This window comes from Natator depressus, chromosome 7, assembly GCF_965152275.1.
Source record: "Natator depressus isolate rNatDep1 chromosome 7, rNatDep2.hap1, whole genome shotgun sequence".
NCBI lineage: Eukaryota > Metazoa > Chordata > Testudines > Cheloniidae > Natator > Natator depressus.
In genome coordinates this window covers 114355483-114499661 of record NC_134240.1, presented here as the reverse complement: position 1 = coordinate 114499661, position 144179 = coordinate 114355483, and the positions used below count along the sequence as shown (strand labels likewise).

Here is a 144179-nt window from a genome sequence, read left to right as displayed (position 1 = left end):
GTGTATTTGGCTTGTTTTGTCTTCTAGGAAATGGAATCAGACTTTAACAACCACAGCAACGCTGACAACACCAGCCCATCTCACCCAACTTCTTTTTTTCGCAAAAGAACAGCTATTCCCATCGTTAATAGCATCCAAGAGATGGTAAGGGGAGGGTTCCGTCTGAAAACCCTCTCCAGGGAAAGGGAACACGGGGTGATGTTAAAATGAAAGCCTTTCATAATACTTTACATTTCAAATGCTTTAACCCTTCCCCCCCTTTTTTCCTCTGCCTTTAATAAAACACTAAAGATGTTTAAGGCTGCATTTGCCCTGGTACTAAACAGTCTGAGGTCTTTGTATGCCAAACCCATAACCTTCTTTAAACCTGTTTATTCAACAATTTCAGGGTCATGTTAATGCCTTTGACTCTTGGGGCCCATGTAAGCCATCAAAATGGATATAAGAGCTCCCCTAGAAGCTGTAGCTCTCAAGTGCTGAGACTTCTTGGCTCCTTGTCAGCCTGGGCTTCCTGCCTGCGGAGCTGTAGGGCAGCCCTCCAAGTGGACTGCCTTGGAGATGAGACCCCATGGTTTTCTGAGTCTGTGGCTCTGGGGTAGCCTGCCAGGTGGGCTGAGGCTCTGTTCCCTTTCATGGAGAATTCTGAAATGCTGGGGTTTCATTCCAAATTGGAATGGAACCAAACATCAACATATCAAAATCTTCCACAAAATGGAATTACCTGCTCTGCACAGCTCTAGTCGAAAGCTCTTTCCATATGGCTTCTCGTCCTGTTCTTTGCCTCCATTTTCTCCTGCTTCAGATCACAATTCTTCAAGGCCTGTTTTCCCATCCCTTTCCTCTCCATGCAGTGATAATTAGATGGACTGGGAGAGAGAACCAAAAATATGGAACCAACAATCTGTGTCCTGACTATCCCCGTGTCCTATCCCTCTCCTACTTTTTGCCTCTTTAAATTCTAGACTCCTTGGATTTTCTCCAGTTATATCAGTGGAGGAGGGAAATGTGAGGTGAGGAACGAGATCTGTGTGTTGGAATGGATGGAGAGGTGACAGAGGTGGAGGTACAAGGACCCTGGAATCAATGGAGGGAATTATGGGACTGAGAGCTATAGAGTAATCATGGATATTGATGAGTTGGAAGTCAGTGCAAGGCTGAATGAAAGACATGGCAATGAGCAATATTAAAGACAGCAGAGGGAGGGAACTGGAAAGTTTTGAGCAGAGCGAGAACAAGGCTTGATGAGTGCAGGTCAAGGCCTTGAGTAAAAAGATGGTTCAGAACTGGAGATTGAATAAGGAAGTTAAGGAAACCCAGTGAAAATGGGATGAGCCATCAACATGGAAGCCAAAATTAGTGTGCCTGAGGGTAGGGGCTAAATGAGAGAGAAGGTGTGAGCAGAGCAGTCAAGAACCAGGAGGATGGGAGAGAGCAGATGCAATGGGAGGTAGTGGGGGTGGGGCAGGAGTTTGACGTGGACTTTGGAGAGGTGCGGAGGCAAGGAACGTGAAGGAGAAGGGGAAATGAGATGAGGGAGAAGGAAAGAGGGGATAAAGCGGGAAATTGGGGAGGACAGTGAGAGCATAGGGCAGCTGGAGTGCAAGCTACTGAAAATAAGGCCTGTTGAAGATGGAGAGGCATGAGGCAGACAGTACCTGGTCCCCACATGCCCTTTGTTTCCCAGGAGAGGGTGGAGCTCTGTCTTCGAGGCAGCTCTGCTGCCACTATGTCAATATAATAGACTTGGATTTCTCCAAGGCATTTGAGTTAGCCCCATACAACGTTCTGATTACAAACTTGCACTGTGGGGCACTGACAGGTCAGGATTAAAAAGTGGCTCACTGATCTCAAAATGTAGTATTAATGGGGAGATACCAATGAGTGGGGCTGTTTCTAGAGGGCTCTCCCAGGGGTCTGTTTTTGAATTCTATATAATATTTTTATCAGCGGTCTAGATGACACTATAAAATCTTTGCTGGTAATGCTTGCCGATGACACACAGATGGGTGGGCTAGTAAACAATGAGGAGGGCAGGGTTACTGCCACTGAGTGATCTGAACATCCTGGTTAACTGGAAGGACTTTGGGCTGATCATGGATAATTGCATCAACAGGAGCGCTCAGTAGGATGCTGTGGCAGAAAGGGCGAATGTGATTCTTGGCTGTATAAACAGAGGAATATACTATCAAGTAGAAGTAGGGAAGCAATCTTTCTGTTAACAACATTGGTAAGACTGCTACTAGAATACGGTGGCCAGTTCTGGTGTCCACACTTCAAGAAGGATTTGGAATGCTGGAGATAGTTGAAAGCAGGGCCACAAAATATTATCCCGGAGCTGGAAAACAAGGCTCATGATGTGCTCAATTTATCGAGAGGTGTTTTGATTGCCGTGTCTAGATTTTACACGCAGAAAAGAGCTCTGATCGTGGGGGGCTTTTCAGTATTTTTGACAAAGGCATCACAAGATCCAATGGCTGGAAGTTCAACTTCGAAATAAGACCGTTTCCTAGCTGTGAGGCTAATTGACCATTAAACAGTTCATTAGGGGAGGTGGAGGACTCATCCTTGTGTGGAGTCTTGAAAACAATGTTAGATATCTTTCTAAAGAATATGGCTTAATCCAGCTTCTGGGAGAAATTCTATGGCCTGTGTTTGAGGGTTTTGGCTGGATGATTGGTGTGGTTCCTTCTGGCCTTGGAATCTGTAAATCTATGAACCCCTCCTTTTCATTCCCTTTCTTCACGGGCCATGGGGAGAACAAGATTGCTTGCCTTACCCTCAATAGGCTCATAACTCTTGCAGTTCTGAGTTAAGACACTGACTATAAGCAAATCTCATGCTTCAGGCCTTCAGGCAGTCATCTGCAGGAGTCAGGAAGGAATTCCCCCCCCCCCCCCGATGCACAATTGGCAAGATATATTCTGATGTGGGTTTTGTTTTGTTTTTTCCTTTCTCTGAAGAATCAGAGATTGGCCATACGTGGAGACAGGACACTAGTCCGGTGCTTTGAGATGGTACAGAGAATTCTTTTTCTAGACATCTGGCTGGTGTACCTTGGCTCACATGCTCAGGGTCAAACTGGTCACTAGATTTGGTGTTAGGAATGAATTTTTCCCCTGGTGAGACTGCCAGGGACCTTGGGTTTGTTTGTTTTTTTGCCTTCCTATAGAATGTGGATCGCCTGCCGGGATCATCTGGACGTATCTGACCTACACAATTCCTTGACACTTCAGGGGCCTCAGACTGTGGTAGCACCTCAGTCTCTTTTGTTCTCTGCCTGTGGCAAATAACAATTTACTCTCCTGAGGACTCAGCGGCTTTAGTTTAATATGGAGTCAATACAGGGGTATCTGGATGAAATGTAATGGCCTGTGAAATATAGAAGATCAGACTAGATGATCTAATCATACCTTACAGCCATTATGAAAGCTATGAAATCCAGCTGGAGGTAAGTGGAGGCAGGCAGGATGCAGGGCCTGGTCCTCTTTGTTCTTTGAGCTGTTAATCAGTGTTTCCAGTAGTCAGGACATACCTAACAAAATGCGATATAGATGCAAGCATTTTATACCCATTTAACATCTATTCCGAAGCCACTATGCTTTTTAAATGCACTGTAGTAAATAACAGCTAAGAAGGGTCAGACATTTTATGAGTTTTCCCATGGCTTCCTGTTAATCACATGCCATAGTCTCGCCTATTCTCTAGAGCCAGCAGTCCTAACAATCAGCCTGGTGTCCACCCGCCTACTCTTGAGCAGAACAGTTGAGAAACTAGCTCTGAGTCTCCTGCACCACACCTATGGGATGGGTGGCAGTGATGGGTATCATGACAAAAACCTTGCTGGATAGATGCACAGAAGATTTGCTTCTTATTTCATACCTTTGCTGTTAATTCATTGGATACTTAATTATCATTAATTATCATACCTTTAAAATAGGTGTGCACCCATGCTGATCTGGACTTTCAGGGATGTCACAGACATTTAGCTAAACAGGAGGGGTTGGATTATCAGGGGGCTTTCTGAATAAGTGATTCAGTGTGAGGTAGACAACTAAGGGCATGTCTACACTACAATCTTAAGTCCACCTAGTAATTACTGAGGTGGCTGATGTCCACACTTCTATTGATGGTGCACATCCTCACCAGGAGTGCTTCCAGTGAATGAAGAGGGGCAGTGTGTGTGGGGGGGGGTTGGGGGGCTGAGAGCCCTCAGGGTCTCTCAGCTCCACACATTCCCCCCTGGGAACCCAGCTGACCCCTGGGCTTCTCCGACAAGGAGATCTGCACCTGGAGTTTAGTCGACTGCCAGTGGGGACCCTGGGGGGTAGCCCAAGCCAGGAGCCTGGATGGCAATCCAGTTTGGAGCAGAGACCCAGCAGCAGCCCAGCTGAAGAGCCAGGCTTTCTTGTCAGTTTCACTGCAACCACAGCTGGTGTAAGGAGGGCAGTGTCTGCATTGACACTGCGTCGCCTCAACTACGCCGACATAAGCCCCACGCCTCCTGTGGAGGTGGAGTTCTTATGTTGGTGTAGTGGGGCACTTACATCAGTGGAAGCAAGGCTGTAGTGTGTACATAGTTAGGTTGACATAAACTGCCTTATGTTGACCTAACTGTAGTGTAGACCAGGGCCAAGATTTGGGTAAGGAGGAGTTTTAGTTAAATAGCAATTATTTCTATGGTCAGTCTTTTCCCCCTACCACTTAGTAACCAGAACAAACATTAGTTTTAGTACCTTAAATACAGAGCATTTTCCATTCCTTACGGAGTTCTGAAATAGTTTGATAATTATAATTAATTTTATTGAAGCACATTCCCCATAATCCCACTAAAGCGTTGTAATTTATTAGAAAAATATTAACAAAGCTTATGACCTAGTCAATTCATGCATACATTTCACTCTCACCTCCCAATCCCTGAGGATCTTCATTGAAAGACGTAGCTTTTTCTCTCGTAGGATGTTGTTAAATTTTCCACAATTACTTGTTGCTGTCGTGTCACACCGACCTGACTGAAAACCCAGAACAGATTTTGGTGAGGGATTTACTACAATTTTCAGCAGTGAATTTAATTCAATCAGATTTTATTTGCCCAACAAGCTCTACTGGTGGTAGGAGCCCTAGCCTAGGATATCTGTCAGGATTGTTTAACATCTGCTTAGGAGAGGGTTACATACTTGGCTGGGTTGTTCCCTGTGTCTGTCTGTCATTACTGTCCACTCCTGGTCTGGTGGCAGGTTGCTTTGTAGTACAGTAAGTAATGCCTAATTAAAACAGACTTGTTTTGAATAAATTAAAACTCCGACCAGAACCGCCATTCTGGATGGTGGTGAGTTTTCGATCTGTTAGGCCACTGTGCCAGATTTAGGGTGTTCTCTTTTTCTCAATGCATTCAGCTGCATTTACTCCTTTCCCTTGGTTTTCAGTAACACTTGGACACCATATGGCAATTACCACTTCATTACTGTTGTAACCCAGCAAATCATTCAGGCTCAATAAATGGAAAGCCGAGTTCAGGAAAAGTTCAGCTGTAACCAGCTGTAGGAGGTTGTAAGCATTTCTCCGAAATTTATTTTCCCTTTTAATCCTACTGCCATTCGATTTAAGTCACACTGACATACAGTAAATAGCAGAATAACAAGTGAAGGAACAATATGTCTCTTCAGCCCTAAATGGCATTGCTCCCAGGATGACTTGGGGAGAAGAGGCAACGTGATTTGTGATGTTGACAGTGAAATAATTCATTGACGGGGATATGCACTCAAGGTGGTGTTCACCCAAGTTCAAAGGCTGAAGTGGAGCAGGAGGGTTTTGCATAGTTCTTCTATGCTGGGGTAGAAATGTACACCCCAGGAATAACGAAAAAGAGTTAATCCAGAGCAGCAAAGACCTGTGTGTGCTGGATGTACATACTGGGGCTGCGTGACATTTTTTGCACTCAAGGGTTTTTGTTTTTTTTTTAAAGGGGTGGGAAATGCAGATTTAGCAATATGAAAACAGTCGGTGAATCTCTGTTGATTTTGCCAAATTGTTTCAGTTTAAAAAAAAAAAAACACCCTACAAAAATTCTGAAAAATTGAAATGTTTAATTTTTCAACACTTTTGAAATGAAACATGTTGATTATTTGGTTCGAAATGAATTTTCATTTCAAAGTTTCCTTTTATTTATTTTTTTTAAATCAAAAGCATTTTAAAGAGAACGAAATCTAAACAAAACATTTAGTTTGACATGAAATTATTTTGTTTCTTGATTTATTTTTATTTTTTCAGAATGGCCAGCCAACCGAAACATCCATTTTTTCACCTAGCTCTAATACACACCGACTTGAGTTTTAATAATGGATCTGTGACATTTAAAGACCTGAGGTGAAATCCTGGCCCCCTTGAAGTCAATGGAAGTTTTACTATTGATTTCAATGGGGCCAGAATTTCATCCAGGGATTCTAGGATTTCTTGGGGGAGCGGAAATCAGAAACAACAAAAATGTGTGCAAATTACAAAGCAAGGCAGTGCTCTTTCTTTGTTGTAACCCTTCTCCCAGCCACCTCCCTATCTCTTTGTCTTCACTTGCTGTATTATGTCTACATTATTACACACAAAGCACCTGTCCCTGTAGAATCTCAGACTGTCACCTCTTTGGGGCAGGGAGCTGTTTTAGATAGTTGGAAAGCAACTAGTAATGCTGAATTAGTGATAGAGCTGAAAGTCAGCATTAAACTTCACTGGAGCACCTTATAAAAACGAATACCCCTCAGATCTGTGTAGTAAGAAATTAAACACTAGACAAATAAAATTGCAGATAATAAAAAGAATATTTTTTTCTCTGAAACACCATGTCTGTGGAGTCTACAAACCAACACCAGGACAGAAGATGCTGGCTTGAGAAAGGAGGTTTCCCCTTCCCCCCATTAGATCTGGTGTTTTTAGCTGTAGCTTGGACACTGGCAGGCAGGCACACGCAAGCCGTATGGCAACATCTGCCATTCAGAGTTCAAACATTGGCCCCTGGCCTGTTCCTGCAGAGATGTGGCCCAGGCATAGCTGCTTGGCTTCCTCTTTCTGAGTGTGTCACTGAGCAGCATTTATTATAGCTCCTCGGAGGATTTCCCTCCCAGGTGTGACAGCCAATCCTCTTCCATGGAGTGGGGGCAATTACTTTCCATAGGGCTTAAGTGATAAGGTAGAAACCTATGGATACTGCTTCCTTCCGGCATCCCCTGCTGCTGACAATGGGAATGACAAGAAGTGTTAGGGTAATATGCACGTCAGGGGTATGTTACATGCCCCTTCAGCGGTTAGCTCACGCAGAGGAGAATAGCCTACCGCTGGTGCAAAGTAATGGAGTTATTCCTTTAGTTCACACAGTAGAGGGCTGTCCTTTTTGAGGGATGCAGTTCCCAAATTAATGTGCGTGGGGGGATGGGGGGTCAGTGGGAAGAAGGAAGTGTATTACATACCATAGTAAAATTGTCTTTGTAAAATCCACAGAACAAGCCCAGAAAGCAGAATAATTCCTGCTGCTTTGTCAGGCCTTTGTGTGGCTCCAGCTTAGGGGGCACACATGTAACCCACATGCTTGTACTCCAGCAACTGATTTGTTGTTAAGTATAAAGAGGAGAGAGAAGCAGGGGGCAGGAGTTGTGGACTTGAGCTGAATTCTCTGTCTCTGCACACATGCGCAGGGCAATGGGCAGGGGCCCAGGTATCTAGATCAGTGGCTCTCAACCTTTCCAGACCACTGTACCCCTTTCAGGAGTCTGATTTGTCTGGCGTACTCCCAAGTTTCACCTCATTTAAAAACTACTTGCTTACAAAATCAGACGTAAAAATACACAAGTGTCACAGCCACGAGTACTGAAAAATTGCCGACTTTCTCATTTTTACCATATAGTTAGAAAATAAATCAATTGGAATATAAATATTGTACTTACAGTTCAGTGTGTGGTACATAGAGCAGGATAAACAAGTCATTGTATGAAATTTTAGTCTGTACAGACTTGGCCAGTGCTTTCTATGTAACCTGTTGTAAAACTAGGCAAATCCAGAGATGTACCCCCTGGACGACCTCTGCATACCCCCAGGAGTATGCGTACCCCTGGCTGAGAACCGCTGCTCTGCAGGAGAGGGTGTGGTTGTTACGGCGTATGCTTAGTAGCTGTCTGGGAAGCTGTGCAGAGGGTTTCCTGTACCGTGGTTAAGCAGATTAGCAGACTCCATGCGGCCACCGGCTGTGAGCTGAGCCGACCAGAGGTCAGTGTGGAAAGGTGATAAATAGAGGAGTTAGAGCCAGCCCTGTGAAGTCAGATGCTGAACAAGGTAAGGCCAAGATGTGTCTGCTGGGAGACCTGTGTCCCAGAACCTAAGCCACTTTGGATCCAGACTCCAGCCTTCCTCTTTTGCTGGAAGCTGAGGGCACCCTGTTGACTCCAGGCCTGGAATTGATGCTGGCCATGAGGCTCTTAAGGCTCCTTTTGCTGAGGCGATGCTGTGGCCTTCAGAGGGAGCCATGGGGCTGCCTTTCTCCTCTGGCTCTGAGGAGTCCACCCAGGTGATGCACTACAAACACTGAGAAGTCATCTCTATGTATGTCTCCGTGCATGCTGGGGGCGCCTTCTGTGATGATTTTGGGGACCTGGTTCTACAGCTTATGAATTGTGGCTAGTGTGATGGAGCTGCTGTTCTGAAAACTGCTGCATCACAAATACCCTTCTGTGCATGTGCCCACCATGCCCGACCAGCCCAAAAGAATGTCTTCCCCAGACTGAGGACAATGGAGAACAACTCTTAACAACTGCTCAGAGAGCTGTGAAGGGAATGTGTTGGAAGAAGATGCTTCCTCCTCTTATCTGGGTGGGGAGGGAAGAGCAGTGGAAAAGCCTGAAACAGAACAAAGGAAGCCCGGTGAGGGCAGGACCACTGTGTAAACAGACCCACAGAGTCACAAAGCGGGGGAGGAAATAAGTTGCAAGTTGGGGCAGGAGGAGGGAAGGGAATGGCTGGACCCAGGACACGAGAAGTGAGCTGGCTCCATGTTGCAGGAACCCAAGCCATGCTCTGCAGCAGAGGGAAGTGGATGGCTCTGACTCCAGCCCAAAGGATGCTGTGGAACGGCGAGGAAACTGAGGCAGGGTTTGTTGTTTTGTATGGATCTCTGTCTCTCTCATACTAGGAAGTGTAAGAGCGAATCATATGTTAAACTCTGGGCACAGTGTCTTGTGTGTGATGTGCTTCACAGTAGCATGTGCCTCCTGAGAGAGTTAAATGGCAGACCAGAAGTGGAGTTCTGGGAGAGGGTGTGTTTAAGCTACAGCTGGGTCAGCAGAGGCTAGGCAGTTGGACTACAGCTCTCAGGAAGGGGTGACAGGATCTGCACCCTAAGAGTTGTGCCTGGAGACCCCAAGACTGGGGCAGTATATGGTTGAGACTCTGGGAGGCATAAAACACCCAGGATCCTGAGGCTTGGATTCCCCTCACAGCAATCTGGAGGGTGGCCAAGAGGAGGAGCTCAGCTGGCTCTGTGGCACCCTGCACTGCAATTTACATAGCAGCAGCAGAGTGGGGCAGATGTCTGTGTAGAGGAACACCACAAAATAACTCTAGGAAGTGTTCACAGGTATACCACCTGCTGGGTGCAGGTGTTTACTTACACACTGTTATTCCTTAAGGAGCTTCAGTAGAGAGGTGGGCTGAGGGGAGTTTACCAGTTATACATAATATAGCGTCTTCATAACTCACCATATGTGCGCTTCACATGAGTGTCAGATCCATGCGGGCAAAATACCTAGAAGAGCCACAGTTACTGTAAGGTCTTTAAAGACATCACCTTTAAGGATGTCGATTTTGATTGTGAAAGGACATGAGCTCACTGGCCTGGTGCAGTTCCTGTTGGCAATCATGTCACCCTCTGAACTCCCAGTTGTAGCTTCTACTGGGCCGTTCACTCTTCACTTGCTGTTCTTCTGGGGAGCGTTGCTGTGAGGGGTTGACAGGCTCGTGCCATCTGCTGGAGAGATGGCTGAATTTCAGCTGTGGTTCAAGTGAGCCTCATCGTCATCAGTCTGTGGATTGCTGTGTCGATGTCAGCTGTTTTATGTCTGAGTTTTCCAAGCTACCTAAGAGGGGGACATTGTTATATCTATGGCATACATGCAGAGAAGACAGATAAAAACAAAAAATACTCTTTCGGGAAGGTGGCAGCATAACACTACTGAGAATCCAGAACTCTACCACACAAGAACCAAAACCAGAGAGAGACAAAGTAGGCTGCTCCCTCAGAGAGCGAGACACAGCTCACCCCACCTTGCTTTAGGCTGTCGCTGCATCCTGACTGCTCAAGGCTCAGAGTGAACGTTTCCCTCCAGAGCTCCCTTGCCTGCAAGCAGGACCAGGAAACCCCTTACCACTTAAAGTGGTTCCTTGTCATTTAACACGGTTTTCAGTACGTCACAGATGGGTTTCCATCCAGCCTAGCCTTTCTGAAGTATCACAGGCCACTGTAAAGGGGGAACATTATCATTATTATTCATATTACCATAGCTCCTAGGAGCCCTACTCATGGACCAGGACCCCTTTGTGCCAGGTGCTGTACAAACGCAACAAAAAACTGGTTCCTGCTGCAAAGAGCTTCTAGTCAGCCATAAAGTGAAGCTGAGACCAACTTGAAACTGGCCTATATCTGTAACAGATAGCTGTTTACACACACAAACAAAGCAATGGCATTTAAAAGTAGTTCCCTTAGTTGAAATATCTTTGGGCTGAATCCCCCCCCCCCCCCGCCCCTTTGCAGCCTACCTGGGGAGGTATGTAGGGTCTGAGCATAGGTCAGTACTGTCCCAAAATGTGTGTTCTTAACTCTGACTAGCGAACCTGGGTTAATGTAGCAGCAAAGAAACAGCAACTTGGCTTTTAAGCTGGGTTCTCAGCTGGAGTTAAAGCCTATAGGGAGCCTGGGATTGACCCTGGGATCTAAGCCGAGTTGTCGCGTCTTTACTGCTATTTTAACCCCGCTTAGCCAGCCTGAGTTGAGAACACCCCCGCTTTTGCAGTGTAGAGACACCCTGAGTGGCGGGGGTCAGGCGCCGTCCGCTTGCCCCACTCACAGGTTGGCACAAAGTACCCGGAGGGGAGGGCACGCAGCAGCCCTCTCACTACTCCTTTAAAACAGCACGTGGGTGTGCACCAGGGAGCCCTCTCCTTGCCCCCAGCCTGCCTGCGCCTCCTTTGCAGCTTTCAGCACTACTGGCTGTGACCTCCGGGGGCGCTAGCGTCAGAGTTCTGCCAGCCTCCCGGGCACATCCGCTAGCGAGGAGGCTCCCCACTCACCCTTTCAGCCAGGGCCACAATGAAGCATTTTACAGGGGGAACTTCTTGCAGCAAGAGCAGCGATCGCACCTGTAAACAGTCACCACGTCCCCTGTCCCTTTTGTGCAGTACTCGTAAACCCCAGCACTGGAGGAGAGTAAAGCAAGTGAGAACAGCAGGGGGAAACCTTGCTCATTTCAAGTCGGAGTGACTCTTAAACAGAGGAACACCCTACCCTCACTCACCGTTTATATACGCCGGGTGGAATCCTATTAGGGCCAAATGCGGCCAGACTCTGACTGCCCCCAACTGCCATTGGTATCCGTGGAAATTCAGGGTGCCAGGGCCGGATTAACCTCTTGTGGGCCCAGGGCCAAACTTATTTGTGGGCCCCCGCCAGCCCTCTGCACCAGTCTCAGGCGGGTCAGCTCCGAGGATGCAGGTGGGGCCCCACAGGTGGTGGGAAGCAGAGACTGCCCAGAGCCGGAGGTGCACTGGTGTCTGGCCAGGGGGCAGAGAGGAGCCGGGGGGAGGGGGGGCGAGGAGGCGGCAGGCAGGCAGGCCAAGAGGAGCAAGTGGTGGGTGCAGGAAGCCAGAGGGGTCTCGGGGCGCAGTGCAAGTGGAGGAGGTAGGGGCCCCTTCTGAGCATGGGCCCGGCTCCATGGAGCCACTGGAGCCATTGTAAACCCAGGACTGCAGGGTGCTCATCACCTCCCAGAATCAGGCCCATATGCATTAGCGTGTGTACAGAGTAATGATACCAGGCTGTGGTATGTGGCATCAGGGAAATGCAGGCATGGTATCATTGCATCGATCCTTTCTTCCTCACCAGCCTCCCTGCCCCTCATTCTCCTTCGTCCGTATTCCCTATCTTCTTTGACGGTGAGCATTGTGGAGGTGTTTGAGTGCCCACCTGGGAAGCTTGTATGCGCTGGGGATGTATTGCCAGTCTGTCTGCCCTGCTGATCAAGCTCAGATCACAACTGGCATCGTTTACTTCCCAGTGCAAACCACAATTTAGTTGCATTTAAAATACATCCTCACCTCAGAAAGGATAACAACGAAGGGCTGGGCATTAAGGGAAGTTTTACGAGCAGGGTTTGACGGCTGGCTGATCCCTTAGCATTATTTGCTTTTGCCACTAGATGGTGAAATAAGTAATCCACGCATGCACCCAAGCCTCATAACATCTGCTGCGGAGCCTCCTGGCTCGTGAAATGACTCCAATGTGCTCTGCTCTCTGGGAACCTGCAATTTCAGCCAATTATCCTTTGACGTTTCAGATGTCTCAGCAGCCGCTGCACCAGCACCCACCTGGCTCTTTGATCTTTGTAACCCTAAAGCTGCCAGGCTTGATCTAGTGAAATGGATACATCGGTGCTAAAGGTGGATAGAAAACCAGTGTGAAATGAATGCTTATTTCAGTGGTCCCCAATGCGGTGCCCGCGGGCGCCATGGCGCCCCCCGGGGTATTTATGTGCACCCGCCTAGTGACACGGTGTGAAAAGTAGTGCCCAGCAGGGGAGAGAAGCCACGCCCCCGTGCCTGCTGGGGACAGAGAATTCCGGGGCTGCAGGCTGCGGGCGCCCGGTGTTCTCCGTCCCTGGCAGGTGCGGGGCCCCGGCTTCTCTCCGCACTGCCCAGAACTGCCAAAAAACCCCCCCAAAAAACCAAAAAACTGCTTGGACTCTGCCGCCCCAAGAATGGACGGAATGGCGTCCCTTAGCATGTGACGCCCCGGGCACGTGCTTGCTCCGTGGGTGCCTGGGCCGGCCTTGTACGGGGGTATTCTTCCGCAGCACGGATACTGCTGTTTTCTCGTGCTTTGCGATTTTATTATTTTTTTTCACATTTTGCCCCAAAATGAGGGGTTCAAATAAAAGACACCATACGTATTATTTCAACGCAGAGTGGGAAGAATCCTATTGTTTTATTGAAAATAAAGGGAAATGTGTTTGCTTATTGTGCGGTGGTACTATTGCAGTGCCGAAAACACAGAATGTCGAACGCCATTTCCAAACTAATCACGCCTCTTTTGACATTAGCCATCCACTTAAATCTGAGTTGAGAAAGGTTTGATTTGAGTTGATTAATTTTCTCCTATCTGCCCAGCAATCTGTTTTCACTAGACAGGTGGTAAAGTCCAAAAGTGCTACTATGGCTTCCTTTAAAATTGCTCATCTGCTTGCAAAGAAGAAAAAACCCTTTCAAGATAGTGAATTGTTGAAGGAAGCATTTTCGACTGGTACTGATTGCCTGTTTCAAGGATTTCCTAACAAGCGTGAGATTTTGTCGGCAATACAAGACTTGCAGTTATCAGACAACACAGTTACGAGGAGCATACGTGCAATTTCAAGCGAGATGCAAACTCAGCTAAAGGATGACTTGGAAATATGTGGCTGGTTTTCACTGCAGTTCAATGAGTCGACAGATATATCGGATACCGCGCAGTTGGCAGTTATGGTGAGGATGGTATTTAATGACTTCACCATAAAAGAAGAATTACTAAAAGTATTGCCCGTGAAAGGGCGAACAAAGGGTGAGGACGTGTATAACTTATTCAAATCATACGCAGCATCAATTAGTATGCCACTACACAAGCTGTCTGCGATCACCACTGATGGGGCACCAGCAGTGATGGGCAGCGCCAGTGGATTCATTGCACTCTGCAAGAAGAATGAATCCTTTCTGAACTTTATGTCTTATCATTGCATTATCCACCAAGAAGCTTTGTGTGTGAAAGGTCTTTCTTTTCAACACGTCATGAATGTCGTTATTAAAATAATTAACTCTATTCGAGCAAAACCTTTGAAACACCGACTTTTTAAGATGTTGATGATGATCTGATTTTATCTTGCACACAGAAGTATGATGGCTGAGCAAAGGTAAAGTTCTGAAGTCCACAAATCAGAACATGGAGCAACTAGAAGATTCCAGCTGGTTAATGGACTTGGCTTTTCTTGCCGACATCACTAACAAATTGAACATTTTAAATCTTGAGCTCCAGGGAAAAGACAAACATGTGGCTCAAATGATAGGTTCTGTAAAATCATTCAAAGCAAAACTGATCTTGTGGATGTCACATATGAAGATGAAAAGTCTCTCGTACATTCCCCAAGTCTGAAGAAAATGGTATGTGACAGTGATTTTAACCCATCACCATTTGTTATCCACACTCAAACACTTCTGGAAAAATCTGAAAAGAGATTTCAACAGTTCACCATCATTGAGCCTGTAGTTGCCTTTCTTGTGAATCCTTTTACTTGCCAAATAGAGGTAACAGAAATGGCTACATCAATTGCGAGTCTCATTCAAGTAAGAACAGAAGACGTGGAACTGGAGATTTTGGACCTTCAAAATGATATTGTTCTAAAATCCTGCGCAACAGACGAAAACTTTTGGAATCTGGTTGACCGAAAAACGTTTCCTGCCTTAAATGTAGCATACAAAATAAAATCTTATTTTGGTTCTACTTATCTATGCGAAGTTCTGTTTTCAACAATGAGCATCATAAAATCAAAATACGCATCTCGGCTTACAGATGCCCATCTTGACGATTGTTTACGAACGGGAATATCATCCTCCTCTCCCAACTACGAAAAATTGGCTGAAGAAATGCAGTGCCAGAAATCACAGTGACTTCATTAGAAAAGCCACGTGAATTAATGACACCTATTTTCCATTAAGTGCTGATGAGCACGTATGATTAACTTGGGTTTAACTTTTTTTCATGTTTATTTGTTTGTTTGTTTGTTTATTGAAATCCAGATACAAGTAAAAATACAAAGAATATTTTTTAATTAACCATAACTGGCTATCTATGGTAAAGTAACAATAATAAATATATTTGGACCAGCAGTTCAACAATGTTTTATTTATAGGACTGGAATATTACTAGCCTCACTTTCTGCTACAGCTAGTCTAAATTTTTCCAAAAAACTGTCCATCAAAAAAGAATTTTACTTTTTAAAAATAAATAAGATGAAAACTGTTTGATATTTATTTTGTAAAAACTCCTTAATTTTTCTTACAGGTAGATAAAAAAGAGCAAATTCATATGGTAAGGTGAAAGAGTAATTGCCGAATAATTTAATTAATACCATTTACATGTAAAATTACCTTTTTTATCTTATGGATTCATATATTTTGCAATATTAAATATGATGATTTTCGTATTATTTAATGTACAAATACAAAATAAGCCTTGAAAAATTGTTGGTGCCCACCACACTCTTCTGAAAATATGAATGTGCGACTGGCCACAAAAGGGTTGGGGGCCACTGCCTTATTTCAATCGATCGCCTCACGCTTGTTTGAGATAGTTAATAGTAACGTGTTGTCTTTCTGCCTTTCAGTGAAGTGATTCTGAGGCCATTTATACAAGGTATATGTTATCTCCTGCCCCCTTTCATGCAAGATTGACAGCCTGGGAATCCATCCTGGCTCATGCAAGTGGTCATGCTGATGTCAATGTCATGAATATTCTATGTTCCATCTGCTAGTTTAATTTTTCTTGTGGTGTTGGCTATGCAGTTCCCGAGGGTTGTTTCCAGCAGGAGCTGTCTTGCAGGAAGGAAGAGTACAAGCTTCAGGTAGCACCATTCACTGCTACTTAACAGAGGTAATACAGGTGGTGCTAAGCCTGTTGAAGTTAACTTCTGGCCATGCTGAGTTCAGCGCCTCTGCCTTAGAACAGGGGGGAGGGAATCCAAGTGGGAAAACTGAAGTGGATTAAAAACCTGAGCTTAGGGGAGAGACAATCAGGGACTGCAAGGGGTGCAGCAGATTGTCTCCCCAAATCCCAGAAGTGGGGTGCCGGGGTTAAGCAAGGGCTATTTAAGCCTTAGGTACGACAGATGGGTGCAGATTGTTCATTGAGTTTGAAAAAAAAAAACCCACCCTTTCTTGTTATGCTTTGTCCGACTGGTGACTTTAAATAACACTTTGTTTTTGGAAAGGCTGTTTCGTTACACGACTCATGCACTGGTCACTACTCCCAAATGGGAGAACCACAGGGCAGCTGAATCCAGTCAGTCCTGCTGAGCAACCATGGTGCGTATTCAGGGTGCTGCACTACAGAGCCCCCGTAGGAAGAGTGGGAGAAGGGCGGGATTCCTCCCTAGAGAGGTGAAGGCTCAGGGCACATGTGTGCGCGTGCATTCAGAGAGACTGAGGCCTGGTCTACACTTAAAATTTAGATTGACACAGCTGTGTCCGTCAGGGGTAAATTCACGCCCCTGAGTGCTGTAGCTATGCTGACATAACTCCCCAGCGTAGACATGGTCGCTGGAAGAAAGGTTCTGTCAAGGGGGGAGGGATAGCTCAGTGGTTTGAGCATTGGCCTGCTAAACCCAGGGTTGTGAGTTCAATCCTTGAGGGGGCCATTTAGGGATGGGGGCAAAAATTGGGGATTGGTCTGGGGTTGGACTAGATGACTTCCTGAGGTCCCTTCCAACCCTGATATTCTATGATGTAGCTACTGCCGCATGGGGAGGTGGATTACCTACAAAGATGGGAAGACCCCTTCCATTGCTGTAGACAGCATCTATGCTACTGTGCTCCAGCGCCATAACGGTGTCACCGTAGCACCCGCAGTGTAGACAAGCCCCGATAGTGGTCCAAATGGAGCTAACCCTGACCTCTGAGGTTATTCATGTCAAAGTTCACCTTCTTGCCTAAAACAAAAAGGGGGGGCGGCGGAAAGAGAAGAGAAATGAACATGTTGGAGTCTTTGGATAGAAATAAATACAGCACTAGAAAATAAATATCAATAACTAATACGTAAAATAAATAAATGCTATACACTGCACCAATAGCACTTCTCCCCTCATTGAGCTATAATCGCTGCCCTGGAACTATTGCTATTGGCTAACACAACTGCTCCTTTCTTCTCCTGCCCTATATTGAGAAAATCCGTGATGCTCACTGCAAGCCCTGCACAATTAAGAATCCTGCCAGAAGAGGTGACCAAAGCCAGAAGAAACCCACAGGTATAGGACACTTGCCCAGAACAACAGAAAAACAATTTATGAAAAATGCAAAGGGAAAGTAAAGAGTGGCAAAATAATAACTGATGTCAATCTCTCAGCCTGCGTGTCCCAGGCAGGCTCCTGTGTTCAGCTTTTTTCAACGCAATGGTAAACAGACTCGCAGGAGCAGATAATGTTCAACATGGCATCCCTGCAACCTGCTCTAGTCTCCAGATGTACGCGGGTCAGAGACAGGTTCCCGGTTTGCATAACAAAACAAAGAGATTAGACATCAGCCCAGAACACTACACTAAAAACGATCTCTTTGTACTGATTTATTCAAGTAATGGATAAAGTCCAGCCAAGCCTGGTGGAAATACACGGCTACAAATAGGGCTCAGCGTCTGGACATGAATAAGCAAATAGTGTAAGACTGATATGAAAGAACTAAACCCAAAGCCACTGGTATAACAACAAACTGTGACCAGAAAGAACCATATAGTTTTCCGCTGCCAGGAGAGCACACCTGTAGCTTAATCCAGTGTCCCTAGCTTCTAAGAGTAGTGAGATCACGCAATGAAATGAGCAGGACGTGCAAAGATTGAGGGTTCGCAAGCATGTAGAGTTTTTTCAAATTAAAAATGATCATTAAAATAACTTCCCACCAAAGCATCACGCCCCTCATGGTCTCTGAAAAGAGGCCCTGAACTGAATGGAAAATCCTACACCACTGGTTGAGTTTTCCATTCGTTGTCTTCATGTGATCATGATCTCTGCTGTTCCTCTGCATTAACACCATCTCTGCCTCCTCCAGGGCATCTTGCTGACGTGTCATAAGCAAAGTTCCCATTGAAGTCAGTGGGAGGTTTGCCTGCGTATGGGTTGCAGGATCAGGCTCCAGGAGGGAAAGCTCACAAAAATCCTGTTTGCAAGAAGGAGCCTCCTGTTCCTTTTCCCATAGACTTCCACAGGAGAAAGAGCGGGGCCAAACCTGCAATTTCCTGTGTGTACCTTGCCCCATCTATCTTATGGCTGGAGGACTGAATGGAACATTCAGGCTAGTCGTGGAATTGAAGGGCAAAGGGACCATTGGGATCATCTAGCCTGACCTCCTAGTATAACACAGGCCAGAGAATTCCATCCATCCTTTATTGAGCCTAATAACTTGAATTTGACTATAGCACATCTCCCAGAAAAGTAGCCAGTCTTGAGATAATGAGTTCAAACCATGGAAAATCTACCACTTCCCTTGGTAGTTTGCTCCAATGGCTAATCATTCGTAAAACATTTCTTAGCAATCTTGAACGTTTTCTACATGCTTTTCTAACGTCTGCTCTCTTCAGATAAATTCTGGCTCCCCATCCAAAGTCCGAAGGCCATTCTCCCATCTGTAATAACACTGTTTCCCCCTGTGGCTAAGACCTGATTTGTACCTAATGTCTGGAAAACAATAGATTTGAACCCTTAACTATCAATTGTCATGTTCCCTTATTCCACAATCACGTTGTAATTCTGGAAACAAATATTTCCTGGAACTGATCATATAAACAGCATACATTTTTCGTACAAGTTGTCATTATTATTTCCGTGGAATATCTTACCATTCATGATTTGCTTTATGGCATTAGGTTAATAGATGGAAGACAGGTGGAGTGTTTTCATTTATTATAATCCTGGTTTAGAGCTCAAAAGCAGGCCAATGGCCCCAATTCACCTGTATTCTCTAGAAACAGCCTCCTGATATAGTTTGTGGAGGAGACATATGTACCCTGAAGCTGCTTGCCTAATGAAGCAACTGGAATCAGTAGGTTTCAGAGTAGCAGCCGTGTTAGTCTGTATTCACAAAAAGAAAAGGAGTCCTTGTGGCACCTTAGAGACTAACACATTTATTTGAGCATAAGCTAGTGAGCTGTAGCTCACGAAAGCTTATGCTCAAATAAATTTGTTAGTCTCTGAGGTGCCACAAGGACTCCTTTTCTTTTTGGAATCAGTAGTAAATTTTCACTTTGGTTGTGAGGCATGTAAAAGCATGTGTTCTGCAGCAGGATGGAGGCAGAGAAGTTGATCTTATGTTTGTAAAAAGGGTCTGAATGAACTCTGTCCTGACAGCTAGTTGGGGAGGAGGAGAAACTTCAGGAGCAAACTGTATTTACATGAACACACCAACTCTGCCCAGATATCCAGCAGATAGAGCGGTGTTGCTCCAAGTGATCAACTTTGGTGCTGGGTTACAAATGATTTTAGTACTGAATGCCAGGGTTGTGAAATGTTATCAGCGTTGTTGTCTTTACTGTATCAGTAAAGGGGAACAGAATTGTCCTTATCCTAGCCCAAATGAGGGGATCACCCTGTGCTGAAAGGATCTCGCTAAACCAGGGCCTTGAATGCCAGACCCCTGTGAAAGTAGGAGGGGTGGGGACACTCCCTAAGGGTCCCCAGTCTGGTTTAACCTGTTCCTCCCCACTGTTCAAAGATTGAGCTAAATAGGCTCCATTTGGAGCCTTTTGTTATTTTAAGTGCTCAAAAGAGCTGACAATCACTTGTGGTGAGACAGTGTCTCTTCCCAGCCTAAGAGCTGAAAATCACTAAGAGCTGGGTAGAACCTCAAGAGACTGACCTGCAGAAGGTGACCAGCGAGTGGAATGGCGACTGGCAAGGCGGCGAACGGAGTGGAATGAACAGCAGCCAGGTTGGCCAGCAGAGAGGAATGGCAGCTGCCAGGGTGGAGGAGGAATCATGGCTGGTGGAACGGCCAGTCAGAGCAAGCAAGGTGCCTTTTCCCCAGGTAGGAGGTGAACTCACACAGATGCACCTCTGAACTGTGTCCTTCATCTCACTGATGAAGGACAACCACAGTGAGTGGGGTATGGTGAGGGAGCAGAGAGGGGCACAGAAAAGGAACGGTTGGTTATAGAACTGAGGAACATGAGGCAGAAAGCACTGCCCCACTCACTCTGGGATGGGTGTCCTGTTCACAGGTTTATAATTATGAATCCTGCTTGTGGCATTTTCCCTAATTAATGTCAGGAGACTTCCCTCCTTTCATTAAAGTTTCTTTTCTACTGTCAGACTCTGTGCTTGCAAGTGGGGAAGTATCGCCTCTCAGAGGTGCCCAGGGATGGCGTGTAATTTTCCCAGATTACTGGGTGGGGGCTCGAGATGGTTCTGTGTTGTATTGTTGAAGAAGAACCCCTAGATCTTGAACCCGGCCCTGGTTGCTGCCGGCTCCACCTGGCAGAAGGACATGTTCAAAGGACTCCCCTTTCCCCAGCACCCTTGTAAGTGGTGTGTTATATACACAGAACAAATGCCATTGGAATGAGGTGGGAGAGGAGGAGTCAGCTGATGGCAAACCGCTTTCTGTCGCCACAAGGAATCAATAATCTTTGATTTCACTCATTAGCGTAAACAAGAACGTGTTCAGAAAAGTAATGGCCCCGCCTTCTGCCCCAGGTCTGCTCAGTGGGTGTCTTTGTGGGAGAGAGCTGCTTACTATACTGATAAAATCAAGCTCTTTTTGCCTGTTAGCTGGATGGCACCACTCCAGCTATGGGAGAGCGAGATGGATTCTGGCCTGCCTTGTGCATCAGCCCCAAGCTGCCAGCTAAGTTCCAAGTGCAACATCTCTACTATTAATATTAATATTGCCAGCCCCAAACCTTCAGGTATCGTGAGTCTGGTTCCAAAATATTATGCTATAAAAATCACAACATTTTTTTCTAAAACAATCACACATTTATGGTTCTTTTTTTCTTTCCCTTCAGATTTATGATCCTCAGAATGCACTTCACATCTTCTAGCTTTTCTCCAAAAGGGCTGGAAACTTTTTTTTTCTTAAAAAGTTGAGATTCTCCCCTAATCCCACCACTCCGTGGAGGTGAGGCTTTAAGAAAAACGCCAGCTATCGTGAGACTTGAGAGAGAATTGTGAGCGTTGATGACACTATCGTACTGATGGATGGGCCAGAAAGAACCCAGCTTGCCTTTCATAGCCCAAGGTTTCTTTACAGCACTGGCAGTTCGCAACTACCTTTTGTCTTGTAAATTGAACAAATCTGAGATATCTCACTGAGAGAGAATAAAAACTGGATTCAATATTACAAAGTCCTTTTACAGACTCGGAGCCAAATTCTGCTTTCGGTTATAATGGTGTCAATAAAACAACAGAGAAACCTCACAAAAGCAGGATGGAGTCTTGGGTGTGGCGGATCTTTTCTTGCTCACTTTTCCTCTCAAATATAGGAATGACATGACAGGTGACCCTAACTTGAAGAACAGTGCAAATTCCAGCTCTGCAACTGGAACAAACCATTTTCTGGCTGCTGGTCTGTCCACGCTTATCTCTGTCAAGTAGTTTTATCTGAATGAAACGTGAAAGTCCCTGGTTGCATGAAGTTGTGGGATGGCTGGGAGTGGAGCTGTGTTATTGGCTGGCATGAGTTCAGAGCATATTGGAGGCAATCGGGTACCTGCCAAAGGGAACCAACAAAAACAGGTAAGCAATGAACTCTTCTAAATGTATTCTTCCTGCTGGGAACTAGTTTCGTTTGACAGAGAGCAGTCACACCTGGGTGTGTTTGGGTGTTTCCATCAGCATATTAACATTTAAACCAATTCTGGAGCAAATAGACTTAAATACGTGATTAATGATTTCTAAATAGCTACATTACTTTGTCTTTGATCTTCCCTGGCTGTGGAAGGGTGAAACTTATTTCTAGCATCCACAAGGCTCTTTCTCCACTGAATCATGCTTTCCATGCACGGAGGGCTTCCATGATAGCAGTGAGTCTGGGGCTTTGCAAGCTGTGGATCCAGGCCCTGGCAGCTTAAATCCATCCAGGTCACTCTTGAGGCCTAGTCTACACTTAACATTTAGGTTGACAGTAACTGTGTTGCTCTGGGGCTGTTAAAAAAAGTGATTAACTTTCAGCTCTCCTGACTCCATCGCTGGCTTTGCGAGAGATTTGGGCAAGTCACTTCATCTTTCTGGGGCTCAGTTTCCACCTGTGGTAAACAGGGCTTAGGACACACCCCTGGAGAGAGCGGGGTTTTAATTCACTTGCATCTTCAGTAGGACGGCGCTGCTCAAGGGCGAAGCATCACGATTAATAACCATTGTGACACTTGGATACTGAATTTTGTCCCGTTTCCATAGGAACATGCTGCATACCCGGCCCTTTATGGCTGGCCACACCTTGTGCATTCCCATGAAGACTCCACCATGCGCTGTTTCCCCACCTCTGTATTGCCAGATAGTGAGTTCACCGATCAGATCTGAGCTCTTATTGCAAGTGGAGGGGGGATGACCAGGCTCATGGATTCTGTGTTTCCAAGCCTGCGCTTGAGCATCCACACTGCACTGTAAACCTGGTCTTACAGTTGCTGGGCCGGGGTCTCCCAGTCATGCTAACGCACCCACTGCACAGACCTGACTCGGATCTGTGGCCTGAGCTGTGCCCACACGGCCAGACGACAGGGCTTGGAATCGAACTGCGGCAGGACTCAGATCCTCCCTGGGACCCCAGGCTTGAGCGCCTGCATGTTGACCCAAGTCAGGCTGATTTGTGTGTGAACAGAAGGAGGGCTTGGGCTGAAACCTGAGTCTGAGCCTGGGCTTAGTGTGCAGTGGAGACATACCCAAAGAGACGTAGACCCCAGCTCCCAATTCCCTGCGAATGCCAATGGGAGTTGGGCACCTAACTGCCTCATCCCCTTTGAAAATCTCAGCCTTTACCTGAGCAATGTTCAGGCCTGAAAAGACACTGAAAATTAGGCTTTAAGGCTTCCTACCTGCTAGGCTAGCTAGTGCCTGGGCCACTGCGTGAGAATCGCTCTGACTGCTGTTTGATTAGTAGCAGTAATGTTCAAGTCCCATTGAATCACGGATGTTAGCAGGTGGCCTAGGCCATCTCCCTGCAAGTGCTGGGTGATTCCCAATTTCGCCCTTTGGCCCAGATTCACAAGGGTACTTTGGCTAGTCTGACCTCCTGTATATCACCCCACACCAACACACTAAGCCTATTTGGTGGTACCTTCTGGTCTTCAGCTTTATGCATAGGTGCCGACTTTCCAACATGCCGTGGGGTGCTTGACCCCCGGCTCTGCCCCAGGCCCCACCCCCACTCCCCCCTTCTTCCAAGGCCCTGCCCCGCCCTCGCCCCACTTCTTCCCACCCCGTTCCGCACCCTTTCCCCAGCGCGCTGTGCCCTCGCTCTTCCCCCTCCCTCCCAAAGCCTTCTGCATGCTGCAAACCAGCTGATCGTGGCGGGCGGGAGGCGCGGGGAGGGAGGGAGGCGTTGACCAGCAGGGCTGCTGGTGGGCAGCAAACATGGGGAGGCGCTCTGGGGGAGCTGATGGGGGGGCTGCCTGAGCACCCACCATTTTTTCCCCCATGGGTGCTCCAGCCCCGGAGCACCCACGGAGTCGGCGCCTCTGGCTTTATGTCTAGGAGACTGTGAACCAACTCCTTGATTTCAATGGGCATTAGGGTCCTAAGTTCAATTGTGAACACGGCCTTTGTTCCCTAGTGTTCACTTCCCGGTGTTTGCACCATCCCACACGATGGGATTTCGTTTGCCCTCTTTTGGACGCTCTTGCTGTGTCAATCTCGCCCCTTTCGGAATTTGCACCCATGCGGCAGTGAGAGGTGTGACTTACGACGCTTGTGCGCGGCCTAGGGAAAAGACTCTTGTGTTGGCTGGGCATCCCAAAGGAAATGGATTCACTGTCCCATGTGTTCAGCATGTCAATTAAATTAAAGCTGCATTACGCAGTAGCGCTAGCAGGGTGGCACTAAATCAATCTGAACAGGATGAAGTGAACCGCTAAAAAGGGCAGGGATGGAGGAACTGTGCCTGGCTCAGAGTCACTTGCGTGCGCTTGGACCAGGAGACCGACAGCTCTGTGCAACACAGCTGGGCCTGGACATGCTTCCTGGGAGGTCACTGTTGCTTTTTCCCGGAAAAACAACAACAAAAAAGATGCACTGAATTAATAGCACAGCTCTAAAACCAGATCTTGTCCTGCTAGATCCAAGATGAGCTGCATAAGGCCAGCAGAGAGCTCACCAGTGCAGTGTAGGGCGAACATAAGCATCCCCATGCTGCCGTCCCTCCCCACCCACTGGCAAGCCCCGCTGAGCCGGTTGTGCCAGGACAGGACAGCACATGTCAGGGAAGGAAGGCAAGTGGTCATAATGCTGGGCCCTTATGGAGATTCTGGGCTACAATGTTGCCCCGAGGCTACTGTGAGAGGCTGCCTCACTTCGAGCAGTTTCTGGAGTTGTGCTCTCTCAGATTTTCAGAGGTTGTGACCTCTGCAGCAGCCCAGAATCAGGGCCTTCGGTGTTGTGTCACTCAGGAAATGCTTTGTAGAATCTCAGACGGCCTTCCTGTGTGGCCTCGGGCAAGTCACTTGGCAAAAACCAAAACGCTATGCGCCTCGGTTTCCCCATCTGTAAAATAGCATAATCCTCCCTTTCTCTCAAACCTTGTCCATCCCATCTAAGGATATTATAAGATATTGGGGTACGGACTGTCTTTTACGATGTATTTATACACTACCTAGTAAAATGGAGCTGTCTGCTCATCTAGACTGCTAGGTGTTCCTGTCTTATAAATAAATAATAAAGGTGTGGAAAGATTTCAATACCAGCCTCCTCCTTTATCAAGCAAGGAGCAGGATGTGAATGCCTAGATCAATACATCCCACCTTTGAATATATTAGTTTTTAAAATAACACAGGGCTTAGCAAGGAGGGTATATAACAATAAACATATCTTATGATCTTCCCCTGATCTTTCTCTGCTGTCTTCCACGCACTCCCTCCTTCTCCCTGTATTTGTTGGCATCCTTTCCTGGGTTATGCCTTTGTTTAAATCGCAAGCTCCTTGTGGCAGGCATTTTATTTGTAATGCACCACAAACACTTGTGCAACCATGAACCATACCAGCAATAGCATCTCTGTTTGTAGGAAATGATGTGAACTGTATGTTGCTGTGGTTAAGGGACTAGAAACGTTAGTCTCTTAACTGCTAAGAATTTCAATGAAAGCTGGGAGACTCAATTCCTTTGAGGATCTGGGCTTAAAGTTTTCTCATTGCTCTGCACCTTCTCTTCAAAAATATAAAGCTGTCAGTTGTCATGTCTCCATGGTACAAAGAAATTAGAGTTTCCTCAGTTTGCAGGCTAGCTGGGATTTAGCCTTATTTAATAATAATAAAAAAAATGAAATTGTACTTACAATAACGTCATGTGGCCAGTAGGTGCCACTGCACCCTCACTCTGTCCTTGGTGCTGCCTAGCTCAAGTCAGCCCAGTGCTCCTTACACAATATCCATTATCTGTAATACACGTGCACTAATTCAGCACAAGCCATGCTAGCCTCCTTTAAAAACCAAACTAAACTGCCCTGTTCTGTTCACTCCCTCTGAAGCACCTGGCACTGGCCACTGCCGGAAGACAGGATACTGGGCTTGATGGACCATTGTTCTGACCCGGTGTGGCCGTTCTTCTGTTCTGTAAGTTCTCCCCCAGCCCTGTGTCCCCTGGGCAACCAGCACCGCCTGGATGAGTATTGCTCTAGCCCAGGATTTGCTGGGCATGCTGAACTCTTTAGTTTAAAAGCTGGTTTCCATCCCATCTCACCTCTGACATCCTCCCATCCTCCCCACACAGACAAACTCTGCTGGGTTAAACAGAAGGAAGGAGCCTAACATGAATCTCCATCCTTTGGTTCCATGTGCCTTGTTAATTTAACTTGTTCAGAAAAAGCCGGTCAAACAATCAGGGGTGCTGGAACCATTTGTATTGAGGGGGGGCCGAGAGCCATTGAACCAAACTGTAAACCCCGTCTGTGATGGAAACCACTTCCAGCCAGGGCGTGTGGCAGCATCTATGACTATTATTGGTAATTATTTGTATTACTGTAGCACCAAATGGCCCCAATCTGAGCCACGTTGTGCTAGGCACTGTAGAAATTCACAGTAAGGTTAGGTATGTCCACATTACAACAGCCTGGAGGTGTAAGTCCAAGGGCCAGGAGACAGATGCCCTTGCTTTGCTGGAGCAGTATGGCTATGGTGACCCAGGCAGTGGCTTGGTCGAGCCTCCCCAGTAGGTAGCTGGGGGTGGGGTGGGACTGTACTTGGTGGCTAAGCCAAGACCTCACCCATGCTGCTGCAACCATGCTGCTATTTTCATGCACTAGCTAAAGCAGAGCTGACATGGGTATGTCTTCCTGAGCTGGGAATTACACCTCCCAGCTGCTGTGTAGATGGACCCTAACCCCCCACCCCGTCATCCCCCCGAACAGTTTGCAATCTAAATGCAAGTATTACCCCAGCTCGCCCACCCAGCACTACACAGAGCAAATACTCCAGAGTAAAATTCTCTCCCCCCACAACCTCCCTAGGTTGTGGTTAGAGCAAAGCAGCGTCTCTGGGCGTCTCTCCCTGGGCGTCCGAGTGGAATCGTTTAGTTCCATCAGGCAGCACCCAAGAAATGGCGCCAGTTCTCTGCACCTCCCCACATTGCAAAAGCTGCGTTCACAGCATGACAGCCCTGTGGGGCACCCCGGACCGCCTGCCTGGCAAAGGGTGGTGGTGGCAGACACAGCGAGAGGGGGGCTCCGGCCGGGAACCCCGGTTTGTTCTCCAGCTCCTTGCTGTATACGGTTAAAAAACGAAAGTGGTGGCGGCCCCTGCGCTGGGCTGGGGGTGCCCTGGGGTGAAATACCTGCCCGAGCTGTGCTGGGCCCCTCGGGAAAGTGCTGCTCAGGGCAGGGGGTGTGACAGCCGCAGCCTCCTTCTGCTACCCCCCATGGAGAGATGGGCAACACCCTCGGGGATCAACAACCCTCAGCACAGACACAGGGGAGCACTCCCCCCCACCCCCAGGATCTCAACACCCCCACGCGACACACAGAGGGATCACGCTCCCCCCCCCCCAGGATCTCAACACCCCCACGTGACACACAGAAGGATCACGCTCCCCCCCCCAGGATCTCAACACCCCCACGCGACACACAGAAGGATCACACCGCCCCCCCCCAAGATCTCAACACCCCTGCATGACACACACACAGGGATCAACACCCCTCAGGACAGACAGAGGGGAGCACTCCCCCTCTCCCCCCAGGATCTCAACATCCCCACGCGACACACAGAGGGATCACCCCCCCCCCAGGATCTCAACACCCCTGCGTGACACACAGAGGGATCAACACCCCCCAGCACAGACACAGGGGAGCACCCCACCACCCCCGCACAGGATCTCACCCCCCCCACCCCACCAGTGGAGATCAACAATCTCCAGCACCGACACAGGAGAGCAGCACCCCCACCCCTCCCAACACAAATACACAAAGAGGATTAACAATTCCCCGTGGCCACAGGACACATACAGCGCGCACACTCACACAACTCTCCCCCCCCCGCTCAGCACACACGCATGCACACGGGATGAACAGCCCCCAACACACACACACACACTCACTCACTCACTCTCCGAAACAGGTGATGAATGACCCCCGCCCCGCTCCGGTATTTCCCGCCCAGCCTCCCCTCTGCTGGCGGGTCGTGCCGTTCCTCGCGGGGCGCAGCCTGGCTTTGGGGCAGTGCCCGGGCAAGGGGGTGAGCTGGGGGAGGGGGCATGAGGTGTCGGGTGGGGGGGCGGACGGGCGGGGTGCCGGGGGCGCAGCGCTGTGTGTGAAGGGGCTGAATGGAGCGGGATTAGGGCGGGGTGTGTGTGTGTTGTGTGAAGGGTGACCAGGGAGGATTGTTTGTGTGTGTGTGTATGGATGGTGACAAGGGAGGGGTGTGTGTTGTGTGTGTGTGTGTGTGTGTGTGTGTGTGAATGGTGACTAGGGAGGGGTGTGTGTGTGTGTGTGAGAGAGAGAGAGATAGAGCGTGTGTGAATAGTGATGAGTCAGGGTTTTGTGTGTGTGTGAGAGACAGAGAGAGAGAGAGAGAGAGAGAGAGTGTGAATGGTGACCAGGGAGGGGTATGTGGGTGTGAATGGTGACCAGGGATGTGTGTGTGCACATGTGTGAGTGGTGATCAGGGAGGTGTGTGTGTGTGTGAATGTGCATGGTGACCAGGCAGGGGTGTGTGCTTGTGTGTGTGAATGGTGACCATGGAGGAATTTGTGTGTGTGTGTGTAACAGAGAGAGAGAGGGTGAGTGTGAATAGTGATGAGGGAGGGTTTTGTGTGAATGTTGACTAGGGATGTGTGTGTGTGTGAGAGAGAGAGTGTGTGAATGGTGGCCAAGGTGAAAACCAGCAGGATCTTATTCTGGGGATAAGGCAATAGGCCGCGTTTATTGTGCATACAGAAAGACTCAGAGAATCAGAGTAAGCAATCAGTTCTAGCTATAACATTCCATTCACTCACACATTCATACACACACACACACACACACACACACACACAAGTTCTGCAAGGTTGTTCTTATCGTTACCAGCTGAGGAGTTGCTTGTGCCAAGTCACTGGCCAGGTGGCCTGGACACGAGGATGGAGCTGGGCCTTGTCAGATGCACATCTGATGCTCCTGGAAGTTGGTTGCAGAACCAGACCCAAAGTCCTCAGTCTTTTGGGTCTGTCTTTATAGGGATTCATCTTTTCTTTTATGGCTGAGAAAGTCATAATGTTGCTCTGGTCACCCACCAAAATGAGAGAGACAGATGCAGCCTAAGTTCACATCTCTATTGCTTTTTGAAGTTCTCATCCCTCTTGAATATTACACGTACACATGAACTAGAAACGTTAGTCTCTAACCGCTAAGAATTTCAATGAAAGTTGGGAGACTCAATTCCTTTGAGGATCTGGGCTTACGTGTATGTCATACAAGTCCATGGGGTTTGCCTCGTTATGCTGTTCTCATGTTTAAAGTTTCAGAGTAGCAGCCGTGTTAGTCTGTATCTGTAAAAAGAACAGGAGGACTTGTGGCACCTTAGAGACTAACAAATTTATTAGAGCATAAGCTTTCGTGAGCTACAGCCCACTTCATCAACATTAGTCTTTAAGGTGCCACAAGTCCTCCTTTTCTTTTTTCATGTTTAAAGTGATAGTCAATCATGCAGATGACACAGCGATGACTGTTGTTATCTTGTTCTTCGCCCCTCACCCCTGTCCCTGGGGCAGTTGGGAGTGGATTCGGGTGTCCCCTCAGGGTTATCGAGTTATCTTTCCCAGCGCATTCTTCGGTCAAACGGTCCTAGGTATCCTAAATCTGGTGCCTCGACCTTATATTACCCATTCAGTCACACAACCACAATCACACTCTATTTCACTTAACATATATTCTATTACATCTACATTTTATTATCTATTCATTCTTTAACATAACCACTCTAAAATCGTTGGGGCGTGACAGGCTTCAGTAAGCCTATTCATAGCACTTGTGACACATGAAAAGAAAACAAGCAAGATAAGAACACAAGAGTGGTGGGGTTAACAAATCTTTCTGAGCTCAGGGAAAAAGCGGTAATCTTATCGCTTTAGAAGAGACTTTTTGTCTTGGGGTGTGGTTTCTACAACTAACACAGACCTTGTCAGCTCCTCTCAAGCATGCTGAATCTGTGCTTTCTAATGGCCAGGCCAAATCCGGGGTCTGTTCCTCTCATAGCTTCCCATAACATAAATGTATCAATCATTACTTTAGTCCAAAAAAGGGGTCTATGGGTGTGAATGGTGACCAGGGACATGTCTCTGTGTGTGAATGGTGACCAGGGAGGGGTGTGTGTGTGTGAGTGGTGAGCAGGGAGGGGTGTGTGTGTGTGAGTGGTGACCAGGGAGGGGTGTGTGTGTGTGTGTGTGTGTGTGTGAGAGTGGTGACCAGGAAGGGAGGGGAGTGTGTGTGTGGGGTGGTGTGAGTGGTACCAGGGATGGGTATGTGGGTGTGTGTGTGAGTGGTGACCAGGGAGGGATGTGGGTGTGACTAGGGAGCGGGGTGTGTGTGAATGGTGACCAGGGAGGGGAGTGTGTGGGTGTGAGTGGTGACCAGGGAGGGGTGTGTAGGGGTGTGAGTAGTGGCCAGGGAGGGGTGTGGGTGTGAGTGCTGACCAGGGAGGAGTGTGTAGGGGTGTGGGTGTGAATGGTGACCGGGCAGGGGTATGGGGATGAGTGGTGACCAGGGAGGGGTATGTAGGGGTGTGAGTGGTGACTGGGAAGGGGTGTGGGTGTGAGAGGTGACCAGGGAGGGGTGTGTAGGGGTATGGGGATGAGTGGTGACCAGGGAGGGGTATGTAGGGGTGTGAGTGGTGACTGGGAAGGGGTGTGGGTGTGAGAGGTGACCACGGAGGGGTGTGTAGGGGTGTGGGTGTGAGTGCTGACTGGGGAGGGGTGTGTCGGGGTGTGGGGTGTGGGTGGTGACCGGGGAGGGGTGTGTCGGGGTGAGGGTGTGAGTGGTGACCGGGGAGGGGGTGTGTCGGGGTGGGGGTGTGAGTGCTGACCGGGGAGGGGTGTCTCGGGGTGTGAGTGGTGACCGGGGAGGGGTGTGTCGGGGAGGGGTGTGGGGTGACCGGGGAGGGGTGTGTCGGGGAGGGGTGTGGAGGGGTGTGAGTGGTGACCGGGGAGGGGTGTGGGGTGTGTCGAGGTGGGGGTGTGTCGGGGTGGGGGTGTGAGTGCTGACCGGGGAGGGGTGTGTCGGGGTGTGGGGTGACCGGGGAGGGGTGGGGGTGTGAGGGGTGACCGGGGAGGGGTGCGTCGGGGTGGGGGCGTGAGCGGTGACCGGGGAGGGACGAGTGGGGACGAGGGAGCGGGGTGTGTCGGGGTGTGAGTGGTGACCGTGGAGGGGTGTGGGGTGACGGGGAGGGCTGTGTCGGGGTGGGGGTGTGAGTGGTGACCGGGGAGGGGTGTGTCGGGGTGGGGGTGTGAGCGGTGACCGGGGAGGGGTGTGTCGGGGTGGGGGCGAGAGCGGTGACCGGGGAGGGGTGTGGGGTGACCGGGGAGGGGTGTGTCGGGGTGGGGGTGTGGGGGTGAGAGCGGTGACCGGGGAGGGGTGTGTCGGGGTGGGGGTGTGGCGGTGACCGGGGAGGGGTGTGTCGGGGTGGGGGTGTGGCGGTGTGAGCGGTGACCGGGGAGGGGCGAGTGGGGACGAGGGAGCGGGGTGTGGACGCGCGCAGGGAGGGCCGGTTCCCACGTGGGCTGACGCCGGCTGCTCGGCGGCTCCGGATTGACCCCGGGGCTATAAAGCGAGGCGGCTGCGAGGGAGGCAGCGCGGCGGCGGCGGCAGCAGCAGCGGCAGCGGCAGGAGGCGCCGCTCCGGACCCCGCGCTCTCGGGCTGCGGCTCAGCCCGGCTCCGAGCCGCCCGCAGCTGGAGGGACCAGCTCCCGGAGAGGGACGGGGACCCCCACACCTTGTGTCCCGCTCCTCGCTGCGCGGGCTGAGCCCCTTTCCTTGCCTCGGATTTGCTTTCCTGCCGGACACTGCGGGGGGGAGAGAAGATCCAGCCAATCGCTTCCCCCTGGACAATCCCCTCCCCCCCCCCATCGCCCTCCCCCTTAGCTGGACCCCTTGATTAACACGCCAGACCCTTCCCCGCCTGCCCTCTCCGCACAGGTAAGGTGAACTTCATTTCGGAGCCTTGAACAGGAACCGAGAACTCTTCCCAGCCGTGCGGAACCTGCTCTCGGCGTGGAGCCGGGGCGGGGGGGGGGGAAGGGATGGAAAGCCTCTGCCCCCCCAAAGCCGGCTGGAAATGAAGCAGATTTCACCACGGGGAGGGAGGAGCAGCCGCTTGCTGCTTATAAAAGACCCGAACAAACCAAAGGGCAGAGACGCTGCCCTCCCCCTCGCGCTGCCGCTCTCGCTCTAGGAAACTGAAGTCGTGGGAGCCAGAGGCTGCTGCGGATTGAATTAAGCTTCGCCCCTCGCTCCGCTGGCAGGAGGCGACAGACCTGCTAGGTGCAGCGGCCGGCCCTTGAGTTTCTGGGTGACTCCTAGCGGGGGGCACGGCAGGCTGGGTTTGATGTTTACCCTGGAGAACCCGTTCACGGAGAGGGGGCGCTTCCTCTCTGCCATGGAGTACCAGCACCAGCTGGAAGAGGAGGGTTACCCACCTCCTGGGGGCAACGGGAGCCTGAATGAGAGTGACGCCGGGCCGAGGGGAGGCACACCGTACCCTCTCCACACCACCCTCACCCTTATCAGCCTGGCGGGGCTGCTCATGCTCTTCACCATCTTCGGCAACGTGCTGGTCATCATCGCCGTCTTCACCAGCCGTGGGCTCAAGGCCCCCCAGAACCTCTTCCTGGTCTCCCTGGCCTCCGCTGACATCCTGGTGGCCACGCTGGTCATCCCTTTCTCGCTGGCCAACGAGGTGATGGGCTACTGGTACTTTGGCAAGGTCTGGTGTGAGATCTACCTGGCCTTGGACGTGCTGTTTTGCACCTCCTCCATTGTGCACCTGTGTGCCATCAGCCTGGACCGCTACTGGTCCATCACCCAGGCCATCGAGTATAACCTCAAGCGCACGCCGCGCCGCATCAAGTGCATCATCTTCATCGTCTGGGTCATCTCGGCCGTCATCTCATTCCCGCCCCTCATCTCCATCGAGAAGAAGAACGGGCAGCAGGCCGACCGGGCAGCGGGGTGCAAGATCAACGACGAGAAGTGGTACATCATCTCCTCCTGCATCGGCTCCTTCTTCGCCCCCTGCCTCATCATGATTCTGGTCTACGTACGTATCTATCAGATTGCCAAGAGGAGAACCCGGGTGCCCCTCAGCAGGAGAGGAGAACACCCCAATAAAAGGCAAAATGGCTTGGCAGATAAGGAGGATCTGCCAGCAGCAGCCAAGCTCAATGGGGAGAAGGTGACGGAGGGAGAAGGAGGGCAGGAGAGGGAACTCAATGGCATAGACATGGAGGAGACTTCCTCCTCGGAGCACAATGAGAACCACCAGTGCAGGAAGCAAGGGAGGCCCCAGAGATGCAAGGGCAAGACCAAGCTGAGCCAGATCAAGCCAGGGGACAGCTTGCCCAGGAGGATGGAGGAGGAGAGGAACGCCAAAGCGTCCCGGTGGAGGGGCAGGCAGAACCGGGAGAAGCGCTTTACCTTTGTGCTGGCAGTGGTGATCGGGGTCTTCGTCATATGCTGGTTTCCCTTTTTCTTCACCTACACGCTCACCGCTGTCTGCAAGAGCTGCTCCGTGCCCGACACCCTCTTCAAATTCTTCTTCTGGTTTGGTTACTGCAACAGCTCTCTGAACCCTGTCATCTACACCATCTTCAACCACGACTTCAGGAGGGCCTTCAAAAAGATCCTCTGCAGGATAGACAGGAAAAGGATTGTTTGATGAACAGACCGTTTTCTGTCAGCTTGACTGGTGACTAAAGGCTCTCCGTGTGAGGGTGATGCACAGCTGCCTTGGGCTGGACTTGCAAGTGGATAGTTTCCTCTGACATGCAGGTGAGACCCCTTTTAAAAACTGAGATGAAACTATTAAAACACCAAACAGCAGCAACAACAAAGCAAGCAAGGGAAACACACAGCCTCAGCATTTGGGTTTGCAAGTGGATCATTTCTGGCTTTGGATGGGGTCATGACTTATAAGCTTGACTCTTTAAAAATGTCAGTGAATTTCAGAAAACAACAACAAAGAGAAAATACACAGGCCCACATGAACTATTTTGTGGATGTATAATTAACTTTAAACTTCTTGTAAAAATACAGTATTCCATCCCTGAGATCCCTCTGCCTTAATTTTTGAAAGGCAGTCAGCTTTGAAACTATGCTTTTAAATAGTCTTGACAACTTGAAGCATAAAAACTATTGGAGCCATCTCCTCAACCCTGCAGTTCAATAGTATTACCAAGATTTCCAATGTGCTATTGGATTTTTGGCCATAAATCTTGTAAGCGCAGACCTGACCATATTAGAGGATATTTTTCTGTACCTGATTCTGTTTCCTTTTTGTGCTCTCTATTATTTAGTATTGCTGAAAAGGTAACATTCCTCTTTCTGCTAACTGAAAAAAAAAAAGAGTTTCACAATGCAATCAGAACTGACCTAAATGATTGAGAACAATGAACTCATTTTGCTTGCAAGGTGATGCTCGAGAACAATCAAGTTCTTAAAGAGTTAATAGAAAGTAACATCCCATTACCACGGAAATGTGTTCAATGCTAACTTGTTTTTCCCACCCCTGATTGTAAATAGATAACATTTTAAAGTAAATATCAGGTTACATATCATGTTATCTGATTTGTATTTATTTTTGACATTTTAATTCCTGCTGGGTTTCCTGCACACAAAACCGGGTTTCATGCACAAAAGCAGTTCTGCCTTTTTGAGTAACCTAAGATCTAAGTTTTTAATTTTCTAGTTTCATTTTCAGTGGAGACTGGTGAACTGTCCATTTTTTTGATCTGAATCTTATACAGGACAGCCCTTTAAAGCAGGAGAAACTTACATACAGTTTCTCCTATATTTTATAGTGTAATTATACTTTTTAAAAAATGTGTAAATATCATATTGGAATGGGAAAGAAAGAGTTACTTCTGAAAAAGTGGTATTTTATCTATTATAAAACAACAAATCTAACATCCTTGTGCCATGAGGAAAACTTCCTGAAGAATATTAAAAAGGAAATACTTCTTTGCCATTCACAATAAACTATGGGGAAACCTTTTAACGTTATAACAACAGCTTCCTTTAAATACTGACAGGTCACAGAAATGATATGAAAGATGAAACATTTGTTTCAATTACTCCATTGTAAACGGAATTTGGTTGGACAGCAGCTATCAAACGTACAGTAACAGACTTAAAGGAGAAAGAGAGCTTTTTACTTCCAAGAGTGTTTTATTCCTTTTACTCTTGTTTTTGATGTAATTAACTCCAAAGGTCCCACGGTGAATTATGGGAGTTGGACACCAAAGTTTACAGCCACATAAGTTTTCAAAGCTGAATCCTTGAGAGGTGAGGGGGGGAAAAAAGCAAGCTTTCCTTTACCTTTAAAAATAAAAAGTCAGCAGCAGTTGCTATAATGGATTTTTATTAAATAAAAAAGTTTCCAGATTAAATGTGAAATAAACTTGAATGAATATTCTGTTATTGGTACTTTCAACAGTTCACAAGTTTCAAAACTCTACATCAGCTGCGGGCTTAGGCTCCATAAATGGTGTCGTCAGAAGAGTCACTTGTGTTTTCCAAAAGGCATTGCTATACCTAACGCTGAACAATGGCTTAGTTCATTGCGCAGTGACATAATGAGTTCTTGAGCTGCTGCTTTCTTTTCTCATGCCACAGTAGGAGCATGCATGTGCTTCTTAAAGAACAGGATTTAGGGTTACCTTGTGAGATTTGCTTGGTTGGCTTATCAATACCTTTTTGACTCTCAGTAGAAATATCTGTGTGGTGCAGTATTTACAAACAGCCAGGATGCTAAATAATTAGGTCATAAATGCAACTAGAAATGATGATAAAACCAGGAGATTATAATTGTTGGGTTTAGCTGAACTGCATTTCACGTTATAAAAGACGACAGTCACCCATCCCAAAGAGATTTTGTTTGTTTGTTTCAAGTCTTTTGGGAGCAGGCTGATGTGTATATAAAAGTGAATCTGGTAAACCTTGACCTTTTCCCAGAGTCAAGAAAAAAAGAAAGAACATCTTTCCCTGGTTTAACATGATGTTGTTAAGTTATTATCTGCATTATTATTATTAAGTTATTATCTGCGGGGGAGGGATAGCTCAGTGGTTTGAGCATTGGCCTGCTAAACCCAGGGTTGTGAGTTCAATCCTTGAGGGGGCCATTTAGGGATCTGGGGCAAAAATTGGGGATTGGTCCTGCTTTGAGCAGGGGGTTGGACTAGACGACCTCCTGAGGTCCCTTCCAACCCTGATATTCTATGATCACAGTAACACTCAGAGAACCCAATCAGAATTGAGCATTGTCCTTTTATACAGAACCTTGCACAATCTCTGCCCCAAAGTGATTGCTGTCTTAAGGCAGGAATCTGGCAAACACTTTGCTTTGCTCACATGAAGTCAATGGGGTTATGCACATATTTAACTATAAGCAGGTGAGTAAGTGTTTGCAGCATCAGGGGTCCTCAACATTGACAGTCTGAAAAGAGGCTATTGATTTTAGCTGTCTGCTTTTGGGTGCTCAACCCGAGACTTCCAAAAAGAGGCTGGTTTTCAGAGGTGTTGAACAGCTACAGCTTCCATTGCTATCTGCTGGAGTTTGGGTGCGGTACACTTCTGAAAGCCAGGACATCGGTATAGGAACCCCCAAATCATTGCTAACTTGGCTTCATAGTTTGTTTTATAAAAATAAGATAAGTGAACAAAAGAACTCAATGAGTGGCTAACATGGCTTTGTGAATGAATCACTGATGAGCTTTGGGGGCCTGCTGCTATACGGAACGCAGCTCCTTCAGCCAGGAGAAGACTCAATATTCCTTGGTAAGCCCCCAAACTGGAATAAAGCTGGAGTGCAATTTTCAAATTCTTAATGCCCCACTGTCAGCGTTAGGTGAATATCTTGAGAGACAGAGGGAAGGGGGGCGGGGGCAATAGAGCAGGAATAAGGAGAGGTATGCCGATGATATGGGGGTGTGGCTCTAGGGAGAAAATAGGTAGCACTGATGTCTGCAAATGTCCTGTGTCAAATGAAAATCCCAGTGATCAAACCCCTGTCTTGATGTTACTGAACTGCTGTAGCATCTACTGTTCCTTTTATATGGGATATATCAGCTTCCCCACTACGAACCTTCTCATCCCAGGGGGAAAGGGCATTTCCAGGGCTGTCAGGCAAACAAAATCGCTGGCTGGGGACAGCTATTGAACCTGCCTGGAATGGCCTTGGTTGAGATGCTACAGCACTTCCTGGGAGCTAGAGAAGTTGTGGGGGCCTTGACATAGTTTGCCCCACTGCTCTGATAACCCTGATTGCCTTTTATCTTCCCTTCCCTAAATAGTACGACCCAGAGGCAAGCAAGGTGGTGACCAGCGGTAGCAATTGGTAGGGCTGTGAATGTGGGTTCTGGATAGGGTGACCAGATAGCAAGTGTAAAAAATCGGGACGGGGGTGGGGGGTAATAGGTGCCTATACAAGAAAAAGCCCCCAAAATTGGGACTGTCCCTATAAAACCGGGACAGCTGGTCACCCTAGTTCTGGATTAGGGCAACTGCAGCAGCATGGCCTTCAGGGCAGGCCAGCTCTCTGCGTAATTCCCTGGGGTCCCATGAGGTTTTGTACAGCCCACGCTGAAGCCTCTGCTGTCACAGCTTCACTAGTTGGTACCCGAGCCAGCTAAGATTAAAGCTAGCTCGGGTATGCCAGCTAGTGCTGCGATCATACCCTGTGTCTCTAATCAACAGCAGAGAAGGTTTAAATCATGGTGAGCCCTGGGTAAGAGGCTGCATGTCATTGCTTTGCCCAAGGAGGAGAGCGGGACATACCCTGTGATTCAGTGAAGACGTACCCACAGTCTCAAGCAGCAGGTGGGGTTGGTGCTGTCAGAGAAACAGGCCTTGCAATGTTGTCAGGTGCTAGTGGCCAAGGCTGTTGGGAGAGAGGCCATGTGATGAGTTCCTCCAGCAGAAATGTAGAAATTTCTACCCTGGAGCCGACCCATGATTCATCCAGCCCAACCTTTGTCCGGGTGGGTGTGGTGCTGGTCCTGCATTCCTTACGCTCAGATTTTCACCAATTTCTGCAGGAGTTTGGCCGTACAAGGGATGCTTTGGGATCTTTCAGGAGGCGATGAGCTGTGTAAATGTAGGAGAAGCACAGGGAAACAGCATGGCCAGCTCAGCCAAGATTTTAGCTAAAAGATAGACTAAGAGGCAGAGTTGGCCCAGTTTACTGCCCAGACGGAGCCTGTAGCTCCCAGGCCGAGAGAAGTCCACCACAAGCCCAGGGGTTCTGTAGTGGCACATGCCACCAATCAGCCATGCTTTCCGCAGGTGGGGAAAGATGCACGTTCCTCCTGGTTGCTGCAGTTGTTTCCCAGTGCCCCAAGCGGGTCCCTCTGAGTTTGGTGGCTGCTCGTGGGGAGGAGGAAGATTTTCGTGAGAATTAAAGCTTTTGCTTTTACTGTTCATTTGGCACTTGGAAAGTTCCAAGTCTGCCAAGATTACTTCTGCCACGGCATCTGTAGTGTAATAAAGAAGTGGTGCTGCTGGCCCTGTGCCATTCTTTCTACTGGAAATGACACTTCTTAGCTGGCTTCTCATAACTTCTTTGGGATGCCTGGCTTAAATATTTGTAGCTGAAATTGCTTCCGCTGTTTACAAGCTGTAAGAGTGGAGAAAATAGAGAAGTTAGTTGGCTGACGATTTGCCCCTACACCCCCCCCCCCGTCCTGTACTCACAAGGGCTGCAATGATGATGGAAACCTGGGCTGAGTACTGACCTCTGACCCCCCCCACTTGCGTCCTGTGGAAGTAAACAGGCCAAATCTATGGCACAATTCCCATTGATTTCAATGAGACCAAACGTCTGGGTGTTTTCTGGCAACACAACACCTAACAGCTGTTGAGACCTGGCCCCATTGCTCCGGCCGCCAGGACAGCTCTCACTTTTATTTTCTCTGTGCAGTGAACTACAGGGTCAACCAACTTGGGGGTAATGAGCAGCTTAAAACGGCAAAGGCTCAGCAGGACAAACCAGTAGGGAAATAAAATCAGAACCTCTGATCCAACAAAGTTACGGCTCAGGCCTGATCTTCAAGGTTCCACAAAGGGGTCCGTGAGCTTTTCCTCCATTCTATTTCATTTCCAAGCATCTCTACGTTTCCAACACCCAGTCTTGATGCCCTCTACAACCAAAGGCTCCTCCAGTGCTGAGGCTAAATCAGTTAGAAATCTCTGGAAGCCTTTGCTGTCAACTGCCCAGCAAAGTTTTGCATGCTGCCTTTGCTTTAGATGCTTCAGCCTGCCACACCAATGTCTGGCTTCTAAACTGAAACAGATCCTGAGGTTCACCCACCCCTGGGTCTGATTAGAGATGGCTCCCAGCTGCAAAAAGTGGATCTAGGTCAAAATGTTTCTAAAACTTGGGAGCACTTAGATTTGGGTTTTTGGTTCTGGCCCATCTCTAGGCCCAGATCCTCAAAGGTATTTAGGGATCTAACTCCCATTGATTTCAATGGGAGAGAATATTCCCTATGCAAGATTCTGTGCCCTCTCCCCACTTTTTGATGTGAAATAGCCAGAGTTTGCTGAACTTGAGGATATAGGACATCACTTTCAATGGGAGTTAAGCCCCTAAATACCTTTGAGGAATTGGGCCTTAGTCATTACTTAAGCAGAACTCCTACTGGAATCAATGGGAGTTTTGCCAGTATTAAGGGAGTGCAGCATCTGGCTTCCATTTCTAATTGGCTCTGGACTGGTTCTTTGCCCATTCTTTGTAATTAATCCTCAAATAATACAAGGCCAAATCACTAGCTCCTTTCTTAGGAAAATGCAACTTGACTCTTCCCCCCCCCCCCCCCCCGCTCCCCCCAACATTCCCATTGCTTATATAAGAACCTTCCTGGGAAGAAAATACCAGTTACTGAAGGGCCCTTTAACCTACCCTGGAATGGCATGACAAGAACCCATGGCTGACAAAGTAAAATTAGAAATAAGGCACTTTTTTTTTAACCAGTGAGGGTGATTAACCATTGGAACAAACTATCAGAGGAAGTGGTAGAGTCTTTATCTCTTGAGGTCTTCAAAGAAAGGCTGGATACCTTCCTGGAAAATATGCTTTAGCCAAACACAATTTACTGGGCTCAGTTCAAGAGCAACTGGTTGAAATTCTCTGGCCTGTGTTATATAGGAGGTCAGATTAGACGATCTAATGGTCCCTGCTGGCTTTGCAAGCCATGAAATCCTTCAGAATTTGGCTCATATGGTCAAAATACAGATCTGGGAACTAAATCTGCAAAAGCAGCTTTGTATTCCTTCGCAAAAAAGAGTTGGAGTTCACGCCCATCATTTTATAAACGTTTGTTTTAAATCGTCTTATTTCTTACATGAAAGATTCACGCCTTTGTCATTTTAAACTGTTATGGCTTGTCGGACCATGTGTTTTTTTTTTTTCTTTCCATAAAGACTTCCCACCATGGGGGTGAGCATCTGTGAGAAAACAGTTCATGCTCAAGGCTGTACTGCATTCATTTGCAAGCTGCGTGCTGTTGCAGAGCGTTTGCTTGACACTGAAAACCTCCATGCATTATTGAAAAAACCCTTGCTGGTTAAGAAATATACATATAGACAGTATCCAGTTGTTCTGATGAATTAATTGAACTTTAGGAACTGAAACACTACGTTCTGACTTCTGATGTCTCTGTAAGTGTTTTGCGCTAGGACAATTGATTTAAATTCCAGAGTAAACCTGGTTTCTCTCAGTTCATAGGCTCACCGGGTCTAAGAAAAATTGCAGGTAATAATAATTCCTAGCTATTCAGCTGTAGATCTCAAAGGGCATTATTAATGAGGTCAGTCTTATTATCCCCATCCTTGCAGGGTTTCAGAGCTCGGGCTCCAGCCTTGGCCCGAATGTCTACACTGCAATTTTGTCGCCCCACAGCCTGAGCCCCACGAGCTTGAGACAGCTGACCCAGACCCAGGGCCGGCTCTAAGATTTTTGCCACCCCAAGCAAAAAAAGTTTTGGCCGCCCCCCGCTTTTTTTTCTCGTGGCCCCCCCCCCCGGCTCCACCCCAACTCCGCACCTTCCCAACCCCTTCTCCAAATCCCCGGCCCCGCCTCCTCCCCTGGGCGTGCTGCATTCCCCCCCATATTGCTTCCTGCGGCTCCCACCTCCCGCAACACCCCGCCCTAGCTCACCTCCGCTCCGCCTGCTCCCCTGAACACGCCGCTGCTCTGCTTCTCCCCACTCCCTCTCCACCGAGGGAGAGGCAGAGCGATCGGGGGAGCAGGCAGAGCAGAGGTGAGCAAGGGTGTGGGGGAGCGCAGGAAGTAATGGGGCGGGTAGAGGAACCGCTCCCCGCCCCAGCTCGTCTCCGCTCCACCACCGCCGCCTCCCCTGAGCACGCTGCTGCTCGGCTTCTCCTCCCTCCCAGGCTTGCCGCGCGAAACGGCTGTTTGGCATGCAGCGAGGGAGGGAGGGGGGAGAAGCGGAGTAGCGGTGGTGCAGGTGAGCTGGGGCACGTTTCTAGGAGTGGCATGGCCAGCGCCTGAATGCCACCCCTAGAAATGTGCCACCCCAAGCACCTGCTTGTTTTCATAGAATCATAGACTATCAGGGTTGGAAGGGACCTCAGGAGGTCATCTAGTCCAACCCCCTGCTCAAAGCAGGACCAATCCCCAATTTTTGCCCCAGATCCCTCAATGGCCCCCTCAAGGGTTGAACTCACAACCCTGGGTTTAGCAGTCAATGCCCAAACCACTGAGCTATCCCTACCCCACAGAGCCGGCCCTGCCCAGACCAGCTTTTACTGTGGTAATAAGTGTACCCTATAGGGCTGGATCCTAATTTTTAATTAGTAAAGAAGATCTGACTCTGAATACACAGAGGAATACACAGGGCCCAGAACCTCAAAGGTGTTACCTGTCTATCGCCCATTGATTTCAAAGGGCTTTAAGCGCCCGAATACCTTTGAGGTTCTGGGCTCGGGTGCCATTTTCACATACAATAGAGACTCTTTTTCAGCATACCCACATTGAATGTCTACACGATGCTCCCTAGAGGTCACTGGTTTTGCTCTGAAATAGAATAGGAGCGGTTGTCTCCACAACAGTGAATTCCTCACAATTCCATGCACCAGGATACGCCTGCGGATGGGGCTGTCAGTGCCCCTGTTCTCAGAGGCACACACCTCCCAGGACTCACGTGTGCGACCCGAGAATGTGATCTGTGCAGGAAGGTTAAAATACTGTGGGATTGATTACTTTAGTGTAATAACTTGTTCTATGCCCTCAGTTTCATGGGGCTTTATTCCTGATGTAACTAGCTTTTCAGAAATGAAAATCCGTGTGGCATATAGGCACTGTGGTGCCTCAACAGTAGTTAGATACCTAACTCCCACTGACTTCAATGGGAATTAGGCACCAAAATACGTTTGAGTATCAGAGCCATTGGGCCTAGTACAGTGAGTGCAAAATGCAGGTGTGAAATATGCTGAGGCAGGTTAGACATGACACGTGCACACTGAACACAAGCCTATTTGGACAGGGTCAGTCCTAACAAAGCATCAAGAGGCAAAAGCAGTGCTGAAATTCCCAAACCAGGAACTACACATCAGATGAACAGTATAAATTCCCCTCTCCTCCTCAACTGAGGGTCTCCAGCGCCTCGTATTCTTGGAGGAACCGGGTGCATTTTATGGCAGTCCTGTGTTTATCTACACCAGTGGTTCTCAAACAGTGGGTTGGGACCCCAAAGTGGGTCGCGACCCCCTTTGAATGGGGTTGCCAGGGCTGGATTAGACTTGCTGGGGCCCAGGGCTGAAGCCCGTGCCCCACGGCCCAGGGCCGAAGCCGAAGCCTGAGGGCTTCAGCTTTGGCCCCCCTGCCCAGAGTCTCATGCAGCAGTCTGGGCAGAGAGCGGACAGCCTGGAAGCCCTGGCTGTCAAGCTTCCAGCTCCTTGGCAGCCTGGGTTCCCTAGGGTCCCAGGGTGGGGGCAGCCTGAAGTTTCTGAGAGCCCTGGTTCCCTGAGATCGGGGCTCTGGGTGTGTTAGGGGCGGGGGCTCAGAAACATTTCCTCACTGGTTGGGAAAATCACACTACCCCTTCATCGTGGGATTAAAGCAGAATGCCTTGATCAAACAATGCAGGCTTGGAAAGGAGTGCATTGGCAGGACAGAGATAAGCACTGGGGTAGTCAGCACAGCACTTAGAGAGGGCCTGGAAGCCTGATACATACTGAATTTACAACAACTCCACCCAGCTATGATGAATCATAATTACAGCCATTAGAGTGGGGCGCAAATTGCAGCCTTTGCAGGACAAGTCAAGGATCTTGAAGGAAATGGTTAATAGATAGCAGGCAGATATGGACTATAAATGGAATAGGATGGTAACAGAATGAGTCAAGCAATCTGGCCTGCATACAGGGCATGTAAGTGCAGTTATCGTAAGCAAACTGTCAATATAAAATGCCATCTTTGCACTCTGTGGCTCAAATACATGTGTCTTCTGAGTCAGCTCTCATTCGCTTCAGGGATGAAAACAAGTTCTCGTTCCTGTTAGCGGTGTCAGGCTAACACAGCTGCAGGAGAGGGAGCTGGAGTCTAAGCTGGTTTGTGTCTCATTAGCAGCCTTGTTACCGGTGCTGCGGTGGCGGACTCGAGTGCTGGAAATGTTGCGTGCGCCAGAAGGAACCTCGCGCGCCTTTCACAGCCCAGGTTGGGTTTGTGGGGCTGGCAGGTGGGAAACGTGTACGCTCTAATGGTGATGAACTTTCCCTCAGACACTGAGCCCACTTGCCCAGAATAAAATAGAGTCAATATGCAACGGCAATGACATGTTTTACAGTCGTTTTTCAGAGTCGCCCTCCCGTATGTCCTTTTCCTAGCACCTGAAATGGAACCACCTATTGAAAAAAAAAATTAACAGGGTTATGCTTTTCTCTCTTTCATTTTCACTTTACAGTGGCAATAATGGCTTCAATACAGGGCCATGAATGAGCAGCCAAGGTTAATCTCAGCTGTAACCTCAGGTCATCAGTGACTTCCTGCTAGTCATTAATCCCAGGAAATGCCCTCTGCATCAGTGGTTATTGCTTAATTAGGGAGGAAAACAACTAATAAAACCTCTCCAGCCAGATGGTTGATATTCCCTTTGTCCTTAGGTCTGGAAAAACAAAACTGTATCAGTCCTTAGCTGTTTGCTTGCAGGGGAACTTGAATGTGCCGAGATTAAACTGGCATGCTGGAAAAATTCATTATGTGCTAAGAATACAGTCATGTCATATTTCAGAGTAGCAGCCGTGTTAGTCTGTATCCGCAAAAAGAAAAGGAGGACTTGTGGCACCTTAGAGACTAACCAATTTATTTGAGCATAAGCTTTCGTGAGCTACAGCTCACTTCATCGGATTTGAGCTGTAGCTCACGAAAGCTTATGCTCAAATACATTTGCTAGTCCTGTCATACAGTCTGCTCTATCTATCCCAATTGCCTTCAGTACTTACTGTTGTGAAAAGAAAAGGAGGACTTGTGGCACCTTAGAGACTAACAAATTTTTGTCAGTCTGGTCACATCCATTAGAGCTCTGGTCAGATTATTCATTGTGAATTGATTATCCAACAAATTTAGCTTTTATTCTCCCCACCCGCAACCCCATTCACAAATGTCTTTTGAGCAGGCTTTGATTTTTATGGCTTTCTTCATATTTATCATTGTTTGAGGCGTTAATGGCCACACTCTTCACACCTAGGTGTCAAAAGTCAAGTGCTGGAACCCCGTTAGATGCCTCCTTAGAAGTGGCCTGATTTTCCAAAGTGCTGAGCACCCGCAACTCCAGGGGAAATCAATGGGAACCTGAAGTGTTCAGCACCCCTGAAAAAACAGCCCTATTGAGATGCCTAAATATGGATTTAGGTTCCCGACTTTAGACAACCAGGTTAGAAATGTCAGCCTCGGGGTTGTTGGGTTGCAAACTGTCCACTTGTCCTAGTCACTGATTGGGCCATTTAAGCAAGTGGTATTGTTTCATCTACCTGGTTGGATGATGGAAACTTTTTAAAAAGGCAAATAATGAAAAACTAAAGATTGAATTCTCTTGCCCTCATGCCAATACCTTTGTTTGAGGGTATTAGGGCAACTAACAAGAAAGAACCAAAAAATTGTTCATATTAACGGTTGGGAGTGAAGACTCAAAAGAGGCTTAAATTTGGTTGTGCCCCACCTCTTTGGCGTCTGAATGAATGTTGGAACACTGGTTTTGTCATATTCCCCCAGCTGGCTCAGCAATCCGTCAAGATTTCTGGTAGGGAGTTTAATGTGCTTTGAGATGGGAACTCACTTCTCCTTTTAAAAATTATTCAGATACCGTATAAATGTTGCAGCATATTCCTTTATTCATAAGAGCCCAACACTGATTTACTGACAAATAAATCCACTCAGCTCCCACAGGAGTAGATACGTGTCCAATTGTTAGCAAACGGGCATTTATTTAATTCAATTATTTATATTCATTTTCAAGTGAATGAAAGCACTGGAGAAGCTGGATTGACAGGCTTGGGAATGATGTCTAAGATGCTTTGCGGACTCTATGTATAACTTATGAATTCCAGCTAGATTTTATCCGCTGTGAATCCTTCTGTCTTTTATTGCATAGTGCCTCTTAGCTCCTTGGACTAAGGAGATGGGGGGGGGGGGAGTGGGGTGGCCTAGTGGCACCTACACGTCTGTCCATGAACAAGTGGCTCATTAAAGACCATCAGTTATCTGAATAGATCTTACCTGGCAGAACAAAAGAGTAACTGCAGTCTAGATGAAGCCAGTTTTCTCCAGCCTCTCTGCAGGGAGCTGGGGTTTGAAGGAATGGAATTTTCCTAGAAGCAGAACAAAGAGATCAGGTGGTGTTAGCACTGCATCTTAAAAACCACAGAGCCTGCCAATTGCCTGCACTGCAGGTGCACATGTGATTTTAGCCTGGGTAGGCTTACCCTCGCTACCTTTAATTTAACCAGCACAGGTAACAACACTAGCCTAGAGATGGTGCCACGGGTTGGCAACCTGAGTAAGTTCCCAGGGCCCTGGGTGGGCTTGCTCTCTGGTTGCTATCCTGGGATCCTAGGGAAGCTGGGTGTGAGGTTATGAGTGTAATTTAATATCTCATTGAAAGGTGACAGGGCCAGAAGGAGTTAATTAACTCACAGACTGACCTGACCCATGGCCGAACTTTAGAGACTGGTTAGGAAGATTTGTAAATGAATAGAGCTTTGAAATGCAAGCCTGTATTGTTAGAGATAGAAGGGTAGATGTTTGCTCAGGTCTTGTGATGTAAGCAAACAAGTCTTGTCTATTGCTATATCTTTGATTCAAAGATCGAAAAAGGAATATTAAGGAAGACACTTAAGTGAAATAGTATTATTATCTATATGTCTCTTTGAAGGTTGTGGTAACCTGCAGCTGAACTGTTTAATGGATAAATTACCCTGTACTAATTGCCATGATGTGTGGGAGAAGGAAAGTTAAGCCTATTGTTTTCTCAGGCCAAAAGGCTGCTGGAAATGTATAAAAACCTTGGGACTCGCTCCTTCTTCATCTCAGATCTGCTTTGGGTTTCAAGAAGGGGAAACCTTGAGCCATAGGATTGAGATTCCCCAGTCACTGACTGGAGTCACCCTGAACATGGACATTTGACCATAACCTATGGACTATTTCTAAAAGGACTTTTGGCAACTACAAGCTCATCTCTGCTATGTACCTGAGCCTCAAGAATTGAATGCAAGACTGTACGTGTATTGATCTCTTAACCAACACTCTTCCTCTTCTCTTTTTTAATAACTTTTAGTTTAGTTAATAAGAATTGACTCTAAGGATGTATTTGGTGTAAGATCTAAGTTATCATTTCACGTGGGTCTGGGGCTTGGTCCTTTGGGATTGGAAGAACCTTTTCTTTTATATGATGAAATCTGATTTTCAGAATTTATCATCATGTGTTTGACCTGTGTGTCTGGATGGAGGCCAGACGCTGGGTACTTTAAGGGAACTGCCTTATTTGGACTTCTGAGTAACCAGGGAGGTGCTATAGAAGCTGTTGTGGGCTGGCTGGGTAAATCTAAGTATTGGAATATCCACCAGCCTTTGGGGTTTGTCTGCCCCGTTCTGTTTGCAGTTCACCCTAATTGAGTGATCTCAGCTGGCTCCCACGGGCAGCACTGTTACACTGGGCCATGAGGTCCCATTTCTGTGAAGGAGTATCCGACAGAGAGCCTGAGCCCAAGAAGTGTGGCAGTGGCACCAAGGAAACAGATAATGCTGGAGCCTACTCAGACCAAAGGAAGCTTAAGACTACATCGGCCTAGACATAGCAACCTGGTGAGTGTCCAGCAGGGGGAGCTCTACACTGCAAGGGAGCCGGCCTGTTTGAGTTCTGGGAAGGGGTGAGCCTACAATCTAAAAGACAAGCCACTCAAAACTGAAAGTCCATCCTCTGGCTGGTCCAGAAAGCAACTGATTACTTGGGACAACAAACCTGAAAACAGGCATGGGAGTGAAAAGTCAGAGTCAGGGTGCGAAGCATGCTGGATTGAAGGGCTGGGGAATGAAGTTATTTCTTTACCCACCAGGCCAGGCCAGGCAGTTGAGTGCATCGCAAGTTATACCTCCATGTTACTCTGATGGGACCACTCCTAAGGTTGAGATGGAAGCTCATTTGCCATGGTCCACTCTCACGTTTATATTGTGGGACAGGTCAACCAGAGAGCCCAGTTATGCTAGGTGCTATAGAGACATGTAGTAAGTGACAGTCCTACCCCAAAGACCTTACACTCTAAAAGACAAGACCTAACAGGTGATGGAGACAAGCAGCCAGGTTGGTGGGGAGAAGACAGGGTAACAGGAATGATGGGATGTGCACAACTTTTAGCCAACCCTCTGTTACAAGGGTTCAGGATTTATGGGCCTGGATCCTCAGCTGATATAAAATGGTGAAGAACTGTTGAAGTCCATGGGACATTTATCTCTAACTCCAGGTGCCATGTGTATATAATAATAAAGGGGGATGGAATGTCTATGCCTGAGAGTCATGTGACAGGATTATGATTTATGATTTGTATTGCATGACACCGAGGAGCTTCAGTCCTGGACCAAGACCCCACTGTGGTAGGTGCTGTACAAACACAGACCAAAACTCCGGTCCCCGCCCCAAGCAGTGATGATGATGCATGCAATGGGATGTGAAGTCGGAATGCTTGGACAATGGCTACTGATTGATGTGCTGCTGTGACATGCATACTTGGGAAAGGAATAATGAAGTTAGCCAGGAGGCTGCATCAGGAGTTAGCCAGAAGTTAGCCAGGAGGTGTCCATCAGCCCTTCTACAGCAAAGAACTGTGTCTGAAAAAACTGTGACCTGGTTACCAAATACAGCTGCATGTATACTGCAGAAAGTGGTGTAGAGGACTTGATTCCTATTGCCACCCAGTGGAGCCTCACAATTGACTTCAATGGGAGCAGGATTGGAACCAGAAAGAGCAAGGGTTAGAGACCACCCAGTAAGTCAGCTGTGATCACCAATGGACACTCTGTTGGATGAAAAACGCCTCACCCAAGCAGAAGGAGGCCCCTGGAGGAGAGATTAATTCCTTCCCCATGTTAGAAAGAGGGAAAGAAGAGGTTAGGAGTAGCAGGATTAAGGAGGTTCCACTCTAGGTCCAAGGAAACACTCTGTTTATGGGAGACGAAACAGCCTTTCCACTGGGCTGAGCTATTGCCAACCCCTCCGTTCCCACTGATGGCCACACTCCCTCCTATTCTTCTGCAGGAGGGATGAAGTAAGGAGTTCTCTGCCTTTGTAATGCTATCAGCTGCTCTGATGTGGGACGCAGCGCTAGGTAATTATGCTGTAGTTCTCCGATGCCTCCCTGCATCCTGTTTGTGGTGGCCTGGCATGTGTGGGGCAGTCCTGTGGGAATTCCTACCTCTGAATTGTGACATCAGACATTGCCATTGATTCTTAGGGCAACACCTATTTACTTGTTTCATTTGCTTGATACCAGACTACTGAGCAGGAACAATAGCTGTCACTGCTCTTTGCCTTGACTTCTAGATGAGACCTCTAGATAAGGGGTTCCTGTCAAAGCCAAAGATATTCAGTGGGAGAGATGTTTTGTAAGTCTAGCATTACAGGATGCATTTGCTTTAGGCCAGGTCTACACTAAAAAGTTAAATGAACCCAGTCACATTGCTAATGGGTGTGAAAAAATCCACCCCACTGAGCAATGTAGTTAAGCCAATCTAACTTCCAGCGCAGACCGCACTAGATCGACAGAAGAATTCTTCCCTCGACCTAGCTACCTGGGGTGTGTGTTTGTGATTTAATTACAGCAACGGGAGAACCCTTCCCAGTGCTGTAGTGAGTCGTAGCAGTTTGAGAATCGAGGTAGCCTGAGCATTGGTGAAAGGGCAAGGCAGAGGAAATGAAATAACGAAAGGTGCAGAGGTAGTCAGTTAGGAGCATTTAGGGACCCTGTTTCCAAATAGAAAAACTCAAGGTGATACCCAGTTATGGAATCAGAGAACCATAGAAGTGTGTAGGGCTGGAAGGGAACTCGAGAAGTTCTCAAGTCCAGCCCCCTGCAGTGATGCAGAACCAAGTAAACCTAAACCATCTCTGTCAGGTGTTTGTCCAACCTCTTCTTAGAAACCTCCAGAGATGGGGATTCCACAACCTCCCTTGGAAGCTATTTCAGAGCTTAACTACCCTTATAGTTACACAGTTTTTTCAGCATTTTGACACTCTGTGCCTTGGGGAGAGCACCCTGCACCCCCATGTTCATCTTTGTGGGGTGATTGTGTGGTGTCCAGTGCAGGGTTTGTCGTGTTGGGTGTCTTCAGAAGGCTTATGATGCGCTGAGCATGGTTGGTATAGTGATCTTATAGTAATTGTTGCAGTAATGTTATAGTGATGTTATAGGTTGTAATTTCATGTATTTAGTTATGAGGCTGAAAATGTATCCTCGTGGCTTAAAGCAACCCCAGACAAAGACTCTCCAGAAGCAGAGGGGCAATTCACACCTCATCAGGGCGTGGATGGAACAAACCCAGCTCAGCGTCACAGGAACAAAGGGTGCTGGCCCAGGCAGCTGGCCTAGGAAGACTCTGGAGTGAGTCACCCTCCTTCCTTTGGTCAGTTTGGAACTGCAGTGAGGTAATGCTCACCTGACTCTGAAGGGGGGTGGGGCAAAGCCAAGACGGAAGAAAGGACATAATAAAAGGGAGAGACATTTGCCATGCTCGCTCTCTCTCTTCCACCTACATCTACAGACACCACCACCACCAAGTGACTGAAGCACTGATGAAAGGGAGAACGTGGCTGAGCCAGCCAGCCTGTGATGAGAAGCATCTAAGTTTTGTACGGACATTGAAAGTGTTAAGATCAGCTTTGAATGCGTTTTGCTTTTATTTCATTTGACCAAATCTGACTTATTATGCTTTGACTTATAATCACTTAAAATCTATCTTTGTAGTTAATAAATCTGTTTGTTTATTCTATCTGAAACAGTGCATTTGGTTTGAAGCGTGTCAGAGGCTCCCCTTGGGAGAACAAGCCTGGTACATATCAATTTCTTTGTTAAATTGATGAACTCATATAAGTTTGCAGCGTCCAGTGGGCATAACTGGACACTGCAGGACGGAGGTTCCTAGGGTTGTGTCTGGGACTGGAGATATTGGCTCGTGTCATTCAATTGCACAATCCAAGCAGCGGCTGGCCAAAAGTGCTCACTCACATAGCTGGGAGCAGCTTACATGCTAAAGGCTGTGTGTGAACAGCCCGGGAGTGGGGGTTCTCACTGCAGAGCAGGGTAAGACTGGCTCCCACAGTCAAGGATTGCAGTGACCTAGCAGATCACCGGTTCAGATAACACCAGAGCGGAACGTCACAAATATCTAACCTAAATCACCATTGCTGAAGATTAAGCCTATTACTTCTTGTCTTACAAGGAGAACAGCTGATCACAGTCCTCTGTATAACAGCACTGAACTGAAGACTATTATCGGATCCCTCCCCCCTTAATCTTTTTTTCTCGAGACTAAACATGCCTAGTTTTTTTAACATGTCCTCATAGGTCAGGTTTTCTAAACCTTTTATCATTTTTGTTGTTCTCCTTTGGACTCCCTCCAATTTGTCCATGTATTTCCTAAAGCATGGCACCCAGAATTGGACAGAGTAGTCTAGCTGATGCATCACTGGGGCTGAGTAGAGAGGGAGAATTATCTCCTGTGTCTTACATATGACACTATATTAAAAGGCAATACATTTAAAACTGACACAGGATTTTTTTAACCATGCAAAATTCACCTGTGGAACTCATTGCCACAAAATATCACTAAGGCAAAGAGCTTAGTAGGATTAGATATTTATATGGTTAGTGAGAACTGTGACAGGTTCCCCCCCAGGGTGCCACCTGGAACTGGGGTACCACTGAGCCCTCTGACCCACCAGCTTAGGCTCCCTCTCACATTGTGCTGCTGAGACAAGCTGCAAAGCCCTCCTGCCTGTAGTTTCACCAGCATTCACACATCACCAGCTGCAGTTACATGCAGGCTCTCTAACCACCAGCTTCCCAGCCTGGGACCCCAGAGCAGTACTGTCCTGCCCTGGTCAAATCTGGCCAGCATATGCGTTTAATAACTGGTCTGCCTCTCCCTCAATGTGAAGAGAACAATGCACACTTGTGGTGACCAAACAGAGATTTCCCCCAACCACTCCAGTCAAAGCTCACTGGTTTGGATCAAAACATAAAATAAGTTTATTAACTACAAAAGATAGATGTTAAGTGATTATAAGTGATAAACAGATCAAAGCAGATTACCTAGTAAATAAATCAAACACAAACTAAGTCTAAGATACTAGATTGATAGGATATGAACTAGCAAATTCTCACCATGGCTGAGGAGACAGGCGGGCTACAGATTCTTATGGGACAAGCTGCACTTGCTTTACAGCTTGGAATCCCCAGGTCTTTCATACACAGGCTAGAAATCCCTTTAGCCTGGGTCCAGCACTTCCCCCAGTTCAGGCTTTGCTCCGTAGATGTCTTCTTGTGTGGAGAATGAAGAACCACAGATGATGTCACTTATATAGCTTTAGCAAATGCGGGAACCCTTTGTTTCAAAACTTGGCTCCCAGACCGGTTTGTGGAAAAATACTGACATCCCAAGATGGAGGCCAGAATCATGTGGCCTGGTCACATGTTTTTGTAGAGTCATAGCTGCTATTACTTACCGGCTATCTGGAGTGTTCTCAGAAAGGCTCACCAGGTGGAAGATAAGCTTATCCTAAGGCTTATTGTTTTTCCTGATGGCTCATTGCCCTGTATAGGCCCTTCACAACCAGCTATCTAGACTGAAAGCATCTTCTTTAGTGGTCGTTATCCATGTGTAACTACATTTGAAGTACAGATACATAGTCAGTATTTATAACTTCAGATACAAAAATGATACATGCATACAAATAGGATAATCATATTCAGCAAATCATAACTTTTCCAATGATACCTCCCATGACTTATCTTGTACAAAATACATCATAATTATGTCATAACCATATTATAATAATATTACTATGATAAATGTGGGGTGCGGTGTCACAAGAACATCCACAGCTACATTAAAATATATATATAAGGCCTTCATCCGTCAGAGTATAAGCCAACTGCTTTAGTGGAGGAGGAAAAAATCCTCAGAAATATTTGATAGTTCCCATTATCAGAGGCAGGATTTGGGTCTAGATGAACCACAGGTCTGAGGTAATCTGACATTTCTTATATTCCTAATGACTGTGAGCTTGATTTTGCTGTCCTCATGGAAACCAGCACTTATTCATGCAAGCAATTCTGTTGGCTTCAGTAGGGCTGTTTGTGTAAGTGCTACTTAGTTTGAATAAGGATTGCAGAATCTGTCACTTTCATTTGGAAACAGTTAACAACACGTGTGATAAATGAAGTGGGGAGTAGCTCCTGTTTATGGACACCCAGCCAGTCAGTTAGCTATAAAATTCCTCTTAGTAGCTGTTTTCTACTTGCTTCACCTGTAAAGGGTTAACAGGCCCACAGGTAAAAGAAAAGGAAGTGGACACCTGACCGAAAGGGCCAATGGGAAGGTAAACCTTTTAAAATTGGGAAAAAAAACTTTCCCTTTGTCTGTTGTTCTCTGGAGAAGGAGACATGGAGCAGCAATGCTATAAGCAGATATGCTGTGTAAGGCTTGAACCAGGTATGAAAATTCATCAGATCATACCTAGAATTACTTATTTGAAACCCCCCAAATATGTAAGTAGATTAGGAATGTTTAGCTAGACACAATCAGGTTTATTTCTTTATTTTGGCTTGTGGATCTCCTCTGTGCTAACCCCAGATGTATTTGTTTGCTTGTAACCTTTAAGCTGAACCCCCAAGAAAGCTATTTTGGGTGCTTAATTGTTTCTTTTAAGATCTAGCAAAAAGCCTAAGTTCCAGATGTATTTTTTTCCTTTTTATTTTTAATAAAATTTACCTTTTTAAGAACAGGATTGGATTTTTGGTGTCCTAAGAGGTTTGTGCATCTTGTTTGATTAGCTGATAGCCATAGCTAATTTCCTTTGTTTTCTTTCTCAGCTCTTCCCCAGAGAAAGGGCTGGAGGGTACCCCACAGGGAGGAATTCCCAAGTGCTCCTTCCTGGGTTCAAAAGGGTTTTTTTTTTTTTTTTTTGCATTTGGGTGCTGGCAGCGTTTACCAAGCTAAAGTCAGAGAAAAGCTGTAACCTTGGGAGTGTAATACAAGCCTGTAGTGGCCAGTATTCATTTTTAAAATCCTTGGGGGGCCCCCACTTCCTGCACTCAAGGTGCCAAAGTGGGGATTCCGCCTTGACAGCACGTATTTAGAATGATCCACCAATTTGCAACACTCTGTGACCTGTAACTAATCTATTCCAGCTAAATACATCTCCCAGCTCTTGCAGCTCAAGCAGAATTTTGCATCGCCGTTTAACTGGAACAACCTCCCGGTGGATTAGAGAAACATAAAATCTAAACTACAAATGGTGTTTCATGGGAAATTACATCTATGCTGCCCTGTTCTGCACATGTACCTATATCATCTTCTTACGTGTTCAAAGGGCTTCCAAAACCAAGAAAAATCCCGAGGCAACAGCGTCTGGAGAGTGTCAGTGTCCAGCTGGTTAAATGAGCAGAGGATTTGCCTGGGTGAATTGGAAATTCAATAGTGTACATTAAAAGATGGTTGTAAATAGAATGTCTCAACTCAATTTCCCCATGAGATGAGAGGCAGAGGAAATACTTCAGGCCGTGCTCCTGGCAGGGCTTATAAATCAAGCAGGTTGAGGCCTGGTCAGGGCTTGTCCTGGAGACCCCCCCAAAGAGCACCTAGACAGAGAGTCTGTTTGTTTAAAACGCCATCATTCCTTCTACCAGTTCGGCTTTGCCGGCGCTAGCTATGGTGAGAGCCCGAGGGTGGACCAGCAGCTGGCATTTTAACCACCATGTTGTCTAACCATATTTAAAGACTCTGATTTTCAAAGAGCCCTGAGTATGCTTGGTGCCCTGTGTGGTGTTCTCTAATTACGCTGGGCCCAGGGTGCTTGAAAGAGATCCTCTTTATTCAGAGCATAGGCTTCTGAAGCACCCATCCCCCAAGCTTGCTCTCTGGGCAGCTAAACCCTTTAAAGGTACAGGGCTCATTACTACACCCACTTTCCACGGACTTTCAATAGGCAATGGATGCCCAGCTTCCCTAGGCCTCTGTGAAAAGCCCAGGCTTTAGCCACACTATTGACCCCACCGTTGCTGGCACCCATTGAGCTGAACCTATGGGAGCAACATTGGGACTTTTTAAGCAAAAAAGTGCAGGCTAACATTTTCAAAAGTGCCTTTGTGACGTAAGAGCCAAAGTCCCATTTTCAAAAGTGACATAAGCACTTATGGCCAGATTTTCAAAAGGTGTTTAAGCCCCAAGAGATGCAGAAATATGCTTTTGCCTAACTCTGACTGGAATCCATGGCAGTTAGGAGCCTAATTTATTTATGTGCCTTTGAAAGTCACACTAGGCACTGGTCAACATCTTTAGATGCCCAAATATCTTTGAAAATTGGGAGCCTGGGCACCTAAGTCTCATTGGAAGTCAATGGGAGTCTAAGGCAATTTTAAAAATGGGACTTACCCTATGTGTGATTTGAGCTACATGGTTACTGCAGAATAAGCTTGTAATCCTACTCAGCTTGTTGCCCCAACTCAGCGCCCATCCACACACAGAAACTTCTGAGCCTCGTTTAGGGGCCTTTCAATCCTGGCTAACTGACCCAGTCCAGGGTACAGGCTAAAAGTCAGGTGGGGCTTTTACTTAGGCAGGAAAGCCACCCGCTTTACAGTGTGGATGTAGGCTAAGCCACTCGAATGCTGATAGTCCTCCAGTACCTCCACTGTATCCTTCCATGTTCCCAGACAAGTCCTCCCACAATTCACTGGGACAGTATCACACAGCCACTCAGCTTGCACAGAGCCATGGGCCGTGCCCCCAGAAATCCGTCTCACGCACACCGGGGAAGGCAGCACCAATGAGGACACAGTCCCTCAGGTGGGGCTTTGCAGTGTGGCTGATCACATTTGTGTTAGACTAAGACGGGTGCTCAGCCCCGGGTGCCATTCACCTGAGCTAACACTGCAGTGAAGACGTAGTCTTAGAGCCTTTTTCCCCAGCACTGCTAGTCCTAAGTGGCTGGGCAGATGGCATTGTTCTCACCCCAGCATGCTGCTAAGGGACGCTGAGGATGAGCCATCGAACCTTTGGAGCCAGGAGTTTAGTCACACGGCTGCATGTGGCCAACTTCCAGAGTGAGTAATAATTTCCTGCCTGTTTAAATTCCTCTGTCGTTTCAATTGGGGACGTTGTTCCTCTCTGTTACATACAGGGCTGCTGTGTTGTCCAACAGCTTCTGTTTTTCAGGGATTCCTATACACTGTGCAGGAAGCTGGTCTTGGCCAGTCTTTGCAGAAGCTCCCTGTAGTTTTAATTCTAATATTCTCTTCCTACCGGCTAAATGACCCCCAGGGATTAATATCTCCAAACAATGAAAAGTAGAACAGCTAAATTTTGTGGTTCTTTGGGGTGAATTTTCTAGTCCTGAAATGCTAACTCCTTCTGCCCGTCCCAGCCTCAAACAGTGCACCCACATCGGCTAAGGGACATGCCCAACGTGAGGGGCTGGGTGTTAGCTTAGACATCTCTGGAGTGGCCCACTCTGAATTGTCCCTTACAGTTTAAAACTATGCTGTGCCGGAACCCCCATACCTTGTCATTGACACAGTGTCTGATGCTTTTAGAAAGGACCAAATTACAATGATGCAGATGAGGGGCCAGATCCTTAGCCTCATAAAGGCTGCTTAGCACAGCTCCAGCAGCACAAAGCAGCCTTAAAACTGGCATTTGGGGATTCCCCTGCCATGGAGAAATCTGTGGATGGCATCTGGACAGCTTAGTGGCTCTCATGCCAGTTCTGCCACAAACTTCCTGGGTGACCTTTGGTAAGTCACTTAACTTCCCCTTGGCTAGTACTAGGGGGAGGCATGGTCAGAACCCTGGTTTCTTAACAATGGCTGCCTATAACGTGATGGACTGATGTTAAGGTGGCCCTGTTGGGCTGAAAACCTTTAGTGGGGAGACACCTGGCTATATTCAAGACTGTCTGCTCCTCCATATGCTTTGGGCGGACTGGTACCTGTGTGCTAACACTACCAGCCCTTTTTGGGGAGTCTTACCTTATCGTTTAGGTGGCTGAGCTTTTTGCTCTGATGTGACTCTAGTTTGTTGTCCTTGTCCCGCCATCTTGCACATCTGCCTTTGTCTGTTCCTTCCTTGCTATGTTAAACGTTCTGAAAAAGTAAGGATCCCCCCCACCACAGCGTGGATCCTGGCCGTTCCTATTCCTTTCTAGTAATACTGTATCCGTTGGCCTTTAAAATATATCCTGTGTCCTTCACATTGTTTGTTTTATGGGGTGTTAAACTGTACTTTAAAGTGATTGGGCAATACCCCAGCAGGCGTGCGTTATAAATAATAAAATGATTGTCATAACATAGCACGCTGAGCCACGTGTTGAGACAAGTCCCCCTGTGAAGCATGAAGCTAACAATCACACTTGGCCTGTCCAGCCAATAGTGTTGAAATGCTTTCGAAGCACTCGTGAAGGAAGACCTTGCCATGCCTGCCACTAAGGTGACACTGAGAGGACACTGAGGCAACAGGGAGATTAAGTGACTTGCCAAAGGTCACACAGGAAGTGGTGGCAGAACTGGTCAGCTGACTCCAAGTCCTGTGCTTTGCCCACCTGATCATGCTGCTTCTCGTGACTATAACTGTTCCTTAAGTAGGGAGCGGTCACACCTTTGATTGAGAGAGAATCTATACGTAGCTGCAGAGTATTAACAAATGTATAGATTATTATTAAGGAAAATGCCTGCAGCCACTTGGTGACGCTGCATGGGTTCACACCTGATGAGGCTCCTGGGGCTAGAAATGGGTCACACATAAACAGGTCCTGAATCTACGTCCATTGATCTGAATGAGAGTACTCCTCCTCGACACCTATAACCGGGCACTACCAGGCTTTTAGGAGGACGCATCTCAAGCAGCAGTTTCTGGGGTGTAGATGCAGCAGGTCGGTTGCTTGCACAGTTGCGTTTGCCTTACATAATGCGTACTGACACTGGTCCCTGCTTGTAGCCTCAGGGGGTGAAATGGCGATGCCGCCGGCAAGCCTGAGAGTAAATCAAACATAAGGCATTTGGGTTTGCAGTCACCATTTACTAGGGTTGCTTTGATACAGCGTCCTTAGGTTCGGGCATGGAGCACTGACACACAGCGTAACCAGCTCCAATTGCATTCTTAGGGATCTTCTCTCTGATCCCTCACAGAGTCATTGGATTTCAGGCTCAGCTCTTACAGGGAAGGAGCTCCCAGGTGGTTGCCTGACCTAGGCTCTCTGTTTCATAGCACTTCCTGATCCCTCCATACTAAGCAGGGCTACAGTCGAGCTTTAAAGGGATGTTGACCACGGCTCTATTTTCAGGCCTCACAGAACACTGATTAACAATGCAACACTCTATTGCTGTGAACTGGCTAGCGTGGATGTATAGCTCTGCCCTCTGCGGGGTGGAACCAGACCTGCTCAACTCTGTGTGTCATAGGCATCATACTGCTAACGGAGATTCTGCTGTAGCTTACGTGGTGGGATCTGTGCTTTTGGAGCAGGGGGAGTTCCGAGTGGGCATGATGCAATAGGCATAGCAAGAGTAGTGAGAGCAACGCAACTAGCTGTCTGCTGTATCGAAAGCGCATAGTGGAACGAGAGCTCTATTTCCTTACAGAGACTACAGCTTGCTCCTTGATCCAGGCCTGACCAGCTCCCGGGGCAAATACAGCGGGGAAGAGCAGGGTTCTGACTCGCCCTCTGCCCCATTTTGGTTAGCTGGTGCACATGGCCAATGCCTCCCACTAGACTCTAGGTGAGCCCCTGTTCATAGATACAAGGTACCTCATATCCTCCCCATCCTGGGCATATCTGCAGAATGTGCCTTTTCCACAGGGCTCATGACCTACTTCTCCCTTCTTAATGCCTACCTAGCAGAAGACACGCTATGGCCTTTGTGGTGTATAGAGATCTGGCTCCCTCCCTCCTCCCCCCATCCCTCCGCCCCGGTGCCGGGCTATTCAGTGGAGCAGAAAACTTAGCCAGGCAGGGAAACCAATTTCTGGAACAGGTTTTTGGGAGCCTGTCATTATCTCAGCCAAAAGCTGCCACTCCATGCTTGGCAGAGTTCACCCTTGACAGACAGATGGCTCCCTGCTGGCAGCTGTTCCTTTATTGCAAAATGCTCTTCGTCAGCATCTTTCATGTTTAAAATGGCCACGGCTGGGGAAGGATTAAAATGCAACCCTTGCGGTTAGCTATGGCGGTCAGGACACCTTGGGGAGCTGTCCTGTGGGTGCATTGACTTCAGTGGAGCACAGCTGACTTCATGTGAACTAGCCATTGCCCAGATAGAAGATACTTTTGCAAATTACTTTGGCAAATCATTCCCGGGGATAGGCAGAGCGGAAATCATACCAGGGATGGGAAGGTCATATTTGTGTCCCGACATAGGAGAAGACTTGGGCGACAGAAACCCAAGGAGATTGTGTTCAGCACTTTCTGAGCTGGATTTTCTGCCGTGAACGGCTCCCGAATTATGACTAAAAAAGGAAAAAGAGGCTGGTAAAAGATCACGTACGGCATAAAGGAAAGGCGGCTATTTTTTGCATGTGGCAGCCTGGCCTCTTCTAAAAATATTAGCTGGTATGTCGGTTACAAAATGAGAACCAAATGTGATTCTGCATGGTCTAGCATATCCTGGCATTTTATAAAATGAGCGAGAAGAATCTCTCACTGCAGGAACGAGATGCATTCACAGGCGCAAGAGAAATCTGGCATTTCTTCAAGAGATACACACAGGGTAGAAAAAGAGCTGCTCGGAAACTGGGGTGTACAACCTTTTGTTGTGCTTGGATTAGAGGCTGATACAATGTTTCAACCCTGCCCCAGCACCCGAAAACATTCTAAATGCTAAATGCCTGCTCAGTTCACCCATGTTTGTGCCTCTTTTTCCTTCCACTGATCAGGGACATTTGTGCAAATGGGTATTTGTTTGTAGGAGTGTCTGGGGCATGACTGGTCACTTGGCTGCGCTCCATTGGATGCTTCCATAAGCATTTGTTATTCGTACGTCAGAAAGCGGATTCGCTCTTCGCTAGCGTCCTGTTCTTTTAAATAGGAGGAGTAGAAACAACCTCAAGGGTCTGGGAACAGGGAGAAATCTACCCCTCTGCAGAGGGCCAGAACAAGGGTGATGCACCATTTAAGCTCAGCTTGACGTCCAAGGGTTTAACTGGGACTTTAATAGTTCATAGGCCTTGTACTGGCCCTCTGCCTAGGGGTGGATTTTACCTCAAGGCCTTGCCTAGTTTATGCAGACTAAATTTCAGCCTTATGGGAACTAGTCACTTCAGTTGCGTCAGGGATGTGTCCACTACAGGCTGTTTTGCCCCAAACTTGCAACCAGTGCAAAGTAAGGAGTAATGGTCTCAAGTTGCAGTGCGGGAGGTTTAGGTTGGCTATTAGGAAACACTATTTCACTAGGAGGGTGGTGAAGCACTGGAATGGGTTACCTAGGGAGGTGGTGGAATCTCGTTCCTTAGAGGTTTTTAAGGTCAGGCTTGACAAAGCCCTGGCTGGGATGATTTAGTTGGCGATTGGTCCTGCTTTGAGTAGGGGGTTGGACTTGTTGACCTCCTGAGATCCCTTCCAACCTGGATATTCTATGATTTTATGATTCAAATCCCAGCTCCACTCCTCCAGTGGTAGCTGTGGTGGGATCATAGTGTAGACAAGGCCCCAGGTAGCTGAAGCTGTTTGGAATGCGATGGTATCTAACGCGGCTAGGAGCAGGTCTATGTGACAGAGTGGGTAAAGTGGCAGTGCTCATCACCATCTTTTCTTCATTAAACTCCCGCTCTCTAGCTAAACCAGAGGTAGCGCTGATGGGATATATCGGACAGATAAGCCTACTGTAGACGCAGCCTCGGTTGAGGAGCTGAAATGAAAAGTTCACATAAAACCCAGAGGCTGAAGTTTGTTTGTATGAATTGCAGAGCTGTTTAATAGACCTCGCTGATGGGAAAACATTGCTGATAGTCAGCCTGTCTGTTCCTTTGCTCTTGTCTAGCTTCAGCTCCCTGAGCTCACCCTCACCAATTTCACCCAGCTTTGATTAACCCCCCGGGTACCTATAGATGAGAGCAGAATTCTGCCTTCATCTGCAGGTACAACTCAGTGAGTGAAACGAGTGGGACTTGCACAGGCTCATTCCATTCCAGAATATGGGCCTTATCACGGAACAGTCATTGTTCATCCAGTCTGTACACATGTCTCTCCTGACCACAGCAACCGAAGGGAATACCCACCCTATAAATTAGCTGCTAGCCATAGTCAAGCCAGTTTTTCCCAGATGGTGGGTTCCAGCGCCCAGTAGGTTCTGGGAAGGGTCCAGGTGGGTCACCTGTCACTGCTGCCCTACGCTGCTCCCCACACCATGTGTGCTCTGGAAGTGCTCTCCTGCTCGGCTGGGGCAGCCAGCAGAAGTGCGGGGAGCGGGAACTGTGCGTGCCGAGGAAGTGCCCAGAGCCAGCGAGCAGACAGGCAACAGGCTGGTTGTGATCAGGCCCAGCCGTGGGGAGAGGGGGCAGGGCTGGGACAGGGAGAGCTGTGGGGAGCCGAGCCGAGACCAAGACAAAATAACCAATATTGCTGTTGCGTGGTTTAAAAAACCAGCAGTGCCGATATATACAGCTCCACCTGCGATACCATTAGCAGTGCTTAGGGATGTTGTCTGTGGCAGGCCTAAAGGACAATAAATGGTTGCCCTTCCCACAGGCCTCAATCTCAAGTTTCTAATCTTTTTCTTTCATCCTACGGCGCTAGCTGGAACAGCTGCTGGAAAAATGGCCCCAAGCCGGATATTTGTATCCTTGTTGTAAAGTCAGGTGGTAGCCACAGGCACCAGACCCAAAGCTGTAACAGTAATTGACAACTTGTCAGCAGTGGGTTCTTCTCCTTTGGTACTCCCCGCAACGACAAGCAAATAGTCAGGGAAAACTTTGATTTCATTTTCATCTCTAATCTATTATTCATCTCTTCTCTAGCTTCCCTTTCAGATACTCCATGAGGCAAAAGAACAATCACTCCTGGCCTATGAGATTTAAATATTCAAACAGTTTTATAGGGATCCGAGATGCGCAAACAGGGTTATTTTCATTGTGCTGTACAGACAGCTCTGGCTCAAGCAGCGGAATGGAAATGCGTGACCCCCACACGGCGTCTGGGTCTTCACCTTCCTACTGACCACTTTCCAGCTTCACAGGGCGCATCAGGAGAGGCTTTGGATTTTACAGGGAGGCTCTATAGGGCAGTAAGGTGGCGGGGGAGACTACCAGCAGAAGAAGCATTTGCACTGAGTGTGGCAGATGGATTTCTAGGTAATATTTTCCAAGGGTTGTCTGGAACAACAACAACAAAAAAGCCGCTCTCTAAAGGCAAAATCCTGCTCATAGACCCAGCTGGCACTCATAGAATGCTCTCTCTGCACACGCAGAATTCCCACTCCTGGCAGCCGAAAGAATGACCAGGCAGATAATAGGTGCACCGTCCTGCCTGGATCAGATATGACGCCATCATAACTTGACCCTTCCATGCACATCCCAGTGGAATAAATGGACAATGGCAACAAACGCATCTAGGCAGCCACATTTGCCGATGAGTTTCCACGGTACTCAGCTACTGTTACCAGAGGTCTTTGTTAAATCAACTCAAGCCCTGTATAGTGGTTGGTACAATAATATTGTCCTTTCCTTGGAACTGGTGAAGTGAAAAAGTACCAAAGCATATCAGACCTAGGGCTAAACTCGCCTCTGAGAGATGCATGATATTCTGCTCTGCCTATGTATGCAGAATAAAGACTGCACCTCAGAACTAATACTGCACATATTGGGCAAGTCAGTGGGGGGTCTATGCGACCAGTTCTATGAGACATCCAGTCTGGATCCATTCAGTAATATAGCTAGTTAGTTACCTTAATACCGGCATTAATTCCTGGCTCCCAGGGATCATGGGGGCAGCAGTTTTCACACACGCAAGGAAAATGCAAAAGGAGTAAACTCTCCTCTTCCATTTCAGTGCCTAGCCATCTGTTCTCCTAGGTGCATCTCACCTGGGAGCGCATTAACATTAATGGGAGTTAAATTGACTCCTTAATTTGGAACCCACAGCGTTTTGCCTATTTGAGAGCTGAAACTGAAACCCTCATTAGTGACAGCGAAGGCTGGTTTCAGTGGGCCAGAGTTGTCCAAAAAAGATGAACAATAGAATACGGAGGAAGTGGCTGTGTTCCTACGAGCAGATGTGAACAGGTCAAATAGCCTATGTGCTCACCGGGAGTTATTTGGACTCCAACTGGGATATTCACATCAAGTGATGTGGAGAGATGACACAGGAAGGCTTCTTTGCAATTTGTCTGGCTTTGTCAATGCTCGTATTTTCTTGATCACCTCGTTTGCCCAACATCCTGTCGCTGTGAGCCTAACATCAAGACCGAGACAAAATCCACATTTTCTTTAAACGCTTGTCATGCAAATGCTACCCCATATAAAAGGCAGAGTGACAACGTTTAAAGGTTCTCGGAGGAGCTGGCAACCAATAATTGTAGATTTCCATTTGCATTTCCAACATGCTGGAACAAAGTCCATTGGACACAAGAAAGAATGCAGGAGGTCCCTGGTTTTTCTGCCTTAAGCTTCATGCACTGAGCAAAGATCATGGTGGAGGACTCTAAACATGAGTTGGCTGGTTGGGATAGGCCTGAAGTGATAATCCAAGACAATGGAAGTGAGAGATTTCTGGGTACACTGCAAACTCCCCAGGCGCCTGCTCCAAACCCCACTGAAGTTACTGGGAGTCTGGTCATGGACTTGAATGTGCTTTGAGTTAGGCCCTGGGATCAAAGACGCTTGATAGTCTTATTAATACGAAAACCCACAGTCCAGAAACACGTAGGTGGGAGTAGACCATGAACATCAAGTGGAGGGTTTGAGCGGACATATATTCCCTAGTTTAGTTTTAAAAAAGAACTGGACCCTGGAGTAAAAGGCACGTTGCTGGGTTGTACTCCTTTTCAGCAGCAGAATGGACTTGCACATCTGGCTGAGAAGAATTGAAAGTCCAAATCCTTTGTGCCTCTTCCAGTTAATGTGCGAACGTCTCAAACCGCTGAAGTGGGGGGTATGCATGCACCTCCCCCATGGAGATAGCATTCCTGATATTGCCAATCCCAAATCTTCAAAAGTTATGAGTCAAACCCTAAAAGTCATAGAATCATAGAAATGTAGGACTGGAAGGGACCTCAACAGGTCATCTAGTCCAGTCACCTGCACTGAGGCAGGGGACTATGTATTATCTAGCTTATTCCTGACAGGTGTTTGTCTAACCTGTTCTTAACAATCTCCATTGACAGAGATTCCACAACCTCCCTAGATAATTTGTACCAGTGCTTAACTACCCTGACAGTTAGGAAGCTTTTCCTTTCATCTAACCTAAACCTCCTTTCCTGCAATTTAAGCCCATTACTTCTTGTCCTGTCCTTAGTGGTTAAGAAGAACAGTTTATCACCCTTCTCTTTATAAGAACCTTTTACATACTTGAAGATTGTGATAATGTCTCCCCTCAGTCTTCTCTTTTCCAGACTAAACAAACCCAAGTCTTTAAGTCTTTCCTCAAAGGTCATGTTTTCTAGAACTTCAATCATTTTTGCTGTTCATCTGTGGACTTCCTCCAATATGTCCACTTCATTCCCGAAGTGTGGCCCTAGAACTGGACAGAGTACTCCAGCTGAGGCCTTATCAGTGCTGAGTAGAGTGGAAGAATTACTGCCCATGTCTTGCTTGTAAGACTTCTGTGAATACATCCCAGAATGATCATGAGATTTCAAAAACATTTGAGTGCTTTTACTTGGCCTCTGGGTTTTGTGCCTTTAGTGGTCATATTTTCCAGCTTTTTCTGCAGCGAGGTTGGCTACACACTTACTTTTTGTTTTAGATGAAAGCCAAGATTCTCATGTACTCACATGACTCCAGGAGGTGGGGCTTTAAGAAAATGAGCCAATGTCACACCAACATTTTGAGACTTGACAATGCTACCTAGGTAAAACACAAAAATTTGGGTCACAGTACTCAGTAATTCCAGAGATTAAAACCCTTCGACATTTTGTGCTTTCAGAATGAAGGGGTGAATATCAAGTGGATGAAGTCTTTTAAAAGATGCATGGTGCTGCTTTAGTATTTAATTATGCACCGTAGATGCGGTGTCTCTTCTTGGTGCATATTTAACCTCTGATTATATTTTAAAGCTTTTACTTGATGCAAGCATGATTTGTCTTTTTTTTTAAATACGATAGCAGGTTGTACCTGCTAGTCAATATTTGCCCATCCTGGCATCTGTCATAGCTCATTATTGTATTGTACTTCTATAATAATCTGGAAATAGCCCAGCCCCATGTCAGGCATTCTCAGCAAGCTACTTTCTATCATGACCTCGCTGATATAGGTCTGCTTTCTTAGAGAGGTTTTTAAAGAGACACTGTCAAGAATTTTGGCTCCAAATTTAAAACAAAAGGAAACTGAAGGTCACTAAATTCGACTGCCCTGACCCACATTTGAAATCAGCTGGATTACTTGTGAGAGTACGGCCCGAAGACTTTTAATAATCATTGACTTTTAATAATCAAAGGCATTATTTGAATCAAGAGTAGAGAAGTTGTGAGGTAAATAATAATGTTTTCCATCGCAGCAGTATATTTCTGTGTTGTAATCCCAGGGGGTGATTGAAGTTGACGTAGACATAGCTTTAATTTAGCTAGCTTGGGTTCCAGACCAGTGAAGCTGCAGAAGCGTGGTCTGCCATGACATCACCGTTTTGGTACTCTAGCTAGCTAGATCAAAGCTAGCTAGGGTGTGTCTGCCCTGGGACTGTAGTAGCGACAGACCTCAAGGACGTGCAGAGGGCCAGGACAAGGCCTGTGCACCTCAAAATAGGGCTTAGAAGAGACTTACAAAGTGTTCTTGCCTTCTGCACAGGGGGAATTTCAGGCAGATGGCTAGGTTGTGAACCCCATACTCACATGGGTGAGCAGCTCCCATTGGTGGGATCACTTGGGCAAGTCGCCATGAGCCCAGTGTTTGCAATCTGTCCCTAGATGGATCTGAGTAATTCACGGAATAACAGATGTCCGGGATGGAATAGACTGATAATGTCTATTTCACCCCCTACAATTGCAGGATTGTTCCTCCTTGTATGCTCACTAGTTTTTATGCCAGTCTAGTTTGAATGAGGCTAATTTTCTTAGATCCAGAGCAAGATAGCTACCTATTTATTCTCTACTCATCAATGCTATAATAGCTGAGCATCTCACAATTATTAATTGAGGTTACCTTGTGAGGTAGGGGCTCCATGTTACAGATGGAGGACAGAGGCACAGGGGAGAGAAAGTGAGTTGCTCAAGGTACCAGAGGAAACCAGTGGCAGAGCTGAGAATGGAGCCCAAATTGCCCCAGTCCAGTTTCCACTAGACCAGCCTTCCTACCCTCGCCTGTTGTAGGTTTTTTGGTCACTTGCTAGCAATGCTCCATTGATGTATGGTATAGAAAGGGTTAACAAACAATTAAGCGATGGTTTAAGCATGTGACAGACATGAGTCATTTGGGGTATAGATGGCTAATAGAAGGTGCTCTAGATATCATTGTTATAAGAAACCTATTGGACTCTAAAAATCTTCAGCTGTGGATTAACCATTTAGCAAAACATCTGTTAACACTGATTAGCCCTTTATAAAGTATTTTTATCAATGGACCCCTAATATGAAGTGTGACCAGTATTTCTAAGGCATGTACATCTTTGAGACCAAAATGACGAATAGACCCTCTGTGGGTGGGCCGAAGGTGTGCTGCAGAAGATAGTAGCTTTTACTTACAGCACATCTCTGGCTTTGAAAGGGTGAAAAAGCATCTCACATGAGCCATAAATTCAAGCTACCGCGCTCCCTGTTAACAGCTGGCTGTGCCATCTCTACTGAAACTGGGAAAAAAAAAAGTCTCCCCCTGAGTTCAGAGTCCTATTTCCTTAATTGCAATCTGTACTTCTCCCTTGGTTTTGTGAGCCAAAGTGCCATATTTAATGAAGGCGCTTGCAAAGTTTTTCTTTCTCTTTCCCATTCTGGATTCTGTTAATTACACCGGCATGATGCCCTCTAGGCTGAAACTCTTCTAAGAACCAGGTGAAATTAAGGTGCTGCGACGGAACTGCAAGCTGTGCGGTTTTCTTCCTCTGCAGGATTTGGCCGTGATTAATGTACACTGAAAGTAATCAGCCGTGCCCAGTCTAACTCTGCAATATTATTAAAGAGGAGATGTTACAGGTGAAGTTGATGTTACATTTTCGCTGCCTTTATTAAATTTTTTTGTAAGGCACTCAGACGCGGCAGTGATGAACATGAATAGATCGGATCATACACCTCATCGTTAACAAGGCCTAGGGCAAAATTAGTAATATTTTTAAAGGCGCAGCGTCGCCATAAAAATCAAATGTTTCAAACTTTTTCTTACTTTTGTTTGGGCCTGAACTTTCATTCCTTGTGCATCCCAAACGCCTATTGACTCCAGTTAGGGTGACCAAACAGCAAGTGTGAAAAATCGGGATGGGGGTGGGGGGTAATAGGACCCTAGATACGAAAAAGACCCAAAAAAGGGGACTGTCCCTATAAAATCGGGACATCTGGTCACCCTAACTCCAGTGAGCGTTGGTGCAGGGATGTGCTGGAAGGGGTTCTTGTAGGGTGCTGAAAGATTGGGATGACTTCCCTGTCTATAATAGAATCACCCACCTCTCTGCATACTGAGAAGTTATTCTGGCCAGAGAGATTTAACCTGCAGCTCATAAAACTGCATGCGAAGAGCAGATTTTTTTCTGATCAGATTGCATGTGATTCTCTGTCCGTCAGCCACCATGATGCTTTGCAAGGGTCGCGCCCTCATGCTGTCTTTATAGGATGTTAACTGAACACTGTTCTATACTTTCCACGTTCTGAGCACAGTTTCCAAGAAGAGAGTATAAACATTTCCAGCAAAGCATAGCTTAACAGCAGCCAGGTGATAAGTACCTTTGAAATAGTTCACAGGGAAGAGAAGTTTGTCCAGTGATGTTGCCTCCTTGGTTACGATTTAAGGCAATGGTTCTGTTCAAGTCAAGGTAGCCCACATTAACTGGATTTAAAACTGGTTTACTGATAGATTGCAAAAAAGGCCATTGTAAATAGGGAATATCCTATGGGATTGTTTTTACTGTGGTCCTGCAGGGATATATTCTTGGCCCAGTGCTGTTCTATATGTAACAAATGATATGGAAGAAGGTACACAATTATTGCTGGTAATTTGCAGCTGACACGAAAGTTGCTGGAATGGTAAATAATGATTGGGACAGGTCAGTGTGCAGATGGACCTATTTGCTTAGTAAGGTGGGCTCATTTGAATGATATGCATTTTAATACCATCAAGTGCCAGGTCAGATATCTATGCACAAAGAAATTACACATACAGATACAGATGTATCTATATCTGTACCTGGAATGCAGCGACACTGAAACGGATTGAGGGTAATTGTAAATAGCCAGCTGAACATGATCTCCCAGTGTGATACTGTAGCTAAGGGGGTGAATGTGATTCTTGGATGGATAAGCAGGGGAATATCAAGTTGTGGTAAGGAGGTGCTTTTACCTCTGTGTACAGGATTAGAGAGACCAGTACTAGAAGCCGGTGCCCAGTTCTGGTGTCCGCACTTGAAGAAGGATGTTGAAAAACTGGGAAGGGTTTGGAAAAGAGTTTTAGGTCTGGAAAACATAATTTATAGTGAGAGACTGGATATCTTTCCAAACAGACATGTTACAGCTCAGACAGAAATTATGGGCTTGATGCAGAATTATTGGGCAAGGTTCTTTGGCCTGTGTTATGCAGGAGGTCAGGCTAGATGATCAAAATGGTCCCTTCTGGTCTTAAAGTCTATGAAATAAGGGTTTCCCAGTCCTTCACCCTCCTGTATGCACAAACAGCCCAGGTACCCATGGTTAATCATGGGCCCAGGGACAAAATGTTTATGGGAGCCCTTTGTTATAGGGCTAACTTCTGAGTGTGGTACTGGTCGCTTTGTGCTGCTTTAGTAGCAACTGGTGTAAATCTTGGAGCGATCTCTCTGCATGCCAGGTGGGCATGTGCATTCTACACCAGACTCTTTCCAAATGGTCTTAATCTGTAGCCTGAATATCTCAAGCAGCTTCAGCAGCCATCTCCTCCCACCCCTGTCTGTAGTGGGGAAGGGACTCGAAGATACATCTGGTGGCAGATCTGCCCCACCCCTCCCATGCCAAACCTCCTCCCGGGGAGCTGCACAGCCTTTTCCGATCCTGCTTGGCCTGGCACAGTGGAATGGTACCAGTTCTACTGCTGGAGGGCCCCTTGCACCTATAACAATAGGACCAGGATATCCCCTAGACTGTGGGCATTTGCTGGCGGTGTTAACCTTCGTGCCTTTGGAGGACACTAATAAGATACCAGTCAGAGAGAAAAAAAAAGATTTGCTTTTGCATTTTAAGCCACCTAGAGTGTATGTGAGTGAGGCTAATGCCACTGCTTCTGTGAAAGAAGGGGGACAACCTTGGACTTTAAATCCGGAAGGGACCGTCATGATCCTCTAGTCTGACCTCCAGCACGTCTCAGGCCACAGAACTTCACCCACCCACTCCTGTAATAGGTCTATAACCTCTGGCTGAGTTACTGATGGTCTCAAACCTAGGTTTAAAGACAGAGCGGATTAAAAGAACGTTCCCAGGACTGTGTCCTCAAATGACTATTAAGTTTGATTAAGCAGGATTGTGCCATCCCAGAACTTTGCCTCTGAACATTTAGCTGGAATGCTTCCCGGCAATCAGTCCAATTCCTGTATTAAGCAGTAGTCTAGTTTGTGCCAGGTGGCTGGCCACCTGTTGCCATGAGAAGATAGCCTGCTAAGAGCTGCTCTGGGAATGGATTATTTTCTATATCTACCATTTTTATTAATGATAATAGGAAATGCTAAATATATATATATATATATATATATATATATATATATATATATATTTAAATCCCCTCCTCCAGGTAAACAGAGAATGAATGTGTATGTGGAGGTTGCTGGAAGATGACAGAATGAGATGACCCCTGTAGATGCAAGGGCTATTGAAGGAGATAGTTCTCAAGGAGCTCTAGTTAACAGTGGGTGGAATTGGTGGCCTCAGCTCATGGTGGGCAAGTGTCCATACCACAGTCTGCACTTCTCTGCCCCCTTGTGGACAATCTCAGCAGTGAGGCCAAGGCACAGTGGCCCTCTAGGGGTGGTCCTTGCCTGTCAGGCATGAGGCATACTGCAACATCGGTGGAAATATGGCCACCATCTAGGTGGCTGCCAGTTCAGGGCTTGATCATGGAAAGTGCTCAACACGCAGGTATAGATTACTTCAATGGACATTCAGGGTGCTCACTGTCTCACAGAGAGACCCTGTACATAGCTCTTCTGGGCTTCCAACCTTCTACCAGAAGGCTGGGATTTTTAAAAGCATCTAAGTGATTTAGGAGCATGAATCCCATTGGCTTTCAATGCTCCTAAGTCACTTGAGGAGCATTTTTTTTAAAAAAAAACCCCACCCTAAATGCCCCTGCAGCATTAACAAGCATTTTAGAGAAGTCAGCTGAAGAAGCTGTCATTTTTAAAGAGACTCCTTGCTGTGCATTTCACTCCATCAGAAAGTTGTATGCCATCTTGCTTAGCAGCAGATAGACCCGATGGAAATATTTTGTTACTATTTCTATTCTGTAACGCATTTGTGGGAGGCAAAAGGGAAAAAAGGTTTAAACAGACCTGCCCCGTACACATTTATGGTCTACTGCTAAAATATCAATATGTTTTATAAGGCCACAGGAAAGTACAACTAATTTCCCCACAGAGTACACTAGGTTACTAAAGTTAGAACCAATTAGGGCTAATATCAGCCTTTCCCCAGCTACCCACAATGATTTGTAAAAACAACAATTAATTGATAAAAAGAAAAGAAAGAGGAAGAGAACCATGTCCCTCCCTCAAGGTGTGTAGGGATGAGGATCATACCCATATCTTATGGCACAGCTGAACACCACCACTGGACTGCCAGCTGGGCCCCACAGAAGAGCTTTGAAATTACCTGGGAGGTGACTTTGAGAACAAAAGGCTAACATCATTTATCACAGGCCAGATTCTGCCAGCCTCACGCACAATGAGTAGTACCTTGCTCTGCGAGTTGTCCCGTTGGCAAAAGAAATTAAGGTGCAGTCAGTTTAGCTCATGTCCCAGCTGTGTTGGACCACCAGAGCTGCACACAGCAGCTGGGCTGTGTGTGTGTGTGGGGGGGGGAACGAGAGAATCTGCCCCCCATTCCCCAATGTGAATAAACATCTTACCCTGCAAACCTGGACATGTTGAGGCCAATCCCACCAGATGGTGAGTGCTCTCAATTTCTAAAGAGATCAGTGGTGCTCAGCACCTCCATGCAGAACCATCGATGTAGTCGAGGCTGTCCTGCCAGTAAATTCAACTAGAGGTTATGAACCTGTCTTGTTTATGGGGTTTGTAAACCCCAGGCATGATCTGGATTATTCTGGCCTCTGCTCTGATTCAAAGATACAGGTTTGCCTCAGTGCCACTGCCAATCAGCTCCTGCTGCTGGGTTTTTCAGTGGGATCTGAGAATGAATTTGTCCCCAGAAGGAGCGGGCTGATGTAGATAAGGAGCTGCTGCTGCCCGTTCTGTCTGTCACACGTCATTCTCATGGCGGAGGGAATGACTGCAAGGATCCAGCTTTCACTTTTGAATGGGAACACAGTACGAATGCAAGCGTAGGTGTGTGCAGCCCCTAGAAATTGAAAAGCTCCTGCAGATGGCTGTTTCAGGTGCCCGGCAAATGTTTGCAGAAGGCACCATAGCTTGTGGTGGGTTCACATGGACCTGGACAAACACATGGTGAGGAGGCCTCTCGCTTAAACAATCAAAAAAATTCAGCACTTCTTATCTGGACAATCTAAGGCGATGGGGCTTGGAGCGAAACCGAACAATCTGTTATGGGAGTGGAGGGGGGTGGCATCCCAGAAATGGCTTCTTTTGCTTAGTCTTGGAAGGCTTATTGATCACACAGGCTGGGTAAACAGTAAATAGACTGCACACCTGCTGCACCACGAATCTCAACCAGCCTGGCCGCATTTTTGTTGTTACTCTGCTGCAGGAAGGCGGGCTGCAGCTTAATGTTTTACTTTCCACTGCAACCTAAAAGTCTGATCTCGCTGATTCTAGCAGCTCCGGTGGGTTCAGTTCTCCAGCAATCCACTTTGGGATTGTGGTCGCTGTTCATAGTGATACCTGCAACATGGTCTGGGATCATGCCCAAGGCAGGAGAGGGCAGAGCGGGGGAAAGAGAGCAAAGCTGCAGGTTTCCTGAAACAATGAATCAGTTCATGGATGGTGATAGCACGAAGCAGCTAGGCCTTGGAGCCACCTCCTCCACCCTGCACCAAGCCTGTATAAATTACAGACTCTGACCTCATCCTCCTGGGCTAGTGGAAGTGCATCTGAAGTCTACCTTGATACAGCAGCCACAACGATGGCTCCGTTCCAAGGTGTGTGTTTGGCCAGTGGATCCATGTTGTCAATTGCTGCTATCTTGTCCTCTCCTCAATACATTTGTGTGTACGAAGCCCCGGGCAGTACAATAGGGAAGGGGGTGGAGGAGGTTGATTATGTACAGCCCATCACTGCTTCCCTCCTCTGCTTTGCCTTGGAAATTGGCTCTGTTAAGGTGGGGGCCAGGATCTGTTCCTTGCAAGTAGTTCTGGCCCAGCTCTATAGTGATCAGTGTGGCGGGGTTGCAGAAACCAGGGCCAAGATTTAAAAAGAAAATGGATGCCTAAATTTAGGCCCCCCGATTCCATATTTAGGCCCTAAAGCAAGTGGCCTGATTTTACAAAGTGCTGAGCACCCAGCTGTGCCAGGTTCCACCAACTGAGGATCTGGCTCCCATTTGGAGATTGGTTCCTGCAGATGCAAAATGCCAGCACGCATTCTGCAGGTGCAAACTGCAGCCACAGAAGGGGAGGCTGCCCGGCTGAAGGAGTCCCCCTGTAGAAAAGGCTTACTGGAGACACTGCTTGAGAAGAAAGGGCTTTAGAGAAGATGCAGCAGAAAGGTTTCAAATGAAAAACAGTCTGGCTATTTATACTAATGAAAGGGAGACTTGCTGGAAATGATGGGATCCAGGGAATAAGTGAGCAAACACTCAAAAGCGTCAGGCCGATTCATCTCAAAAACGCTCTTTGTATATTTTTTTTGACAATTGCAGCTTAGTTTTAATTATTCATGCTACTATCTCCTAACGTACCAGTCCAGTAAATGAACTGCAGTACATTGGTTTGTAAAACTGTTGAAAGCCTTAGCAATACAAGAGCTCACTTCAGCACTTTGCTACTGCATCTTTGCTGAGACTCTGACATGGCCCTTTGCGGATGTGGCTCATAACGTGTGTGCTGAGGTTCTACTGTAAAGTTCCTTGGGAGAAGAAGTGAAACTGTTTTGTCCTTTCATCTGCTTGTTTGTTTGGCACCTCGTGGGTGCCTGTCACACAGATTGTTACACATTAATGTGCTGTATTCATTAGACACACAAAGAATTTTGGGCCAGAGGAATGCTGTCTGAAGCAGTCGGGTTTTGCTATTCTATTCAGATTCTAATATTTTGTCCATCACTGTGGTAACTAGGTACCTGCTGAAATGGCTGCTCAAATGTAGTGGGTTTTTTGTGTTGGTTGTTTCTTAATGTCTCAGTTTTAATGACTGACTGTGAAACTGTTCATATGTTTTATTTGAAATATTAACCCAAGGAGACAGAGCATTCATGCACAGAGCATGAGCCTGGTACAGAGCCCACAGCTTCAGTAAATAGGCTGCACACTCAGGGAGCTGTATGCAGGGCTGAGCAAGGGGGTTCATCACCTCCATTTGCCCTTTGGGGATGGGTCGTCCCCTATTTACTCTGCCTGTCTAGGAGGATGTGGCCTGTTGCTTCCCCAGTATGTCGGGTTTGGGGCCAGTTACTCCAAAATTTGCAGGGACTCCTGGGTTACGCCTCACTGCTATTGATATTACAGTAGCCCGTAAGGGCCCCATTCATGAAGCAGGACTCCAGAGACTATTCCTTTCCTGAAGAGTTTACAGTCTAACCACCCCCCGCCCTCCTTTATGCATTGCTGTGCAGACATGTAGACAATCTGTAGAGTCTTCAGTGTTGGGGCTTTCTATCCCTCTTTGTGTCGCCCACTCAGGGTATTTCTGCTGCATTTCAGGCCTTGAACATCAGTGGAGAATTTGGCCATTAGTAAATCATCATGTATTTCCTCCCCCATCCTCTGCCAATAGACCAGGTCTTTGTATGTTATAGGAAAGTGACTAAGGGGCTGACTCATCTGATAGTTGGGACCTACAGGGGACAGGAGCTTTACTGTCCATGGGGGAAAGGAGGCTAGCGTTTAATGCTGGAGTGTGTACGTGATGGCTGCCATGTTGGCCGACATACCGGGGATTGAACTGGGGCCTTCGGAGCTAAAAAGCACGAGTTGCTGCCACTTGAGGCTACAATAGCACACAGCCGCTACACCATGGCACACAGGGGGACCTGTAGCACACACTCACCAGTGAGCTATAGGTACATGAGGGGGATCGCTACTAATTAGGGCTGTCAATCACAGTTAACTCACCCCATTAACTCAAAACAGATGAACTTGATTAAAAAAATTAATCATAGTTTTAATCGCACTGTTAAACAGTAATAGAATACCAATTTACATTTATTATAAGTATTTTTGGATGTTTTTCTACATTATCTAATATACTGATTTCAATTAAAAAACAGACTACAGAGTGTATAGTGCTCACTGTATATTATTTTTGATTACAACTATTTGCACTGTAAAAAAGAAACTGCGATGAAAACTGCGATTGTTTTTTTAAATCTCGCGATGAATTGCAATTAGGGTTTTTTAATAGTTTGACAGCCCTATTATTAATGGAAGGAGTTGGTTTCTCAGGGCTCATTGGGACATGTCGTTGTTTGTTGGTGTCAAGGTTCCTTCCCCACTCTGAACTCTAGGGTACAGATGTGGGGACCTGCATGAAAACCTCCTAAGCTTACTTTTACCAGCTTAGGTTAAAACTTCCCCAAGGTACAAATTATTTTACCCTTTGCCCTTGGATTTCCACTGCCACCACCAAACTTTATCTGGGTTCCTGAAAAAACGGAGTTTGGACACGTCTTTCCCCCCAAAATCCTCCCACCCCTTGCACCCCACTTCCTGGGGAAGGTTTGGTAAAAATCCTCACCAATTTGCAAAGGTGACCACAGACCCAAACCCTTGGATCTTAGAACAATGAAAAAGCATTCAGTTTCCTTACAAGAAGACTTTTAATAGAAATAATAAAAAGAATCATCTCTGTAAAATCAGGATGGTGAATACCTTACAGGGTAATTAGATTCAAAACATAGAGAATCCCTCTAGGCAAAACCTTAAGTTACAAAAAAGACACACAGACAGGAATATTCATTCTATTCAGCACAGCTATTTTCTCAGCCATTTAAAGAAATCATAATCTAACACATACCTAGCTAGATTACTTACTAAATTCTAAGACTCCATTCCTGTTCTGTCTCCAGCAAAAGCATCACACAGACAGACACAGGCCCTTTGTTTTTCTCCCTCCTCCCAGCTTTTGAAAGTATCTTGTCTCCTCATTGGTCATTTTGGTCAGGTGACAGCGAGGTTACCTTTAGCTTCTTAACCCTTTACAGGTAAGAGGATTTTTCCTCTGGCCAGGAGTGATTTTAAACGGGTTTACCCTTCCCTTTATATTTATGATAGTTGGCTAGTGGCAACTGTGATAATCAACGGATATTTTATTTCAAATGGACAGAGGATGAAGAGTATTTTAGATAATATGTCAGAGAACCTGATGAAAGGCCTCCTTGCCCTGACGCCCAAAACTGCCTTCTTTAATAAGAGAACGAGATACTGTTCTAAACAGATGGAAGGCCGAGGTCCTAATGTAACAAATCTTACAGGGCAATACTCTGGATAACCATAGGCCCAGTCAAGCTGGAGATGCACAGGTACCCACCCCAGAAAGCTTGCAGGCAGCAATGGGAAGAGCTTTGCGAAAGGTGGGCCCCATGATTCTATCTTCTGCAGAGAGTCAGAGAGATTAATTCACAGGCCCTCGGTGACAGACATTGTGGCGTGTGGCCAAATTAGCGCCTGATCTGCACACATCAGTATGTGCACATTCATCCAAGCTGACCAAACAGTGGCCCCCAGACAAGTCCTCCTTGCAGATTATTTATGTTCTTAGCAGCGATGGAACATAAATGGGGGATTGTCTCCTGGAATAGAAAACCATATGCTGCAAAAGCAGCTTTAAAATGCATGTGTTCATGGGGGGCAAGGGAGGATTATGCCACTTTGCAGTTTGACTTGTAGGTAGATGATAATAATTATATGGTGTTGAATCCCAGTTTATGTAGCAAACTCCTTACCTGGTTTTTACTCATTTCTTACTCTGGCAGAGTCCCATTTTCTTCAAACAGAGTCAGGACTTCAGGATTTGACTGAGTTTTAACAGCAAGAGTAATCAACTGTTGAAACAGGCAAGTGGTGCATTGTCCATCCCTTGGAGTCTTTAAGTAGGGTTGGATGTCTTTCAAGAAGGCAACTTGTGGTCGATCTAAAGCATATTGGGCTTAGTGCAGAAATCACAGGACTTCTACAGCAAGAAATCAGATTAGAGGATCGTAATGGACCTTTAGCTTTAAAATCAAGAGGATTTTAACAATCTAACTTACATTTTCCATTCCTGCTGTTTCTTTACTTTTTCATTTCACTCAGTTTAGGTAGGTTTCAGAGTAACAGCCGTGTTAGTCTGTATTCGCAAAAAGAAAAGGAGTACTTGTGGCACCTTAGAGACTAACCAAAGCTTATGCTCAAATAAATTGGTTAGTCTCTAAGGTGCCACAAGTACTCCTTTTCTTTTTTCAGTTTAGGTAGTGATCCTTTCACTTTCCCCAGCCACTTTCTGGGTCTTATGCAATGGCACATAATGCTGTTTAGATTTCCAGCACATCAGGAAGATCTTTGAATAACCCACTAGAAATAGAAATGTTACATATTTTTTGTAACACTCTGCCTCTCTTCTCTCCTTTTTCAAAATATTGTAAGACAAATTTGGGGCGTATATTTTAACACGTCCTCAGGATCTCCTAAAGCATCGAACAAAAAGAAAGCGACAGATCTGATAATTATGGAAACTGTTTTGCAACAGGAAAGAATGCTCAGATGCCTCTTAGCTGTGGTTTTTATAACTTTTATACTTCAATTTTTATCTTACTTTCCATTTTCCTGTAACCCCCAGTTAGCAACATGAAATTAATATATCTTTACCCTGCTGACTTTATTGATTTCTCCCCCTCCAACACTAGTTTTGTTTTGCCATGAAGATTTTAATGGCACCTGCAACTGATCAGAGCTCTTGTTGTTAATAAGGGATAGAGTCTGCATTCTTTGTGTCCTCAACACTCCCATTGAAGGCAACGGCAGGAGCCAGAGCTAGTTGGAAAAATCCTAGTTTCTCCAACCTTGGGGGATAGCTTGGATATTTTACTGCTTTTGGAGCCTAGTTTCATATCAGACATAGGCCAGACTGGGGCCTGGTTTGTGGTGGCGCCAGGAGGCTGCTACTTTCCCTCCCCCATTGGACAAGTGAGTGGGAATGAGCATTGGCTCTGCCCACTGATATACCAACTACGTGAAGGTCTAGTGCAGGATACTTCCCCTGCAGAGCATGGACAAACAGGGAGGTAGATTACGACTGAATCGTAGGCTTCTCTTGGGGCAATGCCACGACACACCTCCCCTTGCTTGGGCGACTCCTGGTAAAGCCACAATCAAGCCCTACAGGACTATGGAAAGCCAGGGGAAGAGCCGTTTTGCCTTTAATATGTTGGCCATAATTGCAGCATGCAGGTGGGACCATAAGCATTTGAAAGCGTTTGTTGGACACTGTCAGGTGGCTGTGGGCATGGGGATATGAGCTCCGGTTCTGTTTCTACAGAAGCAGCTATGGTAAAATAAACTTGCTTTGGGACTTGGATGCTACAAATAAACCTGAAGGAGCTGACTGTAGCCAGATGGGCAGCCGATGTGGATCGAGTTGAAGAAAACAGTGGAAAAGTGTGTCCAATATTGGGGGGGGGGAGGGAAGAGACTCCACTGGTGTTTATATAGAGGCCCCAATCTTGCAGTCTGTCCCTGGGCAAAACTCCCATTGGCAGTGACACAGCATAGTTTCAGTTACTACACATGGGTAAGTAGAAAAAATAGCAGCTCCAACTCCCCATCTCATAACTGGAATTAGTAGAGGACCTTCCGTTTCTTTTCCCGAGGCCCCGATCCTGATCCACGGAGGGAATGGAATCCAGGTATCCTACATCTAAAGTCAGTGCCTGAGCCCCTGGACCATGCAGCCTCTTGTGTGCCTTGTCCCGCCTTGAGAAGCAGACCAGGCTACGGGATATGAAGGGGCAGAGGAAGCCATCGCTAGGGGAATGGAAGGAGCAGGGAGGGGAGGAGGCAGAGTGAAATAGAGAACCTGGATTTTTTCTATCACCTGTGTAACCAAGTCTGAGATACCTGAATTATCCAGTGTAGAGTCCCATGTGAATTTAAAATCCCGGCAGCCATTTGCCGTATTGACAGGATGGGAGAAGAGACAGTAAATAGAAATTAGGATGATTTCTATTTGCCACGAAACTGATCATTATTGTGGATCTCTTATCTCAGCCTGTGATGCCCACCAATCAGCGAGAATCATTCAGAAAGGTGCAAAGCGCCTCCCCACCATTATCAGCTATGTAGCAGATTTCAGAGCAGGTGATCAGTATTCCAGGGGCAGCCTAGACAAGGTCCAATATTTATTCACTCTTATGAGCTCACTTGTATGACAGGCATATGATGGAGATACATGAATTAAAATTAGGCTGTAGGATTTAATAGCTAACACTCTGAAGCTTTAGAATTTATTGACTAATATTGGCTCTCAATGCTGAGCCTTAATCTGACTTGTGTCAACTTTTAGGATACCCTGATCTTCTTTTAAAAGCAATTCTTCAGTACTGAAAAGTCAGGTTAGCTTGGAGACTTTGGAAATAGGTTATATATATTTTTCCATGCTAGGGACACTGACTCAGATTTGATCCCAGTTAATAGTCATTTGCCCCATATGGATAGTGTATGATCATCTGACAGCTGTTTGGATGCCTATATGCAGTGGATTGTTGGTTTGCCTTGTTTTTAGGGCATAGGTGTCCAAAAATTGCACAGAACATCCCTTAAAGTCATCTTCAGGTCATTAGCCAGAATGGGCAGGGATGGTGTCCCTAGCCTCTGTTTGCCAGAAGCTGGAAATGGGCAACAGGGGATGGATCACTTGATGATTACCTGTTCTGTTCATTCCCTCTGGGCACCTGGCATTGGCCACGGTCAGAAGACAGCATACTGGGCTAGATGGACCTTTGTTCTGATCCAATATGGCCATTCTTATGTTCAGCTGAGAGGTGAAGAAAAGGAACAGGCCATGAAGGTTGTTGCACATGAGTTTTTTGGTACCAGGGATGCTGCTGTCCATGGTATACCCGGTCTGTGGATAAGTGAATATCAACTATTGTTTCCAGCAATGTTAGTGTGCCATTTTCCATACACACCAAGGGACAGATTTTTAAAGGTACGTAGGCACCTAAAGTTGCAGATAGGTACCTACTGGGATTTTTGAAAGAATCCCAAACCATTGAATTCAATAGGAGTTAGGTGCCCAGCTGCTTTTGAAAATACCTTTAACAATATGACGCTCGTTCACTTTAAGAAAAGGAATTCAGTTTTTGCTGTTAAAACCTAGTGTTGTGGAAAGAAACTATTCACACCCATCTTCCCTTTTATTGTGAGTGCAGTTAACTCTTCAGAAGGTCATTTATGCTAGGTCCTGTCTCAAGAAACACATTGAACAAGTAAAAGCCCACTTTCCCTTTTTGAAGAGAGTCAATACAGCTTGCCATTGGGCCAGAAAAAAATCCTTATCCCAAAGCATGTTCCATTGCAAGGCAGTTCTTGAGACACTCTTCCTAGCTTAGAAAGTTTACTGTTAGGCGGTGTCTTTTTGTTCAGCTTATCCCCTCCTAACTAACTCCCCCAGCCCCCCCCCCAATTTAAAGAATAAAGAAAATTCATGAAACTAACATGGCATTTGAAGGCCATCCCACTGGTCACTCTGCTTGGATGTTATACCCTTTCCCCTACCTTTCATCAGTCTTGTCTCTCTAGAATGTAAGCTCTTCGGGGAAGGGCCTGTTTATAATGCTGTACCATGATGGGGCCCCCCTGTAATAAATAATAATAGTCTAATAAATCAAAATGCTTTATTTTTAGCTAGTAGAAATACATCTGTGATGGACCCTAATTCCAGAGCCCTATTTACAAACACCAGGACATAGCATTTCGAGGGTGGTGGTGGGGTAGGGCGCGAAGGGAGGCGAACCTATTTCTGGACTGGAAAGTCTGTTTCAAACAAGCCAGCACCCAGCAAACTCTTCAGCTGGGTCCTCAGCCTGTTGGGTTGGTTATTCAAAAGATAAAGTCCACAGCTAAAACCAAATACATACTTTTAGGACCTTGGTGGACTTCTTGAAGTATGATCCTGGACAAGTCACTTACTGTGTGCCTCTGTTCACCATCTAGAAAATGAAAATAACTGCACCTGCCTACCTCAGAAGGGTATTGCGAGGATAAATACATTAAAGACAGTGAGGCACTTAGTTACTGAAATAAACGGGAGACTGTTAACACCTAAGATATCTAGGTAGATAGTACTGTTTCAGTGTTGCTTTTGGGATTTACTATTTTGCGGTTTGATTGCCTCTGCATCAACGACATCTGACAACTGCCCATGCTAAACCTTGAAAGAGCAGAACAAAGACGACAGAAATGTACAATCTTATCATCCATCTCTCCTTTTAATTTGAAACCCATTTTCTGCTTGTTTCCTATTTACGCTTGAATGTCTCCTTGATCTCACAATTTGCCTTTAAGAGCTTGTTCCATATGCTATTACATTTCAGCCTGTTGCTGCTGCGCGGAATAGAACAATTTACCTACATTTCCCGGCCCCTGTGTGGAGAAGATACGTCTGGTGTCCGTTGAAGAGTGGTCTCTGATCATTTTCTTCCTATTGCAGTACTGTGGACTGTGATGTTTCTGGCTGACTTATTAATCATTTGAAGCAGTGAATAAATCTGTTCCTCCATTGGTATAATTAACATATAGAAATGGATAGCAATTACTTGTGTGAGCCTGTGAGAGAGACAAGCATAAGAGGCGTTTGTCAGCATAGAGTCTACAGTCAGGATAAAACATGAAAGCACACACATTATAATTCCCTTGGTGTTTCACTTGGGTACGTTATTCGCTTGCTCTCATGAGCTGTTATGGAGTGTTGCTGTGAGCTGTTTAAAGGCTGTCACGTTAAACCTCAGAGGAAGCTGCATTTCACAGTTAGGTGAATAACCCCTTGAGACAGTGTGGTCCAGTGGATAGGGCATTAGAGCAGGATTCAAGAAACCTGTGTTCAATTTCTAGCTCTGGTACTGACCTGCTGTGTGACCTTGGGCAAGTCACTTTTCCACTCTGTGCCTCTGTTTCCCCTCCTACCCTCTATCTGTCTTTTCTAGTAAGATTGTAAGGTCTTCAGCGTAGGGACTGTCTTTTCCTATGTGTTTGCACGTTGCCTGGCATGCCGGGGTCCTGATCACAGCAGGGGTCTCTGGGCATCCTTGAAACACAAATAAATAATAATTACACATCCTAAAAATCTTCAGATTTGTTTGCACAGCCAGGTAGGATATTTGGAGATAAAGCTGTGTTTGATCAATCTGTGAGTCAGCGAGTCAAACGCCAGTGTAGTGCTATTGATCTGGACACTGTGGCGAAATGAGGACAGGCACATGGATGGATTTTGAGCAGCACGTCACAACTTTTATTAAACTTAAACATGGGGGAAGAGCACTACCCTCCCATCCCCCACACTCTCCTGTACCAGGCATTTAAGTTGTTCCAGTGCGGGGGTTACAGGGCTCCTACCATATAACCCACTGCTGGAACGGAGCTGAAAGAGGCTCCACAGGGCCCCTGCTCCGGGTTAAATCCCTGGAGCTGGGGGATGCTGGCCAATCAGCACGCCTCCCCACAACTGGCCAATGGGTGCCAGAGACTCCAAAGGTCAGGGACAGGAGCTACCGGGTGTCCCCCAGCCAGTGTCTCCCTCCCCTGCTGCTGGGGCTGGCCCCTTACACTGCTGGCCCCATCTAGTTCCCCCACCGGCTGAGGCAGGCGAATGGCATTTGTATCAATGGAGGCATTCATGGAGAACTAAATAGAATAAGCTCGTGCTGTGCTTGGGTGCCCAGGATTCAGGCTTAATGCAACCGATGTCTTTACCTGCTCTGGATTTGTACTGAGCGAAGCCTGAGTGATCTAGTAGATCTGGACTTTCGAATCTATGCCACGTGCGTGACATTAAGATGAAAGATGTTTGTCAGTAACTCTCAAAAAGAAAAGGAGTCCTTGTGGCACCTTAGAGATGAACACATTTATCTGAGTATAAGCTTTCGTGAGCTACAGCTCACTTCATCGGATGCACGAAAGCTTATGCTCAAATAAATTTGTTAGTCGCTAAGGTGCCACAAGTCCTCCTTTTCTTTTTGCAAATACAGACTAACACAGCTGCTACTCAGTAACTCTCAGTTATCCTTGCAGTAATTTGCAATTCAAACAAACAAAGCCTTAACATTGTGATTGATATTTTGTTGATCCTGCAAAGACCTAGATGAAATATTAAATGTCCTCTACAGTGTGATTATATCTGTCTGGCTGCAATCAATTCCACGGAGTTCTCTGCTGCTTGTCTCTTCCTCTGCTTTGCTGTAAAAGACTCAAGGGCTAATTCTCATCTCACCAGAAGGACTGCATTGGCTGTAACGGGCTTATCCCTGATCTGAAATAGCTTTCCGAAGGTGGTCAGGACCATTATTCCCATTTATGCAGATGATGGAACTGCAGCACAGGGAGAGGACAGGATTTTCCCAGAATCAGTCAGCTGGCCAGTGGGATTAGAAACTTAATTTTACATTGTGCTAGTACTAAACAGTGTGTACATCGCAGAGTGTCCTCCAGGCTCCTGTATTTTTCAGAGTGCTCTGCATTTAAAAATAATCTTTGCAGGTGCATAGATTGGGAAGCCATCCAAAAACACAGTAAGCATTATAGAGGATACGCCCCACATGTAGAGACCATTTACAATCATTGGCCACTCTGACACACCGTTTACAATCAATTTGGCCTTTTCCCTCTCTTTTTTAATAGCCAATCAAAATCTGAGAAAAAAATCCTATTGTGAAACCTGCAATCTAGCATTGGAAATAAGCCGCAGTTTTAGTAAATCAAGGCATCTTCAAGAAACATGGGATTATATTCTAGATTCTGCCACTCTTACTCATTGAGTCCCATGGGGTGATTGACCCTTTAACTATTGCCAAATCTGGCCTTGTGGGTCTGCTTCTGCTGCTTACCGGGGAAGGACAAATATCTGAGCAATGATTAAAGAGATGCCCCCATAGGAGAGAATGTTTCTAGGGTTTTATTACACCATTTTAGGCCCTGCTCTAGCAAAGCCCATAAACCCGTATGTCACTTTAAGCATGTAACTGGTCCTATGGACTTCATTGTGTCTATTCATCTGCTGATAGTTAAGAACCTGCTTAAATATTTTGCTAGATCAAGGCCTGACTTCCTTAGAAGTTTGGCACAACCAATGAATGTGGAAGCCTAATTATCTATTTTGTTTTTAAAAAATGTTCCCTTTATTTCTTGGCAGGCAGCGTCGCCCAGTGGATAGGGTGCTATGGAGCCCGGAGATCAAGATTCTAATTGTGGCTTTGCCACTGACCTGCTGTGGAACCTTGGAGAAGTCACTTCATCTCTGTTTCCCCTCCCACTGGATTTCTGCCCTTTCTGTGCGACCTGTAAACTCTGTTGGTCACGGACTGTCACTATGTATACATACAGCACCTAGCACAATGAGGCCCCAAGCTCAGCTGGGTCTTCTAGGTGTAGGATATAAATTAATATTACCCAAGACTATGACACATTGTTTAGAAAATTGATTGAATTGCTCACTACCCTTTGGTCCCCTCCTCTTATGCTTGAGCCCTCCAGCTTGTTTTGCTTAAAAACAAAGTGCAAGCATTTAATGTGCTTTTATTTATAGTGCAGATGAAAACAAGACAGATGTGCTATTTTTGCTCAGATAACTACTATTCTCTCTCTGTTTTACACATTTCCAAATAATTTAGAAGATTGGCGCTAACCCCCATTTTTTTGTGCTGAAGAAATTGCTTTTTCTGTAATGCCAACATAAAATAAATACCCCAGGTACTGTGCAGTCAGCAAAGCATTCAGCATATTGAAGGGTGGACTTTCCTGGAGGTAGACAAGCTTGCAAGTGAGAGGTTGCCAATAAACTATTTTTATTTGTTGTTGTCAATTGGGAAAAATATTTTTTGCTCTTCATCAGGAATTCGAGAGCTGTTGCCTGTTGATTTTGTAGCGAATGAAATTAACATATTATAGGAATTTTCCATTTGCAAATAGCAATGTCAAGATGTTTTATGGCTGGCTTTTCAAAAGCATTCATCACTGGTGGAATTCTGCTTCCAAGGAAGTCATCTTTGACTTTCAGGCCAGCTAACACAGTCACACCATTAACCTGATTGCACACTGGATTTAATTTATCTCTGCTGTAACGCCAGAGGACTTTACGCCCGAGGGCTGAATACCACCCACTGGCTTGACTGCAAAACTTAAGGCCTGGCTCTGTGAACTACATGTAGTTTAAAAGCCAGGCAACCAGGAAATCTTGTAGTATTGGCCACACTGATGAGGATGTGATGAGGCCTCTCTGCCCCACGCTGGCAATGAGAGGGTTAAGGGGATTGAGAGGTGCTCTGCTGGCAGCAAGAGAGGTAAGGAGAGCCTGTGGACTGAGTTGACCCCACCCCACCCCACCTGAAGCCAACGTCAGACATGGAGAAGGGAGCTAAACGGGGAGACCTAGCCCAGTTCAGAGCTGACTAGGAAGCAACACAACACAATGCTACTTCCTTGACTAGGGAAGCCTGGTTCCAGCCAAGAGCCTAAAATAACTTGCTACATGGGCACACCATTTGGTGGCTAGGATGACTAAGGCCAGGAAAAACTGATAGAATGGACTAGCAGACTGGAGACAAACTCACAGAAGACCGGCAAGGGTCCTCTTGACAAATCCATGCATGACCCTGCTTATGAAGTGTGCTATTTCCCTTTTTGTTTTGGACAACCTGGAAATGGATAAGACATGCCACAGCCGGAGGCCTAAGATGCCACAATACCTAATCTATGAGGGGCAATGCCTGGAGACCTGCAAGGGGGTGAGTTGTGCCCTGGCAGGCCACAAGGGGGTCACTGCCTAGACAAACCAGTTACAGACACATTCAGGTTTTTAACTAGATTTACAAAAGTGCCAGGGAAACTTACAAACCAGATGTAAAGCGTCAGTGCTTGAATGGACTCAGAAGCAGTATGGTTTGATGCAAAGGCAGGTGTCACGGAGTCCCTGGGCGATGCTCTGGAACTGCTCCCTACGCAGCCAGTCAGGACTCTGGTGAGGTCTCCTCTCTGTGAGCAGACTGTCTCCAGGACACACAGCTCACACAACTTCCACCTTCCTGGGTCTGACCTCGGAGCATTCAGCATCCTCTGCCCCTCCGTGCACTTCCCACAGCGAGTCCACCCAGGCGGGGCTCCTGGGGAAGCCAGAGGGTCCTGTACCCCAACTTCGCAGTCAGATGGGACTCTCAGCCAGCCAGTAAAACAGAGGTTTATTAGATGACAGGAACACGGTCTAACACAGAGCTTGTAGGTACAGAGAACAGGACCCCTCAGCCGGGTCCATTTTCGGGGGCAGTGAGCCAGACAACCCCGTCTGCACTTCACTCCATGTCCCCAGCCAGTCCCAAACCGAAATTCTCTCCCGCCCCTCCTCCTCTGGGCTTTGTCCTTTCCCGGGCCAGGAGGTCACCTGATCGCTTTGTCTTCAACCCTTTAGCTATCACCCTGCAGGGGGGAAGGGCCAGGCCATCAGTTCCAGGAAACAGGGTGTTGGCCATTCTCTGTGTCCAGACCCCTGCACACTAGGGCTCTGCAACGATCATACACCCTTATCCCACCACCGAGATACTTAAGAACTGCATAGGGGAAACTGAGGCACCCCCACAAGATTCAGAGAAAACATTAAGAACAGTCCCACTTCGTCACAGCAGGATCGCTCCATTTTTTTTGCATATTTGGAAAGGGGATGCTGAGTTTATGAAGCTGCGACTAGCATGGGCAATGATTTTGGCTCAGCTGGACAACACTGAAAAAAAGTTCTCCCTCTTTCAAGATTCCCCCACCTATGGATAATCATCCCAAACTAGCCCTACAGTGTCATACTATTAGATATAAACACACACATATCTGATATTTCACTCCCTGCTTCTGGAGATTATCTTTCACTTCTCATTCTCTGTCTCGGTTTGATCTAAGTCAGAGTCTAAGACTTTTCTGGAAACATCTTCCAGTCTAAGTTAGAGACGGTCCCCAAATAAATCCCTCAATTTAATCTTCCCCCAGCCCAAGCTCAGCAGAAGTTTCAAAATCCAAACACAGATCTGTGTTTTAATTTCCCAGATAGTTGCCAATACGTGAACATCCCTGAATTTGGTAGGGTTCAGGATTCCAATCTGAATTTTGGGGCTTGCCCATATTTCTAAACCAAAACCTCAGCACTGGACATCCCCAAACTGTGTTGCTGGAACCAATCAATCACCCATTTAAATCACAAATGTTATCCTTGTGTTTTGATTGAGTCATCCCATCATGGATCTCTACCTTCAACAGCTTTACTCTTTCCTTACCTCACCATAAAGTACCTTGGGATTTCTTATCACAGATGTGTACATACATTTGAAATATAGTTAGGCTGTGTGCATGGATGCTTAGTTATAAGCCAATCTGCTAAATCTTTCTTAGGAATTTCCCCCCCCCCCCCATGGAAGATGAAGACTCTGGGGTTCAAAAGCAATTAATACTAAAAATGCATTACACAGCAACATGCTATACAGTAATTCCTCTTATCCTGGGCAAGGAGCAGCTACAAATTGATTTCTTGTCCACAGTGAGGCAACTCTGTCAAATTGAATATTGCTTTTAGAATGTCTGGATGACGAGTTAAAGTAGGTGCTGGAAAACTCATAAAAGCTGCAAAGAAACAGAGGTTTGCTTGTATATAAGGCAACAAGTGGCTTGGAGGAAAGTTAATAGGTTATAGTCTTGCACCTCTACGGGGCTCATGTGAATTTTGAAAATGCTTGCAGTGAATTAATCATCTGATATGATAGCTCCTTTGAAGGTTTAGAGCAAATAATTTTGTAATTTCACTCCATTTCCTAATAAGCTGGTGTCCGCATACGATTAAAATCATCATCGCCACTTGGCCTGCTTTGCTGGCATGGGGAGGCTAAGAAATGAATGGACACAGAGACCCAGCTGACTTCTTAACACTACTGGTCAATCCTCTGACAAAGCCCTGAGACACACTGGCATGCTATAGTACCAGAGAAGTGTGAACTGATCATTCCTGTGTTGTACCAGTTCTGAGGATAGGGGACAGCGGTCTCTAGGGCTGTCAATTTCATTAGTATGAAATTCATTAACTGCCCCTCCTTCCCAAAAACAAAATGAAGAGTGATCTTGTACGGTACCTGCAATCAAATGTCCTGCTGCTATATCTGCAGTGTATGCCTTTTCAACAGACCCATTATGGCCTTTTTAAAAAAGAACCTCTTTTGCACTTTCTAAGCACTGGAATGTCTCTGGCACACAGACGGAACCAACAGGAAACTGATCTATCTGTCCCTTGGCAGTACTAAAATATTTAAACATCATTTGAACAATGTGGAAGTATGTGGGTAGAGTAGTACAAATGTTAGTTCCAAAGGCATTGAATGCAATCATCTCTGCAGGCTATGACAAGCTGTTAGACAATCAAACAGGGCTGCGCCATATGGTTCACTGTTTAGTACCAAAAAAAAAAAAAAAAAAAAAAATCATTTAGAAACCATAAGCACATGGGCAGAAAATGACAAATGTCCGGGGTACTCTAAAAGAGAGGAAAGTCACTACTAGCACTGTGATTAATGTCCCAATGAACAGAAGGCTAATGGCATAAAGGAAGCTGTAATTTACAGGGTCTGAAAATGGGATTTCAGAATTTCTAGTACTGGCTTTCTGGGCAGTCACAACCCAATGCAATTGCTAAAATAACAGTGCGGTGTAGCTGTAGACTGATAATAACGGTGCCAGGTGCTGGTTTTTCCTCTAGCAGCCTATTTCTCATATTATTGCTTAGCGCGGCCTTTCTACTAGTGCATGTGATTATTAATGAACATTCTGAAGATGACTGTAACTCATTTTCAAAGCACTTTGCTAACGTCCCCATGCTACAGACAGGCAAAGTGATACGGCGAGGTGGCTCAGTCCTGCTGGGGGCTGATCACACCCACAGAGAGGCTGTGTGTCAGGGCCTCAGGGCCTTAACCAAGACTAGGGAGGAAATCATTATCATTAGTGGTATCATGGTAGACCCTAAAGGCCACCAGTTAAGGATCTGTGCCCCACTGGGCTATGCACTGTAACCACTTATTGTTAAGAGCTGATGAAAACTGTTGCTAGATGAAACCATTTCGGGTGGCCAGATTGCAAGTGTGAAAAAATCAGCACTTTTTTTTGAAGGGGGGGGGGAATCGGGGGTATAGTTGCGTATATTAGAAAAAGCCCCTAATATCAGGATAGTCTTGATAATGTCGGGACACCTGGTCACCCTAAAACCATTTGTAGTGCACACCAATGACAAGTTTCACTGGTCCAACAAAACCCAGGAACTATGTTCCATATTCCTGACTGCTACGTACTGGCACCATATCTAATAATTACCTATATACAGTTTATAGAGAACTCCTGTAACATGTGTGACAAAAAGATGATCTCTGGCACAAAAAGCATACCATCTAAGTGTCAGACAAGAGACAGCAGCAGGTGGATACAACAAACCGAGTGTGGCAAGCACAAGGTAGTAGTAAGCCAGTTATGGCTGGCCTAATAAGCAATGATCAAAGCACACCAGCTGCCTAACCAAAAATCCACTTCAGAGCCAGAATTAGAACTCAGGAGTCATAGCACCTGAGCTCACCTCTCGCCCAATTGGTGAATAACAATTACCAAGCTTCATTTAGCCCTGTGGCTCCCCAAGGAGTTTGCCACCTGAAATGTCCTCAGGTAACTGAGCAGACGAAATCACTTGCAAGTAGCACAGCTAGTTCAGTTCACCTGTTATTTTGCTTTCCTCCCATTAAAGGCTTTCTGCTGAGAGGCACAGCACTTGATCGCCTCTAAGAGAGGCTCACACAGAAAAAATAAACACGCCTAAACCTCATGTTGCTTTGATGACAGTGAATAAGATCCAATTTTTGCACAGATACATGGGAACTATCACCCCCACCATAGCTGTGTGTGGGCTAATTCTTACCCCGCTGGGCCCATTTCACTTTGTCACCTGAACCATTTCCTCGGAGGGTTTCATTTGAGATTGTCTATTAACTTGCAGAACAGTGCTGTCGGAGCAGAGTGGGGCTTGTTACTCCTGCAGATGGAGAAGGTACCGAATGTTCCCTTCTCAGCATCATTTTGAGCAATGCTGTGGAGGGCACGGAACACAAAGTGCTTGATGGTGAGCAAGGAGGCAGCTGGTTGGAAAGCTGGATGATGCACGAGGATATAATAGGTGGGAAGTGCAAACGGTGGTTAAACAAACGAGTTATTTTTATGCATTCAATAAAATAGGCCCGATCGCGTCTGCTGGGTTTGCGCACTGTTTGATTTACCTTAACTCTGTATCTCTGTAACCTTGTTTTCTTTTAAGCACTTCTATTTCCAAGTGGGTATTAATAACCTATTAAATCCATCGCCGGGCTAGTTCTGTGCTGATTTTACAGCAGTGGAAAATGAAAGCCCTTCTCCATGGGTCAGATCCTCAGCTGCTGCTGGGAATTGGTCTCGCACCATTAACTTCAATAGTGTTACACTGATTTGCACCAGATGAGGTGCTGGCTCTATAATCACACTATTAGGGCTGCCTTGCGATATGCCTCCACCAGCTCTGTTTTGAAGGGGCCAGGTCAAGAGGGGAGAGCAAGTTAGTCTCTATGCCTGTCTCAATGGGAACAGGATGAATGTTTTAATTAGACATTGCATATGGGAGGAGCTCTTCTACTGTTTATGAAATGAGAATTAATTTATTTTAACTAGGGGAAACCACTTCTCCTTAACTCAAGCCTTGGTGATAGGGAGGGGAGGTAAATGAAGAGCAGCTAGTGACATAGATGTACAGGGCAAGGGCTTCTCCAACATAAACACAGGACCTGGCCCAATGCCCATTGGAATATGCAGGAGTCATTCAGTTCCATAGAAAGGGCTTTGGATGAAGCCCTTATCCTACTTCTCAAATATCCCTTCTTAGCAGAAAGCTTCCTTATTTTGGACCCAAAATCGCTTGCATCTTGGTCATATGTTGTAATCAACTTCTTTTTCGGGAGGAGAAGAATGGATCATTTTCGTCCCAGACACAGTGGGTGGGATTCACAAGAGGATTCTAATTCCTAGTTCCTTTTGTGCCTATAAAGTGCCTAATTCCCATTGATTCCAAGGGGAGTTAGGTGCCTCAATACCTCTGTGAATCCCGTTCAGTGTGGGCTGGTGGGTTGAAGATAAAGATAGGAGCCAGCCTCTCCTAATTCCTGTTCTCTGTGACACAGACTCAATGTGTGTGACTTTGGACAAGTCACGAAGGCCCTGATACTCAAAGGTATTTAGGTGCCTAGGCTTTGATATCTATGTCTCAGCTTCCCCGCCTGTAAAATGGGCATAATGACACTGCTTGTACAAGGGTGTTGTGAGGATTGCTTAGTTAACACTTTGGACAGTGGTTTATTAGAGAATGTGAAGTGCTAATTAGCGTTAACTGGGATAAAGAGTCCTATGCAGGCTCTTCCCAATGGGGCACTGTGTGTAACATTTCAGACATACTTACCCTCCAACCCCCATTCATTAATATTCCTGCTGTTCTTCCTTTGGGCACATGGTATATCAGCATGCTCCACGCTTTCCCCTGGAGAGAGATGATGGCTGACTTTCTCCCTCCCGTGTTACGTGACACCTTGTTAAGAACTGTTTGTGCTGTGTTTCAATTAATACATGTTGGACTGAGTTTTGGATTCATTAACACCAGTGTAAATCTGGAGCCATGCCACCGAGAGCAGAACATGGCCGCTCTGTTAATTGTTTTCCCTTGAAACTGTGTTCCTGAAACAGCTCAATATCACGAGTAATGCAAAGTAAACCTTGCTCCAAACACTAGCCATTCTGCTGGAGTGTTGATGGGCCCATCGACGGATATTGTTTTAGTCTATTATAGACTACTCTGGGGGTAATGGCACAGACTATGTTTGATCCTAAGACCAGAAAATTCAGACCCGAGGACATCACCATGGGTCTGTACCTGCCAAAATAGGGTGGACATCTCTGATCAGATAGATTCTGTTTCTTTTAAACTATTTCCTTGACATAGAATGAAGAAGAAGCACAACCTTATATGTCTTGTGGAAGAGGCCTGGCTCATTGGGGTTCATGGACTGTAGAAAGGTCAAACAGAGCAGAGATGGGTACCAGAGCTGAGAATTGAAGAACTAAAGACCTGATCAGTGTTGTTGAGAGAAGAAGCTATAATGCTAGGAGCGAGAAGAGCAGAAGTATTCAGAGTATATCAGCTCTTCTTTGCCAAACAGCTCGATATCCTGAGTTGTGCAAAGCAAACCTGGCTCCAAACGCTAGCAATTCTACTGCAGTGATGATATTGTTTTAGTCTATTATAGACTACTCCATGGGCAATGGCAAAGACTATGTTTGGTCATGAAAGGTTGAAACTCAGCTGCATTCCAAATATTTCATAAAAAATGTATACACTGCATAGCTATACCTAGGATTTGTGTAAGGGGAATTTTTCCATTGCCTGAGAGATTGCCACGTTGTCCAGACTCTTTCTTGTCTTGAGTGCAGTGTCAAGGAAAACACAGCACTCAAGGCAAGAAAACTCTCAGCGGTGTGAAAATAAGCTGATGAACAAACGCACTGCCCTGCAGCACCCATAAGAGACAATCATATAGATAGGCTTTCCAAAAGGGGCAGAAGGGGCAGGAAAAGGCCATCTGATCTGTGCCTGTATTGTCCTTGATTAATCTTCATCGCGCTTCATCCCAGAAGGCAGAAAAGGTCATAGTCAAACTTGCCAGGGATGAGCATGAGTTGGCAGATGTGATTGCAGAGCCATTGGCCATTATCTTTGAAAACTCATGGTGATCCGGGGAAGTCCCGGATGACTGGAAAAAGGCTAATGTAGTGCCTATCTTTAAAAAAGGGAAGAAGGAGGATCATGGGAACTACAGGCCAGTCAGCCTCACCTCAGTCCCTGGAAAAATCATGGAACAGGTCCTCAAGGAATCAATTCTGAAGCACTTAGAGGAGAGGAAAGTGATCAGGAACAGTCAGCATGGATTCACCAAGGGAAAGTCATGCCTGACTAATCTAATTGCCTTCTATAATGAGACAACTGGCTCTGTGGATGAGGGGAAAGTGGTGGATGTGTTGTTCCTTGACTTTAGCAAAGCTTTTGACATGGTCTCCCACAGTATTCTTGCCAGCAAGTTAAAGAAGTATGGGCTGGATGAATGGACTATAAGGTGGATAGAAAGTTGGCTAGATTGTTGGGCTCAACGGGTAGTGATCAATGGCTCCATGTCTAGTTGGCAGCCGGTATCAAGTGGAGTGCCCCAAGGGTCGGTCCTGGGGCCGGTTTTGTTCAATATCTTCACAAATGATCGGGAGGATGGTGTGGATTGCACCCTCAGCAAGTTTGCAGATGACACTAAACTGGGAGGAGAGGTAGATACGGTGGAGGGTAGGGATAGGATACAGAGGGACCTAGACAAATTAGAGGATTGGGCCAAAAGAAATCTGATGAGGTTCAACAAGGAGAAGTGCAGAGTCCTGCACTTAGGACGGAAGAACCCAATGCACTGCTACAGACTAGGGACCAAATGGCTCGGCAGCAGTTCTGCAGAAAAGGACCTAGGGGTTACAGTGGATGAGAAGCTGGCTATGAGTCAACAGTGTGCCCTTGTTGCCAAGAAGGCCAATGGCATTTTGGGATGTATACGTAGGGGCATTGCCAGCAGATCGAGGGACGTGATCGTTCCCCTCTATTCAACATTGGTGAGGCCTCATCTGGAGTACTGTGTCCAGTTTTGGGCCCCACACTACAAGAAGGATGTGGAAAAATTGGAAAACGTCCAGTGGAGGGCAACAAAAATGATTATGGAGCAGGAGCACATGACTTATGAAGAGAGGCTGAGGGAACTGGGATTGTTTAGTCTGCAGAAGAGAAGAATGAAGGGGGATTTGATAGCTGCTTTCAACTACCTGAAAGGGGGTTCCAAAGAGGATGGATCTAGACTGTTCTCAGTGGTAGCTGATGACAGAACAAGGAGTAATGATCTCAAGTTGCAGTGGGGGAGGTTTGGTTGGATATTAGGAAAAACTTTTTCACTAGGAAGGTGGTGAAACAGTGGAATGCGTTACCTAGGAAGGTGGTGGAATCTCCTTCCTTAGATATTTTTAAGGTCAGGCTTGACAAAGCCCTGGCTGGGATGATTTAGTTGGGGATTGGTCCTGCTTTGAGCAGGGGGTTGGACTAGATGACCTCCTGAGGTCCCTTCCAACCCTGAAATTCTATGATTCTATGATTCTCAGTGCAGTGTGGGCACAAAGCTGTAATGGAAGGAAGGAAGAAAGAAGCACTTCAAAAGGGATGAGATCCCAAGCAGAATATTGCCAAAGCAACAGAAAGGGCACTCATTGTTAAAGGACTAGGTGGGAAAACCAAGATCACTCTTCATTCCTTTTAGCCAAACGATATATGTTTGTATTACAAAAATGCCTGGAGAGCTCAGTTGGGACTGGAGCACCATCGTGCCAGATAATGCTCAAATACATGGCACATACTCCCTGCCCCCTAGAGCTTAACCCAAATGGACAAGAGTGGCTTAGGAAACAAAGAGGTGAAGTGACTAGCCCAAGATCAACCAGCAGGTCAGTGGCAGAGCCCAACTCTCCTGTGTCCCAGTCCAGTGTTGGACACACATGGCCATGTCACCTCTCCAAGATTGGTATGTGTTTTACTTTTCCCCTAGTGCCTACCATTTCCCTCAGGTTTCCACAGTAACTGTCAGCCATGTAGAACTTTCCTTAGCTAATTCTCATAATACAAATTAACTGGGCTCATTGATGATTTTGGTATATGTGGAAAGTTGCACGTTTTACCTTCCCTGTTCTATGTCAGCATTTTAACAGGGCCTTCCTTACTAATGAAGGGCTAAATTGTGGTATTTATGCCACGGTTTGGCATAGGGGATGTTCTCGTCAAGTGCTGTCCCTTGTGCACGGAGCATGTGCAATCAGCTCCATCCGTTTTCCTGGCAAGAGTAACGTATAAGCCCCTCCCATACCTACAGTGCCCTACTGCTCAGCCTCTCAAATCTCACTGCTCCCTAAAAGCCAGGTAAAATAAAAGGACCTTGTACTGCAGGGGTCAACAAACTCCGGCTATTTCACACCAAAAAGTGGGGAGAGGGGGCAGAATTTCAAAGGCAACGGCACCTCAGAGAGAATGTTTAAAACAAACAAAAGGAAGTATTTTTTCACACAATGCACAGTCAGTCTGTGGAAATCTTTTCCAGACAATGTTATGAAGGCCAAGACTATAACAGAACTAGATAAATTCATGGAGGATAGGGTCCATCAATGGCTATTAGCCAGGATGGGCAGGGATGGTGTCACACCCTAATGGCCCCCCTCCCTCAGGGAGTCTCTGGGGAAGGCAGATCAGCATGTATGTGGCTAACACTTTTGCAAGCATTGCAAAGCATTTTGGGGAGGGTCAAAGGTGTGTGAGTGGAGAGTGGAAATTTCCTTTGCAGAATACGAGAGGCCAGGGGGGAGAGAGAGAAGAAGAGCAGAGAACGCGTTAACTCAACACTTCAGCTAGCTCCGTGTGAAGATAAGACGCTGGCCCCGGCCCAAGGTCATGGGCTCGACGAGAAATCAGCAGCTGCCCAGCCGTGAGAAGAGAAGAACTAAATTGAGCAGAGTTGCAGAGATAGAAGCAAAAACAGTGAGAGCAAATGAGACGGCGACAGCAAAGGCCAATAGAAGAAAAAACAAAGTCTCCAGAGCTGGGATGTTTTGGGAAACCAAGGAGGCCACAGCAAGCCGGTTTGGACTGGCACAAAGAGCACCAGAAGCAGAGGTCCCTGAATGGAATACCCCTCAAGGAGCCCAGGACTTAAAACCCTCCTGAGAGCTGGAGCAATTTGGAGATCAACAGTGGATCATTGGATGACCTGGACCCAGGACACCACTCCTGTCCACCCTTCCCCCCACGCCTTTTTCTGACGTTACACCCAGGCCTGGCCAGTCTTGGGTAGTGCGTGTGTGAGTATGAAAGTGGGTTAGGGCTTGGGGCGTTAACGCTTTCTTTATTCCCCTGAGTCACGTGGGAACGTTCCCAGCACTCTCTGCTGTTATTTTATTATTTTATCAATAAAGCTTTAAAACTTAGACTCTTGGTGTGTTACGTCATATCCCCCAAAAAGATCCTGCAGCATCAGCCTGATCAGCTGATGCTCCAGGCAGATTGGTAACAGAAATCTGTCACAATGGTGTCCCTAGCCTCTATCTGCCAGAAGCTGGGAATGGGCAAAAGGGGATGGATCACTTGATGATTACCTGTCTATTCGTTCCCTCTGGGGCACCTGGCATTGGCCACCGTTGGAAGACAGAATACTGGGCTAGATGGACCTTTGGGCTGACCCAGAATGGCTGTTCTTATGTTCTTCTTATGTTCTTAATGTCATGAAGATCCAGCTCAAGAGCCTCCACTGACCACAACTGGAGAGAGGAAGTGGTCTCTCATATAGGCAGATCCCAAGCCACTTAGGCCCAGGTATTTAGGTGCCTAACACCATTGATTTCAATGGGGGAGAATTCTGCTCTCTCTCCCCACTTTTTGGCGGGAAGTTGTTTGGTTTGTTGACTGTTAGGGTATAGTACTGTAACCTTTATATTATTGATGGGTTGATATTACAAATAGTATCTTAAACCATTGTAACCTGGGTCAAAGATTTGGACTCCTTATAGGCGATTGTATTAGAATTAGCAGAGCGAGAACTACCATTAGAAATGTCATTTGGTCTGGAGACTCTAGGCGCACACAAGGACTGATACTAGGGACCACAACAGCTTATCAAGCTTCCCTTTATTATAAACCTGAGTAAACTGATAATCAGTGCTACAGTTATAGATACATGAAAGGTGATGGACCAATACCATAAGATGTCCAGGATCAGTGCTCTCATACTCACATCCCCAAGGCTACCATCAAGATGGGTGGCTCTCTCAATAGGTGGCCATCTGTGGAGGGTCTCCTGATGGAGTCTTCCTTCCTCTTCATGAGGAGGATGCTGAGTTACACTCACACCCATAACCCTTATGCATATGCATGAAGGTTCCAACCCCTTTTTTCTTAGAGGGACTCTCACACCCCATAACATTGGGGATTCCCCACTTTTCATAGCCTATCCTCTTATTTTCATTAGCCATTTACATCAACAAGTCCCCAAGGCAACCTGCAGCCCCTGCGGGATTTTCCCTGCAGTTACCAATCAGGTGGCTTGCGGTCTAGGCAGGTACATTGTGGCATATTTTCTTGGACAGCACCCATTGGCACATTCTTCACGGTAATCTTGTAACTTTGCAGGTACGGGGTTATTCTTGGGTCACCTACTTATGTCAACCCTTCTCTAGGACTAAGGCCTACTGTGGCTAAGCTAAAATTGTATAGGCATTAGCCAGTAGGCCTTGCATTACAACCTTACTTTGCTTATATACCTAATATACACTCATCATTCATAAATGTTTGTCAGCCTTATACCCCTATAACACTGTCCTACTTATTCCTATACTTACAACCTAAACCTATTCATCACACATCGATCACATATGAATTAGCCATAACAATAGTTAATACAATTAAAAGATTAGACAAAATAATTGGCTACAGCACATTGATTTCAGTGGGAGTTAGGTGCCTCAGAACCTTTGAGGATCTGGGCTTTAAGGCTTTATAGGTCAAAACAAACACCAGGGCCCAGCAGGCAGCCAGCACCCCAGAGAAAGCACAGGTTTAATGTGCTGATAATGCGACATGGTGTTTAAGAAGTGGAATGCTCTAATCTGTACCAAACAAGGTAAACCCAACTCTCACATAATCATCAATACTTTTAACGGTATCAGCCCTTTAAAAAAAAACCCATATCAAACCAACTGAGAAGCTAAATCCCAAATATAAGAAATTAAAATCAATAAACTTGCCCTGCCATCCATGTGACAATAAAGACTCATAAACAGAAGCATCCATTAAATCTCCATGGCTCTGCTCCTTTACTATTGCACACAGTAGGAAAGGAGGGAAAAGATTTATATGGAATATTTGGTTGGGTATGGGAATCAGTTATCTTAACGTAATATCAAAAAGGAAATATGATCTCATTTAGAGATCTACCGGATACATTCACTGTCATGTCTCCAATAGGATAGTAGCTATTCTTACAGCTGTCTAGCAATTGAGAATTTTGTTCTCACTACATTTAATAACCTTGCTATACCTTCCAGGATCATTCATCACAATGAGACTTTTGGGCTCAAAGTCAGTGGCTCCCCATGTAGTACTGAGGACCGCTTGGAAATAGTGACCATAATATAATAACATTTAACATTCCTGTGGTGGGGAAAACACCTCAACAACCCAACACTCTGGTATTTAATTTCAGAAAGGGGAACTATGCAAAAATGAGGAGGTTAGTTAAACGGAAATTAAAAGGTACAGTGACTAGAGTGAAATCCCTGCAAGCTGCATGGACACTTTTCAAAGACACCATAATAGAGGCTCAACTTAAATGTATACCCCAAATTAAAAAAACACAGTAAAAGAACTAAAAAAGAGCCACCATGGCTTAACTACCATGTAAAAGAAGCAGTGAGAGATAAAAAGGCATCTTTTAAAAAGTGGAAGTCAAATCCTAGTGAGGTAAATAGAAAGGAGCATAAACACTGCCAAATTAAATGTAAAAATGGAATAAGAAAAGCCAAAAAAGAGCTTGAAGAACAGCTAGCCAAAAACTCAAAAGGTAATAACAAAATGTTTTTTAAGTACATCAGAAGCAGGAAGCCTGCTAAACAACCAGTGGGGCCCCTGGACGATTGAGATACAAAAGGAGCACTTAAAGACGATAAAGTCATCGTGGAGAAACTAAATGAATTCTTTGCTTCCCAAACCTCAGCCGTCTTTTGTAGGTGACAAATCTGAGGAATTGTCACAGATTGAAGTGACACTAAAGGAGGTTTTGGAATTAATTGAGAAACGTAACAGTAACTAGTCACCGGGACCAGATGGCATTCACCCAAGAGTTCTGAAAGAACTCAAATGTGAAATTGCGGAACTATTAACTATGGTTTATAACCTGTCCTTTAAATCAGCTACTGTACCCAATAACTGGAAGATAGCTAATGTAATGCCAATATTTAAGAAGGGCTCTAGAGGTGATCCTAGCAATTACAGACCGGTAAGTCTAATGTCAGTACTGGGCAAATTAGTTGAAACAATAGTAAAGAATAAAATAGTCAGACACACAGAAGAACATAAATTGTTGTGCAAAGGTCTTACTAATGTCTTACTAATCTTTTAGAGTTCTTTTAGGGGGTCAACAAACATGTGGACAAGGGGGATCCAGTGGACATAGTGTACTTCGATTTCCAGAAAGCCTTTGACAAAGTCCCTCACCAAAGGCTCCTACATAAATTAAGTTGTCATGGGATAAGAGGGAAGATCCTTTCACAGACTGAGAACTGGTTAAAAGACAGGGAACAAAGGGTAGGAATAAATGGTAAATTTTCAGAATGGCGAGGGGTAACTAGTGGTGTTCCCCAAAGGTCAGTCCTAGGACCAATCCTATTCAACCTATTCATAAATGATCTGGAGAAAGGGGTAAACAGCGAGGTGGCAAAGTTTGCAGATGATACTAAACTGCTCAAGATAGTTAAGACCAAAGCAGACTGTGAAGAACTTCAGAAAGATCTCACAAAACTAAGTGATTGGGCAACAAAATGGCAAATGAAGTTTAATGTGGATAAATGTAAAGTAATGCACACTGGAAAAAATAACCCCAACTATACATACAATATGATGGGGGCTAATTTAGCTACAACTAATCAGGAGAAAGATCTTGGAGTCATTGCGGATAGTTCTCTGAAGACGTCCAAGCAGTGTGCAGTGGCAGTCAAAAAAGCAAACAGGATGTTAGGAGTCATTTAAAAAGGGATAGAGAATAGGACGGAGAATATCTTATTGCCCTTATATAAATCCATGGTATGCCCGCATCTTGAATACTGCATACAGATGTGGTCTCCTTATCTCAAAAATATATACTGGCATTAGAAAAGCTTCAGAAAACTAAAATTATTAAGGGTTTGGAACAGGTCCCATATGAGGAGAGATTAAAGAGGCTAGGACTTTTCAGCTTGGAAAAGAGGAGACTAAGCGGGGATATGATAGAGGTCTATAAAATCATGAATGGTGTGGAGAAAGTGAATAAGGAAAAGTTATTTATTTGTTCCCATAATATAAGAACTAGGGGCCACCAAATGAAAAGTTGCAAAGTTCCCTCTGGCAGTCAGTCAGCCAAATTCAGTCGAAGCACGTCTTGAGGGAGTCTAAGCTGGTTTCACTTGCACGTCTGTCCGGTCATCTCAATGCAGATGAGATTCCCTCTAGACTGAGACTTAATTGTCCAAATTCAGAGATGTACGTTACATCAGTTAGACTCCTTCTAGAAGTACTTACACTTGACTCCCAAGACCAAAGTCATAGGTATAGGGTGAGATCCCCTTACACTAAAGCCTGATCTACCATAGGAAATTAGGTCGGTATAACTACATTGCTCAGGGGTGTGAAAAATCCACACCCCTGAGCGATGTGATTAAACCAACCTCATCCCTGGTGTAGACAGTGCTAGGTCCATGGGAAAGTTCTCCCATCGACCTAGCTACCACCTCTTGGGGAGGTGGATTACCTACGCCAATGGGAGACCCTAAATTAGATTCTCTTTGAGCAACTGACTTTCAGTCTACAAATGTCCAAGGAAGTTGGAATTGTTGTAACTTAATTGCTAAGCAGCAGGGAGAAGGTTTAAGTAAAGAGATGTCCACACTCTACATTAACTTACACTTCCTCGTATCTTTTATTGGATCAACTTCTGGAGATGAGGGACAAGTTTCAAGCTTACACAGAGCTCTTCTTTCTAATATCCTGGGATCGACACAGCTCCTACAATACTTCATACTTCCTTGCACTGTCTTCTAGCTCCTCTTCCTAAGCAAAACCTTAGATCCCCTTGGATATCAGCAATGAGGGTGCAAGTAACTCAAAGAGAGACTAAGAAAATGCAAGGGAAGAGGATGCGGGATTTCAAACACGGGCCACTGAGTTTGGGCTGGTGTATGGATCAGTTGTAGCGGCAGGAATAGCGCCAATAATTGTTGTCATTGGCCTCAGAAGAAGTCAATATATATTTATTAGTAATTTAATGATACAAGAGAGAATTAATGATAAATCATTCTAACAGCTAACCAAAAACTAGGATGAGATCGTCAGAGAAGATTTAGGGGATGGGGAAGAGACAGCCAACCAGAGGAAAGATTGTAGACAAGAGGAAGGCCATGGAAAACTTCTAAATTGATCTAATTTAATAATTAAGCAGAGCTCATAGCTCCTTGGCACTGGAAGAAATAAATGGCCTGCGTAATTTTAATACTTATTTCCAGATCACTAAGCTATCACCACTGCAGCGAAAGCAAATACCCACATCACTAATGAGTGGTGGTGCACCCCCTTGATCAGTCCAGTAACGGAGAAGAAATCTGAATGAGAAGCCGCAAGAGAGTCAGCCTGTCTTATCTGGTTTGCATCTTTGAGAATTTCCTTCATTACTTCCTGGCACCTGTCTAGAACGGGTTCCCTGAATCAGGGAGGTTGCGACTGTAATGAACCAGCCTCACTCTGGACAGATAAAACAGGGGCACGAACAGCACTTTAGCAATCTGGGCAAAGAGGGAAGGGAGGGAATGAAAAGGATACTGTTTATTTGGCAGACTTCGTCTGAAACGCTGCAGAGGCTAATGGGGAAACAATTTCCTGGTTAACGTACACGAACTGCCCCCAAAGTATGTGATGAAACAATTTCTGGGAAATGAAAAGCCTTCTGCATGCACGATAAGGAAAATACAGTGCCACACTGTAGCACCTTCCATGTGAGGAGTTCAGGCAGGAAAGGCTCAATGCTCACACACATCCCTGTGAGGAAAGGAACTATGACTGTCCCTCACTTTTCAGCTGTCGGTATCTGAAGTGCTGAGAGATCATAGCTCCGATTTGCAAAGGATATTGATGACTAGGGGGGCCTGCATTTTTGAGTTCTTAGCTTGAGACGTGAAGCCCCCAAATTGGAGATACCTAAAATTACTCTCCATCTTTGATGTAAGTGATTGATTCACCCAGAGTCACACAGCAAGTCTGTAAAGAGCTAGGGATACAACCCAGATCTCCTGACTCCCAGCCCTGTGCTTTAGGCTAGGTCTACGCTATGGCTTATGTCAGCATAATTTATGTCATTCAGGGGTGTGAATAAACCGCCCCCCTGAGTGATATAAGTTACACCAACAGAGCGCCTCCTGCCGACATAGCTACGACATAGCTTTCGTGGAGGTGGTTTTATTATGCTGATGGGAGAGCTTGCTCCCGTTGGCATAGAGCATCTTCACCAGATGCACTGCAGTGGTGCAGCTGCAGCACTGTATGTGTGGACAAGCCCGTAGTCACAGGACTGTCCTCATCTCAAGAAGTTTGATTAGCTCAAGGGATGCCAAGGCAGTAACTTTCAGAGGAGAGAGGGAGGAATAGGCCTGGAGAACAGGAGGAGTGCTGGAGCATCGTATAGGGTGTGGGCTGGCAAACATCAGCAGAGCGTCTGGAAGAAACCAGCATTTAGATCTGAAATGGAAAAGGTTCCTCACAGTAACAGGAGGGACCACGGCCCAGTTTAGACAGTACTATGGAGCGTGGCCATGGATTGCACCATTGTGCCTTTGCAGAGTCGCTGCCAAAGTCCACAGGGCAGCTTAGTGGAGAAAGCGTGGCCATTGGTGTCGCGGGTATAGACAGGGAGGGTTGAGATTTTCAAAGGAAATGTGTTTTCATGTTCTAGGCCGGATTCACTCCCTACGCGGTAAATCACTGTGGAGCAGGAGTCACCCAGAGCTGCTGGGAACCCAGAGCTATACAGTGCAGCTGAAAAACATGGGCAAGGTGAACCCAAGATGGGGTGTGGCCAATCAGCGTCTCTCTTATTGTCTCCAAGACAGCCTTCTCCAGTGGGGCTCCCATGGAGCCCTGACTGGATTTCCAAGCTGCCTGCCCACAGGGAACCAAGGAAGCCAGGGCAGTGGTGGGTAACGTCACCACCCCTTTCTGGGGCTGACCACCCCTTCCGAAGCTGTTACCCCTGAATCATAGGGTGTGTGCAAGTGGGGAGTGCTGTGTTCACCCCTGGAGAGTGGTCTGGAGACCCACGCAAAATGAGGACTACACTGAAAACACAGTTTACATCTTGGACCCTTTCCAATCCTGTGCCCAAGCCCTAGGCAAAATTTCTGATGAAGGAGGTATCGTGTAAGCCATAACGAGATACCAGAGAGTAATGCAAAAGATCAGAATGGGCCCTTAGAGGAGTCACTATAGCAGCAGACCCCATTTTTTTATTTTATAGGATGCCAGCAGGCCTTTAGAGTCAGGCTCAGTTTATGTGATGTAATTATTCTCGCAGTGCTCATTTAGGGTCTGGCCCCTTAATATCATAGGTGCAGGTATTTGTTATTCAGCTCAATAAAGCATAATATAGAGATTTTCCCCGTAGTGGCTTAGTGCTTGCTACCATCACACACTGCTATGGACTTCTTTGTATGAATAATTTAGCCAGGGTAATTTTGCCTATTTCTCCTGTCCAACACAAAGCTGTAGGATTTTTTAAGACCCGTATTTAAAAGTTGCGGGAAGCTGCAGTGATTTCTCACCATGTTGTGCTGCTGGAAACCCCTGTTTTTCAGGAGCGTATAACAGCGGTTTTTGTTTTTTTTAAAGTGACCCTGTGAGAGTTAGGTTTTGGCCTGTGACTTCCTGCCACCCAGTGCAGTGGGCCACTGCACAGACTGAAAAAAATCCCAGACCTGCTCACATAAAAGGAAATCAACACGTAGAAAAGTGATATTGTCAGTAATGTTCCACAAAGCAGGATTTGAAAAGTTTCGGTCTCATCTCTATGCTAATGCCAATAATCTGGAGGAGTTTCCATCCAAGAATCTTGTAAATTAGTGAATGCTGATTGCAGTTAAGATTATGGAGGCAGGGGGACAGGGAGTGGCTTCATATATATTTCCATAATTTAGTCTCACTTAGTCAGGACATGCTTTCCCCCCCCTTGCAAATGATTTAGACGATATATTTTGTCAAAAAACTGAAACTGGACAAAAATATTTTTAGTTCCTGAAAATCAGAAAAGATGGTTTTTCAACAAAAATCTGATTTTTTAAGACAAAAAAATGTCATTTTCTCAAAAAGCTATTTCAATTGGAAACACATTTTGATGGAAAAATTTTGACCACAGCTATGCCCATCTCTCCTGTCTGGGAGGCATCTGTTATTATTTCTGTTTTACAAAGAGGGAAACTGAATCACAAAGAGGTTAAGTGACTTGCCCCTGGCAATACTGTGAATCAGTGGCAGAGCTATAGGGTCATGACTCCTTATGCTCTGCTCTAACCACTCGATGGCACTCTCTCAGCATTTCACTTGTACCAATATTTAATGTTTTCCATGCACAATTGTCTCTGCTATTACCTTTTCCCCTTTGCAGGGAGGAATCCCTGGATGTCATAAAGTCAGATGGTCCTGGGTCCCCAGGTGGTAGAGCAGCTTGTTGGACTACCTTACTCTTTGGAGATGCTAGGTTAGTTGAATGGCCTCTAGGTGGCTGCCATAGCTGGCATGGATTAGAGCAGCCCTGAGGCTGCTCTAACTTATGCTGGGTGCTAAACCAGTCTTTTGTTGCCACCAGAATAGGGTGGCGTCAGGCCACCTTCTCCCTCTCACATTGAATCCTGACCTGACTGGAGCGCACCTGGACTCCAGGAGCTTACCCAATATCACCAGATAATATTTGACACTTCTATACCACTGTACCATCTTAATTGAATGGAGGCTCATCGCATCCCTGTGAGGAAGCATTCTCATCCCCATTTTAGGAAGGGGAAACTCCCAGAAAGTTTGTCACTTGCTTACTGTCACACACACAGCCTGAATAAGAGCTGAGAACTGGACTGACTGCTGACTCCCATGCCTATGTTGTAACCCCAGATCATCCTTCCTGGCGTGACAAGTGAAACGAAACTTTAAATCTCACCTCCGTTAAACCATGTTTAAGAGAACGCCCCAAAATTATAAAAATGGATTTCAAACTGGGTACATTTTCCCATTTTTTAAAGAAGAGTCGGTTTTGTGCAATGACTGCCAAATGCTGCTCTGTGTCCCAGTCTAGCCAATTACTCTGCTTCCCACCTGATCGTTACCTGTCAAATGAGCTGCGCAGCACTGCTCGTCAGCTGGAATCTTTTAGTAGCTGGCAGGTCCTATTAAAATGCGATATAAAATCACACACTTTCAAAACCAACACTGTCTTTAACATCAGATTTTTATTCTCCCGCCCCCAGACATCCAGGTGACACACTGAGCTGCTCCCCGTTTTCTCCTTCTGGCTTCTCATGCATTGTAATTCCAGAAAGTTACTTCTCAAATCTTATTGAGCCATTGTCTCCCGCCTCTGCTATGTCAGTGATGCCAGCCTCAGTCACTCGTCAGCCCCATTTGCCCTCAAGCCCCTTTGCACTTTCACTTCTGCTGCCCCATATTGCTTGGGAGGTGCTCCCCATAACAATCTGCAAAGCCATTCTATTGTCCTCTTTCAAATCCCTCCTCAAAACTCCTCTTTCCTCTCATGTCTGCAGAACTGTGGACAGGGGGTGGGCAGTGGGTGTGCTGTGTTCTGTTTATTAAACTAAATGGGATTGTTTCCCTGTTTCCCTCTTTCTCCCTCCTTTTACTTGTTTGATCCACGTGCTGTTATCCCATCATGTGTACAGGTTGCAAGCCTTTCTGGGAAACGGTTGTCTTTTTATTATACACGTGTGCACAATACTGAGCATGCTGGGCCTTGCTCCCTAACCGGGACCTCTAATCACTGTTGGGATTTCCTCCAAGACCTTTTTTTACGCGGCTTCCCAAGAACTTAGTTCGACTCCAGATGTTGTCACTTAGGCATTTTTATTTGGCATTTAGGAAGGCTAGACTGATCTGCTCAGACTCAAGCATAAGGGGTGAGTATAGGACACACCACACATCCAAAATTACACAGAAACCCTCTCCCTTTATATACATTTACACATCACATTACATTGACTCTGCGTTGCATCACACATTTTGGGATTGGCTTGGTTACGTTGCAGAGGAACCAATCCTTGTACAGCATGTTCTGTCCACGTGCTGTCCATGTACAACCTACTCTTTACCCCCTCCTTATGTTCCCGGATTATCTTGTCCATTGTTATCTTGTCCTTTGTCGATGGTTCCCTCGGGGTTCTCCCTCTTATCTTAGCTAGTTCAAACAGTCTGTCTCTCAGTTTACTGACCTATCTTAGCTCAAACATTATGTTTTCAGCCTGCTGATCTATTTACCTCTCTAATCCTGTCTTCCAAGAATTGAGGGCTCCCCCATGTCCAACTACTCATGTCAAGCCAAGCCTACAATCATCACCATAATAATAACAACTGTAAATAGCAACATGGCAACTACTCTATTGTCATTTTGCAGCCGCAAGATCAGCAGGGGAATTTCCTCTTCAGCAATGGGAGCAATTTCATCAGAGTCCAGGAGATTAGAGCAAAAATGGCTAAAAAAGGATTAGGTACCAAATCTATCTCTGCTTTCTGAGCATATCTGAGTGATAGGAGGCGTTCTTGCTGGGAGGCAGGGAATAGACAATGAGATAAATTGCCAGCTCCCTTCATTCAAACGTGGGGTTTTGAAAGAAAAACGTGATGTGGATTTCACTACTGGGCTGGTCACCCAGGAGAGCACAGTCCTCACCTTATCCACACGAAAAGAACAGCAGTGGTAGTATGAGACAGTTGCTTCATTCAGGGCTGCAGAATTGGCCTCAGTTGCTTGACTCCCACCTGGTCCTGGGCAGTTCAGTCTTTGCGATCATTCAATCCAGAGCTGGGCAGGCGATGAAAAAAAGAAATGGAAAATGTTGGATTTGAAAAAAGTCTCATGAGGTTGATATCGAGCCCCCATCACCCTCTACCTCCCCCCACCCCGACCCCCATTCTTTGTCTGTTTCTCTGAAGTAATATTTGCTGAATGCGTCTTTGAAAACCATTGTGAAATTAGTTGCATGATTTATTCACTGACTATTTGTTGACCCGCTCCCATTCAGTCATTGGCTTCAGCTGGGACTGCTACCAAGGAGACAACCATTTAGTGCCAAAGGAACTGATGTCTTAATCCATGACTGCCTGAGAGGGGGCCAGGGTAAAGGCTTGCTGGATAAGATGCAAATGATGGGGGAAGCAATTGGAAGACATGGCAAGGATTTTACCTGCCTTTTTAAGGGCCAGATCCAAAGCTCACTGAAGTCAGTGGGAGGTCTTTTCATTGTCTTCAGTGGGCTGTCGACCAGGCCTTTAACAGAGGGTGTGTGACGTTATTACGTGAGTTCACAGTGGGGTGGTGCTGCAGGATACTCAACGGCTGCTAGATGATCACCTAGCAGCAATCAGGATGACTTTTTTCATCTATGTCTGACTAGATGATGGTCACCATTCAGATGAGGACCTTGCTACTGTGGTGGCAATCCACGCCTAGGCCACCTCAAGACTGGGCTAGCACCCAGAGGCGCTACATAGGCCTCCACTTTAAAATCAGCTTGGAACCAGAAACTAGTGAGGAATGGGGTGGCTTGCTCATTAAGTGAGCACAAGACATCAGCGCTCCAAGTTTGCATCAATCCGATGGTGTTTTTAATATATAGAACAGGTGCCCATTCTGGGGGGAGGGATAGCCCAGTGGTTTGAGCATTGGCGGGCTAAACCCAAGGTTGTGAGTTCAATCCTTGAGGGGGCCATTTAGGGATCTGGGGCAAAAATTGGGGATTGGTCCTGCTTTGAGCAGGGGGTTGGACTAGATGACCTCTTGAGGTCCCTTCCAACCCTGATATTCTATGATTGTATGTAAATCAGTGAATGAGATGCTGGGTTTTGTGAGGTGGACATATTATTACTATTTATGTGGCAGCAGGGCTTAGGAGACCCAGTCATGGAGCAGAAGCCCATTGTGCTAGGAGCTGTACAAACAGAACAAAAAGAACAGAAGCTCCTTTCCCCCAAAGAGTTTACAATCTAAGTATAAGATAACAGGTGGATACAGTCAGACCACCAGGGGGATTACCAGGAACCAATTAGACAACAGTTTTCCACTAGCCATTATACTGAGACTATAAGCTCATTTCACACTAGATTGGACTGTAATAACTTTGGGGTCCCAATTTAAAGTCAATGGGAAAGTTTCTACTGATTTCAATGGGAGTTGGACCAGACTCTTGGTCTCTGCTAACCTCGGTTCTTTAAATACCAGTGACTTTGAAGTGAAAGGTTCCACCTATCACAGTCCTCCCCCAAGTAATTTTTCCTTGCTTCTGGTCAGGGGGAAGTTTGCTCTTGAAATTGAACTGACATGACAGCTCCCTGAGAAATGGCACTACCAAGTATTTGATACAAATAATGTTTTCCGTTTAAAAAAAAAGAGAGCTCATGCAAAGAGTAAAACCACGTCTGTGCTTTGCTTCCTCCAAAACACTTGATCTTATATGTTAATCATTGAACTGGAAATCTCATTATATGATTATTAATCAGATGTGTTTTCTCCAACTCAAAACAAGAAGAAAAAAAACCAGCCGGGAAAGTCCATTGGGAGATATTGGCATTCGAAGCAATTAAAAGAGAATGTGGAAGTCTTATTTCGTTCACTTGCCCTGGAAAATGATTGACTAGGCACAAATCTCCCAGGGACTGGAGTGCAGGGCATCTATTTATTTATTTATTTATTTATTTATGAAGCTCGACACCTTCTGTTTTCTGCATGAAAAGTAATTAATTTCCTATCTCGTGACCTTCACAGTATTACGATATGGGTAACCGATCAGAATCGAAAATGTTTGACCAGGTTAAGCAGTGCCTATCCTTTAGCATTCCCACTCACGGAGAGAAGCACTTATTCCTTCCAGTTACATAACATTCTGCAGACAGACAGTCTGACAGCTGAAGTGTAGCCAGTAAATTTCTTTTCCATTAGTTGCAAATTGTACAATAGCATACTAAGGTAATTACACCATAAATCTTCTTGCCAGGAAGTTTGAAGCTGCTGTTTATACCCATAAAGCAGCTTTGGTAGGAAATAAAAGCTATGCATTATATATATAATCTTTCCATAGCTTTTTCGGGGTGGGCCAATGTGTTTAACTACAGTGCACCAGGGACAGTGCTAGGGATTTTGACATTACTGCCTTTTTAAAGAGGGATAGGTAATGTTAATTAAGCGGAGCTGGGTTGTAGTTGGCCTTGTGCCAGCTAGTACGTTACTACTGCCAAAAACCTTCTCACAAGAAAGCCAGGCTATACCTTGCCCCCTGTACCAGCTGGAGAGGGGAGCACATGGCCACTTGTTCAAAGCCTCCGCTTTGTTGTACACACTTCCAGAGCACCTGGAGGAATTCTCCTGGAGGACCTTCCTGTTGCATGGCCCTTCATGTTTTTAAAATGCTTTGAAGACGTAGGATGGAAGCACAATGTAGTTAAGGAAACAAGAATGCCTGTGCTAAAAGAATATATGGGAATGAGGCCCTAAGTTGTGTATTTTCCCCATGTTCTATTTAGGTTTATATAAAAAGGTAAAGTTGAGAATTCTGATGCTTTACCTTACATACTATCCCAGCTCCACACAGAGCCTGAACGTGCCAACATGCTTGCTCTGGCTTTCAGTTGCCCGGCAAACTGCTGTGGATGCAGCTGCCACGATAAATTCCTGGCTCCCGGGGGCATTGTTAATTTCCTGAGCGTACAGCAGAACAGGAAGGCCTCACAGGTTGATGAGCAGCCTGCACCCACATTGCTTTGCTCTTTGATTTAAAAATAAAAAGGTATGTTCCCTTCTGTAGAGGGCGGAGTAGCACGTCCCTTTCCCGACACGTTCCAAGAGTTATTGCCAGAGATGGGAGCAGGCTGCGTTACAGCCATGCCTCCTCCTGGTAGTGATCAGGCCTGGGTCTTAGCGGAAGCCAGCGCTCTGAACACCCCGACACGTTGCGGAAATTCAGATAGGGAAACAGAGCTTAGATGCACGGCTTGGGCCCCTTTGTAATAACGAGCTCCATCTGGTTTGGACTCAAGGTGCCAATGTCTGAGTGTTTGTTTCATTTGTCAGAATACAGACATCACAACATGTAGGATGTGTGGGTTTCACTTCCTTTCCAGAGGTACTCTTCAACCCTGGGCTCTCTCTCACTCTGAAGATGTCTGGGGTAGCAGCTAAAGGGGGTGGATTATTTCAGGATCATTAGGCTCTTGGCCTAGTGGTTTGAGGCAGTTGGGCAGAGCCGAGAATTAATGATAGTGGTAGTGGGTTTGCTGGAGGGGAAGATCAAAGTATCAGGCAGGAAAAAAAAAGTCTGCACTAGGGTGAGGATTCCCTGTTGCTTCTCCTATTTAGCCTTTTTTTGGCTGTGCTTTGTTCTAAGCTATCAGCCTACGGCAAAGCTGCTGCAGCCAAGACGACAAAATAAATAAATAAACTCACAAAATCAGTGCAGGAGCTGGTGAAATGAATAGGCCGTGCTGATACCTGTTTTGTTCTCCACACAACTTGGCTGAAGCATGAGGCAGAGTAATTCGTGTGCCTGGTTGCAGTGTTGGGAAATGAAAGGTTCCTGAGCAGTGATGTCTTCTAGTAGGCAACTAACTTTCTGCTGAGGGATGCTGACCTCATAAAACAGGAGAAAGGGATCATGCATGCGCTGAGAGAACAGTGTGCTCTGGGGAATGAGTTCTGGAGGGGCTGCAAACTGCTGCTTAAACGTGAACAGAGCTGCTCCGATGGCTATGTTATGCTAAGTTGCTCCCATAACTTTGGCCTCTGAGCACGGGTGTAGGGAATGAGAAGTATGCAGGAGAGGACCTGATGCTGGAAAGTGGAGCAGGTTGCTTAGCCATCCCTGGAAAAGGAGCTGCCACCAGGCAAGAGGGAATATATCTATCTCATAGCAATGGCTTGTCATGGGACATAGGGTAAGAGACTTCCTCATTCTTTTCCTTTGACCATATTCCTCTTTTTTATTCTGTTTTACAATGTCAAATGTTTTGTTTTCTTCCTCCACATCCCCACAGACATGCAAATTACCGGATGGTCTTAAAGCCCTTGTTATTAACCCTTTCACTGCTGGTTCTATCTCTGCACCTGTAGGGCTGTTGCCCACTGAATATCCCATAGAACTTGATGGAACCTTAGGCTGTGTCTGGAGAGATTGGCTGCATGGCAGGAGCACTCAGTCTGGATGTATATGGAACTGGCACGTTGTATGCAGAATGTTCTTGAACACAGATAATTCATTCTTTAAAACAAACAAAAGGAAGTATTTTTTCACACAACGCACGGTTAACCTGTGGAATTCCTTGCCAGAGGATGTTGTGAAGGCCAAGACTATAACAGTGTTCAAAAAAGAACTAGATATGTTCTTGGAGGTTAGGTCCATCAATGGATATTAGCCAGGATGGCCGGTTTGCCAGAAGCTGCGAATGGGTGACGGGGGGATGGATCAGTTGATTATTATCTGTTCTGTTCTCTCCCTCTGAAGCACCTGGCATTGGCCACTGTCGGAAGACAGGATACTGGGCTAGATGGACCATTGGTCTGACCCAGTATGGCTGTTCTTAAGTTCTTATTCTAAAAGGACAACTTGGTACTTCTCATGCATTCTATCTTATTACATTCAGCTGTGTGACAGGTGTATTTTGCTTCAACTCTAATCCTAATGCTATCGCCTCGACTGTTCAGTAGTATTCAGATACTTAAACCCCATTGTTCATCTCCAGCACTGTGGTCTCTAACATCCTATTAAGCATGGAGGCTTTACTTTAGGAAATTGTGTTTTTTTCTCTCTCTGTGTCTTGCTCACTCACTGGGAATTACGCAGACTTTATATCTGAGGCTCACTCTGTTTTCTGATTCCATAGGGGAAAAAAACAAGGAGTACTTGTGGCACCTTAGAGGCTAACAAATTTATTTGGGCATAAGCTTTCGTGGGCTAAAACCCACTTCATCAGATGCATGTAGTGGAAAATACAGTAGGAAGATATATATACACAGAGAACATGAAAAAATGGGTGTTGCCATACCAACTGTAACGAGACCAATTAATTAAGGTGGGCTATTATCAGCAGGAGAAAAAAATACCTTTTGTAGTGGTAATCAGGATGGCCCATTTCAAACAGTTGACAAGAAGGTGTGAGTAACTGTAGGGGAAAAAATTAGCATGGGGAAATAGTTTTTTGCGTAATGACCCATCCACTCCCAGTCTTTATTCAAGCCTAATTTAATGGTGTCCAGTTTGCAAATTAATTCCAATTCTGCAGTTTCTCGTTGGAGTCTGTTTTTGAAGTTTTTTGGTGGAGAATTGTGACTTTTAGGTCTGTAATTGAGTGACCAGGGAGGTTGAAGTGTTCTTCGACTGGTTTTTGAATGTTATAATTCTTGATGTCTGATTTGTGTCCATTTATTCTTTTGTGCAGAGATTGTCCGGTTTGGCCAATGTATGTGGCAGAGGGGCATTGTTGGCACATGCTGGCCTATATACTCAGCTGAATTGAATTAGTACTAAACAATCTTAGATTGGCCAGTTCCTTTTTTTGGAAGTGTCACCTGAAGTAATATCAGTGCAGAGTTAAGGTCACTGAGATACCTTGATTAACATAAAAGCTGCGTGAGCCAGCTGGGAAAGGTCTGAGCATATCTGCTGACGGAGGAACTTGTTGTTATTGAAAGTAACTTGTCTGGTTCAGAACACGGGCTTCACTAATGTTTCCAAGGGCCAGATATCAGCACAATGGAAGGTTTCTTGTTGTTTTACTGGCCTGATGTTACAATGTCATGTTAGTTGGGAACCACTTCTGACATCAATGTCATGCGGCAGGGTAATTCACTGACATCACAGATGACAGATACTGCGACAATAACGCACAGCGAGTTAGTGGGTTGGTTTCTGCTTTAGCCAGTTGACACTAATGACCTGCAATAATTAGCAGATGCAAGGCTCTGTAGTTCAGAAGTCGACACAAAAACTTTCTGCCTATTTTGCCTGGGTGAAAGAAAATGTCTCTTGGCCTAGAGTGCATGCTTATGACTCCCAATCTAATTTAGGGCTTTCGGCAGAAAAGAGCTTGCAGATGGATGCGGGCAAGGTCAGTTTGCAGTAGGTTCCAAGAACCATTCAGGAATTCTAGAGGGAGATGCTGTGGTTCTGAATCAGTGTCTGCTACTTTTGATTAGTGCTTGTCAGTGACAGAACATAACTATGAAATGAAGCCAATCCGATGAAGATCATGTTCCAATTTAAAAGATGTGAAGGGGTCAGAGTTTTACAGATCAGCACAACAGGTGCATCTGCAAAATTAGGTGCCTACCCATTGCACCCAAGCAGCTCCACCATTGCAGGGATAAATTATGCAATTACATACACAAGTGGATCTTTCTTTGTGTTGTTACTCTGTTGGCACATGCAATAGAGGGCTTGGCATTGCACTGGCCTCCACAGATCCACACTCAAACCAATGTTCATAATCAGATACAATATGCTGCAGCTACATTCCATTTCTCAGAGCACCTCAGTTTAAAGAAAATTTCTTTCTTTCTTTCTTTTTTTTAACATCTGAAGCTCCAAACCCAATGCATACTCTGCGGCTTGTGAATTTCTACTGAAGATGGGCCCAAGCTCTAAAACCTGGATCTGGATTTCTAACACCCCAAGGGTGTTTGCATCCAAGGCTGTGGTTTGGCCCATTATAAACACAGAAGCCTTTTGCAAAATTCTGTACCCAGATCTGGGTTTGAATTTCAAACATCCTCAAAGGTCAGGACTGTTTGGATCCAGAGTTTTGGTCTGGGTTTATTGTTCAGGTTTGTTATGCTTATTGCACTCCCATTTAAATGACTATGGTGCAGGGGGACAATTGGCACCTGTTCAAAGGGTTGCATAGATTTGGATCACATTGACAGATCTGATACACTTTCCTGGATCTATCCTCAGCCCCAGAGAGGCACCAAAGTGACTGATGGAAGTTTTACATCTTAAGTGCTTTGGAAAATATACTGGCTTCTTGGTTGCACATACCATACAGTACATCGCTATAGAAAGTGCTTTTTATCCAGTATTAAAGAGACAAGGTGGGTGAGGTAATATCTTTTATTAGAGCAAGTTCTGTTGGGGAGAGAGAAGTTTTCAAGCTACACAGAGCTCTTCTCCAGGCTTGAAGAAGAGCTCTGTCTACCTCGAATCTTGTCTCTTGCGAATCCTGGGACGAACATGGCTACAACAGCACTGCATACATTTAATCCAGTATGACATTCATTTATGCTGGATTTTCTGTTGTTTCTGTCTATCTGTGAGATGTGTTGTATTCATCATGCACCTTTCACCACTTCACCTGCACTCTGCCCCGCCTCCCCCCCAAATCCATCTCTGCTGGAGCTTAGTCTAACATTCCAAACCTCGGAGCATCCCCAAACAGCCATCATATATATTAAAAACCCAACCAACCAGACTAACCAAGGTTTCCCTCTGGAACATATAGCTAGCATGAAGTCTCCTGCTGTGATAAAAGACATAGTAACGCAATCCAAGTAGTTATATGAACAACTTGGAACCTCTAAAAAGAGGTCATTTCAAAATCTATTCTAAATTATTTATTATTATTATTCTTGCAGTAATGGCTGAGCCCCTCACTCACAGAGTAGGATCCCATTGTGCTAGGTGCTGTACAAACACAGGACAAAGACAGTCCTTGTCCCAAAGAGCTTACAATTAGGAGAAGGTTTGGAGCATGGTATAGGGATGTTTTATGTTATCCAAACCCTTGGCATAAAACCAGTTTTATTTATTCTTTGCCAAGACACTGTATGCTGTTGATGGCCCCAAGATACAACAGGAGGCAAAAATCCAGCCTTCAGACAATGTTTTATTGTCATGCAGCACTATGAAAAGTATATCTTCATTTGGGTCTGTCACTGGTACCACTGACTATATAATTATCTGGCAGTAGGCTCCTGACGTATGTTCAGTTAAACCACATTAAGTTTTCCTTGCTTGCTGTCATCTGTATGTCTGGGCATCTTTTCTTCCAGGGGTATATTTTGTATCATCAGCCTTTATACCACAAAGTATCCCAGTATGGGCTGTTTCCAGCCATTGTCCTACCAAATGGCCACCAGGTTTCAATTGATAGAATTATGGTCTTTTTTTGCAGTAAGATGTATAATATTCATGGAATCCCATTGTTTAACTCTGATTAAAATGATTTCATCTGCAAACTTTGGCTGAAGGCTGATAACTTGACACTTTTGAAAGGGTTGGATAGTAGGGCTCCATATATTAACAGAACTATGTGTTTCAGATTAATTACACAGTGCAATGATGAGAGTTACAATCATCATCCAACCATTCTCTGGTGTGAAAATGGATACTCATGAGTGGCCCATATATATTGCAAATCTACTATGTTTTTTAAGGCCAGAAGAAACCATTGTGATCATCTTGTCTGACCACCAACATAACACAGGAGTGTTGATTGCCTGGTTCCCGTTCCCGGTGACAGACATTGTGATGTAACTGACTGCACTTCTCCCTGCTCCAATGAGGATCCTTGTTCTGCAGATGGGAATTCATATGGAGGGAGAGCAGGTGGTAGTTCTCCTGACATCCTGCCTTAGGGCTGCTGTTGTGGGGGACGCTTCCCAAGGGATTGGGCACCCAATTACTGGGAACTGGGTGTCCAAACCTCTTGGGCAGCTTTGAAAATCTCAGCCTTAATCTCTATGGAATCCCCAAGTGCAAAACCCCCATGAAGAGGGATGCTTAATCAATGCATTCCATGGCCACACCTCCTTCCTGACCAGCACCACTAATTTGATGGGCTGCGGCCAGGCTGGCCCTCACTTTGTGTAATTATAATTCCCTTCACCTCCATAGGAGTTTCTGTGTCAAAGGCTTTCTGCCAGGGTCTAAGCAGCAGAAGCAGACATAGACCCAGGAGAGAATCTAGGCCAGCCTGTGTGTATGTGGATGAGTGTGAAGGGTTAAAGTGAGCCTATTATTCCTCCAGGCAGGATTTTGCTCATAAGTGGAGGCTGAGCACACTGGGCATTCCTGATGTTCTGGCCTATTTGCCTCAATGAACAGTCTGCGATACTGCAGCCCTAGGCAGCCTGCCTCGTACTAAGCAACACCCAGGGCAATGGAATCAGAAAGGCATTTCTCCCCCCCCCCCTTTTGTTTTATTAGATCAGAACATGTCCTTTTGTGGTAGCGAGCTATTTGAATCCCCAGGCTTTGAATCCCTCCCTGACACAAATCATAACTGTCTCCCCAGAAATGGGACACGCGACTCCTGCCTTCCTGCTGTAACCTTGGACTCCAAATGCAATCAGCATTAAGCACTTGGCACTGAGGAGAAAAACAAAACTACTGACTTACTGTGTGTCTGATGTCTTGGTCAGAACCTGTTTCCCACACAAGCCAAAAGAGAGTGTTCTCAGCATTTAAGGACACAGGGCATTAGGCTTAAATCACGACTTTAAGAACACAGCGTGTCTGCTGTCTGTGAAGGCATATGTGTGTGGAACTGGCTCAAGCCACGGGGGCAGATGCAGTGCCTCAGAGATCATGCCACCTTCTTTAAAATTGCCTCAGATGCACTCGCCCCAGCTCAGGCGGCCAGACATTCGCAAACACATGACCACCAATTCCCCTTCCCCTTTGGAATGCTGGAGCAGACTCCAGGTCTCTTGAAGACTCTTTCTATTGGCTCCAGTGGCAATTGGATTAGGCGCACAGAGAGCTGCAGGCTGAACAAGGCAGGCCGCATGATAATTGGAGAGCATTAGTGGCTGCTTGTTGCCTGCCCTCATCTGCCCTCCTATGTAGGCACAGTTGTGCCATCCTGTGTATTCATGCGGTGCACACACTGGGCCAAAATCTAGATCTAAGCTTATTTCTGGCTGCGGTACTTATATGGCACCTGCCACTATAGCATCTGAGCATTTCTCAATGCTTTTATACATTTATCCTTTCAATACAATTATGTCCATTTTATCAGGATAAGTGACTTGCCCAAGGTCATGCAGGAAGTCTGTGGTAGAGCAGGGAATTGAACCCAGGTATCCCAAGTCCTGGCTTAGCACTCTAACCACAAGGCCATCTAAAGGCAAACCAGCATCACTGTCCACTCATATTCTGGCTGACAGCAGCCCCATGCAGCACATATCTTTTAGGAACCCAGCTTCTTCTTCAGTATGTGTCACAAGTCAAGATCTAGATTGTTCAGCCATCTAACAGTTGCAGGCTCCAGTCTCCTCCACCACATATTTGACCATCTATATATCTGCCCCGCAGGCACACTGTGAAGATTGGACTAAACCAAGTTTCTGCAGGCCATCAGGGAATTCAGGGAATAGTCTGCAACAATTTGGCCATTGGCCCCACATACCAGACAGTTGACAGATCCACCAGAATGGCGCCAACCTTTTCGCTCTTCTTGAAGGTGTCTTCAGTGTTCTGTGTGAGGAGAATAATTTGATCCTGGGTACATTGTCCTCGTTTGAAGCTAGTCCGAACAAGGAGTAGTCATGGTTCGATAACGTCATTGGTGGGCATCAGAATCAGTCTCTCCATAAGCTTATAAGAGACACAAAGGAGAGAGATGGGCCAGTAGCAATTAGGATCTTCCAGAAGTTTTTCTGGTTTTGAAATGGCTAGGATTTTTGCCCTGTGCCAGATTTGTGGGATGTAGTTGTCCTGGGAACATCAATTGAGGAACTGAAGCAGTCTGCTTTTAGGTTTAGGTGAAGTAGGTGCTCCATGTGAATATAATCCAGGCATGGAGCCTTTCCTATTTTCATAAACTTTTAAGGCCTGGTCCAGCTCTTTGTCTGAATGCAGGAGCCATCCAGTTTGAATCCACATTAGGAGCCTGCCAGCTCTCTGAAACCTCAGTTTTGACCACATGGCTAAAAGACGTATCCAAGTTCTGTGCATGGCCATTAGCCAATAGCTGGGATGTGTTAGAATTTAGTGACTGGGAACTCTTTTTTGCTGAGGCTGTAACCTACATAAACTCTTTTAATAGTCTGCCAGGCTGTCCTGCTAAAATGAGTGAAGTCCATCTTTTCAACTGTCTCTCTTTATCAATTGTGCCTGGTTTGGCAGTTGAATGAGTTACTTGCTCATATTAATGGCCTTCTTTTTGTTACCAGCAGATCTGAATTCCTGGTAGAACTTAATTGCCTCTGATGATCACCCAGGTATGTACTGTTGGTGGTAGCCTCTAGGGATCTATGTCTTAGCAGTTGCCTGAACTAATCTGCAGAAAGTTTAGTTGGAGTCATTTATATTGGTTGGACATGTCAAGTCCAACTCAGCCGATTCACTGACAGACATCTGTAGTTCTGCTTGATAGACCTCCCACAAAGCTTTCCTAAAATTCCACTGGGCCTTCCGTAAGATGTTTGTTGTTAGTGTCCACAGGCCCGTGGGGATAAAGACAGATGAGGCTGAGACTTTGGGAAAGTTTCAAGCACTGTCTGCTCAATGACTATTGGTGGCAGTTGCCTGGAAGGTGATGTTGGATGAAGAGCCTGTTGCCCATTTGCTACCATGAAAAGTTGGTGTTTGCTTTGGGTCACAGAGGAGTTGTAGATCAGCGGCTGATGCCCACTCCATTAGATTTTCTCCATCTGGATTGTTGCCAGTATCCCCAGTTAGCATGGTGGGAATTGAAAACACCACAGTAGATGGTTGGACCTGGAAAGTTGGGCAGAGCGGGGGTTGGCCAGCTAACTGATAGAGGCTAGTAGACATCAATCAACAGAAGCTCATTCACCTTTATTGTACCATGTCATTTGGATCAAATATCAAAATAGTGACAGTGAACAGCACTTCTCCAACGTAAGATGCCATCCCATACCACTTATGATGGTGATGAGCCACAAGAGCATAGCCTGGAACTGAAAGTTGCATATCGGTGGTGAAGTCCACCTCCGGAAGCAAGCTGACATGTGCTTCAAGGTTTGTAAATAGGTGGAGGTGGATATACCTTTTTTGCTGCTGATATTTGCTTGGTATCGAAATGCAGCATCTTGAGCACTCCCCCAGTGCTAGAATTTGCAGTGCAGGCTCTGAAAGGGGCCTCAGTGGAGGACGGCTCTTTTTGGCTGATTGTCCTTAGAATGTGAGCTCGTGTTCCACACTTTGTCTTCTTTCATTTCGCTTTACGCTACTCACAGGGGATGCCATGAGAAGGCAGTAGAACAGAACAGAACAAATCCTCTGGAACAGAACAAATCTGCATGTAGGGATATGTGGAGGTGCCATTGCTGGGTCAGGGGTACATACATTTCATGGTGTGCAAATTTGTGTGTCAGAAATAGGAAGCCTTTCTGAGAATCAGTACGTACATGAGACTACCGAGGATTAAAGGGAACACTAAGGAGGATGAGGATGTGGTAGAGATGCTAAATGATTTCCTTCTATCAGACTTCACCTTGGGGGATGTTGCTGAGAGATCTACCCCAGACCTGCCAAAATCTGTCCATCTTCACAAATAATAAGTGGACAAAAGACCATACACAAGAAAGATTTTTACAGTTTAATGTACAAAGCCAAAATAGAAATGTGCAATTTGTGTAGACAGTGTCAGGATTTGAGGACAATAACTGTAAAATATTGCTGGAAGTACCAAAAGGTTCCTGACACTAAGATTATAGTGCCCTGCCTATCTTGTCTTCTGGGAGCAGGGCATCATGACTGGAGCTCGTTCAGAGAGTTATTGGTCACAGGCTGCTGTTTCAGTCAGTAACAAAAAAGAAAAGTACATTATATAAGACCAGATTTTTCTCTCTCTTACACTGGTGTAAATCAGGACTAACTCTACTGATGTCAGTGAAGTGACTCCAATATCCTGATCTAAGTGAGAGGAGAATCAGGCCCTTATTATTCAATGCAGAGACAGAAAGCTAAAAGAACAAGCAGTGACTGTGAACCTGGGCTTTCACTGAAATTTGCTAGCATGAACCTTTGGGATATGGGGAGTTACACTGACTTAAGTGCAACTTTGCACTGCAGGGGAATCAGTGTTATCAGTTCTGAGTGCAGGATCAGGGACAAAGACTAGAATAATACTTTAGACTTCCAGGATTTGGGGATGCCTACCGTACTGGTGAATGATTATGCTACAAGCCATTTAGCAGGTCATCCCAAGCAAGTGAAAATAAATAATTGAATCCATTCCTCATTTTTAGGCATTATATTTTATACCATGTAAGGGCAGAAAGCATCAAGGTTTGAGGAAGGAAAAAAATAATATACAGCCAGAACGCTAGGAAACTTGAGAAGGGATGAAGCTTGAGTTTGATTTAAAGGGACGTTCTGTCAAAAACTTTTAGGCCGTACATTCTGATTTTGTAAATATTAAAGGGAAGGGGTGAGAAGGGGTAATTTGCAAACCCTAATATGACTCTTCATGAATGTGTCTGCAGTTCCAGTGTAAACATACTTGGCTATTTAAATATACTCCCACATTGCAGCACTGGGCTAGGAACAAGAGGAGATGGTCCATCTGTTTGCACTGCACGAACTAAGTGAAAAATGCAGAATGTAAGCCAAGAGCATAAATGGAGGGAGAGGAGACTAGGTCTATCTAGGTGTTTTCTATATAAGTAATCAGTTTGTTCTCTATACTAACATATGTATCAATAACACATTGTAAGGTTTATATGTACTATTAATATATAAAAATATACAGATTACATTGTTGCCTCTTCTTCTGACACCTGTGTCTCATTCTGACAAAAAGATTGACTCTCTGTCAAGTGCTCTGTCTGGAGACTTGCAAGGTTCACAGGGGAGGAGAAATCAGAGAGGTGGACTCTGGGCATATTCGAAATGTAACTTGTCTTATTTGCAAATATACACCAGCCCCAGGACAGGGGAGGTCACAAATAGCATGCAGGGTGATCCCTTCGTTCAGGCGACATCAATGCCTGCTTCCCAAGGAGTACCTCAAAAATTGACTCTATGGTGTGAAATACAATAATGTATCTTATTTTGGTCACAACTTACTGTACTCTGTCCACCTGTAAATGCTTTAGTTTGAATGCAACTTTACTGTATAACATCACATGAAAACAACCATTGGTTATTGAAATTAGTATCTTGGGGCCTGGCTTTCTTCTAGAACGTGGCATCCCTTGGTAGCTGGCTTACTGATAACCTTGGGAGAAAGAATTGCCCTGTGCTCCTTGGAACTTCCTAGTTGTGTCTAGTGCCTGAGTACTTGCATTTATTGCTAAAGGACAGTAATAAATAATGTGTATAGCAAATGAAAATGATTGTTTTTCTTCTCTGGTGTCTAGAAACAAACAAAACCAAATGGAACTAACTTTATAATTAACAAAAATTAGGCTCAGGTAATAATGAACGGTGTGGATCCATATTCCATACTATATTAATCCAGATCAAATCCTAGATACAGTGATGGAAATCCGGAGTATCTTCACTCAGTTTTCTGCAGTTATAACAGATTTACACACTGTAATTGATATCAGATGCTGGCACACAAACTTACAAATAATTCAGGAAAGTGCATAAATATGTGCTGAAAGTCCACAGGTTTCAACAGGGTTGAAGCACATGCTTAAAGTTAAGCACATAGCCAGATTTTCAGCAGTCAGCAGCTCCCTTCATTCTCAACAAGAGCTACTGGGTGTTGAGAACTTTGGAAAACCAAGCCAATGGTTGTCGTCCTGAATAGAGATATTTTCCTGAATCAGGATGTAAAACTTCTAAAGTAGAAACCATTGCCAAGAAATCCATCTGAGGCTTTACCCCAGAATCCGTGCATACTGGGATCCTTTGGGAATGATCCATCAGTTCTGTGTAGACCTCCATTGTTATTACGTATTTCATTAAAGCTATGTGTTCTGTATATTAGTACATTCATTAATATTTTTTGGTAACTTGGGACAACAACATTTTCTATGCCTAGGTTTAGCTTAGCATAATTCTTGTCCAAGAAAATTTTAAATTGAAGACTGGCTTGTGCAGTCAAATTCAGAACTGGAGTGGGATTTCCAACTTTCCCAAAGCTAATGGGTGTGTAGTCTGTAACTCTGGGGAGGATCAAGGAGCAATTTCACTCTGAGAGTTAAAAATCTTTTAGATTTTCTGCTATTCAGAGATACTGCATCTTCACTGATTTCAACACAAAGTTTATCCATCTATTACATAGCACTGAAACAATGAGATTTACAAGTCACAGTGTGCTTCCTGACCCATAACATTACTACTCAAAAGAAATAAAAATAAATATTAAGTATGGGAACTCAGAAAATTGTGCTTAAAGTAACAGAGCTCAGATGTTATGGGGATGGGTACCAACATAAGGACCTAGATAGGAACAAAGATAACTTAAACACAAATGGTTGTTTTTACACTGAAAAATGCAATACAATCTTTGTTGTACTGCACATGAAAAGAATGATCACGTGTTTTAACAGCAACATCTGGGTACTCAGTAGGAATTCCAGGACTTGCATTTGCTTAAATTTTCTGTAAATTATGATCTTGAGAAAAAAATGAGCAATTTAATTCCAATACCAAACAACATTCCAGAAATAAACCTCGTATGATTTATAATTACTTTCTAAAATGATGACATCTTTGTTATTTCTTGGGAAAACAAATAAAGTGCAGTGGGTAATCAACACTGATCATGCTGTAATTTAGTTTTGAGGTCCAAGGTTAACCATTAGTTTTTTCTTGTAAATACAGGAACACAGTAATTAAGTTAATTTTTCTAAATATAGGTCCCGCGTTCCTAAGAGGAATTCATGGAAGGACACTAGCCTATTAGGAATCAAAAATCAGATCCAACTGTGCAAAATATAAAGAGTGCAGCAAAATCCAGTATTTGCTTAGTGGATATGAAACAGCTGGTTGTAAGTACTCATAGTTAACCAGAGGAATATGTTCATCTTTTGGAAGAACTTTACTTCGCCTTAGAATGTTGGTGAAATATCTAGGCCTATCTGTGAAGACCATCCACAGTGGAAATCCACTTGCCCAAGATTAACTTATTTTCTTTCTGTTTCCCTGCACAACTTTTTATTCTAAAGTCAGGGTTCTTAACCCTTTTCTTTCCGGGAGCCCCCCCCCCATGCTATAAAAACTATACAGCGCACCTGTGTCACAATAGCTGGTTTTCTGCATATCAAATCCAGGGCTGGTGTTAGGGGGTACAAGCAGGGCAATTGCCTGGGGCCCCACACCACAAGGGCCTCCGCGAAGCTACATTGCTCAGGCTTCGGCATCAGCCCTGGGTGGCGGGGCTCGGGGCCTTGGGCTTCAGCCCCATGCAGTAGGGCTTCAGCTTTCTGCCCTGGGCCCCAGTGACTGTAATGCTGGCCCTGCTTGGTGGACCCCCTGAAACCTGTCCACTGCCCCCCAAGGGGCCCCGGACTCCTGCTTGAGAACCATTGTTCTAAAGCACAGTTAAGGCTAAGTCCCATCTTTACAATGCAGAAGTCAATTTGGGTAGTAGGTGGAGTGAAATGGTGCAAGATAGTCTTTGTTAACCAGAGCCATCTTACTGATGCAGGCAAGTCAGATGGCTCAGAGATGGTTTGGGTAGGGGATGGATACATGGTGGGCACTCCGCAGCATGCAGAGGGTGGCAAATAGCAGTCCTGCTCTTTGCAGCTGGAGCACATCCTCTTTGGACTTTGGGAGACAGAGGTATCTCTTGTGGGCTCAGTGGTTATCCTGCCATGCTGCCATGCAGTGGTGCTGGCAGTTGTGACAAGGAGAGGTTCTCTATGCTCTCTTCCTTCCTGGGCCATACCCAGAAAACAGTGCAGAACCTGGCCCTGAGCGCTTCTGCAAGTTGGGTTCTAACAGCACTGCTTTGGGCTAGGCATGGTGTAAAAGTAGGGGCTGTCAGAGAGCCGTCAATAGCTCTGCAAACCCAGGCCAGGGTTCTCCTGAGCACTGACTACCAAACCGTATGCTGTTTTTGTTAGGAGGGCAGAAAAGTGCTTCTGAACTGATTCTTACTTGTGGTTTCAAAGCCCCGTCTGATAGGATGAAAGCCCAGTGTATTAACGACTGCACCTCCTCCTTCTCCTCTCCTCCTTTCTTCTCCGTCTCTGTTTCCCCCTTTACTTCACTGTACTGTCCCTGAAGAACTCCCGTCCTCACCAGAAGAGTTTAAAGTTGACTTGGAACACCTTGTTCTGTTGGGACTCCTGCCTCTGTAAGAACTTTAAAGCTGCTGTTTAATTTATATTCGAGCTTCCAAATATTGAACAGAAGAGTTAGATAGATAGAGGCAACTTCTTTCTGGGTATCTGTGTATAAACTTCAAAGTTACAACCTACCTCACTTTGGCACTTTTATGTTTCCAGATTTACAGATAAATGAGTCTGAAGCTGTGAATTTACTGAAAAATTTCCTCAGACGAGTGACTAAGAACTTCTGATGATTTTCTTCTTTTCTCTTACTCCCCTCTTCTCCTTCCTTTTGTTTTCCTTCCTTCTTCTGTCCCCTTCTGCTCTCTTCCCCCTTCAGAGAGGCTATCCGTTCAGCTTTGCGTTCGCTGGGTGTCTTGCTGCTCCTACACGGAATCAGAACTTCAGCAACTTCTCAATAACTGACAAGAAAAGTAAAAGAGAAGACGGAGCAGGGGAGCCCCTCTAATGTAATTAGAATAACAGCATAGTTCAGATCCCAGAGAGCCCTCACTAAAGGTCTGGCTTCTGAACAGGAAATATAGGGTCTGATATTGGTCTCAATAACACTCATATCTCCGTGGACCTCAGTGGCATGACGTCTGATTTGTATGCGTGTGAGAGGAAAGTCAGGCTGAGAGGCTGCTTCTGTTCTGGTAGGTTTAGACTGATGGGTCATTTTGTCTTTGTTCAGATTGTGCAAGCCCTGCTAAATGGGAGATTTTCAGGTGGTTTCCCCACTTCTGGAGGATTAGTAAGATTTCCTCATGCAGCTCTGCCTTTTGTGCAAAAATAGCATAAAAATTTGATAGCATCCTTCTGAAGGGACTTCTGCGTTACCCACCCCATTCTAGAGTGACACTTAAGTGTTCAAGTCTATAATGGAGCCCCAAACTCCTTTTTGCTTTGCCTGTCTTCCATCTGCTCCTTATCTCTAAAAAACACCTACAACCAACATGATCTCAGCCAATCCTCTGCTCAACTCCTGACCACTGTGGTTTCCTGCCTTGAGACCACCTTCATTTCAACCCTGTGAACTTTAATCCTAACTGTCCACAGTGCAGCCATTTGTCTCCTCACCTGTGCCTGGAAACAGGAACGTGCAGCTACATCTCTGGAGAATGTCCCTAACCCGTTACCCATTTTGGGATTTCCCTCTTAGATGATAAAAGACCCTCACCGGGGGCAAAGGGGCACTCAGGCAGCCTTCCCCATTCACGCACAGCTAGGCAGGGACAGCTCATTCCTTCTCCTTCCTGGGGAGCGAGATGCCAAAAAGGGGCATGAGCACATAACCCTGGCTCCCCACCCTCCTGCAATCACTCATGGAATGGTGCTATCAGGGCAAGGAGCCATGGATGGAGCAGAGGGAGCAGTGCAGTGTGCAAAATTCTACTCTGTTCCACATAGGTTAGGATGCTGCTTATCACCCGTAGCCTCTGAGCACTTTCCAGTAGCACATTAAATACTGAGAACAGCCCATGCATGTGGAGAAGCTCAGTGAGAGAACGTGCCTACCTGAGGCATTATCTACCATGAGGCGGCCTGGCTCTTTGCAACTTCCTGCTCAGGGATGTCTTCACCCTCTGCCAATCCCATTGCCACAGAACCAGTCATTTCCTCTTCAACTGAGTCTCCTAATCTTTTCTCTCTCTAAATCCGTCTCAAGACCCATTTCTTTTTCTGCAGGTATGAGAAATCTGTCAGCAGATGAAGGTTAGAGTAAGGAGAGTGCGAAACCCACAGCAACAACTATTCTCGTCTATTCAGATATAAACAACGGTGCATAAAAATGGTGCATAGTTTGGCATTTCTCCCTCTCCCACCCTTTGTATGGGTCTTCTTTTGTTACATTATAAACTCCTAAGGGCAGGGACAGTGTCTACATCTCTGTTTTAAACCCAGGAAACAGTGATACACTGTACAGCTAAATATCTGGAAACTGGCGGTAAGAAGAAAGGCAGCTAGATTTAAAATAGATTATGAAGTAGCCACATTTACCCTCTCGTGTGTCTGTGTTGAGCTCAGCCATGGGAATGGAGAAGTAGTGATGGTAGTGCCATGGATTAGGGATATTAAACCTTGGAGACTCTTCAGTGTCATGGTTTCTTAGAGACTGGACCCTGGGTGGTCAGGCCTTGTGGTCAGCGCAGGAGCCAGGAAGCAGATCCAATCCAAGGACCAGGGCTGGAGTCAGTAACCAAAAGCCACACCAGGAATCACAGCCAGAACCGGCTACTAATAGCCAAGCCAAGTGTCAGGATTGGAAAGTGGTTGCCCCACCAAGGGGAAGAGCAAGAGTCAGGAACCAGGGTTGGAGTGAAAAACCCAGAACCAGGAGCAAGTTGAGGTAGCAAAGATGGAGCAGGAGCAAGGCGGAGGAACAGGACTAGGAGCAGGACTGGAATAAGGCTGGAGGAGCAGGCACAGGGAGGATCCCAGCTTCAGGCTGGAATGCACTGAGCAGCCAGAGAGCTGCTGCTGCTGGGCTAAAAGCCAATCAGCTGCCCTTCTTGACCCATCAGGAGTTGAAGTCAATGAGGTAGACTGCTGAAAGCCAGCTGCGCTTGTTGGGTTGTCAGGAGACTCTGCTGCAGACCCTGATCCCTGACATGATCTTAGCTTTGAAGACATCTGCATTACCCATCTACAGGCAGTGTTCTAGGTGATCAATGAATGTTTGCAAAGCACTTTGAAATGAAAATGCTGAGCGTTATTGGGGCCATAAAAGGATGATACAAACCCCAGCTTATTATGTTCTAGAGGGCATCCCCTCCTAAGCCTTCATAACAGGTAGAGACATGCTTCTTTACAAGACAATATTAATGATGGCCACGAGGAATGTTTTGCTTGTTATGCTTCATTAATAGAATTAATTGTAGAATAGAATCAGTCAAAAATGGAGAAAGATTTTTCACAAACTTTTTAAAATTTGTTTTTGTGAAAAGTTTTCATTGAAATTTGTATTTGTTCCAAACATTCCAACTGCTCGGTACTCTGTATGTGTGTATTGACCTGTCTTCTAAATATAGATTTAACCGGGTACCTTCCTACACACTCATTTTAAAAAACAAATAAACAGCATAATACAAATTATGACTGTGTTTATTTAGCATTATAAAAGTGTGCAGCACTTTGGAGAATTATTAATTAGTTGTACAATGGTAATGCCAAGAGACTCCACCTGGGGCTCCATTGTGCTAGGAAAACACAGCAAGAGACAGACCCTAGTCCAAAGAGCTTAAGACAAAGGGCGGGAGACAGGAAGTATTATCCCCATTGTACAGATGAAAAACTGAGGCTTAACAGAGAGGATAAGTGACTTGCTCAAAGTCAGACAATGGCTGTGTGCCAGAACTGGGAACTGAACTTAGATCTCCTGCAGGCCACTCCAATGCCTTAATCATAAAATCACCTTTACAGAACAGAGCTGAAACGTGTTCCCTGTTCTGAAGACCTTACATTCCAATTAAGACAAGACAAACAAGCATGAGACAAAACATAAAACAATTGTTCACAGGGATGGGTGGTTATTTTTGATGAGCAGGCAGACTGCATTCCCTGAAGAGGTGCACTTTAAGAAAGGATTAAAGGACAAGAGGAAGAAGTGGTAATTTCCAGTGACATCTGTGGTGTAAATTAGGCACACACACAGTAATCTTTTATTGCCACAGAGAAACTTTGCTCAGAAGCCATACAGTAAAGGCAATGCAATAGCTTTCTTTTGTGTTTAGCCTGAGTGCAGTATTTCTGCTTTGCAGTAGGAAATAAGTTAATATAAAAAAAATGACAACACTGCCAGTTTGACAATCCTTTGCAAAAAGTCATTTCTGCCAGCTGGCACAGCTGCTGCCCCTCCCTCCCCCCCATTTAATTGGGTAAACTGAATTATAGTTATAATCTGCTGCACTGAAATGGAATTGTCTCTTCCAGTCAGAGCTCAAGGATTTTGAACAGTGATTCAGTGAGAACAGGCGAGAGAATGGGTCAGAGGTTGAGCTTGTTGCTTGTTGTGGCCAAGCAACTCTCTGGGCAGTAGCCAGTCAGAACAGGAGTTTTAATTATAGCTAATCAGAGTGCAGAGGTGATAGATGGAGCCTGTTACTTGATGGTGTTAATCTCGGCATCCTGGGCAAATAAATTATAAGGCCCAGGACTACTGCCCTCAAGAAATATGTCCACCTCCAGAGATGGCCTGTGTCTGCCAATAGTGGGGTGGAGCAGAGTGCGGGCAGCCGGCTTCAGCAGTGTTACTGAGCATGCTCAGACTCTGTGAGCATGCTCAGTACAAGCCAAGCAGCAAATCTGGCTGGGCATGTGACCTCGCATGCCCTGCCACCTCTGGCCACCTCCACTTCCTAACCCCTGCGTGAGTGCTATCTGCTCTGTAATCTCCCTCTTTTCTTTGTTCGGGTGGAAGGCTTAGGCCTCCTATCTCCTTCATGCCTGCTTTCAGTCACATTGTATTTAATATCTGTGGGTAGGTGGGAGGTAAGGGAGGGGTAAGAAACCACATGCTTGTGGTTATAGTGAAGGGCAGTTCTGAGAGTGGTAGCCAATTAGGGTGAGGAATTTACATAACCATGGTATGGTTATTGAGAAATAAGTGTGTGGTGGTTATGCAAATCTCTCTTCTCTGATTGGATAATAGCTCCCAATGAGTCAGAGTGTCAGTATTCTGCATACCAGGTGCCTACTGCTAAATAAGCAAATCAGCCCCTCCATCAGCCCCAGTGCAGGAGTTTACATAACAGTAATGGGATGGCAGCCCATACATAGCTTCTCTGTGCTGTGATTGGCTGCAACTATTCAGGTCCAGTTAACCATCCAATAGGGATCTTTGGGTCTCATGCATGCAAATCCTTGTGCTCTAATTGGTTAGGTTGGAGATTGGGGAGGTAGCAGCAGGTGGAAAGAGGTATATTTATGGGGGGAGGGGATTGCAGGGAGGGAGCAGCAGGATCTGGGCAGGGTTGGAAATGAGAAGGGGTGCAGAATCAGGCAGAGGTGGAGGTGGAGAGCAGGGAATGCCATGAGGGATTTTCCTTGGGAGGAGGAAAAGGAGTGGGACTGGGGTATGGTTCAGGATTGGGGCGATTAGCTAGGGGAAGTCACAGGATACTGAACCGTGTGTGGGGAGGGAGACCAAGGGGAAGTGTGCTGGGTATTACAGTCCCATGCAGTGTATTTGGGAACCATTCTGTTACATTTATACCTTGGGGAGTGTAAACAATTCTGGGGAAGCACCAGCTCCTGGGATGTTTGAGTCTCTGGGAAACCCAGTTTGAACCAGTATATGTAAACAGAGAAAGGGCTTTTGGAATAAAAACCAGCACATAAGCTGACACAGGTTATTGTTTTGATTAAGTAAACAGTAAGGCACCTTTTTCCAAGGGGAAGCCCCAACCCTTGCAGAAGCATTGGAAGGTTTGGAAGCTTTGGAAAGCTTTGACTCCCTCCGGGAACTGATGGGCAGGATCCCCTGGGAGAATAACATGAGGGGGAAAGGAGTCCAGGAGAGCTGGCTGTATTTTAAAGAATCCTTATTGTGGTTACAGGGACAAACCATCCCGATGTGTAGAAAGAATAGTAAATATGGCAGGCGACCAGCTTGGCTTAACAGTGAAATCCTTGCTGATCTTAAACACAAAAAAGAGGCTTACAAGAAGCGGAAGATTGGACAAATGACCAGGGATGAGTATAAAAATATTGCTCGGGCATGTAGGAATGAAATCAGGAAGGCTAAATCACACCTGGAGTTGCAGCTAGCGATAGATTTTAAGAGTAACAAGAAGGGTTTCTTCAGGTATGTTGGCAACAAGAAGAAAGCCAAGGAAAGTGTGGGCCCCTTACTAAATGAGGGAGGCAACCTAGTGACAGAGGATGTGGAAAAAGCTAATGTACTCAATGCTTTTTTTGCCTCTGTCTTCACGAACAAGGTCAGCTCCCAGACTACTGCACTGGGCAGCACAGCATGGGGAGGAGGGGACCAGCCCTCTGTGGAGAAAGAAGTGGTTCGGGACTATTTAGAAAAGCTGGATGTGCACAAGTCCATGGGGCTGGATGCGTTGCATCCGAGAGTGCTAAAGGAATTGGCGGATGTGATTGCAGAGCCATTGGCCATTATCTTTGAAAACTCATGGCGATCGGGGGAAGTCCCGGAAGACTGGAAAAAGGCTAATGTAGTGCCCATCTTTAAAAAAGGGAAGAAGAAGGATCCTGGGAACTACAGGCCAGTCAGCCTCACCTCAGTCCCTGGAAAAATCATGGAGCAGGTCCTCAAGGAATCAATTCTGAAGCACTTAGAGGAGAGGAAAGTGATCAGGAACAGTCAGCATGGATTCACCAAGGGCAAGTCATGCCTGACTAATCTAATTGCCTTCTATGATGAGATAACTGGTTCTGTGGATGAAGGGAAAGCAGTCGACGTGTTATTCCTTGACTTTAGCAAAGCTTTTGACACGGTCTCCCACAGTATTCTTGTCAGCAAGTTAAAGAAGTATGGGCTGGATGGATGCACTACAAGGTGGGTAGAAAGTTGGCTAGATTGTCGGGCTCAACGGGTAGTGATCAATGGCTCCATGTCTAGTTGGCAGCCAGTATCTAGTGGAGTGCCCCAAGGGTCGGTCCTGGGGCCGGTTTTGTTCAATATCTTCATTAATGATCTGGAGGATGGTGTGGATTGCACCCTCAGCAAGTTTGCGGATTACACTAAACTGGGAGGAGAGGTAGAAACGCTGGAGGGTAGGGATAGGATACAGAGGGACTTAGACAAATTGGAGGATTGGGCCAAAAGAAATCTGATGAGGTTCAACAAGGACAAGTGCAGAGTCCTGCACTTAGGACGGAAGAATCCAATGCACCGCTACAGACTAGGGACCAAATGGCTCGGCAGCAGTTCTGCAGAGAAGGACCTGGGGTGACAGTGGACGAGAAGCTGGATATGAGTCAACAGTGTGCCCTTGTTGCCAAGAAGGCCAATGGCATTTTGGGGTGTATAAGTAGGGGCATTGCCAGCAGATCGAGGGACGTGATCGTTCCCCTCTATTCGACATTGGTGAGGCCTCATCTGGAGTACTGTGTCCAGTTTTGGGCCCCACACTACAGGAAGGATGTGGAGAAATTGGAAAACGTCCAGCGAAGGGCAACAAAAATGATTAGGGGACTGGAACACATGACTTATGAGGAGAGGCTGAGGGAACTGGGATTGTTTAGTCTGCGGAAGAGAAGAATGAGGGGGGATTTGATAGCTGCTTTTAACTACCTGAAAGGTGCATCCAAAGAGGATGGATCTAGACTATTCTCAGTGATAGCAGATGACAGGACAAGGAGTAATGGTCTCAAGTTGCAGTGGGGGAGATTTAGGTTGAGGTCACTTGTGTGTAAAGCAGAACAGCCCAGGAAGAACCTGCTCTGATCAGTGTCAGATTTTCATCATCAAAGCTGCAAAATCTTGCTCACCGCTCATAACTGCGTGTGCTCAGTGACATGACCCACATCCAGCCACCCGTTCAAAGTGCTGAAATCCCCACACTTTGAGGCACTGAAAGCTTTGGAGAGCACCCAGTTACCCTAACGGCAGTAGCACTTCAGGCCTCACTGTCGTGCTCTGCCTAATACATAAATCCGATGGTCAAACTTCCAAAGAGGCTTAGGATCCAGCGGGCTTCCTTTGTGCCTTCCTGCCCTGGGGGCTAATCTGGAATCGGTACTCCCCCACCCCTCCGCATGCACTGAGACATTCCAAGGGGCATATGGCTCTGTGTGCTCATTTGAGCGGGTCCCAAAAAAGCTATCAGTGAGAAAAAGATTTCTGTAGAAACCAACCAACCAAGCAACGAGCCAAACACTCTGAAAACAAACAATCCTGTTCCAAACTCTGAACTAACTTAAATATTTGAGGGTAGATTAGTGATGTGAAAGATTGCGTCCCAGGGATTCGTATGAGGCGTTCCTGTTAGCAAAAGGATATTGCTTCTCAGCACAGCTGATGGGGTGTCTATGATATCTTCACAGGTATCAGGAGAAATTGATCAAAGCAGAAGTTCAGCTGACTCATTACCATGAGGTTTCAGTGGCAGTACAAATTCCCCATTGTCGCTGAGGCCTGGTCCAATATGAGTAATTAATATATAGAGGGAGGTCTCATTTTTTGGAAGATAGAATTAGGGATGGAAATGAATCATTAGGTGGAAAACAGAATGTTTGTGCTAAATAAGATACGTGTAACTAGGTCAGTGGGCTAAGAAGTTCGAATATCTGAGCCAATTAAGGTAAGAGGGAGAACACTCAGGGAATGCATCCGATGAAGTGAGCTGTCGCTCACGAAAGCTTATGCTCAAATAAATTTGTTAGTCTCCAAGGTGCCACAAGTACTCCTTTTCTTTTCACTCAGGGAACTATTTACTATGAACTAGATAACAAAGGATAAGGAATGTAGAGATGAGGTAAAAAGAAAGTTGACACATGGACAGTGCATGCTGCACAGGGATTGGTTACTGCAAAGTAACCAATCTGATCCAAAGCTGTGTGATGCAATGTATAGTAAATGCAATAAGATGTGTGATATAGATAAAGGGAGAAGGTTTCTGTGTAACTTTGGAGTTGTGATATACCCTGGATCCATCCCCCCCCCTCCGGCGTTACTGCTGTACACCAAATAAAGATACTTGGGTGATGAAGGCTGGGGTGGAACTGAGTTTTTGAGAAGGCAAGTAGAAGGAGGTCTTGGAGGGAACCCAACACCTGCAGGACTTGAAAGCTTTCCAGCTGCCAGGTGAGATCAATCTCACTCGAGCAAGTCCTACAGAGATGGGCAGGTCAAAATCTTCCCCATGGTGTCCTCCTCTCCAGAAGCAAAATCAGCTTGAATGCTACCTTCAATTCTGGTTGACTCATTTCATATGGGGGAAGGAGGGAGAAGCAGAGATGGGGTAAACTCAGTGGTGGTTTAACTTTTGGAAAACCTAGCCAGGATGGGTACAGATCTGATCTCGTGTAATCCAACCCTCCTAACTGAGTGGGTATCCGGATAAAGAGATCTAGTTTTGGCCCACCTCTCGATGGACCACTCGTCTAACCCAGGATAGCAGTTCCTATATTTTTATATTCCTATAGCCCTGAAGATGGTTACAAAATAGGCAAAATGTACTGGCACTGGTAGAAGCACAGCACTTGTGTTAACAAAACCATGATCCAAAGGGACACACTGATTGTGAAAGCTTTAACATTTAGTCTATGTACTTGGTGACTCAGTTGAAATGGCTTGGTTGTCTAATTCCTGTCTCCAGTGGAAAAGGGTTCAAATCATATAAACCTACAGCATAATGCCTAATGCTAATGGATGGCATGATTGGCAGCCCTAGCAACAAGGCAAAGGTCCACAGGAACTAATTTATCCCCACAGGTATCCCTAGATCAGTGGTTTTCAACCTGTGCTCTGCGGACCCCTGGGGATCTGTAGACCAGGGGTGCTGGAACAACTTGTATGGTGGGGTATGTCTATCAGGTCTGCGAAAGGTTGTCATTCCCATAGAACAGCGGTTTTCAACCTGTGGTCCACAGGCCCCTCTGGGGTCCACAGACTATATGATTTCCAAAGGGGTCCGCACCTTCATGCAAAAATGTGTAGGGGGGTGTAAATGAAAAAAGGTTGAAAACCACTGCCCTAGATAATGGTTGAGTCACACAGGTAGCAGAGCAGAGAAGAAAGCTTCCACGGTCTTTGCTTATTCTGTACCTCTTCTGTGGCAAAAAAAAGATTGCAGTCTCTGGCAAATTTCATGATGGTTAGGTTATGACAGAGCTTGTAGTACGAAGGAACGGTCCGGGGTCACAGCACTTCAAAAGCTGCATTCACTTAGTGGATTCACTTTGCCTGTTCCTCCTTATATCTAAGAATTCATGATCTGAAAAATGATGATGCTCAATCATCCAGCCTTTCATAATGTGGGGATCTTTAAGAACAAGTAAACACACTTCTGGAGACAGGGAGGTACTTGTCCTCCTGCAATTCAATCCATTTAGCAAAATGCAGATTAACCCCATAGACACAGCACACTCCCATGCAATGCTGTCCCAAGACCTTTCTCTCCTGAGTGCTCTCAGGAAGTATGTCACACATGACCTGAAATGTCTGACAGCAACACAAAGCTGAAAGCTCCAATGTTACACAGGTTTCATTTCCTCTTTGAGCAGAGAAAGAACTGGAAATTGTGGCTCTTGAGGACAAGGAGTGGACATGGCTTTGTCTGGAAGAAACAACTAAAGGAAATCCACCAGAGTGAGTGAAAGTGTTGTTCAGTGTGTCTGAGTGTATGCAGCTACGGAGCCCTCTTGTGTTGTCTTTTGAGCCACATACTGTAGCAGATGTGAAAAGGCACAGCCGAGTGTTTCCAACAGGCATCTCACTTAGTGAAAGGAAAAGGCCGAAATATTGCATTCCCCCTTTTTCCTGTGTCTTCAGCGTGTTGGTATTTTGGGGGAGCTGCCGATCACAGTTTAAACAGTTACTTCAGGAAATTTGCTGCAATTGTCCAGTAGCGGTGAAAGCTGAAACAAAGGCTTTAGATTACAGCTAGTTGAAAATTTTTTTTTTTTTAATTTTCCCATGGGAAAGTTTGGGTTTCTGTCAAAAAATTGGTTTCAGAGTAACAGCCGTGTTAGTCTGTATTCGCAAAAAGAAAAGGAGGACTTGTGGCACCTTAGAGACTAACCAATTTAGGGGTGGGAGGAGGTATTGTTTCATGGTGTCTGTGTATATAATGTCTTCTGCAATTTCCACAGTATGCATCCGATGAAGTGAGCTGTAGCTCACGAAAGCTCATGCTCAAATAAATTGGTTAGTCTCTAAGGTGCCACAAGTCCTCCTTTTCTTTTTGTCAAAAAATTGAAAACTGAAACTTTTAGTCAAAATGTTTATGGTTTTTCAATGAAAACTTGAAAGTTTGTGTGAAAGGCAGACACTCTGTGTGAAGAATTTGGCTTAGACGAAAACCCAGTTTTCTGTTGAAGAACAGTTTTGATGAATACATTTTCAGCCAGCCCCATTTTTGGTCCCAATGCCTTATTTTCCTCACCCCTTTCGTTCATGGCTGTGTGATTGTTGCCCCTCAGACAGTCACTAAACGGAAAGAGGGTCAGAATAATGGGGAAAAGGAATGAGGAAAAAACTCACATTTTATTAGCTTTTTATTTAACAATTTTTTAATGAATGTGGAAAAAAAGAGAAGGATCTTATTGAATGAAGGTGAGACAGTGGTAGGAGACAGCTTGCATGTCTATGAAAGAGAGACTGTGAAGGAGAGATGTGTAATTTTCGTAATGCTTTGTTGCTCTGAGAGCAGCTTTTACTCTTAGGCTCAGATGAAGCAAAACATGTAAGCCTGTCTCAAATTCAGAACCAGAACCCAGACGGTGCATTTCAGCCATTTCTTTATTCTGCTTGGGCCTTTGATCTCCAGTCTCCAGGAACAGGTAATCAGTAGACAAAGACCCTGTCCTTTGGGCATAGCTTCAAAAGGTAGGGCTTTGCATAACTGGAGGTGGGGCATTTGCATTTAACTGCCCACTTGATGTTCTCCAGGAAATCCACTTCCCACTTATTGTCCCTCAAGTCCATTCTTGCCTGGCAAATTTTCAGTCCAGTCCTTTAAGCTTCCAGACCTCACATCCCTAGAGAGGTTACATACAGCGCCTGCCCACAGTACTACATAAACTTCACATGTAATACAATGGACCCCAAAGATACTTAAACTTAACTCAATAAGATTATTGCAGGAAATTGCTATCTCTAAATCCATCCCAGTCTAAGGAAAGCGTAAAGTAACTTACCCCTGGGTCATCCTTAAAAGGGATACCAAGGTAAAGAATCCAAATTTCAGATGCCTGATTTTCAAATGAAAAGTGGTTGTATAGTATATAAGGGACTTCAGTGTTTATTATGTCTCAGCAACTTTAATGTAAACTTATCTCAGTTTATTTTTCTGACCATAACCAACGATCTCTCTGTGAGTTTTTACTAGTTACTTAGAAAAAGTATTATTTTAAACGGATCTGTTTCGGTAAGCTCTTCTATGTCACCTGGCCCTGACTCCTCTGTTGTAGCAGACACGTTCAAGACCTAAAAAGAAAAGGAGTACTTGTGGCACCTTAGAGACTAACCAATTTATTTGAGTCTCTAAGGTGCCACAAGTACTCCTTTTCTTTTTGCGAATACAGACTAACACGGCTGCTACTCTGAAACCATTCAAGACCTAGTTATTTAAACAATTGGTAAGTTCATTTGAACTATATGACTTATCAGAAGGCACGATAAGTGCGGTCAGTTTGGTTCACGCCGGTACATATCATGCAGTCAGCAAAGTGACAAACAGATGGCATTAGACTTACCAAGCTAATGTTTGCACTGTGCTTGGGTAGGAGGCAGTGAGGTCTCAGCTAGGGGTCAGGTCACCTGAATTCTATTACTGGCTCGACCACTGATCTTTGGGCAAATAACATCACCTTTGCCTGCCTTGTCTAATTAGATTGTAAGCTTTTTGGTGCAGGGGCTCTCTCATCGGTATGTACGCATTGAGGCCCAGATCTTGTTAGGTTCTAGTGTAATACAAATCATTTTTAATAAGAAAGAACAGAGGCAGAGGTGGAAAGAGGAAAGCATCACTGAGAAGTGGCAGACTTGGCTGCCAGTAATTTGGCTCGCCCTGCTAGGCTAAGAAGCCTGTTGTCAAGGGAAGAGTGAGAGCTTGCTTAGGGAGCAGATTATTGAAAGCTTGAAGAGCCCTAATTACAAATGGCCCCATGTACGTTTTATGTTATTAAGCATGAAGAGACTTAATAGCTAAGCAAACAAACCCCCAATGTTTCACCTCGATATTTTTATTCATATCTAAAGATTAAGAAAATGTGCCATCTAAATAACAAGGCATTTTTATTCTTCACACTCTGGACAGATGCCAACAAGAATTCAATTAACCTGAGATTTCTTAAATATACAGGAAAATGAGGGGTTTTTTTTATTGGCATCTGGTATCTGTAGTGTGTTAACTTATTATTAATGACAAGCCTGAGCCTGGAGCAATCAACAGATCTCAGGCACATGCTCTCAGCACTGGCTTGCCCCTTTGCTGTGAAGAGTTTAACTTTGTATTGTGAAATGTGCATTCCGGAGTTGACTATGGAAACGGAAAACAAACCCGCCCCTGGCCTGTGTTACTCCTGATGGGAAATTCTTTTCTCTGGGTCTCTCTGGAATAGCTTAGAGGTGTAGGGCTTTATCACAGATAGGGATAGACCCATACTAGGTCTTAAATCTTAAAAATGTCAGTTTGAAATGGAAATTTTTGTTGCATTCCATTTTCAAATTGAAAAGTTTAGTTGCAAATGAGATTTTTACACACGAAAAACTTGTTTTAAACAAAATCCGATTTTCCAGTGGGAAATGGTTTTGGTCAAAAAATGTTGACCAGTTCTACTCCATACGTGTCTCCTGAGCCATCTGATCCCCAGCACTATTTTGATTTTATGCAATATTTATTGTTTGTGTAATGAAAATAATTATGAAAGCACTCATGGTGCTTGAAAAAATAACTGAAGTGCAGACATGTTATCAGTTCTTACAGTTAGGACAACCAGGTGAGTGGTACACATTGAATCTCAAAAGATTTGTGAAATGATCTTGTTTTACATCCCTTGATAAGGAAACCTATATTAATTAATAATAAAATAAATGATAATAATGAATAATAAATAAAGTTCTCACTTTTTTTATACATTCAAATCCCAGAATGAGAACAATACATCAAAGGGCAAAAAATAATAATAAATAAATTCCAAAGCGAAACCATCGTTTGCCTGTAGAAATGAACATGCAGGTGGAATTCATTCACTGCCAGACTAAAGGGGAGGGGATAGGGATTTCAAAGGGAAAGATGAACAAAGGAACCTGTTGTCTAAATCCATTGTTTTCCCCCAAACAGGTGGGGTTGCTTGCTTTCAGTTGATTCTTTTCATCTTAATTTATTTCTCTTTTCCTGGAGAATCTGGGGACAACACCCTCCCCCTGCCCTTTGCTGTTAAAATGCATCAATGCAACTTCCATTTTCTTTTTAACCCAGCACTGACTAGGGCGCCTTCACACCAGTGCAAATGCAGAGTGACTCCATCACTGGTGTAAATGTGGGATGAATCAGACCTATTGGGCAGATTCATCCTGGCGCTAGCTCAGGGGCAGAGGAGCGACACAAGCTGTCTCCCCCCTTCAGGGGCTGAAGGAGCAGGTTCAGCATCTGTTTCAGTGGCTCCCATGGACCATTGTAGCAATGCAGAATCACCAGGGTGCCAGTCTGCTGCGGTCACACCTTTCCCCCGCTCTGGCTCCACCCCCTCCTCTCCTCCAGCCCACGTCCGCTCTACCCCTGGAACGGCCCCTGCCGCGGCTGTGGAGACACTGTCGGGGATAGGAGTTGCTGGGGGAATGACATCTGCCCGGTTTAGCAGAGCAAAGGCATTCTAGGCCGCTGCTGAACGGGTTCATAGGCAGCAATAGAGTGCACTAGGGTAAATGAGAACAAAATCCAGCTCTTTTAGGGAGTCTGATTCTGACTACTCAGTGGGCCAGATCCACAGCTGATGTCAATTGATGTGGATCCATTAACTTCAATGGAACTACACTGATTGCCACCAGCACTGCTATTGTGGCAGCCCGGCTAACAGCTTCATCTAGAGCGGAGACACATGGCTGGAATGGAGGAAGGCTATATCGGTGAATGTATTTACCCGGTGATGAGCTGCCAAAATCTTAACAACCGGTTCTCTCCTCACCCCACGAGGGGGTCGTTGCCCACCCCCGGCCCCCGGGACTCCTGCCCCATCCAACCCGCCCCCATGTTCCTTGATGCCCCCCCCAGGACCCCTGCCCCATCCACCCCCCGCCCCTGTCCCCTGACTGCCCCCAGAACCAGGCAGGAGGGTCTTGTGGGCCGTCGTAGTGGGTGCCCACCCAACCCCTAAGAGCCAGAGGCACGTGCCAGGGGGCGAGGTGGGGAGTCCCGGAGGTGCTTACCTGGGGCAGCTCCCAGGAAGCATCCGGCAGGCCCCTCTGGCTCCTAGGGGCGGGGGAGCGTAGCTGGAGGGCAGCAGGGGGAGTGGCCGCTCCTCCACTGATCACATCAAAAGTGGAGCCTTAGGCGCCGACTCCCCAGGTGCTCCGGGGTTGGAGCATCCACGGGGAAAATTTGGTGGGTGCAGAGCACCCACCGGCAGCTCCTCCCCCCGCGCCCGGCCCCAGCTCACCTCACCTCTGCTCTGCCTCCTCCGCTGAACGTGCTGCCCCGCTCTGCTTCTCCGCCCCCCACCCCCCGCCGGCTTCCCGCGAATCAGCTGTTCGGCGGGAAGCCGGGGGGGGGGGCAGAGAAGCAGGCCGCGGCTTCACGCTCAGGGGTGGCGGAGGTGAGCTGGGGCGGGGAGCGGTTCCCCTGCGTGCGCCCTCCTCCCCCGGGTTACCTGCTGCGGCGTGGGCGGCCCTCCTCGCGACCCCCCCGCCCCAGCTCACCTCCGCCTCCCTGGGCCTGAGCCGGAAGCCGCCACCTGCTTCTCAGCCTGCCCCGGCTTCCTGCACGAACAGCTGATTCGCGGAAAGCCTGCGGGGGGCGGAGAAGCAGAGCGGGGCGGCGCGTTCAGGGGAGGAGGTGGAGGGGAGGTGAGCTGGGGCCGGGGGTGGGGCGGGGAGCTGCCGGTGGGTGCTCTGCACCCACCAAATTCTCCCCTTGGGTGCTCCAGGGCTGGAACACCCATGGAGTCGGCGCCTGAGACGCCACTTTTGGCCTGTTAAATTTAGAAGCCCTTTTAGAACCTGTTGTCCTTCGTGAAACAACTGGTTCTAAAAGGGCTTGTAAATTTAACAACCGGTTTCTAGCGAACCGGTGCGAACCGGCTCCAGCTCACCACTGTATTTACCCTGTAAAGAGGTTCAGTCAGCATAAATGTCGGGCTGGTAGAAAGCTCCTGGTGCAGTGGTTCAGCCCTGGAGAATGCAGGGCCTCACAAGTGGCTGAAATTGACTTCTTTCATCTGAATGCAATGATTCGTGATCATGTCCATTTTACAGGAGGGCAAACAGAGGTGTAGAGAGGTGTAGTCACGTGCCCTGACCTGAGCATACAGAACCTAGCTGGTCTGCCTCCCAAGTCTTTGCATTAACTACCATCCAAGACCATCTCTCCTCCCCCTTACTCATGGCAACTGTGAGACACCTGAGATTCACTGAAGACCCCACTGCACAGGGCACTGCAAAGGGGTTGGGAGACCTGGGTTCTATTCCTGGCTCTGCCATTGACCTGGTGTATGAACTGGGGCAAGTTCCTTTCCCTCTGTTTCCCTTCCTCTCTCCTGTCTGCTTAGACTGTATGCTCTTCAGGCAGAGGTGTCTCTTGCTCTGTTTGCACAGTGCCTAGCACAGTGGGGCCCTGATCTCAGCTGGTGCTTATAAACACCGTGGTCATATAAATAATAGATCACATTTTTATGTAATGTTTGCCTGTATTTTATTTCCAGTCTGGGGCTTTGCACAGTCGCTCATGACAGAACCATTAGGTAAGGCTGCAATATCCATGTTCCTTGTCTCATCCTCCCCGCAAAGTGATCTTTATGAATGAGTGTAATATTGTGCCAGTGTACGCCGGTATTCCTGACCATGGTTCTAAGACTTTGGGCAAGACACTTAGCCACTCCTGATCAAGATCTGCTGCTAGCGAAAGAATGCTAAGCAGGGTGCAAATCAGTATATCCCAGTAACACTGCACATTGGCAAAACCATGAGCACACTACTGCCTTTCTCTGACACCCATTATCTTTTTCTTCTCTCTGTGAATAACTGAATACAAAGCCTGGTTTTTTCAATTGCTGGAATGATCCCTTTGGTTTCCACTTTAATGTTCCTAAGGTAGGAGTTTATAATTGCTGCTTCTTTGCTTCTTCATCTGTGTAATTGGCTAAATTGCTTAATACGTGCTGTTCACGACTCTGCAGTGTGCTGGGTCCCACCTCTCATCTGCACAGGCAACCGCTGAATGCTGAAACCTCCAGTGAGTGAGAGAATACCTTGTCAAATGCATTAAAACACAGGATGGACGAGGACAGGAACAACTGGGTGCCAGAAAAGAAGTGGATGGATGGTATCTCCTGCATAGTTCTATTGTCTGAGAGGGAAAGGATGGGAAGTGTTACACTGGAAATGCCAGTGGAATAATGATGAGTTGAGTTTGTTGGAGAGGCTGCTAGTAGATTTATAGTGACCATTATGATCATCTAGTCTGACTTGCTGCATAATGAAGGTATGACATTCTGGGGTGCAATCCAGACCAGAGAGGGGCTGTGTCACCACTTGCCCTGCAACCTGGGGTGCCTCCCAATGCTTTGTTGCTGTAACTCCCGACCTGGGCACCTCAAAAACAGCCAAACAGCATGCAGGTCCCACCCTAAGTATCTGTGTACAGCCATAGCCCTGGTCCAACAACTCTGACCCCAGCAGCCTGTCAGCAAACACCAGGCAGACTCTGGCTTTCAGCAGCCTTGGTTACCACTTGCAGGGTGACCCCAATATGTTGCAAGTCTTCTTCCAAGAGACATGTGTTCTGAACTGTTCATCCCTCTCCAAGGCAGTACAGATATATTAGGTCTGTTGCCCCTCTAAGGGGATCAACACACAACAGTCTGCTGCCTTAAATAGAGTTACCCAAATAATTCACAACACTCAATTAGTTTTAATTAAAGAAACAGGTTATTTACTTACAAAGAGATAATTTTAGGTGAGTACAGGTAATGAGGCATTAAAGTCAGAAATGGTTACAAGAAAAATAAAGATAAAATGCTTTCTGAACTTAATACACTAGACTTGGTTCTGGATGAAGTCCCTTGCCACATGTTTCCAGTAACACTGCTGACCAAACTCTCAGGCCAGGGTCTGCTCCCAAAGTCCAACAGCTGTTTCTTTTGTCTTAGGTGAAAAGAGAGAAATGGGTAGAGAGAGATAACTTGGGGTGGTTTTGCCCCTCACTTTTATAGTTCAGTGCCCCTTAGAGATGCATTTATCAGAAGGTTACCCCTGAAAGCAAAAGTTTATTCAAACAGTAAAGAAGGCAACATGGTGTCTAATAGTAAAAGAGGTTCCATGATGTTTCTTTTCACCTGTTTGCTGAAATGCAGATTTTTCTTTTCTCCTGTGTTGCTCCTCTCGCTGTCTGAGGACACTGTTTACAACTTATATGTAAATTGAGGTAAACACACATTCCTTTGTTTAAGACCTGCTTGACCAGTTATGCCTAAGCGAGGCTTCGTGGATTTGAACATGTGCCACCAACATCGTTCAAGGGGAATTCATAATGTTGCATATAATGTTGCAACATACAATTCACCATGATATTGTTGACCAGCAAGTTATTAGTTTTCCAGTTATACCTTACAAGGCATATTTTACACAATAGTGTGCAAGGTTTGAATACCAGAGTGCATTCCATCACATCAGGACAGAGTTTCATCTAGTGATTCCTGTACTGGAGGGAATGATATTAAGCCCAGTAACTTGTGGTTGAGTTAGATAGATTGGATTTCCTACTACCACCAAGCTATATTCGTCTTGCATTTGCAATAGTCTATGCCTGCAGTAATAACACAATAGAGATGTGTTTTGAAAAACACAATATAGTAGAGTTTAGTAACAGCTGGGAGAACACTGCACCCAATGGTCGTAGACAATTTCATGCAATCAAACCTCCATATTCACTTTGGTGGGATTTGCAATTTTTTATATTAGTTTGCCATGGAGATTCATGCAGGTGATTTATTTGTTCATAAGAATGTTCTAGTTTGGTTTGTCCTCTTCCGTCATCTGATAGAGGAGTCCCCTTGATTAAAATATGGGTTTTGTGCTTCAGCTCTGCGAAAATGTGAACTAAGTTGGTGTGCAAATATTAAACTACTGGCTTCTCATTGTATCAATCCCCTGTGAAGCAGCTACATCTGTACTTACTACTGGCAGAATTTGTGTCCCGTCTTCTGCAGTGACTGGTCCCCCTAAGAGGATAAGTGCTTTCTACCAGCAGCAGCTAATAGAATTACTCCTTTTGCTAAGTGGTAGATGCCTATGCTGCAGTTCTTTATTGGGTTCAAATGCACTGATGGCCTAAGGAGGCAGTTGTTACATAGATTGGGAAACAGCCACTGAGACGTTAAATAACTTGTGTAGGACCACAAAGGGGGTTAGGGATAGTACTCAGGTCTTTCTTGTGTAGTGCGGTGCTGAACCTTCTAGATTGTGCAGCCTGTCTGAACCCAAAGGGAATAAAATGGCATACTTGCCTTAAAGTTAATCTCCTCTTTTTAAGGCTTTGTGTGTTTTTCAGCTCAAATCAGGTAGTGAAAGAAGACAACCACTGAAGCACAATAGGCCTTTCCATGACTGCAGTGGGTTCTGGCTCACACCCTCCCCAGGCAACCTGGTAATAAGGACCTTAATATAGATTGCTCCAGGCCCCCTCATTTGTTCAAGAGCCCAGAGGGGCAAATATGGAGAAGGTGTAGCTGGCACACCTTTATATCTTCCCTTGATACATCACACGTCTATAGCGCCCTTCCATCAGAGACTCTCAACTCACTCGGCAGGTGTCAAGGGACATGCCCTGCAAAATAGTTTGAATAAATGCTGTTAAAAATGTAGACTGGGACATGATACAAAGAGCTCAAAATGCTAGTGCAGGAATTAGCTGAACTCTGCAGGGAAATCATGGAAAGATGGTTTTTTTACGACATAGTCTTCACAGCTGCTTTGAAAAATCTGTCGACTTGGCACTCCACTGCCTTGTGCCTTATGGAGAGGGCAAAGTGGCTGCTGCCCCCTGGCTGCTGTAAGGGGGCAGCTGGAGATTCAGCTAATATTTGGGTTGTGTACAACTGGCATAACTACTCAACACTTCCTGCTTTCCCTGCCTGGCATAGAATGCATTCCTGGGTGGGGCAGAGGTGAGGTTGAAACAAGAAAGGTTGGAGCCAGAGTGTGATGGGCTCCAGTGATCACTGGGTGGTGGAGTGGTCCTTAGGGGGCTCTTCTTACCAGTAAACTGCAGAGCATCGCTTAGGATTAGCCATTTCCTCACCTCACTCCAGGTACTGTGCCAGTGAATATAAAACTCCAGAAGGTTGGACTGGTAATATTTTATATTCACGTTGCAGAATCAGCCCCAGAACTTTACTGAACAACCTACAATCCCGAGAACACT

General features: G+C 45.9%; 1 protein-coding gene across 1 annotated transcript; it reads left to right on the top strand.

The window, feature by feature from the left end:
• Window positions 1–31775: 31775 nt before the first annotated feature.
• Window positions 31776–35749, top strand: ADRA2A (adrenoceptor alpha 2A). The gene has a single exon (XM_074960064.1). The coding sequence runs from the start codon at window positions 32235–32237 to the stop codon at window positions 33561–33563; it is 1329 nt and encodes a 442-aa protein (XP_074816165.1). The 5' UTR covers window positions 31776–32234; the 3' UTR covers window positions 33564–35749.
• The last annotated feature ends 108430 nt before the right edge of the window (window positions 35750–144179 follow it).

Coding starts and splice junctions, on each gene's coding strand:
- ADRA2A (XM_074960064.1), top strand. CDS start 32,235: ATGTTTACCCTGGAGAACCCGTTCACGGAGAGGGGGCGCTTCCTCTCT.